The sequence below is a fragment of the Equus caballus genome, chromosome 14 (assembly GCF_041296265.1).
Source record: "Equus caballus isolate H_3958 breed thoroughbred chromosome 14, TB-T2T, whole genome shotgun sequence".
NCBI lineage: Eukaryota > Metazoa > Chordata > Mammalia > Perissodactyla > Equidae > Equus > Equus caballus.
This window is the reverse complement of record NC_091697.1, coordinates 45,406,695-45,523,005: the sequence shown is the minus strand read 5'-3', so window position 1 is coordinate 45,523,005 and position 116,311 is coordinate 45,406,695. Positions and strand designations below refer to the sequence as shown.

Below are 116,311 nucleotides of genomic sequence, written 5' to 3'. Positions count from 1 at the left end.
GCCAGGAACATTGTGAAAATAGTATCTTTGAGAAGAGTGTTTCCAAAGGTTCAAATTGAGTACGTGAGAAAAATAAGATCAGAGCTCAGACAGGGCACTTCAGTATTACATGCTTTCACATACTGCTTCTAAAGCAGAGGTCTCAACAAATGACAAATGAGCCAGAAGTGGTTTAGGGATGTTTCTTTAACCCACACACTGTTACTTCTTTTCAATTAGATGCCAATACATAAAAATAGAAAAAGTTCACATAAAAAGATGGACTCCTAGAAACTCTTGAAAAATTAGAAGATCTGCTTACGCAGTGCCCATATTCCTTAATAACCAACAACTGGTTAACTTCTGACGCCTTTAGATGAGTCATTCACACGGTGCCCCAGGAGCAGCTCCACTCTTTCACATTAGCTCCTCATTCCTGATGGCATATGTGTTTTGTATCCCTACTTTAAGGCATAACAGTTTCGAGCGTCTCATTGAGTACTCTTGATTTTGGAAAATTCACAATCTGAAGAATCACTCACTCCACCAATAGACAACAATTTCTTTATAGCAAGTTAGTATTTGCCTCTTTATCACTTCCACCAAGTAGTAATACTTCTTTCTGCTTTGAAACCACACACAAAAAAATGCCTTCCTGACCACCCTTTTATAACACGTATGCACAGAGGCATACACAATGCACACTTCCCTTTTCACATCTTCTTCTTTCAAAGATCTCCTAGACTTACCTTCTTTCGATAGAATGTCATCAGCTGACTCAACAAGCTTTACTTAAAATCCCCTGTTCTGATAATGTCAGCCTACGCTAGTGATCAACTTATAAACCTAAATGAAAAAAAATAATAGCTAACATTCAGTGAGTATTTTCTACGTGCAAGACGTTTTTCTAAGGGCTTTACATATAAGAACTCAAATCTTCACAACAATCCAATGAAATAGGCTCTATTATTATCTTTATCTTACATAAGAGGAATCTGAAGCATGGAAAGTTTTGATCAGTCACCAAGTTAATAAGAGGCAGAGACAGAATTCAAACTTGGGCAACTTGTCCCTTAATGCAGGAATTGGGTAATATTCTTTTCGTGGACTCTTATTAACAACTTAGTGTCTAAGGTATTCTGAGCTACCAATGAAAAGCAAATGAAATAAATATACCTGAGTATCTGAATTGTGATTACTCAACCCACAATGCTAATTATGAAACATTGAAGGATTCCCCAACACACCCTGGAGTGTCATACAACATTGTGGTGTGCAGCATCTGATAAAGATGAACAGTTTGCTGTACTGTTTGAGCCTTAATGCTGGCAGATGGTATTTTATAGCAATTAAGAGATAAAACTCAGAGTATGGACTCTATCATGGTATAATTCTGTGACATTTGTCTCTGTTTCCTCACTGGAGAAATGAAGATAAAAATTTGTATACAATAGCTTGTTTTAAAAATTGTCTGAGATAATTCGTGTAAAGCACATGGCATAGTCTGGTCCTGGACAAATGTTTAATAAATATTAGCTATTTTTGATATAGAGTATATAAATTGGCAGTAAGATATCATGAAAAGCCCAGTGAATCAGGATATAAGTGTGACAGACATGACATGAGAACCAACAAGCGTTACATCCTTGGGCAATCTGTTTTTCCTCTTATAAACACTCTGAAGACTATGAGGTCCCACATACCCCAGGGTTTACAATTTCAAGATCTCTGAGTCTTCTAGTAAAAGAATCTAGAAAGCAGCCTCAAGTATGTCACTATGTTATGGCATTAAGTGACATAGGCTGTTCTTTATCTGATCTTGTCACAGAGTATGAAAAGCCACATATGCTCATAATACACATACACATAAATGTGGTCATTTATACTCTGTAGCCATTCAGTTAGATGTCCATATTTAAAAATTGAAAAAGCTAACAAAAAATCTGGATTTCTAGAAACTTTTGTAAAATGAGAGTATATAGTAATATAGTAAACAAATACTTGGAAGAGTGAACACTGGAGTAGGAATCAAATCCAAGCTCTACCATTGCTTTTGGAATTTCAGTTATTTATTTCTTGATCCTTGTTTTCCTATGAGTAAAATGAAGTTTGTGCTAGATATTCTCAAAGCCATCTTATAGTTGTGATATTTTGTGATTTAGTCACATATACATCACAAAGTTTCTTTCATACAGTAGGTGTTCACCAGTTATGAGGAATTTAAATAAAAAAGCAGTATCCTAAAATCCATGGAAAATGTGGTGATAGAAGTACTACACACAATGTTTCTTAAAGTACTAAACTGCTATATCTGCTATAAAAATATGTAAGATGATCTTTTGAAAAAAACTAATAGCTATACGTTTGTTTTAAAGTAGATTTGAAAAAATAGACGCAGCCCATTAAACAAGCAATATTGGTTAAAATGACGCTAAAGAGAAATCATCAATTTAAAGAAAAAAATAGGTATTAAGTAGAACAGGTAATATGTACATCATCCAAAAATTGTAGACTTTGTTCAAGAAAGATTGATTTTCTGGAAACCTCAAACCAATAGATTATAGAACTGATTTGTTTGTTTGATTTGACTTTGGCCATAGATATTTTGAAAATACAATGGGATCCGTGAACTTACTTTTCAGGAAATATAAATATACATACACATAAAATGTTGTTCTGTAGACCAATGGAAGCATCTATCTGGAATTAAAAATCACAATACTAGAAGATGGTAGACTTTCCAATATCCGTCCTAAGCAAGGACTTGACCTTGGCATCAGAGATGTAGGCTATTAACCTAGCATTGATATGTGTGGTATGACCAATTGTATGCTAGAGGAGACTCAGAAATCTACTCCATATGGCTGGACTGAGATGTCTTTCCAGCCCTGACTTACACTGGAATCATAGTTCTGTACTGCCAAAGACCAATTGATCTCCAACTGAGGAACGCACAGGCTGATCTCTAAACCAAATATTTATTTTCCAAGTCTCTATTTCTGGGAAGGGTATTCCCATGCTTCTAGATACCCAGGAATGAGGTTCCTTAGACGGATATGTTAAAATATCTTTATTAGGGTTAACTCTGTGAAAACAGCTATTTAATGACCCTGTGCTTGAGTTTCCTCATCAAATATTCAGGGTGTTACCAAAGTATTGTTCTAAGGATTAAATGAAATATTGCATACAAAATGCCTCAAAATGGTAGCTCTTATAGTTATCATGGAGTCTTGATTCAATGTGAAGAAGTAGTCACTGTTTTGTCAACAATATTGTAACAAGTATCTATTACTATATAACAAATCACCCCTAACTCAATGGCTTAAAACAAAACAGTCATTTATTTGCCCACAATTCTGCAATTTGTGTAAGCTCAGCGGGAAAGTTCTGCTCCTGCTTCATATGGTGTTGACTGGGTGAGTCTGTTGGGATCCATGATAATTTCAGTCACATTTCTGATTTTTCAGTGGGATGGCCAGAGGTTTCTCTCTTTGTCTGTCTCTGTCTCTGTCTCTCTTTCTCTCTCCATAGTCTCTCATCCAACCCTCCCAGGCTCTTTAGACCTAAAAATGGCATGTTGTCTCATGCTTTCTGTCAGTAAAAGAAAGTGACATGAACAGCTCAGATTCAAGGAGAGGGGAAATGGAGAGATGTGAGGATTTGTTGGTGGCAATCTTTGTAAACAATATTCTAAAATTATGCTTCTTACTTTAAAATATAATTGTAAGACAATTACAAGTGGACATTACCTGGAGGGTGACTAGAAGTAAGGTTTAAGAAATAGGTAACAGAAAACATGGACTTGGATGGATAAAAATAATAAATCTGATGATCAGCATGGGACCAAATTGTGTAACTTCTTTTCTCTTAAGTATGAAGACAAGCTTAAAACAAAAAGCCACTGTAATTACGTATGGTGGTGATGAGGGGGAGGTTAATTTGGGAGTGAGAAAGAGACTATATTTCAGATTTTATCTCTAGAATTTGCAAATTTGTGCATCAAAAGATTTCCACGTAGTGAAATTCTCAGGAATAAGTCAATAAATGCCATTATAACCAATTTAGTCCAGGACTATTATAATTATTCTCTATTTTATATTTTATTGTTCCCTAGTCACTTTATGTGTAGTCAACTAAAGTGAAGGTTGCAGAGGTCATGTTTCTAATCTCAAATATTCATGTGAGTATAGTAACAATAGCTAACATTAATGGAACATTCTAGTGTATGTATTGGATATATACATCATCTCAATAAATAATGATGAAATTGAATATATTTGAATTTTAGTTTGCATTGAAACTTTGTGTGCTGGGTGAAGAAATTGATGCCCGAAGAAGAAAAGTTACCCAAGATTCTATCTGAAGCATCTGCGTCCTCCAAGACTCAGTGTTCTGAAACTAACGCCAACATGGGGGCGAAGATTGGGTGAAGTGATCAAATAAGTAAGTCAACTGAGAAATGGCAAAGGGCCTTAAGTCAGGTAGTGATCACCTAGTGCTTGACCCTTGGCCTCTTTCTTAATATTGTGAAATATTTAATGGGACTTGGTAACCAACTGGCAAGTCTGCTTGTGACAGTTTTGGCAACATGACACTGAATTTAAGAGGCATTATGTCTTCTGTGCAATATGAATTATATTTAAAAGACCAGACCAAACATTCAATTTGTCTGCTGGATTCAGTTCAACCTATTTGTGTCTGTCTGAATAGCCTAATGAATGCTGTGTAGCTGCTATCTTCTGTCTTTTACTGTGCTCAATCTTTACACATCTCCTGGAGTTTAAAAAACAAAACTTGACATGTGCTATTCCTGCGCTGCCCCCCATCCCCCAGGGAGAATTGAAAGGAAACATAGTGGTTAAAGTACACAACAGAAGAAAACTAATAGGGAGTTCAAAGTTTTCTTCCCTTTAGCTGCCGGACAAATGGATTCTTGAGATTAAATCAGGTAACCTGACACAGGATGCTATAAAACAGCCCACAATCAGAAACCAAGATCATTAAACTACAGGTATGAACTTTTTCCAGCAAAACACAAAAAACCACTTAGCAATATTTGACTCGCTCAGGAGGTATTCTTATCATGATTTTAGAAATAAGAGGAAAAAGAGGTAGATGGAGAGAGACAGATAGATTAATTTAAGTAAGATCACATAGCTAAAAAAGAGGGGAGACACCTCCAGTCTTCTGACTCCATTGCTATTGTTATTTCCACCCAAATGATGGCTGAAAGAACAGCCTTGACCTAGAACCCCACTCCAAGACATGAGAGACACTCTTTCCCTTCTCTAATATGTGGCTGTGGTGAGCATTTTTTGGGCCTACTCCAAGACACAATTTTGGCCTTACTCTCAAACGTAAAGGAAGATAATAACAGAAGACGATTCTAAAGGTGGGAGAATTCTCATTATTTCAGGAGAAATTAAATGTTCATTTAAGAAAATTTAAAGGTTAAAAGCAATTACTCAAAAGGCCCATTGGAATGGTTTGGAGAATCGGTACATAAAGAGAGAGTGCTGCCTTACTCAGTGCGACCAATGATAGCTTCAACAAATCCACTGAGGCAGTCTCTGAGATCTCAGAGCATAGGCTTCATAAGACTTTATCTTCTTACTGCAGTATCCCCATACAAGGCACTCAATCATATTTGTTATTTGTATGTGCTATTTCAAAGTATACTAGCACTGGAGTTGGGAAAAAAGCATGGGTAGGTCAGATGATGACGCTAAGTATGCAAGGAAAAATTGCTGAGGCAAAATGCAGATGCATCTATCAGGGTCCATTTGCTAATATTTGGGAATTTACTGCTTTGAGTTCTATACATGAGTATCTGGATGTGAAAATAACTTGCATCAAATTTACCCATTTTGATCAAGATATGGTAAAGCAAATGCAGCGAAATACTAATTGAAGAATCTTGGTGGTGTGTATAAGGGTCTTCACTGTACTATCCTTTCAATATGTCTGTATTTTGAAACTTTTCATAATGAAATTTTGGTAAAAATTATCTGATCTTTAAAATATATATATATTTTAGATGGGGTATATTATACGGGATATATATATATATATATATATATATATATATATATGCATAATCCAAGGTCTTCTCATTCACTAAGCCTCTTCTGACATTTATGTGAATGCCAGTCAGTACACAGAATAATTATGTAGGAGGAAAAAAGTTGCCTCCTTACTACAGAAAAATTTAAAACTTGTCTTTTTTGATGCCTTAAAATTGTTGACTTGGCTAAAGGAAATCATTTATCATTTCAAAATTGTCCTTCTAAATAAGCTAAAGTGAAAATCAAGCATAATCCAGAACCACTAAATCTGAGGATCTTAAAGTTGGAAGGGATTGTAAGAATTAGCTAGTTCACCTCTCTTCCCAGAGCTGAAATTTTCCAGAGAATTCAAAAATGTTTATCCTGAGCTTCCTTATGTTGGGACCAGTTCTGACTTCTGAAACTACACAGATCGAATAATATCTTCTTTCTCCATACCAAGGCTCTTCAGATGATGAATTCAATGACAATATCACTCCTAAGTCTGTCTTTATTCATGCTTACTTTTCCTACTGCCATCAACCAACCTTGTGTTACCTGGTCTCTAGGCTTCACGTCATCAAAGTCATCTTCTTTTGGACATATTTCAATTAATTCAAGGTCCTCTTATGTAGGGCAGCCAATCTTGAACATACTATTCCAGTGTTTTATAATATTGAGTTTATGACTGACTGAAAATCCCAAGGTGATTTTCACATGACCTTCTGTTTGGCATAACAGCTTGAGGCAAGAAGGTCAAGAGTGTAATGTTATTATCAAACATGAGCTCTATTGTCTCTTGTTACTTCATAAAAATATATTACCCATCATTTCCCACTGGATGCATTCATCACTTACTAATGACCAATACTCAATGCAATTTTACTTGCTTTGGAAATATAACTTGAGGTAAAAAATTGACACATAATTCATGTGCAGGAAAATGTAATGAGAATATTGTGGATGTATGAACTTGGGGGGTCAATAACAGTACTGATTAAAGATAAGTCATCTCTTAGTAATAAAAAAAATATGAACACTAAATTTACCACTCTCCCAGATGGGTTTCACCTTTTTGTTTTTTTCTGCGACAAAGATATCTGATAGAAGCGTATTAAAGTTTTGAAATTTATGGGAGTTGGGGCGTGAAGCTAATTTTAAAAATGGCAGTCCTCTCAAGAAGCAACACCTTTCAGTTTGCGAAAGTTACTCTGTAATTTTTTTTTAACACAGTGACAGTGTTTAGCAATTAGGGTGGAGGATTTTTCATATATATAACATGGTGGTGATCAGCGTTATTTATTCAGAAAGCATCTACTGAAGAGTTACCCTTAACTCCCTCCAACAGACATGTCTGAAACAACTAGCTCTAACATGAAGGCTTTCATTTTTCTTCCCTTCATGTTCTTGGTCATGTTCTCAGGTAAGAAAAGTTACGTTCAATGACTTTCCTTCCAGTTCTCAAAGTAAAGAATTAGAAATGTTGAGTTATTTAGTAATACTTTGCCGGAAAGTTAAAAAATGGGAAATCTCTGACAGAGAAATGCAAGAAGGTAATTTCAGACAACATAAGTATAGATCAGAGGCATAAAAATAGTGGACGGTGAGACAACGGTAAATAGTCTGATGTGGCTGAAGAGAAGCAGAGGCAAGGGGATGGGAAAAGCAAGACACTAGACTGGGAAGAAAATTCAATCTAAAAAGATTATGAGAGTTTGTGAATACTCCAGTTCAAGTTCCATAAAGGATATGGTCTTGTGTGATGATCCAAGGCTGTGTGGTCAAAAAGAAGTGGTTTCAAATCCTGGCTTTTCAATTTTCTATTTATGTGCTTATGGGAAACTTAATTAACTTATTTTAGCCTCAGTTTTTTCATTTGCAAAATGGAAATAATTATACATTCCTACAGGTTGTTATACAGTTAGGTTATCTGTTTATAGAGATGTCAATTTCCAGCTAGCAATGTGAATTTATCAAGATAATAAATGACACAGATAATACATTTCCGAAGATAATAAATTATGATAAATGAAGGCAATTCCAATTTATCTGCAAATTATGACCTCCTACTTGACCATTTGTTTCTTATATCTAGTGAAAAAAAACAATAAAGTGCCTGTGACCTTCAGCTGCTTATAGTGGGAATACAAGAAATAGTGGTTCTCTTCTCAATGAAAGTATTGCAATTGGTTCAGGTTGTTGAGTACGGATGTGATCATATCCCTTCTGTTAAGAAATATCAGTCTGTAGTGATATTGAAAATGGATTAGTTGTGGGAAAAGTTGTACAGAGATGCCATTTAAGGAGTCACTGAGGTAGTAGAGTTAAGAAATAAGAATATAGGGCTAAGTGATGGGACAGGAGAAGGGAGGAAAAAAGAATATATATATATATATATATATATGTTTTAGAGGGGAACAAAAGCGTATAGTCAAAATCCCTTACCGTGATACCGTGATGACAGATATCATCTCTTCTGTACTTCAGTGCTTTTCTAGATGACATTTAGCATGTATTCATCAGTCATTTGTTGATAGAAGAAAGTATATTAATACAAGATGTACTGGTTATATGGATTTGGAGGGTGAAGAAGAGAGAGGAATCAGGAATGCCTATGACACTTTTATAATGTAAAGCAATGCCTCACATGTATTTAGAGTTTGTAAAATCAGAAAAGAAAAATACAAAACAAAAACTGAAGATAATTATTTTACAAAATTTTAATATAAAAAGTAGATAATTAAACCTCATTCTGATATCTTATTTATATTTTCTACCTAAAAATTATACCCCTGATTTCATCCTACAAATTTATCCATATGAGAAATAATGTATTTTAGGATTTTGATTAAATTATTGTTTGTAATAGTAAAAGAGGGTAATAAACTAGGTACTCATTGCTAGAAGACACGTTAAATAAATTATGGCAAACTCATTGAATATTTTTTTTGTAAATTGAAGGAATGGCTAGGTTACATTCACAGACTCTATCCTACACTATATAACAGTTTCGTAAATCAGGTTCCTATGTGCTAAACTCCTGTGCCTGGGCTAGGACCTTAACCGCCAGCAATGGAGTATGCCATAGCATGCTCAGTGGATAACAATGAATGATGTATTTGTTTTTAGTTAAATTTACTTGAAAGCACAAGTGTGTACACTCATGGAAATATAAATCTGGGCAATTGCAAATGCAAGTGAAACCCTAGGTATAGATTTGGAACCATTCACATTGAAATGATTTAAGGTTGTGTTAATTGAAAAAATTACCAGGGAAGCCTGTGAAGAAAAAAAAAGTAAGCCTGAATAAAACTTTTGAGGAACCCCAAAATTAAGAAGCTGGGGGAAGAAAAAGGAACCATCAAATGGAAAAGGTGAGGAGGCCAAAGAGAAACACTTGTACCAAAGCAAGGACAAGAAGCATCAGACCCCATGGAATATCATTGTGCTTAACAGCTCTAAAGCCTTTCCATCTGCTTATCATTGTTTCCTACATCCTGCTCCTTTTGGAATAGAATCTGAAAATATATATTCATATATATCCATCCCTAAATATATATATGTATCATTATCATATCATATGTATCATATTATATATGTAGGGGTGGATGGACTTCCACAATAAATTTGAGAAAGCAGATAGATTAGATGAGTTATTAAACATAGGTTTTAAGAAACAGTCACACAATATCCATCATTTCCTTGAGTAGTTTGACTGCAAAAGAAAAAAACAAATAACCCCCAGAGAGCATATGACTAATTAATTGTTGCTAGGGCCTTTACAGAAATGGTGGACACAAAATTGATTGAAAAAGAAAGGATGTTCTGAAGAAGAAGGGAAACCACTGCCTTTGGGACAGGAGCATATGGCTACAAAAAGCACATATAGAGATGGAGAAGAGAATGTAGAAGGAGGTCTCATGTCCAACAATTTTTATGTTTGTAAAGTTGATGATGGCGTGTTCTACAGGGTGAGATTGGGAATATGGGGAAAGAGTACGAGGTGGAAAAAGTTTATAATAGGCACTAAAGCAGAGTCTGCTTGATTAATCAGGAAATCATTCGAAGGAATTGACAGTAGTATGAAGGCACAGTTCAAATAATTCAGACTCTGATATAGAAATGTGATAAGCTGGCTTGACCCCAAGATTTTTGTAAATTTTGTAATATAGTCAAGAAAAAAGTGGAGGAACCAAAATACTCTGGTTATGAGAATTAGTGGGAAGATTCTATCTTGAGGTTTGGTTAAAAAAAAATCAAAGAGACATTAAACATATATATCTTTGGATGAATGCTGTTGATTTTAAATTTTTGAAGATGAATAACTTTATTATTTTGCTTATGGTATCATTCCAGTGCCTTCAACCCAGACTTTGAAAACAAATGTTCTTAAACTACAAGAGAGTCCAGAACCTACACTTATTCTAGAGAGAAAAAATGAAGCTAACCATCAAGGAGGACAAAAGGAATCTAATAAACAAGAAGGTAGCAACACACAAGGAAAACCAGGGACATTTAGTCTGCAAGGACAACCAGGGTATTCTAACCAGCCAGGGAAACCAGGGAATTTTAATCAGCAAAAGAGACCAGGAGTTTTCAATCAGCCTGGGAGTCTTCAAGGGAATTCAGGAGAATCTAACCAAAAAGGGAATCCAGAAACTTCTAATGAGCAAGGAAAACCAGGATCTTCTGGTCAGCACGGGCATCCAGGGTCAGCTAGCCAACAAGGGAAGCCAGGATCTTCTGGCCAGCAAGGGAAGCCAGGGTCATCTAGCCAGCAAGGAAAACCAGGATCTTCTGGCCAACGAGGGAAATCAGGGTCTTTTTACAATCCAGAAGAAAGGAAAAAAGTAGGCAACCCTTTGAATGGCAATGTAAAGGACACTCAGGTTAGTGTTAATTTCCTTTTCTTTCCTCAGTCAACTTATCATTTATCTCAGTCATTCTATTTTCCAAGACTTGGAATGGTTAACAGAATACACTATACTAATGACAAACACTTTGCAATGACTCTAATTCAACAAAATGAGAGGCAATTTGGAGAAGGTTATTTTCATATATCCCTACGATCGTTAATGAGGGTCATGCTCTTCCACTCCATCCCTCATTCCCTTCTTCTATTTTCCACTCAAGCCTTTCTACCTATACTGGACTAGCTCAGACTCCCATTAACTGAGCCCCCATCCCCACCAAATTTAACTTTCATGCCCATTTCTATCCCATCTATAATCTACATACTACCCAAGTGGTATTTCTAAATCACAAATCTGATCTGATCTATCACTTCTCAGCTAAAAATTCTTCAGTGGTGCTACACTACTCAGAAGATAACATCCAGGGGCCGGCCCCGTGGCGCAGCAGTTAAGTTCACACGTTCTGCTTCTTGGCAGCCCGGGGTTCGCCGGGTTTGGATTCCGGGTGCGGACATGGCTTGGCATGCCATGCTGTGGTAGGCGTCCCACATATAAAGTAGAGGAAGATGGACATGGGTGTTAGCTCAGGACCAGGCTTCCTCAGCAAAAAGAGTAGGACTGCCAGTAGTTAGCTCAGGGCTAATCTTCCTCAAAAAAAAAAAAAAAAAAAAAAAGAAGAAGAAGAAGAAGAAGATGAAATCCAGACTCCTGAGCATGGCATTTAATATTTTTCATAATTGGACCCCAGGTCCATGATTGGACATGGCTAAACATTTCACGTTAACTCTTGCTCACACATCATCCAGATCATACAGACTTCTTTGACTTCCCACGAATGTATTCCTAATACTAATGATATCCTCTGTCATAGAATGTACCTTATTGCTTTGTAATTGATAATCTATTCCATTGAAGCATGAACTCGTTAAAGAAAGTACCATTACTTTTCAAACTTGTATCCCCAGATCCTCGAATAAGACAGGCATATAATAGGTTCTCTTAAACTATTTGTCAGATGGGTGAATAAATGCCTGTTATTTGGGAGCCATCATTGCAAATAGGTACGCATCCATGACCCCTGTATTTCCTTCTGAGTCCTGCTGTGCCTTGCCTTCCCTTGCCAGTCTCTTTCACAACTGCCAGCCTCCTCATTCCATTTAACAATGACTCTGGACCCTTCACTTAATACATCCAAAATAGTTTTCTAGAACACTTCCTCCATCTCAATATCTTAACGGAAACTTACTTTTTACCTCATAACTTGTCATTCCTCAATATCCTTTCAGATGAAATCTTTCTGTCCCTCTTGGTCCTTATCTCTAGGCTGGCATGAATTAGTAATCTTCCAGGGACATTCCTGCCATCCAGACCTTAATGCCACCACCATCAGGTTTCTGAGTATTTAGATTGCCACTTAAACTTTCCAACCTTTATATTCTTTTTAAAAATGGGGGTGATAGCCCTGTCCATTTCACAGAGCATGTGTGAATGAAAGTAATGTATTGGTTTGAAAAAGGTGGTAAACTCTAAGCCAATGGAGAAGACAGGTCTTTGTTCATCTTCCCCTGCTCTAAGAAGACAAAGCCTCCTATTGAAGATGCTCAGCATTCCATTTAGTGTCTCTGTTCTCATCTGCTCATCAAAACTTCTTTATGTTCACACGCTTCTGTCATTCTATAACTTGATTATGAGGAAATTCTTAAAATACTGTTCAACTGAATTCTGCATAATCCTATCTCCAATCTCATTTTCTTTCTTAAGAAAAGAAAAAAGAAAGGTTCAATAAATTATGACCATTTGTGTTTTGTATTTGCCAGTATGACTTTTCTATAATTATTGTTTCCTTGAGTAGAGGAAGGCTTGTGTACAGAGAATTAAAGTGGAGGAAGTCTGACATGAGTAAGAGCAGCTGCTCTGAAGTCAGATAACTCGGGGTTTGAATCCAAGCTTGGGTATTTAATCTATATCTGGTCTTGGGCTCGTCACTTAAATGCACTGTAGGCCTGCAACTTTGCATTGGAGAAAAATATGCTCTTCTTTCACTAGTGTGGCATGAATTAAGTTGAATAAGCAAAGATCAGTAAAATGACTGGTTTAGTACAATGCTTAATCAATAATTAATGAGCAATAAATATTTGTTTTATTACAATATCAAAATTAAATTGAGTTTCCTATATTTACCTAATGGTCTTTCATATTACCTCAGACTGGCAGTACCAGCATCAAGAACTCAGCTGGAACTATAAATTGTCTATCTATCTACAAACCAGTCTGTGGTTCGGATGGAAGAACCTATAGTAACGACTGTGTATTTGGTGAAGCAAAAAGGTAAGAGCATTTTATATTTCTTTGTATCAGGAAGAACTATTCTGATCCAAAGGGAATAAAAGAACATTTCTCTCTGTGTCTCTATAGTTTTCTCTCAATAGTGTCTTGGGTGTTTGTCCAAAGGAAACATAAAACGATACTTAATTCTTGAATAGTAAATTTAGTCATTTCCTGAGAGAATGTGGTACATTCAGCTTTTTAAGTAGGAGTAAATTTATTATTGAGTCATTCATTTACCAAATATTCACTAGACATCCACTATGTACTAGGCATTGCTCTAAGCACTGGAGGTAAGGTGGTGAGCAAACTCACGGAATTTCTTGCCTCCTGCTTCCATGGAGCTTTCATTTTTGCAGTAGAAGACAACAAACAAAATATATCAGAGGCTAAGGAGGACTATGAATCCTACGGATTACTAACTGTTTACTACTAAACTATATTTTAAATTTAAATAATAATATTGAAGTTGGATTTGGTGAGCCACACAAACCTTTAAGAGTTACACTCTGCCTGTCTATAAGAAATAAGATGATTATTAGGATGTTTAAAATTAGAACATGTAGGGGCTGGCCTGGTGGCGCAGGGGTTAAGTTCACACATTGTGCTTCGGCAACCCGGGGTTGGTCGGTTTGGATCCCGGGTGCAGCACCTGACAAGCCATGCTGTGGTAGGCATCCCACATATAAAGTAGGGGAAGATGGGCACAGATGTTAGCTCAGGGCCAATCTTCCTCAGCAAAAAGAGGAGGATTGGCAGCAGTTAGCTCAGGGCTAGTCTTCCTAAAAAAAAAAAAAAATTAGAACATGTAGCTAAGAAAGAGTTAGATATCTCAGCTTTCAAAATTAATAAATATTAATTTGTGAAGGTAGGAATAAGGTAAAAATTATACCTCTCTTGTTTTTGATAGTTCCAGAATTTATTAAGTGCTGAGTAAATTGTTATTGTGTAAATAAACAAATGTTAATGGTAAGTGTCCCCTGTAGCCATGAAAGTTAGAGTTGGAGGGAACATCAGCCTCCCATTCTCTCATTTTATGGATAAGTCACCTGGCCCAGGGACAAGAAAGGACTGGCACAAAATGCACAAATTCCCAGAGCAGTCAATGGGACACAGGCAAGCCAGAGCCTGGGCCCGCTTTTCCCCATGTGATTTTTTAAATAACCACATTTTCTCTCTGGTGGTGCCACAATTCACTTGGTCCTTGATTTCTCTCATTATCTTGTTTTCAGGTTGAGTAATGGAAAACTGACTTTGAAGCATGAGGGGAAATGCTAAGTATCTACAGTATCCAAATAACCTGGAACCTCAAAATCCACTTTGAATTCTCCTTAAACAATAGACTTCCCTGGGACTTCCACTGAGATCGGCATGAGTCTCACAGATATGATGGATCTTACATTATTTTCCAAGATTGTTCCATTGCAAATAAAATCAGTTCCAGAGGTGCTTATGATTGCTGAGATTGTTTATTTTCTAGACTTTCCCAAACTTTGTGTCTATGATCCATCTCTTCCCAAAGTGCCAAAATGGCTAATATTCAGGAGCTACAGCAGCAATTTGCAAACCCTAATAGATATAAAAATCTCAGGATTGCACGTGAAAAGTAAAGATTCCCCACTTCAGAAATACTGATGTGGGGCCAGCTCGGTGGAGCAGCAGTTAAGTTCGCACGTTCCGCTTCTTGGCAGCCTGGGGTTCACCGGTTCGGATCCCGGGTGTGGACATGGCACCGCTTGGCAAAAAGGCATGCTGTGGTAGGCGTCCCATATATAAAGTAGAGGAAGATGGGCACAGATGTTAGCTCAGGGCCAGTCTTCTTTGGCAAAAAGAGGAGGATTGGCAGCAGTTAGCTCAGGGCTAATCTTCCTAAAAAAAAAAAAAAAAGAAAAGAAATGCTGATGCTGTAGGTCTCTCATAGAGCTAAAGAAACTGCAGTTCTAAACCACATTCCAGGTATTCTAATGAAAGCGGTCTCTGAACACCTGATGTGAAACTGACTTGAGATTTTTTAAGGATGTATTGATTGACTCCAGAGGACCCATGGAACCATATGCAAAAATAAATCCTCTGTGTACTTTTTTCTTAAGAGTGTCCAAAACTTTCATAAGATGTCTAAAGGGATATATGAGCAAAAATAGATTTTAAAACCATTGATCTACAGATATTGAAATGTAGAGATTTACCGTATTTTATCTGAAATTGTGTTTTAAGTCAGGCATAGAACCCAGATGACCAGAAGGCCCTTACGAGGATATTAATCATATTGGTTAGCAACATGGGGCTCCAAAATGGGCTTAATCCTCGATATTATGGCAGGATCAGAGCTGGTGAAAAGAATGGTTTAAGGAAAATGACATCAGAGAGGCTGAGCAAGATCTGGAGGTGGGTGATGAATATAAGTACTTTTATGTCCAAGGGAACCCTATTTAGCAGTGGGGAATTCAGTCAGCAATTTATATTTGGAATATATGAATCCAACACGACAAATGTAGCAGGAAAGCAGACAGTGGAATAGGGCACATGGCCCAGATCAAAGTGTAAAGAGAAGCTGTGGTATCAGACAGGATAAGTGGTTAAATCTAAGGAGAGGGAAACACGATAGTAGCCCAATATGTATGGAGAGTTATGGTCTGGAAAGGTGGGGAAGGAAAGATGCAGAAAGCTGTAGTTGGGGGAAATAAAGGTCATTAAAATGCTTATTATTAAGGGCATTCTACCCTTCCTCTAGCTGGCAATGAACAAGACTCAGAGATCAATGTGGAACCCCTCATATACTTGGCTCATGGAATATAAGGATTCAGCCGGAAACTCAATCCCCAGTTCAAGTTGATAGGATTTAAGTAAACTTTGCTCTTCATTGTCCAGCACCTGAGGCTGTTTCTTTATGATTTAATTTAATGGGAGATTAAACAGAGTGCAGTGACTGAGCTCTGAACAAAGTGCTTCATATAGTAAGAAGTAAATAAATTATTTTGAAATTAATACATGCTCATAGGAAGAATAGAATTGAATTCTGGAAAATACCTCAAGACTTAGTTGTTATTGATGTTTGATAAGTTAGTTTAGGTTCATTTAATTGATTTACAGGTGCCTAGCAAACAGTACTCAGCCTTCAGACACACTGATTCCGTTGCATAGACAGAATTTGCAACTCTTTCTTAAATACTTAAAAGATGTAACGGAGTTCTATAATGACCCAGATTTTTTGCACACACACAACAAAAATAGCTATTTCTGTAAGTCTGACCAACAAAATTATCTCAAGAAAGTATTCTGCTATGGGTAAGCAATCAAGGATGTTCACTACACATTAGGCTGTGTTCGCTACAGAGGGGCATTCGATGATAATCACCTGAAAAGATGTTAATGGAATCTTTCAAATATACAGTGAGCATCCTGAGGGAGAAAATTTTAGCCTTTTTTGTACACAGAAGGGGCTTAGTAAAGATTGTTTTAATGAATGAATCAATGAGTGATTAATGCAGGAGAGTACCAGGGAAACAGATGCTGTCTACTTCTCTTCTTAATTGCTTGTATAGTAGTGCAAGCTACCACTTATTGCCTTTTCCTAAAACACTATAATATCTCCCTAAATGGTTGGCATATCTTGACTTTTAATCTTTTTAATCCATTCCTCATAGAGCAGCAAGAGTGATCTGTTTGAGACAAAAATCTTATAATATCACTACTGCCATCTCAGCTTATAACCCTTGGACCCCTAATATTTGAGACAATCTCCACATTCGATACCTGACCTACAAGATATTGAGTGTGTTAAAATATTTCTTGTACAAAACTCCTACTTGTAAGCTGTAATTCAGACATTATGGCCTTCTCTTTTCCAATTCTGGAAATTTCTATGATTCCTTCAAACAAGTTTTGTGTACATTTCATCATCTCAGAAACTCAACACATTATCCCACATCCTACCTTGTCTACCTAAGCTTTACTTAGCCTTTGTTTAGCACTTTAAGTATACTTTATTCAGAGATGACTTTTTGACCATATCCACTGTCCTCCTTGGTATATAATCTCACCCTATAAATACACGATATGCTTTCTCTTTATAACATAGGTCAGTTGTAGTTGCATGAATTGTTGATTGATATATGCCTCCCCTACTCCATCTTAAGCTGGATAAGGGTAGTGTGTCAGAGTACTTTGGCATGAACTAGTCCTGGTACATACATTCTAATTTTCCTTTTTGATTACTTCTTTGACCTATGGCAATTTAGAAGTGTTTTGTTTAGTTTTCAAATATTTGAGGACTTCCCAGATATATTCTTTTTTTAAAAATTAATTAATTTATTTTTGGATGTACATCATATTTTGAATTCCGTGTACATTACATCTTGTTCACCACCCGAAAACTAACTATAGTCCATCCCCTCACACGTGAGCCTAATCACCCCTTTTGCCCTCCTCCCTCCCCCCTTCCCCTATGGTAACCATCAATCCAATCTCCAAAGCTACGTGTTTTTTTGTCGTTGTTTTTATCTTCTACTTATGATTGGGATCATATGGTACTTGACTTTCTCCCTCTGACTTATTTCACTGAGCATAATACCCTCAAGGTCTATCCATGTTGTCACAAATGGACGAATTTCATCATTTCTTATGGCTGAGTAGTAGTCCATCGTGTATAAATACCACATCTTCTTTATCCATTCGTCCCTTGATGGGCACCTAGGTTGCTTCCATGTCTTGGATATCTTCTACTAGTGATTTCTAATTTAACATCACTAGTACGAAAACATACTTTGAATGGCTTGATCCATTCTAATATTTTATGTCTTGTTTTTAATGCTAAGAGTGTGGTCTATCCTGGTATATATTCTGTGGGTAATTGGAAAGAATGATCATCCTGTGATTGTTAGGTGATATGGTCTATAAATGTAGATGCTGTTAAGTTGGTTGATAGTGTTCTTTAAGTCTTCTATATTTTTTTACTGATTTTCTCTCTACTTGTTTTATTAATTTTTGAGAAAATGATCTTGATATTTCCAATTAAAATAGTGGGTTTGTCTGTTTCTCCTCACTGATACATTAGTTGTTCCCTCTATGTAGAAGCTCTGTTATTAGTTTGATAGGCACTTAGGGTTGCTAAAAACTGTTGATGAATTAACTCCTTTTATCGTTATGAAATGACCCACTTTGTCCCTGCTAATGTAATTTTCTCTGAAATCTACTTTGTCTTACATTGATATCATCACTCTAGCTTTCTTTTCATTAGTGTTAGCATGGTATATTTTTTTCTCATCTTTCTACTTTTAATCTATTTTTGTCTTTATACTTAATGTGTTTCTCTTGTAGGAAGCATATCTTTGCTTTTTTGATCCAATCTTATAATCTCTGCTTTTCAATTGGGAATATTTGGACCAGTTACATTTGATGTGATTATTTTTGTGGTCACGTTTATAACTATTATCTTAATACTTATTTTCTATTCATCAATAATTTCCTATTTGTTCCCATTTTATTTTATCTTTCTTCAGATGGATTAGTTTAGTATTATTATGATTCCATTTTCTCTACTTTGTTGGCTTATTAGATATAAACCTGTGTTTTAAGGTTTTTTTTTTTAAAAATTATTATTTTAGTTTACGTATAAATCTTTAGCACATCTTTTTCTTCCTTCAAGTAATATTATTCTATTACTCTTACACTTATTGATAAGAAGTTTGCAACAGTGTACTTCCATTTATCTGCTTCCAGCCTTTGTGTTTTATTGTCATTCATTTTCCTTTTAAATGTGCTATAAACCCCATAAGTTACAGTGATAACTAAAGTTTTAAGGAGTGAATTTCTTTCAAAGAAATTTACATAAGACTAAAAATCTTTTTTTATTAGCTTGATTATAATTTCTCATATTCCTCATTCCTATGTAGATTCTCCTATTAATTCCATTTATGGAATAGGAAAAATAGTATGACATTTAAAGTCAGGGAGAGGAACTAAAGTCATAAGTCTAAGTATTAGGATGTCTGACCTCTAGATCCTATTCTGTCATACCTATCATTCTGCAACTTCCTCTCTCTGGGCTTTGTTTGCCTTGCCTATACAAAAAGAGCACTGGACTAAATCAGGAACCAGTTGTCTGCAAGCATTTTTGATATCATAACCTAAGTAAAACGTTTTTATAACAAACCTCCAAAATATACACATATATTTTAATTTTACGCATTATTTCTGAAGAAATATATTGTGAATAATATAGAAAGTAACCAAAAATAGAAATTAAAGAGAATAAAAAATTAATATTGGAACTTTTTCAAGGATTCAACTTTGGAAGTCATACAACTAGATTAATATTTTTAAAAATATACAAAAGAAACAAAATATGATATTCTCTGGTTGAACTGGAAGTGAGGAAACTTCAGCCTCCCACATCTAAGTTCAGATGGTCTTCATAATATCTCCACTGTATAAGATTTGGAAAGTAAGACATTAAATACTTCTAACTTCCTTTATCTCTCAGAACTCTATAATACAGTTAATTTTCTAAGATCTTGTACCCTAAAAGGTCCTGGTAGACAATAAAAACAGATAGAGGGTCAAAACTCAGTAAGCCAGCTAGGGAATGAAGAAATATTTTTGTAGGCCCAGTCAAACAAAGTCCAATTTGTAGGAAGTGAAAGAATGTGAATCTAAAGCAAGTTTGGTGATTATGCCTTCTGGGTTTCAGCAGGAAATGTCAGAGTTGTGAAGATAAATGCTGTTCCAGATTAAGATAGGGAAAGAAGAAAACAAACCATGACATGCAATGTTTGTGGGTACAAAGTGAAAGAGATCATTGAAGTATTAATCTGAGTTATTAAAGTTGAAAAAAACTTTAAGTTGAAAAACACTCATTAAGGAGGCTGTATATACATGATTTCCTATTCATCTATTCAACCAGACAGTGAGGTTGTATGTATATTCTTGCGTATTTTCCCATTAAGGCAAAGGCATGTAGCCTAACACTGTGGAAACTCATGTTGGGAAGCCTCTCTCCTCCTTAGCTTCATAGAAAGACTCATGCTGTCTATAAAAATTACCTTTAAAATCAGAATAGAATATGTTAGTGTATTTAAGATCCCTAAGACTCAACTCTCCACTATTTAAAAAAATGGATTTTATTATGCCTAGTTTACATATCTATGAGGACTAAAGGAAATAACAAATCCAAAAAAGCCTTAAAACAGTTTTAATAATAAAACTAATTAGTAAGAATTTTCCTTCCTTTGTTAAAAAGAATCTTAAAAACTTTTCAAAGAATCTTTTTTTGTACCACCCCATCTTAAAGGCAAAGAATATAACACAAGGCAACAAAGTAGTACATCAATATACTGGGTTTTATGTTAATGATTAAGTTAAAATAAAACTTTATCCAATTAACACAAAAACACTAATTTGAAAAGACTAATGCACCCCTATGTTCATTGCAGCATTATTCACAATAACCAAGACTTGGAAACAACCTAAGTGCCCATCAATGGATGAATGGATAAAGAAGATGTATTTATATATATACAATAGTGTGTATATATATATATATATAACAGAATATTACTCAGCCATAAAAAAGATGAAATCTTGCCATTTGCAACAATGTGGATGAACTCTGAGGGCATTATGCTAAGCAGAACAAGTCAGATGAAGAAAGTCAATACGTTACGATTTCACTCATATGTGGAAGATAAAAAAAAACAACAAAGATGTAGAGAACAGATTGGTGGTTACCAGAGGGAAGGGAAGGAGGGGGAGGACAAAAGGGGTAAGAGGGCCCATGTGCACAGTGATGGATGGTGGTTAGACTTTGGGTGGTGAACATGCTGCAGCCTACACAGAAATCGAAATACAACATACACTTGAAGTTTATATAACATTATAAACCAATGTTATCCCAATAAAAAATTAATAGCAAAATAGAACTTCAATGATCTATAACATTAGTTACTATAAAACTCATATTTATCATTTCTTGAATAACTCTAAAGTTCTTGGAAATACAGGTAGTTTTTTCAATATAGGTTTCTTATAAGAGCTTTATTCAGAGACTGGTTTTCATTTAATTGCAAAAAAATCTCTTAGGCATCCATAGTGTTCTTCATCCACTTAGAGATCAGGGATGAAATAACAAGAATCCACAAGAGACATTAAATTTTTGCATGGTTAATCTTTTTTATTCATAACATCATTATTTTCATAGGAAATTATTTATGTTCTGTGTTTTCCAAAGCAGGATATTCATTAAAAACATATAGAGTCAGAAATATTAATTAAAAAAATTTCTGAACTTTAAAGTCTAAAAGAATATATAGATCGGATTTTATGTATGCTGAATTTCCTTACCCTAGGCGAAAAGCATGGAAAACGCTAGAGACTTTCAGCAAAACAGGAAGGGCAAGAGGAGTCATTTCACAGATAAAGCGACATCAAGGAATTAGCATGGAGAATGATGGTTAATTTTAAGGTTGTCACAACACTGTCTAAAAAAGAAAAAAAAGAAAACAAGTAGATTATTACATAAAAAATCCTATATGAGGCCTACCATGGTTCCCTCAAATGAGAATTTTATCTAAAGAACTAAGCATACTGAAATCTGTTTGGAAAGGGCCAGGACCTGCCTAGTGCCCAGGCTTTGTAACTATCCTTTCTCTTCTCTAGGCCAATGAAACCACATTTGCTGGCTCAACGCACTTCTATAAAAGCACACGTACTGACCTGAAAAAAAGAGTGCTTGTAAGAACAAGAACCAGCCTTCTCTGCCTCAAAATTAAGTAATGTCATTGCCTACTTAATTTCTGTAGAGTCTGACAATTTTCTGTCTTGTATCCTGCTGTCTTGATCTTGATATTGCTATCCATGCTGGTTTCGTGGCTCTACAAATACCAATCTACATGGGAACTAGGTTTGGGGGAAGATCCTGGTGAAATTTATCTCAGAGATTTGCTGATAACCTAACCAGATTTTGAATACTTCTAATCCTAGATTGCATGCAAATGTTTCTTCCTGTCTTTTAGCACACTTCTGGAAAAGGAGAATAGACTCTCTCCTGGCGCTGCTTGCTGCACCTACAGTATCTCTATGACACTTTCTCCACCTCTGGCAATCCTTCTGCTGAACCTAATTTCCCTGGGCTATTTTCCTTTAGTATTGTCTCTCCTTTCTATTCTTCTCTCTGTTTCTAAGCACTGGCAATCCTTCTGCTGAACCTAATTTCCCTGGGCTATTTTCCTTTAGTATTGTCTCTCCTTTCTATTCTTCTCTCTGTTTCTAAGCACTGAGAGTATATTTTCACAATCCCCCACCTCTCCTTCCACATATTCCAAAGAACCCATCACAACTTTGCTGTTCCTGTCTGAATATTACAGAAAACCATGATAGTTTGAATTATCTCCATAGGAATGGAAACATTTTTTTAATTTTAATGTTTGATTCTAATTGGAACACTTAGATTACTTTTTAAAACAAGATTTAATTGCTTTTTTTAAATCAAGAGAACGAATGAAAATCAAGCATGATTGAAGTTAATAGAATAAAAGAATTTTCTGAAATATAATTCAAAGCACAATATTTATGATATATGTCGGCTTTATACTGTTTAATTTTACTTGCAGTCATTTTGTTTCTCCTGTGTGATTTGCAATTATGCATGAATTACAATTCAAGGAAAGGAAACTAAAAGAAATGTGCCATGCAGACAGAAAGAACAAAATACTTTTGTAATGAATATACAACTTAATATAATGAAAATAGAAGCCAAAACTTGTCTTGAAGTGATTAATCTATATGCACTGCTGTTAACAGCCTAAGTAAATGTCAATCATTGAATTAATTTGAATGTGACATACTGATTAATGAAAATAACTATAAACAGGGCACCACAAAAAAACACCTTCAGAAATGCTGGTTCCTTTACATAGATATAGAGCTTGTGCCTAAGTTCTTTAAATGAGGAGATTGTGTTAATAAATGCCAGTGTTGACTTTCTTGGGATTCCTGAGTGAGACTTTGTTACATTTGAAAAGCAGACATGCAAATTTTATTCCATACCTAAATTTCTTGTAAAAAACACATATGTTGATATATGTTTTGCCATTTGATCCACAGATAGGTTCATATAATCTGGAACAAGCTATTATCAGGGGATATTTGTGAGAGAAGGGCTATAAAAGTCAAAGACATTGTAAAATAAATAGTAATAATAACAATACCAACAACGCTAATTAAATGTGACTATCATTTTCCACAGACTGCGAATATCCTGATATACAGAACAATCTTAGTTCTTTTTAGATTACTTGAATAGTAAAATACTTCCTAGCACATAGAAAGGGCTCTGTAAATATTCTGGATGAATGATTAAAAGTATCAGGCCACAAGCACTGTTCGCATCTCTATTTCCATTTCCACTGTCCTAGTCTGAGCTCCCGTCACTTCCTGCAGGACAGTTGCAGTGTCCTGCTAGGTGGTCCAACCACAACCACTTCCAATAGCTCCAAAGAGTTTGTATTGAAACCTTCCACCTTTGCTAAAAACACTGCCCATTTTTTCCTTAAGGTAATCCCTAATCCTTAACAGCTAGCATGTCCCTGGCTCCTTCCCATCTCTTTGGGGTCTTTGTCTCCCTAGACCTCTCTAACTCTCTATGCTCTAGCCACAGAGATCTTTACATTGCTGGAATCAGCTAAGCCCCCACACAAATCAGGACCTGAACGTTCTTTCTCCTCTGCAACTCTGCAGACACTAAATTCCCCTTGAAATCTATTCTCCCACCATATAGATAGCCTTTTCTCATTACTTGAAATTGTTTTATAGAAGACAAGAACACTAGTCTGTAACACACACTGATATTCATTGCCTACTCTCTTAATTCTCATATAAATTCACATCCACACACCTGGCAATTTAATTTTACAGAGAATTCTAGTCTCCTGTACCCCTTATTCAATCACTCCTGTTTTTTCCTGACCTGTCTTCTTTTGCTTCTTTGCAAGGGCTAGGTGAGTCAACATTTGTGTTCCTTTTTCACTGTAGTACTTAGTTCTCTTGCCCCTTATTTGTCCAACAGTTTCCTCTTCCCCCTCATTCATGCTCTTCTCCAAACTTCCTAGCTCTGAACCAATCTCACTAACTCTTGCCACTGCTCATACATCTGGCAACGTACTCCTGGAGAAAATAACATATACAACCATGTATTTGATACCATGATGAATACAAAGTTTTGATTTTTTAATAGTCAAAAGAGAGCTTACTGAAACTACTGTCATACTTCCAAAAGCCCCAGAGACAATACCTACAAACAAAGCAGAAAATTAAAAAAAATTAAATGATATTTCTTTGATAAGAAAAATCTGCTGATAGAATAAAGGCATTTATTCTCTGTAAGTAAAAATAATGAAGTATATATTTGTGGTCATTTATCTGTGTGCCCAAACTAGGTCTCAATGGCCAAGAAAAATCCAAAAGTTTAATCTAAATCAATAAGCATTTATTTGTGTCTTCTGTAAATATGGCTACATTTCAGAACCTTGTATATGGTGGCTTATAAAACTCCAGCAACAGTTCTGTCCAAAATAGGTAACTTCCCCACTTTGTAGATGAATACACTTAAGTGTGGTAAGAGCAATGACTTGCATGAAGCCACTTAGCATTCAAGGCGGGGAATGTGGAATCAAATTCAATGTATCAAATCTAAGTCTAGTGCTTTTTAATAGAACCTCCTACATCATTTTTGGTGTCTGGGGGCTTCAAGAAAAATTATCACCATGATCATCAGTAAGGTCTCTATTTTGGCCAAATTTTGGACAACTACTGAACGATCAAAGAATTCTCATTGACTACGAGAAAAATTATTTACCAGACAAAATGCAAAATGCCAATATAAAGAATGACATAGTTTTAGTCATTTGGAAGAATGCTTTTCAATCCCTTCAGTAAATCTGTAGTGAGGTTCTGAGAAAATAAATAGATCCAGATATTAATCATTAAGACAAATCCCAGTGTTGAGACTCAACACACAGTGAAAAAAAGTTCCAGAAGCTAGCTCCATGGTGATGTTCACCTCAAAGGACCATCTCTATCTAATCTATCCATCCCTACACTCTCAGTTAGAAGTTTCAGTTCAAGAAGAACAAAGCTGGAGGCATCATCACACTCCCTGATTTCAAACTATATTACAAAGCTATACTAATCAAAACAATCAGTCACTGGCATAAAAATAGACAAATAGAGCAATGGAACAGAATAGAGAGACCATAAATAAACCCATGCACATACAGTCTATCAATTTTTGACAAAGGAGTCAAGAATATACAATGGGGAAAGGAGAATCTCTTCAATAAATGGTGTTGAGAAAACTGGACAGCTACATACAAAAGAATGTATGTCATACACAAAAATTAACTCAAAATAGATTAAAGACTTGAATGTAAAACCTGAAACCATAAAATTCCCAGAAGAAAACATGAGGGGTAAGTTCTTTGACATTGGTCTTAGAGATTGGTTTTTTGGATTTGACACCAAAAGCAAAGGCAGCAAAAGCAAAGGCAGCAAAAGCAAAAATAAACAAGTGGGACTACATTAGACTAAAAAGCTTCTGGACTCTGCAAAAGAAACCATCAACAAAATGAAAAGGCAACCTACAGGATGGGGGAAAATATTTACAAATCATATATCTAACGGGTTAATATCCAAAATATGTAAAGAACTCATAGAAATCAAAAGCAAAAAACCCAAACAATCCAATTAAAAAATAGGCAGAGGATCTAAACAGACATTTTTCCAAAGAAGACATACAGATGGCCAACAACAAAAAAAGGTGCTCAACATCACTAACCATCAGGGAAATGCAAATCAAAACCACAATGAGATATCACCTCACACCTGTCACAATGGCTCTTAACGAAAAGACAAGCAATAACAAGTGTTGGCGAGGATGTGGAGAAAAGGGAACACTTGTGCACTGTTGGTATGAATGCAAATTGGTACAGCCACCATGGAAAACAATATGCAGGTTCCTCAAAAAATTGAATTAACATATGATCCAAGAAATTCTACTTCTGAGTATTTCTCCGAAGAAAACAAAAACACTAACTTGAAAGATGTGTACCTTGTGCTCATTGCAGTATTATTTACAATAGCCAAAAACATGGAAATAACCTAAATGTTCCTTAACGAATAAACAGATAAAGAAAATGCAGTATATATAAATATATATTCCATTATTCCAATATTATATATAGTATAGAATTATACAATTATATATAATTATTAATCTTACTAATAATTAACAATATAATTATACTAAAATAAAATTTCACATAATCAATAATTAATTAAACTATCATTAATATTATCATTAATAATATGATTATATTATTAGTAATAATATAATTACATTCTATATTATATATTATTATATATATAATATGTATATATTATTGGAATAATGGAATATATATATATTTATATATAATTCAGCCACAAAAAAGACTGAAATCTTGCCATTTGCCACAAAATGGATGGACCTTGAAAACATTATGCTAAGTGAAATAAGACAGAAAAAGATAAATAGTTTGATGTCACTTATATGTGGAATCTAAAAAACAAACAAACAAACCCAAAATAAGAAACAACCAAATGTCCTTCAATGAGGGAATAGGGCATAGACAAATTTTGGTACAGCCATATATTGCAATACTGTGCAGAAATAAAGAGCATAGACTAATGATGCACACACCAACTTGTGAATTTGGTGTGACTACTTTATGAATTTCAGGTATATTGTGATTAAGGGGGCAAAAATCCAGTTTCAAAATCTTACTTTATGACTCTATTCATATAACATTCTCCAAATGACAAAATTATAATGATAAAGAAAAGATAAGTGAATGCCAGAGGTTATGGTTGGCGAGAGAAAGTGAGTATCAAGGGGTAATTTATTTGTGGAGATGGAATAGTTCTGTATCCTGAGTGTGGAAGTAGTCATATTAATCTGTACTTGAGACACTTTCTACAGAACTATATAGCAAAAAATTGAGTGCATTTTTTAAATGGTGAAATCCAAATAAGGTACTCAGTTCTGTTAACAGTGGTGTACCATGTCAATTTGCTGGTTTCTACATGTACTGTGGTTATATAAGATTTTATCTATGAGGAAGATGGGTAGGACAAGACAGGAACTCACTATATTATTTCTGCATCTTTTATGGGTCTAAATCTATTTCAATATAAAATTGTTTAAAGATAGTAAAGAGACAGAAATCAGATCAGTGGTTACTGAGTACTAAAGAAAAGGGAAAGAATTGGCCACAAAACCACACAAGAGAAATTTGGGGAGTTATGGAAATATTCTTCATCTTTATTGTAGTGGTGGTTACACAATTAAAATATTTGCCTAAATTTATAGAACTATACAACTATAAAAATTGAATTATGCTGTATACAAATTATAATTTAACTGATGAGACATAATTTTAAAACTCTGTCATATTCTTTAATAGTTGTAGCTCCTGTTCTTAGCTCTGTTAGTATATTATCTATGTCTAGTATAAAAAGAGCATTTTTTTTTTACCTTTGAGCAATAGGGTTGGTAAGTTTTTGGCCTGCTGAATTTTATTGAATAACTTTTCATGGACGTGACAATCCAGAGTTGTGGCTCTATACAATTAAGAGGATTTGCAGACATTTCTGAATCCTTAAAAGAAAATTATGTCCCAAATGAATTTAAAGTAAAATGTTCTTTCATATTACATTTGTGGTCATTTGACATTTAATAATTCACCTATGTTGGATTAAATATTCCTATAACCGAGTGTAAATTGTTCATTAGGCTAAATAACAACATCACCTCTATTTGAAAGTTTTGGCTTGATTCTTACTATTAAAGTCATTTCTGAAATGATTTGAGTAAGTATAATTTTAACAGAAAATGATGGCATACATGTTCAGTCAAATGATTCTTCCATAGAATATTATTTCTAGGGCTTACAATTGCAACATCATGGTGTATAACAAATAGTCTCATTATATTTTAGAGTTTTCTTGTCTGGACAAGTTGGATTCGAGTCTTCCGGCCGAGATACATTTGTATTGATCATTTTAAAACAAGGTATATGGTGCCAAATCATTTGGGTCTCTTCTGAGACAGGAGGTAGACTAAAAGACGTCAGTCTCCTTTGAAATACTGGTAAATGTGGACTTCTGTTATTCTCTTTTCAACAGTACGAAGTTTCCAAAAAAACCCCAAAACCCCACATTATTCAGTGACCTGGGGGAAGATCGCAAACGTGGTGTTTTATGTGTTGAAGATAAATTCAGGTAGCTCCTTCCTGTTATTGCCCAAAGTAATGGGTTTCTTTGCCGACAACGTGTGGGGCAGTGACACTGGGGTGGCTGAACACTGTCCTTACTTTCCACTTTTTCTTTCTTTCTCTTTTAACATCTCTATTATGTTAAAGACACAGTCTTCTTACTTTACCTCTGGTGCAAGTTTAATAATGCATTCTTTTTTTTTTCCATGAAAGTATTAATTCACACATCTAACATTTCCTTTGCTAGCTAATTAAAAAAACCCAAAACAAAAATCTTGTAGCCTGCTGTGATCCATAGGCAGTCCCTCCTGTTCTTAGTCTCTGCTGACGAATATATATAGAAGTCCGAGGTGTGAGACTGAGGGATTCACAAAAATTTTAACTCTAGGCTTCAGTTTACTCTTTCCTCAAATGTCCTGCTCCAGAAGAATTGATTTGCCACAGATACCCCTGATGGTGTTTATGTAAATAACTCACAGAGCTACTGTAAGAATAATATTCTCTTAATATAATAATGGAGCACTTTCTGCACTCAACACATCTTGTGTTCTTCCATTGAGTTGGAGTTGAACAGTGCTACATTCAAAGTTTTCTTTCTGAATTCTAGGTTTTTCCACTGCTGTAAGAGGTGGGTTAGATTAGGATGATGAATGCGAGTCTAGCACCCAACTTGCATGCAAACTGTCTTCATATTTTTTCCCTAACGTCTAAGAGACAGGCTCCTACATTTATTTTTTGTGTTTTTTTTAAATGAAAGTATAGTTGACATACAATATTATGTGAGTTTCAGGGGTATAACATTTGCATTTATATACATTATCACTTGATCATCTAGTAACCTTCTGCCACTATATACAATTATTACAGTATTGACTATATTCCCTATGCTGTACAATACATTCTCGTAACTTATTTATTTTATAACTGGAAGTTTGTACTCCCACATTTACAGTAAAGAAGTTATATATTAGAAAATCTAGATATTGTATCGGGGTCACTTAGCGATAGGTGAGATGATCTCAGGTCTTTCAACTGCCAAATATCTTTCCAGAAATCAGACTGTGAAGTAGATTAGTTAACTAGAGAGACAATGACTGATGAAATCTCACCCTACTTCAAAGCCTTCAATGACACCCACTTACCTTATTTAACACATAATTTAAGATACTGCCCCATGTGGTTTCAACCTCACTCCCATGAGCCTTTTTTCCTTTATTTTTTTTGTGCACTTTTATTGGGACACAATTGACATACAACGTTGTTCAAGTTGAAAGTGTACAACAGGATGATTGGATACACATATATAGTGAGAAGCGATTACTACAATAAATTGGTTTCTTTCTGTTTCTACTATTCACATCCTATTCTCTAGGCTGGATTTCAAAGCTGGCTGCCTCAATACTTATCTGGGAACTTTTCAAAAATACCATTACCCAGACCTCAGGTACAAACTGTCATTCACAACGTTGGTGTTGAGACCAAAAATTGCTAAAAGGTCTCTAGCTGATGTCAACACCTGGTTGGGAATTCGTACTGTGGTTTTACAAGATGTTCCCATTGGGAGAAACTGGTTAAAGGATACAGGAGAACTCTCTATATTGTTTCTTACAACTGTATGTGAATCTACAATTATCTCAAGATAACAAGTTTCAATTTAAACTTTAAGAAGAGTTTAAATGTAAAACAAATCTCCAGTTGAGTCTATTGTTCTCTGGTGTTGCAAAATACTAAAGGCATCTGTCTAATTACAGTTCACAAAACTCCTCTTCTTTGCTGGTTTTGATTCTCTTGTCCTTTGCAGCCCAATAGCTTGGAAAGCTTACATATATTTTCTCTATCATAGAATCTATGATTATTCTTATTACCTTTCCCATCCTCATACTTCTGTGTTCATCAGATCAAACTGTCCCAAACCTCCTGCTGAGAGAAGATCTACTGGGCTAGATCTTAGTGAGGCAGAACACAGAATACCTCAGGGTCTCATCTGCCATGGGCCATCTGTTTTACTCTATCAAGCTCCTCACCAACAGGCTAATAAAAGAGACTCCTCAGCTGGGTGGAAGTGGTTGAGAAGCAGAGGTGAAGAAGATAGGCACAGTCCCTGGAACTGCAGACCTCACTTTCCACCGCCTTCTCTGTTTCAGATTGGTCAGGTGGGGAATCTACAAGGGTAGCCCTAGTGTATAGCACTGCTGTGAGGACAGCTCCAGGTCAGTTCTTCCTGAAATAACTCTTTCTATTTTCTGAGGAAAAAAAATGAGATTTAAATGTGTATATTTCCTTAAACGCAGCCAGGCTTCTTGTGGGCCGAGCCAAGGGTTGGGGAATGAGCAGCTCCTTCTTAAATGTGGAAAGAGGACTTGTCCTGGGATTGCTCTCACATGCCTAAGAGGCCCTCTGTTTACTTATATGTCCTATTGAATCTGACAGTTGGGGGAAGAAAAGAGAATTGTCCACCTTAATTAGAAATCTAGGGGGGTGGAGGATTTCTTTACAAACAAGAAACTTTCATCTGGAAATAGGAAATTTGTCTCCTGTGTCATGTGTTATAAACATGCCAAGTTTCCTTCCTCAGACTTGATAAAATGTCTTTCTTCTCATCATGGATCAAAGCTATATTCGTCATTGCCTTGGCATTTCCTCTTTATTCTGGTGAGTAACTTTTCCAATCTGAGGTGAAACATTTCACATATCACAGAAAATGCAGGAAACAACTGCTGTAATTTAGGAATGGAGGAGCTTTTTGTTGTCGAGTTTGTAAACTTTAAACTGATGAAGCAAAAACGGACATGTTAACAGATGCTTTTTAAAAATTGCATCAGTGGATTGCTTTTTCTCATTTCCTATTTTGGACAAGTGGAGACAGAGCAGTGGGTTAGAATGGGCAGTATAATTTCACTCTTTGTTCATCTATGACTAAAGAACATTACCTAAATTCTTCTTCTTTCCTTTTTGGAGGCCAGATTCCACGGTTGTTAAATGCAAACTGTGGGAAGGAATGATCTCTTCTGGGTCTGGTATTGTTCAATATTCTGATTTTTGATCAGCCACTCTGAGTCCCGTAAGACAAGCCTTTGTTTAAGGAGAGAACACATTGATGCCTCTGGCGATAGTTGTCTTAGAGCTCACAGTGGACAATGCATTTCAGAATAAGGCATCTGTGAGGTATTGCATAGACCCACACATTTAGATCAGAGTACCAATTAATTCAGTACTAATTGATTTCTTCATATTTAAGAGACATGCTCTAAAGCATTGTCCTCTCTGTCTAGAATGTGTCATCTATGCAAATGGGGAGAAGAACAATATCTTCAAAGAAGGATGTTAGGGATTATTAACAAACAGTACACAAAATTATTTTTCACAGAGTGAGAATAATAGGGAATTAAGTAATGCTTTCAAATTTTATATTTGCGAATTATTTGTTTTGCTAATCACATGAACAACCTGCCTCATTATTAGCAAGGTCTTGAGTAAGCAACTTGCGTAGGTTTTTGCTATTAAAAGATATGGGCCCTGTTTACCAAAGACAATTCTTCTCCCTCCTCCCTCCATCTTCCTTCTCCTTTTCCTTCTCCTTCTTTTACTTCTTCTTCATCGTCTTGTTAATTTTTAACTTTTCATCTATGTGTTGGTTGCAGAAACTTCTTTTGCTCCTGCACCAGAATTCAGATTTCCGGTAAGTTAATATTGATGGAAGTTGAAAAAGCTAAACAATTAACTTTTTTACTCTGTAATTTTAAGAGCATACTTCATCAAACAAAATGTACAACAGAGAGATCTTTCAAAAAGTACAAAAGAAGTGTTATTATTACACTAAAGTCAAGAAATAGAAACTTAACAGCCATCTAAAACCATTTGTCATTATCTAGACAACATAAAAATGTACATATCCCACTACACAAAAATTCAATTAATGGGCATAAATGTTGTTTCATATAAGCATCTGAGAAAGGTCAAAGTGTGCTTAGAGTAGAAGTGTCCATCTTAGCAAAGGAAAAGTAATAAAGAACCGATCTAAATATACACTTAAAGGTGGATAAAATAATGACAATTTTCATTTCAATAGTGGAATATTGCATAGAGGTGAAAAAGATTAAACTACAGCACTAAATATCTGAATAAACAGAGTCACAAAGAAGTTTAAAAAACAAGTGATGTAAGCATACACACAGTATTATTTATGTAAATTAACGATGCTGTCAACACTAAATAAATTGCATTTATATCTACAGCTACATATGTTCATACACACTTACACAAATACACACATACTGACAAATAGGCAAGCATACACATATATAGTGAAATTATCAAGAAAGACGAGAGGGTGATAAATAGAAAAATTAAGTGTCATGATTTCTTTTTGAGTTTGAAAGAAAAAAGATGGAAGGTGACGTGAGAATGGTCATTGTTAAATTGTAAAAACACGTTCAACCAGTTCTATGACCTTTTAAAAAAGTAATAGCAGGTTTGTAAAAGAGTATTAATAATATTTTAATTTTTAATTGGGATATATGTTAATTTTATATGTGCTAGTGTCATAGCTGTTAGTTTTTAAAACTACACATAGATGGTATTTTTCCAATTTTGATCCATGGCAAGTCATATTAAGATTAAATAAAATTTTATTCAGAGTTTCATTCCCTGATAAATTTCATCTTTAACAGCCAAACTGTAAACCGTATATAGATCCTCAAGGAATTTGCACCAAAGAGTTGGATCCAGTCTGTGCAAGCAATGCAGAAACTTATTACAACGAATGTAATTTCTGCTATGAAAAGATGTAAGCATACAATGGTAAATATTTGTTCTTCCACGGTATGAAGACACTATCTCAAAAAGTGATATCAAAATCTGTGTTGCTGATAACATAGGCACAACATATATAGAAAATAACTGTCAGATCTCTGTAAAATATTAGGGGCCATACTTGTACCTTTTCCTGAAGTTCTTGTTTCTTAAAGTAATTTTCTATTTAAGCTCTCACTATAATTTTGCTTGATATTGTACAAATGTATAAATCAATTAATTTAACTTAATTATGAGTTACTAATGGGAGACTAGCAATTCTAAGGCCCAGATGCGGAGTGATAGACCACTGCGGTGGCCATGATATTGACCCCTGCAGAATCTTAGCTGCAGGGAGCATCATAATCGTGCAAAACTCAAAATGATTGTGGTACTCTGAAATCTCTCACAATGGAACCATTTATGCTAGAAAGGGACACCTCTGATGGTCGACTTTGTCTCATGAACTCCATGACAGCCTCCAAATTTTCCTTGGAGAGGAGATCATTCTAGAACACCTGCATCCAATCTCCCTTCCAGCTTCCTTCACTCTGAAGGAGTTTGCAGCCTAAAGGTTTGCCAGCCTTCCTACCTCCCTCCTCACGTTCTCTCGCAAAATCTTTGCACATTTAATCCCCAGATTGACATCTTTTTTCTGGAGAACAACTAAGATAATCTCCAATCTCTCCTCTCTCAGATCTGGGTGGGTCCCAAGACTGAGTCATGACTGAGCATGGAGAAGAGTCAAGTAGCCATGGGGTGAGGACATGTGCCAAGCTCTAAGAGCTAGCAGAGTCCAGCTGTTTCTGGAAATGGAGGAGCCTCTCCATCATGTTCCATGTTCAAATCCTCCTTGTTGATAAGTGCTTTGTTGTCTCTGTGTTTAACACCCAAACTATATTCTGCATGCATATTGTCTGCATTTTTGCACCATGGAAATGAGTTCAATCTGTGCAACCAAAGGTCAAACTTACAGCAATGAATGTACTTACTGCAGTGTTACTACCCAGGGAGTCTAAAATGTTCTTTTTTAAATAAAATTTTTATTCTAGAATAATTTTAGATTTACAGAAAAATTTCAAAGATAGTGCCAAGTTTCCATATCCTTTACCCAATATTTCCTGAGGTTAACCCCTTAGGGAACCTTGGCACACATGTCAAAACTAGGAAATTAACATTGGTACATCACTATTAACTAACCTACAGAATATATTTGAATTTTACCACTTTCTCCATTAATGTCTGTTTTAATATTTCTTGAACTGTAACATGCTTTATTTTTTTCTTGCAAATCCTTAATTTTCTTTTTTTTGTCTCTCTCTTTCTCTACAGGAAAAGCGGTGACAAATTTGATTTTAAACATTTTGGAGAATGTTAAATATTGATGGAGATGCGCATCAATATGGCTTTTATTATAATCACATTTTGTGGTGCACTCTACAGAAAATTAGTTTTCTCAATCAGAGCCTTAAATTCATAGATGATCAAGTGAATCTTATGGAGCAGAAGATGGAATATATATCATTCAAAAGTTTTTCCAACTCTAAGTTCCTGTGATTTCAGGATTTTGATTCTCTGTGTTCAACTTTTCAATGACAGTTTGAAAATATAATGTCTTAATTGCATGTTTGATAAAATAAAAACTAATGCAACTTAATTTCACTCATTAAAATGTTAAATGATATTATCTATATTAAAATACCCTTTCTTTGAGTAATGGCTTAAGGCATGGGCATACTTTGGTAACTGTAATCAAAGCAGTATTTTCAAAGGTGAACTAGTTAATACATTACTTGACTGTTTAACAAAAGTACAGATTCCTGGGCTCCTTTCTAGCCTAAAGAGTCAAATTCTCCAAGAAAGGGGGATCTGGGGAACTGAATTCTAAGAAGCAGCCAAGGTTAATGTTATGATCACAAATGTTAGGCAGTAAGAGGTTAATTTAGTAGGAAATTAAATACTGTGATTGAATGACTTGAAGAACCACTCAAAGATGCTGTAAGATTTCTGAGGCTTTGGAAAAATTTATCATATTATTTTCTTTCTCTCTCACAAATAAGTCAAGAGGTAGGTGAGGGATCTTCAAACGCAAGATGACACTGTTTTTCTCAACCTGGAATATTCATTCATGGTGTAAGTCCGATGCTTTTCCATTTCTTCCATCTCCCAACTAACAAGAAGCAGCCTATAGCTGAGTAGCCAAATGCTCATTTAATGCTCAATTTTAACGACAGAAATATAGATTGCTGACTGAAAGACAGGTGTAAATCTACCATATATATTATATCAGGTATGTTCTTTTTTGGTAAAAAAAATTCACATTTTAATTGAAGTGTAGGATCTATGTGGAAACTATTTCTTTGTTTAAGATCTCCAGTATTAATTTGTAATGAAAATATCCATTGGAGTGTCACACTATAAAAATGCATTCAGCCAGTTTTGTGACCTTTTTCCTTATAGAGGTCTTGTACAAAAAAAAATTCTTTAAAAAGCAAATAAAAACCAAAATGAGATATCACCTGACCTCACACTTATTAGGATGGCTACTATTGAAAAAGCAGAAAATAACAAGTGTTGGCAAAGATGTGGAGAAGTTGGAACCCTTGCGCACTGTTGATGGAATGTAAAATAGTACAGCCACTAGAGAAAACAATATGATGATTCCTCAAAAAATTATAAATAGCATTACCATATGATCTAGTAATTCTATGTCTGGGCATATACTCAAAAGAATTAGAAGTAAGATCTCAAAGAGATAATCGTATACCAATGTTCATAACAGTATTTTCACAATAGCCACAAGGTGGAAGCAACACAAGTGTCCATCAACAGAAGAATGGCGAAACAAAATGTGGTATAAACATGCAGTGGATATTATTCAACCTTAAAAAGGAAGGAAATTCTGACAAATACTGCAACATGTATGAAACTTGAGGACATTATGCTAAGTGAAATAAGCCAATCACAAAAAGATATATAACATATGTTTCCAGTTATATGAGGTCCCTAGAGCGGTAGTCAAATTCATAGAGACAAAAAGTAGAATGATGGTTTCTAGGGGTTTTGGGGGGGGGGGATGGGTAGTTATTTAACCTGTATAGAATTTTTGCAGCTTTGCAGGATGAAAAGAGATCTGGAGATTGGTCGCTCAACAATGTCAATATACTTAACGTTAATGAACTGTACATTTAAAAATGGTTAAGATGGTAAATTTTATATGCGTTTTACCACACTCAGCTATTTATTCCCTAAAATTAAAATTTAAAAATTCTTCAGTGAGCACTGATATATTCATACATATATTCTTTTTATTTTTATTAAACATATTTCATAAAAGCCAATTATGCATCAAGGCCTAGGTAAGATGCTAGGGAAAAGCTGTTAAGCAAAAGTAGATATAATCATTGTCCTCTAGGAACTTTCAGTGTATTATTGAAAATTGTGGCCCATTAGTGAATGAAAACTGTTCTTCATTAAATCACTCTTGTCTACAAAACCACTATGAAAGAGCTTGTTATCTAACTTAGTTCTTATAAGAATCCTGTTAGGTAGATGTTGGCTTCATATTTTAGCTATAATGAAAATAAAAAATTGTGAATTTAACAATATTTAAAACTTGACATTTTGGCAATAAAAGGCAGTTTTAATATAAAATTTCTCATTTTACTGCTTTTTAAGCATCTTTGTGGTGTTTACAGTTCAAACACATAACGAATTTTACATATAATACAATGGTTTTTGTAAATATACTGAGATATACAATCATCACAAGAATTTGATTATAGAGTACACATCATTCAGTTAAGTTCCCTCTTACCTCTTGGATGTCACTTCCACTTCCAACCCTCAACACCAGGCAGCCACCAATCTACATTTTATCTTTATTGCTTTGTCTTTTCTGGATATTTCATATAAATATAATGAAACGCTATGTTGTGCTTTATGTTTGCTTCTTTCACTTTCACAATATTTTTGTGGTTCTTCCATATTGTAGCATATATGCCGTTCATTAGTGTTTTTAATCTAATATTCAATGTATATTTGAATATACCCCACCTACAGCCCAATAATGTTCTTTCTAGTCCTTTTCCCTTGATCCAGCATCCAGTAAAGCATTGCACATTGCATTCAGTTGCCATGTTTTCTTAGTCAACTTTAATCTAGAACCTGGGGGGAGCTAACTATTTTTCGTAACCTTTCTAGTTTCTTCTCTTTGTAGCACAGCTGAGGGGCAGTGAGCAAGGCTGATGGGCAGCTCCTTTTGTAGAGGGGCTTTAATGGCCACTGCTTCAAGCCTCTGACAAGAAAAACTAGTCTATGGAAGAACTAGGGCCAGAAGCTGTGCACATTGGTTTTTAATAATGAATAATACTTCATTTTGTGTTAACATACCTCGTTTTGTTCATTTATTCCCTAGTTAACGGACAATGAGATTATTTCCATTTTTTGGCTGTTATATATAACGCTGCAACGGACATAAGCTTTCATTTCTCTTGGATAAATGTCTAGGAGTAGAATGGATGATTCATATGGTAAATTTATGTTGAAACTTCTAAGACCCAGGAAAATTCTTAGAAAGTGGTTATACCTTCTAATATTTCCGCCAGTAATGTCTGAGTTCCTCCAGTTCCAGTTCTTCCAAATCCTACTCACATTTATTGGAACTCCCTTTTTAACTATAGCCGTGCTAGTGGATGGCTTTATTATTTTTATAATTATAAAATGGAAGTACATAAAATTTGTGTATATATCCTAGAGGTCATATCTTTTTTTGAAAAGATGAATAATGAGTAGAAGATAGTAAACGAAAATATTAAAATTGGTTGCCTCTAGAAGATGGAGTTAAGATGTTTCTTCTTTACACCTTTCTATATTATCCCTTTAAAATACTTCTGAAGGAGGTCATCAAGAGGACGTGACCACTCTTGAGCTGGACCCAGCAATTGAAGGCTCCTCATCCCCTGCCTTGTCCTTGGAATGTGTGTTCAGTCCCCTGTTTTCACAGCTGGAGCCATTTTGAAGGACTCAGCCTTGAGAGAGCAATGTGTTGTTGCGATCATCTGGAGGTATATTAAAGTCTCTGTATCAACCTTTCAGATTCTGGTGGGCAAGTGAAGAGATCCACTTGTCTTGCAGCAGCCCAGACAAACCTCATAAGTTCCCTTGCTTATAAACCCTACCACATACCAATCTGGAGTGGTCTGTCTCTGGTTGCTCCTTGCCCTCTGTGTCTGGGGGCCAATTTCAGCTTTCACCTGGGAAACTCCCAAATTTGTAAACCAAGAATTGGCAAGTCAGCTGGGAGACCAAAGAAATGGGTCTTGGGAAAGAGGCATCAGTGGGAGAAATCCAAAGTTTGCCATCTATCTTTATGTGGAAAGGGGTGGCGCATGTATTAGATATTTGTGGACTACCATGTATATGAGGATGCCCCCAAAATGCCAGCTGCTTTAATTTTTTTGTTTGATAAACTACACATAGCACACTAAGGCAAAGAAGAGAAAAGAAAGGCTGCTACTTGGGGCTGGCCTCTACTGTGGGCAATTCAACTGGCCACCAATGCCCAGCCAGAAGCTGAAGCTCAAGTTAGAAAGCTGGAAGAAGAGCTCAGGTTAGAAAATGACATGCAGTTGTCCTCTACTCTGCTAGCTTTGGGGCTAGCAAACAAGGTGAGAGAACAAGATAATAAGTTGGAGACATTAGCATGCCATTTTACAAAGCTAGGAGGGCACAAACAGTGGCAGATTAAAATCCAGGTGCGTGTGACAAAACCTAATTAGGGCACTAAGAGGTAGAATCCCTAGGAAAGTGAAGAGAACAAAGGGGAGGATGTTACGGTGATGGACGGCGAAAAGGATGGAGTGCACCATGCCATCTAACCCCTAATACAAAGAAAATTTTAAATAGTACCCCTAGACTTCTGATAATAGAGAAATATGCCCTAAAACTCCTAGGAGAAAACTGTTTCTCTGTCCCTTGAAGATGTAAATCTTATCATGATATGCCATTCCAGGCATTGTGCATTTCAACAGGTCCAGCTTGCAGCAGAACAGCAGGATTGCAGTGAAGATTGAGTAGTCCCCCCTCAGCCAGGGTTATGAAGTAACTCACCTATCCCAGTCTGACATCCCATGGCAAATTCCAGTAGATAATGCCTTTCCTAGGAGTGATAGGGCTTGGTTCTCTTAGCAGCATAGCACATTGATCCATGGTGAGAATTAGGGCAACAGCTGTCTCCTGTGATTTTTATAACTTTGAGGTGTTGCATGTCTCAGCAGGGGTCCCCTGTCTGGCATATGGGGTAACTGGCCCTACTGGTTGACCACTCAAATGTGTTAAAGCCGGGGATGGTACTTTAGTCCACCTAGTCAAGGGAGTTTTATCTGTTAATAATTTGGTCTGCTGTTATAATATTCCATATTTCTTTTTTATTAACCCTGCTGCTTGCGGGTTATAGGGCAGATGGAATCTCCTTCACTGTCATGTTCTTTTGCCCAGTCTGGCATGTAACCCCTGATCACTGTCTATTCAATGAGGGTGTCTGTACATGGTACTCAGCTTCTCTAATCCCCCAATGATGGCAGCCTGGTTTGCATGGCAACAGGGGAAAGCTTGGGTTAGGCCAGACACAGTTTTCATACAAACCAAGGCATATTTTGAATCCTCACTCAGAGAAAGGGAGGCCAATATAATCAATTTTTCAATCTTTCACAAGTTGGGAACTCTGGCGAATCATCCCAGATTCCTTTGGCAGTTGCCTTGGGCTCTCTATTGTGTTCTGTGGAACTATGTATCTATTATTTCACCAATACTACGCTGTCTTGGATAATGCAATTTTATAGGATATCTTGATATTGGGTAGTGAGAGTTCTACAACTTTGTTTTACTTTTCCCATTATTGTGTTGGCTATTCCACAACCTGGCTTTTTAGATCATCCTTAGAATCAGGTTGCAGATATCTACAAAATTACTTGCCATGATTTTGATTGGGATCACATAGAATCTTTTGGTGAATTGGGAAGAACTGAGATTTTAATAATAGTGAATATTACCCTACATAACCATGGTATCTCCCTCTATTTAATTAGATCCTCTTTGATTTCTTTCATCATTGTTTTGTAGATTTCTGCAAACAGATCTTGTACATATGTTGTTGGGTAATATCTAAATTTTTGTGCATTTGTAAATGGTATTATTCTTTCAAAGTTTTAAATCCAGTTGCTGATTACTACTATATAAGAATGCAGTTGACTTTTGTATATTGACCTTGTCTCCTGCAATTGTACACACATTACTTCTGGCATTTTTTTGGTAGAGTTTGGGGAATTTTCAATATTGACAATCATGTCATTTTCAAATAATAACAGTTTTATTTCTTTTTTTACAATCTTTATTTTTAAAATTTTCTTTTTCTTCTATTATTGCACTAGCTGGAAATTTCAGTAAGATGTTGAATAGCAGTGGTGAAAAAAGCCATCGTTGCCTCATTACTGATACTATTGGTGTGCCCAGTCTCTCATCATTAAATTTTACATTAGTCCTAGTTCCTTTTATAGATATCCTTTATCAAGTTGTGGAAGTCATTTTCTCCTCTTAGCTTACCAAGAGTTTTTATCATAAGTGGATGTTGGATTTTGTCAAATGCTTTCACTGTGTAAAACATTGATATAATCATATAATTTTTATCCTTTAACCCCTAGATGGGATGGATTATACTGATTGAGTTTTGAATGTTGGACTAGACTTTCATACCTGGAATAAATCTAAATTGATCACAGTGTAAATTTTTTATATATTATTGGAATTGTTTGCTAATATATTGTTGAGAATTTTTGCATCTATGGTTATGAGAGGTATTGTTCTGTTGTTTTCCTTTCTTGTAACATGTTTATCTAGTTTTGGTATTAAGGTAATCCTGGCTTCATAAAATAACTTAGAAGCGTTCTTTCTGATTCTATTTTCTGGAAGAAATTGTATTGTTTCTTTCTTAGAATTTGGTGGAATTCATCAGTGAAACCATCTGGGCCTGGTGCTTTCTTTTTGGAAGATTATTAATTATGAATTCAATTACTTTCATAGGTACAGGGCACTTTCAGTTCTCTGTTTCTCCTTGCGTGAGTTTTAACAATTTGTATCTCTCAAGGAATAGATCTATTTCATTAAAATAAATAAATTCATGGGCATAGAATTGCTTGTATTAGATATTTTTTAAAAAATTATCCTATTAATTTCCTAAGGATCAGTAGTTATGACACCTCTTTCATTTCCAATAATGGTAATTTATATCTTTTTTTTCTTGTTTAGCCTGGCTATAGGATTTTCTGTTTTATTCATCTTTTTTAAATAAAACAGCTTTGGTTTCAATGATTTTTCTCAATTATTTTTCTTGTTTTCAACTTCATTGATATCCTCTCTGATTTTCATTGTTTATTTTCTTCTGCTTGCTTCCTTATGCTTAACTTACTCTTCTTTCTCTTTTATAAGGTGGATGCTTAGGTTGTTGATTTTAGATCTTCTTTTTTTCCTTATATGTTTTAACACTATAAATTTTCCTCTAAAACTTATTTTGCTGCATCCCACAAATTTTGATGTTTTGTTTTTATTTTAATTTTGTTCAAAATAACTTTTTAAAATTTCTCCTGAGACTAATTATGAGTGGAAATTTTCTGAAGGGTGATTGGAAGTAAGTCTTGGACATGAGTTACAGGGATCCTGGATCTGAATGGCTAAAATGATAAATCTGAGGATCAATGTGGGAGCAGATTGTGTAACTTGTTTCCTCTTAAGTATGAAGATAAGGTTAAAACAAAAGCCATTGTAATTCTTTATGGTGGTGGTGATGGGGAGGTTAATTTGGAGTGAGAAAATATATATTTCAGAACTTATCACTAGAATTTTCAAATTGGCCCACTAAAAGATTTTCAAATGATGAAAATCTCAGAAGAAGTCAACAAATGCCCACTTTGGCAAAAAGGACATAGTCCATTTCTATTTTGTATATATGTACACATATGTATACATATATATAGAAAACATACTTTAATGTTCTCTAGTTACATCATGCATGTTAAGCTAAAGGGTGGGTGGCAAAGGAGATATTTGTAATCTTCCCCAAATGTTGAAGTGTGGAAAACAACAATAGCTAACATTAATGGAACACTTACTTTAGAGTCACACTATACATCATCTCAATAAACAATTATGAAATTGAATATAATTGAACTTCAGTTTTCATTGAAACTTTCTGTGCTGAAGGAAAAATTAAAACCAAAAGTGGAGAAAAGACTTATCTGTACCTGGACTAGGATCTTAACCACCAGCAATGTAGTATACTATAGCATGCTCACAGAAATAACAATCGATTAAGCATTCAAATTTGGTTAAAATTACTTGAAGGTACAAATAGTGTACACTGGTGGAAATATAAAGCAGGACAATTGCAAATGCAAATAAAAACCTAGATATAGATCTGGAATCATCCACACTGAAATGATTTGAAGCTGTGTAAAAGGAAAAGAAATGTTTTCCAAGGAAGTTCATGCAGGAAAAAGAAGAAAATCCGATCTGAATCAAATTTTGAGAATAACCTACATTAAAGAAGTGCGAGAAGAAAGAGGAATCATCAAAAAAAAAAAAAAAGAGTAGAGGAGGCCAAAAAGAAAGCTTCAGAGAGGCATTTGTATGACACAAAGGTCAAGAAATTAAGACCCAAGGGAATACCACTGTATTTAACAGCTATAAAGCCGTTTCATTAACTTATTGCGTCCTAGATCCTATTCATTTTTGAATAGGATTATCACAGGATAATAGTTTCTTTACCTTTTCTTTACCTCGTTAGTAAAGAAGGGAGTCCTAATCAAGGGCTCTGGGGATGGCCAAAATGATGACACCCAACACTAGACTGAAGATAGTTTATTATTCACATACACTCATTGCCTGCAGGAGGAGGACGTCGCACATCACGTGGTGCTACACTGGGGAATAGACTGAACAAGTAGAGGCTATGAGAGGCAGGATTTGTAGCACCAAGAGGCGAAGTGACCTCCATTTCCTGTGGGATGATATAATTGGCTTCTTTGAATAATTTGCACACTGACAGAAAACTCAAACTCCTTTGGTTGAGGACTGGCTGGAGTACAATTGGTCCCACTGATAGGAAAACTAACCTAGTGGAGAACCATTCCATTGGATGGGAGTCATGTCTGGCAAGAGCATGAGAACTCATGGTTAGACCTTTGGAGCCCTATAAGGCTCAAGGATGTCAAGGTAGGATTTAATATTGTATCTTAATTTCAGTCCTTATACAAGATATAGACATACTGCATGAGATTTGAAGCAAAGGAAAGGTATAAAACTGATAATCTTGAATATTAGGATGTTTGGTCTCTAGATCTTATTCTGTCATATCCGTCATTCATGCAAGTTTCTCTCTCTACATTTCATTTACCTCGCCTACACAATAAGGCACTGGACTAAATAAGAGATCAATTGTCTGCAAGCATTTTTGATATTATAACCTGATAGGTAAAAATGTATTATAATGTACCTCTCAAATATATGTATATTCATTTTAATTATATACATCATTACTGTAGTAAGGTATTTTGAACAATAGAGAACATAACCAAAAATAGAAGTTAAAAAGGATGCAAAAGGTAATACTGGAACCTTGTCAAATAACCAACTTTAGAAGCCACACAACATGATCAATGTTAAAAAATGCACAATGAACTTGGATTAAGGAAACCTTAGTCTCCCCCTTGCCACCCACATACACTCAGCTTGTCTCTATAATATTTCTACTGTATAAAGTTGGGAAAGCAATAGACTAAATATCTCAAACTTCTCTTCTCTCTCAGGAACTCTTTAAAACAGTAAATTTTTCACTATGTTGATTCCTAAAAGATCCTATTAGACAGGAAAGGTAGATGGAGGGTCAAACTCAGGAATCTAGCTAGGTCATTAGGGAACGTCCATTGTAGGCCCAGCCAAGTGGAGAACAGCTCCTGAGAAGTAAGAGTCAGTATGTGTGACGTCTAAAGTCAGGTTTGGTGATTACATCTTCTGGTATGTACAAAATTGTCAGAGTACTTAAGATAAATCTTGTTTCAGGTTAAGGTCGGGACAAAAACAAATGAACCATGCCATAGTATAGGTATAAAGAGAAAGAGATCATTGATCTATTTATCTGAATAATTAAAATTCAAAATGTTTTCTACTGAAATGCTTATTACAGAAGCTCTATAGGGCTCTTTCTTATTCTTCTATCCAAAGAGACAATAAGTTTGTAGGTACACCATTTATTTCCCATTTATGCAAAGGCATTCAGCTTATCACCATAAAAAATCACTTGGGGAAGCCTCTCTGCTTCTTAACCTCATAAAGAGCAATGCTATTTGGTAAACTTTACCTTTATTACCATAATAGCACATTTTAGTGTGTTTAAAATCCGAAGTCCTAGTTCCTTACTATCAAGGAATGGACTTAATTGTGCCTAACTCACGTTTCTGCAAAGACTGACAAACATGTGGAGCCTTAATATACTTTATGCAACACGGAATAAATAAGAATTTCCATTCTCCACTTTAAAAATACAACTTGAAGAAAATGTCAAAAAACCCTTTTTTGTACCACCCCTTCTTAAAAGCAAAGACAGTAACACGAGGTAGCAAAGTCAGTGTTTAAATAGACAGAGATAAAGTGGTTCACGGGCTTTACTTTAATGATTTAACTTAAGATGGGACTTCGATAATCTACAATTTTATATAGTTATTACTTAGTTACACCTAACTCACGTATGTATGAGGACTAAAGAAAATAACAAATCTGTAAAGCCTTATCACAGTTTTGATAATAGAACATACTTTATTAGTAAGAAATTCTCTTTTCTGTTTAACAAAAGAACAAAAAACAAAAACTGAAAACATTTCAAACCATTCTTTTTTGTATCAATATCTTTCGTAAAGGCAAAACACACGACACATCACAGGAAAGGCACAACTTCAAAAGACTAAGATAAGGTGGCTCATGGGCTTTACTTTAATGACTTGAAATAAGATGGAATTTCAATAATCTACAAGAGTAGATAGTTACCACAAAACTCATTCATATCACTCCTTGAATAACTATAACATTCCTGGAAATATAAGTAATTTTCTACTATTAATTTTCTCCTGAGAGTTTTGTACAAGGATTGTTTCTCATGTAACTGTAAATAAATATTTTAAGTATCCATTGTGTTCCTTCAGCAACTTAATGATCTGAGAGTGACAGAAAACAAGAACCCATAAGAGACATGACATTTTTGCGTGGTTAAACATTTTTATTCAATAGATCATTGCTTTCATAGGAAAATATATATGCCCTATGTTTTCTAAGGCAAGAAATTCATTAAAATAATGTAGAGTCAGAAATACTGAATTGAAGAATTCCTGAACTTTAATATTAAAAAGAATGTATAGATCATATATTGTGTGTGCTAAGTTTCTTCATGTTATGCAACAAGCGTGGAAATATCCTTCAATGAAAGAAGAGTAACAGGAGTCATTTCTTATATAAAGCCACATCAAGGAATCAGCATGGAAAATAATGATTAAATTTAAGTTGGTCACCACGTTTTCTAACAAGAGAAAAGAAAAAGAAAATATGTAGATTATTACATTAGAAATCCTGTGTGAGGCCCGCCATGTTTCCCCCAAATTAGGCTGTTTGACTATAGGAATCAACATGTAGAATCTATTTTCTGAAGGGTGAGGACTAGCCTGCTGCCCAGGCTCTGTAGCTATCCTTTCTCTTCTCTAGGCTAATGAAACCACTCTTGCTTGTTCAATGTGCTTCTATAAAAGCACACATTTTGACCTGAAAAGAGTGTAAGAACAAGCCCAGCCTTCTCTGCCTCAAAATAACATTGTTGCTTATTTAATTTTTATAGAATATGATAACCTTTTTTTTTTAATTTTTATTTTTATCGGATGTACATCATATTTCGAATTCTGTATACATTACATCATGTTCACCACCCGAACACTAATTATAGTGCATCCCCTCACATGTGACCCTAATCACCCCTTTTGCCCTCCCCCTTCCCCTCTTCCGCAATGGTAACCACCAGTCCAATCTCCAATGCTATGTGTTTTTTTTCTTTTGTCGTTTTTATCTTCTACTTATGAGTGAGATCATATGGTATTTGACTTTCTCCCTCTGACTTATTTCACTCAGCATAATACCCTCAAGGTCCATCCATGTTGTCATAAATGGCCGGATTTCGTCATTTTTTATGGCTGAGTAGTAGTCCAGAATATAATAATCTTATGTCTTGTACCCCACTGTCTTGATTCTGACCTTGCTCTCCATGCAGATTCCTACGGCTTTATTAATCCCACTTTGCACTGAGGAGCTACACTTTGGGGCAGATCATATTGAGATGTGTCTCAGAGGCTGTCTGATCATCCTTAGATGAATATTTTGAATATTTTCTGGCCCTCAATTTCATTTGAAGGCATCCCTCTTGCCTCTTACCCCATCTGAGGAGCAGGAGGACAGACACTCTGCTGTCACTGCTTGCTGGGCCTACAGTTTCTCTACTGATGTTTCTCCAGCTATGACAATCCTGTTGAACTGAATTTCCCTGAGGTTTCCTCCTCTAGTATGGTCTTCCTTCCTATCCCTCTCGCTGTTCCTAAGCACTGACAGCATATTGATCCAATCCTGGAAAGCCAGGATATTTTGAACCATCTCCACAGAAAGAGAAACTTCGTGTTTTATTCTATTGCTTGATTCACACAGAAATATTTAGTAGATTCAATCTTTAAACAAGACATAATTGAATACTTACTTTGAGATCAAGTGAGTGCATTAAAATCAAGCCTAATTAAAAGTTAAGAGAATAACAGAATTTCTGAAAGTCAGTTCAAAGCACAGTATTTAAGATACCTTCCTGCTTTATACTGTTTCATTCTACCTCCAGTCACTTTGGTTTTCCTGGGTGGTTTGTGATTATGAATGAATAAAGAGTGTGGAAAAAAGCTAAAAGAAATATGCCATGCAGATAGAAATGAAAAAGTGTTTTGTAATCAATATATTACCTTAGTGTACTTAAAATAGAAGCCAAAAATTGTCTTGAGGTGAGAAATTAATCTAAATTAATCTACGGCTACTGTTGTTAACAATTTAATTAAATTTTATTCATTTAATTAATTCGGATGTCATGTGCTAAAAGATGAGAATAATTATAAAGATAACCCCACAACAAAACTCTTCAGAAATGGTGATTTCTTTACATTGATGTTGTGTTTGTGCCTAAGTTCCATAAATGTGTTTCAGTTAATGCCGGTACCTATTATCTTAGAACTCTTAAATGAGGCATTAATATTTAAGATAAACAGATATGCAAATTTTGTTTCTTACCCAACTTCCCTGCAAAAAATACACACATTACTATATGTGTTGCCATCTGATCCACAGACAGGAAAGTACTCAGTGGTGCAACCCATCTTTGCGTCTGCATACTTGTCACAGTCAGGCTGTAAAAGTCAGAGACATTTTAAGATAAGTAATAATAATAATAATAATAACAATAAAAACATGAATAGTATCCTCCACAATCTTTGAGCATTCTGATTTACAAAATTTAGTCCTTTTCTGATTTGAACATTTGACTATTCTAATTTGAATATTCTAATTTGAATATTAGAATATTTCTTGGCGCATAGAAAGGGCTCTGTAAATATTTTGAATGAATAAATGAAAGTAACTAAACCACAAATCCTAGTCATATCTTTTTATTTCCTTTTTCACTATCCTATTCTGAGCTAGCATCACCTCTTGCAGGACAACTGTAGTATCTGTCTAAGTGGTCTGATTATAGCCACTTTTCGTGGCTCACAAAAGTTTCTACTGAATCCCTGCATCTTTGCTAAAAGCACTGCTCATTTTTCCTTATGACCAACATCACAATCCTTAACAGCCCATGAGACTAAATACCCCTGTGTTCCATCTGTCACTTCAGGTTGTCTTATGCCTTGATCTCTCTCTTTGTGCTCTAGTCTAAGAGATCTTTCCATTTTGGTCAATATACTACTCTTTCATTGTTATTCATAGTTCACTTGCTCTTTATTTTCCTAATGCATCTACGACACATCACCTCCCATCACATACTTCTTCAAACAACCCAGTGCTGGCCCAATCTTGTTATCTCCTGCCTCATCTCAAAATTGTGACACTGTGCTGCTGGAGAAAATAATATATACATTCATATCTTCCGATGCCATAACAAATACAAAGTTTGAATTTTCAATCATCCAAATGAGAGTTTACCTGATGTATTTCCAAACTTGCTGAAATTCCAAAGAGAATACCTGCAATCAGAGCATAAATTAATAATAATAATAATAATGATGATGATGATGATGATGAATGACTCATTCTTTGACAAGTAGTCATCTAAAAATAGAATAAAGAATATTATCCCCTTTAACAAGTAATGAAGTACGTATTTCTGGTAGTGTCTCTCAAACTAGATATCAGTAGGCAAAAAAGAAAATCTAGAAACTAAATCTCAATCAATATTTATTCAGCATTCATTTGTGTCTGCTGTGAATATGGCTACATTTCACACACTTTCACATGTTGGTTTATATAACTCTATCAACAATTCTCTTAAAAAGAGGTAATTTCTCCACTTTGTCAGTGAGAACAGTGAAGCATAGTAAGAACATTGACTTACGTGAAAGCATTCAGTATTCAAGAAGTAGAATCTGCAATCAAATTCATTATATCTAGTTTAAGTCTCTAATGCTTTCAAAGCACCCCCTGCATCATCCACTGATGAGCATGGACATCAAGTAAATCATCATCAGGATCATCAGCGAGGGCCCTCTTCACAGTTGACCCACTTTTTTACAACTACTGAATGATTAAAAGTTTTCCATTGACTAAGAGAAAAATTACTCACCAGAGAAAACGGAAGATGCCAAAATGAAGAATGAAATAGCCTTGATCACTTGAAAGAAAGCCATTTGGTCTTTTCAGTGAACTTGCAATGAGGGTCTGGGAAAAGAAATGAGTTCAGAGAGCAGTCTGAAAAGACACAAATCCTACTGTTGGTATTCGGTGAACAATGAAAGAGAAGCCCAGAGGCTACTTCCGTAAAGGATGCTCACCTCAAAGGAACATCTCTGCCCTCTAAACTATCCACTCCTACGCTCCCAGTTAGAAAGTTCCCTTTGGCTCAGTCTTCATGAACTTCAGGAAGAATACAAATATTTATTTTACTTAAAACTGTTTATACTACATTACCATTTATCAAAAAAGCAGGAGTATGTATATACATATATAGATATTTTAAAAACAACAACAATGGAATGCTATAAAAGGATAGAAAGATTATCCCAACCAATCACTGATCTGCTGTCTGTCACTATAGATTAGAACGTGTTCTTTTTTGCCTGACTTAATTCATTCACAATAATTATTTTTGAGATTCATCTATGTTTCTGTTTGTATGGAGACGTGAATTTTTTTTAATCACAGAATACTATCCCATTTTTATGAATATACCATGGTGTGCTTATTCATTCACCTGTGTGTGGATGTTTGGGTTGTTTCCAGTTTGTGGCTAATTACAAACCAAGCTTCTATAACATTCTTGTACACAGCTATGTATGATATACACAGGTTTTTCCTCTTGAGTAATTAACTAGGAATTAGATAGTTGAGTTATATGATGGGATTTGAGAAACTGTTAAATTGCTTAATGGAATTTTTTAAAAATGAAGTCCAATATATCAATTTGTTCTTTTCTGAATCATACTTTTGGTGTCACATCTAAGACATATTTGCCCAACTGAAGGTCATAAAGATTTCCTCTTATTAAAAGTTAGTTTTCAGGTTTACATTTAAGTCTAGGATCATTTTTGTGCTAATTTTTTATATGGTATGAACTGAAGTTTATTTTTTGCATATGAATATCCAAATTTGAGCATCATTTGGTGAAAAGGCTATCCATTCTCCAATGCACTGACTTTGCACCTTTGTCAAAATCAGTTCATACTTGTGTGAGTCTGTTTTCTTACTCTATATTAAGTGTCATCAATCTAAATGTTTGTCTTGTGGCCAAATAAGAATCTTGATTATTGTATCTTTATAATAAATCTTGAGAACAGATGGTCTTAGCCCTCTAAATTTCTTTTTGTTTTTCAATTTTTTTGTGGATATTTTATTCTTTATATTTCCACATGAATTTTAAAATTAGCTTAATATTGATAGGGGTTATATTGCAAACATGGATTAATATGGAGGAGAATAAGCAATTTAGTAATATTGGGTCTTCTGACCAAATTCAAGTCATAGCTCTAAATTTATTTAGGTCTTCTTGAATTTCCCTTATCAAATGCTTATAGGTTTTAGTGTACAGTAAAACTTTCACATCTTTTGTCGGTTTCATCATTAATTATCTCATTTTTTATATTATTATAAATAGTATTCTAAATTTTAATTTTCTATTGTTGGTAGCTAGTATGTACAAAAATATTTTATATTAGTATATTGATCTTATGTTCTTCAACGTTGCAACACTCGCCTTATAAATTCTAATATATTTTTGCAGATTTCATTGGATTTTCTACAGATAGTGATGTTATCTTTGAATAAGGGCAGAACTGCTCTTTCCTTTCAATCTACATGAATTGTAATTTTTTTTCTTGCTGGATTACTGGCTAGATCTTTCATAACAATGTTGAATAGAAGTGGTAAGGCAGAACATCTTTTTTCTTTTTTCCCTTTTTTTATATCTTAAGGGAAGTATTTTGAATTTTACTATTAAATATAAATCTGTGTTTTTTTGTAGATGCTGTTTACCAGGTAGAGGAAATTCTCTTTCATTCTCAGTTTGCTAAGGTTTTTAAAATTATTATTATTAAAATCAAGAATAGACTTTGGATTTTGTCAAATTATTTTCTTGACCTAATAGATGATCATACATTTTTTCGTTTTGTCTGATGCTTGTTACTATGGTGAATTATATTGATTGATTTTCAAACATTATATACAATTTGCATTTGGAGATAAACTTCACTATGTCACTTTACATATTTTTAGATTCAATTTTTTAAAAAAATTATTGTTTGAATTTCTATAATCAATGATCATGAATGATATTGGTAGGCATTTCTTTTTTCTTGTGATGTTTGTATGGTTAGACGTCAGTTTAACTGGCTTCGTGGAAAGACATGGAAAGCATATCTTCCCCTTCAATATTCTGCAAGATTTTGTTGAGAATTGATATTATTTCTCTACTCTAAGTTAGGTAAAATTTTTTAATAAAGTTTTCTGGGAAACTGTAAGTTATTTTTCTTAAAGCTTTCCTAACTGAAAACAATTTATTTAATAGAAATAGGACTCTTCAGGTTGTCTGTTTCTAGTGAGAGATATTTGGTATTGCATGTTGTTCAAGGAATTGTCCATTTCTTTTTAATTTTTTTTTACTTTTCCAAGCTGTATTGAGATATAACTGACATATAACATTATGTAAGTTTAAGATGCACAGCACGATGACTCAATACATTCATATATTGTAAAAAGATGATCACAGTCTGATTATTTAACATCTCTGTCACCCTCATATAATTACCATTTCTTTTTTGTAGTGAGAACATTTAAGATCTACTTGCTTAGCAGCTTTCAAGTATATAACACAGTATTATTAACTATAACTCGCCATGCTGTATATTAGATCTTGAGAGCTTATGCATCTTATAACTGGAAGTTTGTACACTTTGACCAACATCTCCCCATTTCCCCAAACCCTAGCCCTGGCAACCACCATTCTACTCTTTATTTCTGTAAATTTAGCTTCTTTTAGAATCCACATATAAGTGATATCAAATAGTATTCGTCTTTTTGTGTCTGACTTGTTTTACTTAGAATAATACTCTTAAGGTCCATCCATGCTGTATCAATTTACAGGATTTTCTTCTTTTTTATGGCTGAATAATATTCCATTACACATATATACCACATTTTCTTTATCCATTCATTCATTGATGAGTGCTTGAGTTGTCTCCAAATCTTGCTTACTGTGAATAATGCTGCAGTGAACACAGGAGTGCAGATAGCTCTTCGATATCCTGTTTTCATTTCCTTTAGATATATACCCAGAAGTGGGATTGCTGGATCATATGGTAGTTCTATTTTCAATTTTTTGAGGAACTTCCATATTGTTTTCCATAGTAGCCGTGCCAGTTTACATTCCCACCAACAGTGCACAAGTGTTTCCTTTTTTCCACACCTTCGCAACACTCGTCTCTTGTCTTTTTGCTGACAGCCATTCTAACAGGTATGAGGTGATATCTCATTGTGGTTTTAATTTGCATTTCCCAAATGATTAGTGATGTTGAGCATCTTTTCATATACCTGTTGGTCCCTTGTATGTCTTCTTTGGAAAGATGTCTATTTAGTTCCTCTGCCCATTTTTCAGTTGGGTCGTTTGGGGTTTTTTTCTTATTGAGTTGTATGATACTTATATATTTTGGATATTAACCCCTCATCAGATATATGGTTTGCAATTATTTTCTTTCACTCCAGAGGTTACATTTTCATTTTGTGTTCATAGGTCCCTCCCTGAAGCCAGAGTTCATGGGTGTTGTTTGGCAGCCTGAGTTCACAGGGGTCATCCAGGGCCATGGGGACAAGCCAGTGATAGGATGTGCCAGGAACCTGGGTTTACTGGAGCCCACTGGGAGCAGCCGGATGCCACAGGAGCCAGGCAGTGATGAGGTGAGCTGGGAATGTAGGTTCTCAGGAGTCCTCTAGGAGTCTGGTACCACAGAGACAGATGGCGTGGGCCAGAAGCCTGGAGCCAGTGGAGGTGCCTGGTGCTTTGGGAGCTGGCAGCTATTGTAGTGGATTGGGGCCCTGGGTTCATGGGAGCTCACTAGGAACCTGAAGTTGCAAAAGCTGCCTGGAGCCACACTGTGGCCACTGAGAGGCCTGGAGTTACTAGAGCTTATGGGCGCCTGAGTGGGCCAGTAGCCTGAGTTCCCAGAAGCCCTCTGAGCCTGGATTGGATGAAGCTGCTGGAGCCCTGGGCACTGCCTGGGGCCACTGGAGTCAGCAGGCACCTGGGTGAGTCCGGGGCCTGGATTCCTGGAGCCAGGCAGGAGCCTGGTGCTATGGGAACTGCCTGAGACCGCTGGAGCTGCCTGGTGCCTGGATGCAAGAGGTGCCTGGGTTCCCAGGAGCCTCTAGGGAGCTCTGCCATGGAAGCTGCCTGGAGCCACTGGAGTAGGCAAGTGTTAGGGTGAGAAGGTTTCTTGATTCACAGAAGCCAGCTGGGAACTTGGTGCCCCTGGAGACATGGTGAGGAGTAGGGGCGGCATAGGTTCTCAGGGGCCCACAGGGAGCCACCCAGGGCTGTGGGAGGCAGCCAGGTGCTGGGGCACGCTGGCTCAGGGGCCCACAGTGAGGATCTTGCCTTTCCCACAGGCAAGATGTCTCTCTCTGCGCTGGGCTGCCTGGGCTTGTGAGAGGAGTGATGGGGGTGGTGTGAATCTATATTTCCCACCCTCCTCAATGGTCTTCTTATTTTGGGGCTTCACTGAGGTGCTGTAATTCCTCACCCGAAATCCTAGGCTCTTATGAAGGTATTTTTCGTTCACAGATACTTATTCAAACTGATGTTTCTTGCAGGGGAGAGGAGCAATAGAAGTTCCTATGCTGCTATTAGCTGACCTCACTCTGTGCATTGAGTCCTTTACCAGGGCCATGCCTCACAATTAGTGGGTATTAACTCTGTTAAATTCTTTATTTCCATCATTTCTTGCTGTTCTTGAGAGATTAATGAGGACAAGAAGAATAGGTCTTCCAAATGTGTCAAATAAGGATGCAAAACCTGGGGATGGAAGTTAATCTGCTGAAGATGGGACTCTTCAAAGAATACGACACTTGAATCTCTAGTTATTTGTCCACCGGGGAATGGCTGGTTTATTAGTGATAGAGTTGGACCTCCTCAATATTTCTATTTATTCCCTCATTCTAATTAGCAGTCTATTGGACATGAAATGGCATCCTTATCATTAATGAACAAATTTCCTTTTTTTTTTCTTTTTTCTTGTCATTTTCCAGTTTCTCTGGAGAACAATTTTATTGGGCCATGTGGTAATCCTTTGAATTACCAGGGGATGTATAAAAGAGTGAAATTAACTGAATGGATTGTTTTACCAACTTTGTGATCCCTTAATTTGAATTTCTTGTAATTTCTGACTCAACCTGTTTTCATCCCAGAATATTTCTATCTTCCTCATTACTAGAGTGTGACATTTCTTTGAGTTGAAAAGACCACTATATTTGGAGGCTAGAGATCTGGATACTCTTTCAATTTCTCTAATTAAGCAATTTGACTGACTCCTCTTTCATTTCCTGACTTTGATTTTCTTATTTGTAAACCAGAATAACCAGACTGAATGATCTTTCTGAGCTCAATTAAACCCTGATGACTTGATATGTGGGCTGTAAGCTCTGTATCATCCAATATCAGGAGGAAATTAAATGATGCTCTGGTGTCAGATATGACCATGGGAAAACCCACAGATATGATGGTTGTCACTAGGAGGAAGACCCAGAAGGAGACAGGAAGAGCGTTAAACCTAGAATGAATACTCAGTTTTTGTCCTGCAGAGAGCTGATCTTCAGATTTTCATGTCCATTCAAATCATTTGGAGATTTTGTTAAAAAGCAGATTCAGATTCATTGAGTCCATAATGGAGTATGAAATTCGACACTTCTGTAAGTTCCCAGGTGATGCTTATGTGATTGCTGTATGGGGCAAAATTTGAGTAGCAAGCCTGTAATGTTTGATTGCCAACGGACTAATAATTCACCAAAACTAAGCTGCAATTCCCACACCATATCTGTCAGTGTTTTAGCAGAATTAGGTATGAAAATATTGGAAATTATTGGCAGCAATCCAAATCCTGATAAGAATTTTGAAATAATAGAATTCTTTTTTAAGCTGTTTTTACTTCTTTATTTATTTAATTTTTTTATTGAGGTAACATTGGTTTACTACATTATATAAATCTATACAAAAGTTGAAATAATAGAGTTATTAATCAGGATCTAACTTGAACATTTTCTTGACTTTAGGAGAATGCTGTTGAACACAGAGGATTATGGCTAGCAGGGGTGGGACAAGAATGAAGTGATTGAGATACTGAGCATGGGTACAAAAATTAGGAAGTTGCTAAAAAACTCTATAAAGAAGACAAATATTTTTTAACCTTTAGTAAATTTTTTATTATCAAAATGTTTTAAATTTACAGAAATTTTGCAAGAATAGATCAGAGTTCCTGTATACCTCACATCCAGTGTCTCCTAATTATTAACATCTTACATTAGTATGGTACAATTGTCACAATTAATAGCCCAATTTTTTTTGCCTTTTTATAATTTCAGCTTTACTGAAGTATAATTGACATATAAAATTATAAGCTATTTAAAGCGTATTTCATGGTGATTTGATATACGTTGCGAAAAGATTCTCCCCATCTAATTAAGACTTTCATCACCTCACATATTTATCACTGTGTGTATGTATATGTGTAAACATTTAAATTCTACTCTCTTAGTAAATTTCTATTACACAATAGACTGTTATCAGCTATAGTCACCATGTTTTACGTTAGTTCCTCAGACCTTATGCATCTTATAGCTTAAAGTTTGTACCCTTTTACCAACTTCTCTCTATTTCCTCCACCCCCTAGTTCCTGGAAACCACTTTTCTACTCTTGGTTTCTATGAGTTTGCCTTTTTTAAAAATCCACATGTAAGTGATATTATGTTGTATTTCTCATTTTCTATTTGGCTTATTTCACTTAGTAAAACGCCCCTGAGGTCCATCCATGTTGTTGCAAACAGCAGGATTCCTTCTTTCTCACGGCTGAATAATACTCCATTGTATATATATATACACATATATACTACATCTTTATCCATTCATCCGTTGATGGACACTTAGGTTGTTTCCAAATTTTGTCTATTGTGAATAATGCTGCAATAAATGTGGGAGTGCAGATAGCTCTTGGATATACTGCTTTCATTTCTTTTCAATATATACCCAGAAGTGGGATTGCTGGATCATATGGTAGTTCTATTTTTAATTTTGGGGGGAGCCTCCGTATTGTTTTCCATAGTGACTGTGCCAATTTATATTCCCACCAACAGTATAGAAGGATTCCCTTTTCTCTACATCCTCGCTGACACTTGTTATCTCTTGTCTTTTGATAATAGCCATTCTAACAGGTGTGAGGTGATATCTCATTGTGGTTTTAATTTGAATATCCATGATAGTTAGTGATGTTGAGTATCTTTTCATATACCTGTTGGCAATTTTTATGTCTTCTTTGGAAAAATGTCTATTCAGATCGTCTTCCCATCTTTTAATTGGATTATTTTGGTTTTTTGCTATTGAGTTGTATGAGTCCTTATATATATTTTATGTATTAACCCGTTATCAGATACATGATTTGCATATGCTTTTTCCCATTCTGTAGGTTACCTTTTCATTTGTTTATGGTTTCCTTTGCTGTGCAGAAGCTTTTTAGTTTGATGTAATCTCACTTGTTTATTTCTGCTTTTGCTGCCTTTGCTTTTGATGTCAAATCCAAAAAAACAATCATTGCAAGACCAGTGTCAAGGAGTTTACCTGTATGTTTTCTTCTAGAAGTTTTATGGTTTCAGCTCTTACATTCAACTCATTAATCCATGTTGAGTTAATTTTTGTGTATAGTATAATATGGGGGTCCAGTTTCAGTCTTTTGCATGTAGCTGTCCAGTTTTCCCAATAACATTTATTGAAGAGACTGTCTTTTCCTCATTGTGTATTCTCAGCTCCTTTGTCATAAATTAACTCACCATATATGCATGGGTTTATTTCTGGGCTCTCTATCCTGTTCCATTAGTCCATGTGTCTGTTTTATCCCCATACTATGCTATCTTGATTACTATAGCTTTGCAATATAGTTTGAAATCAGGAAGTGTGATGCTGCCAGCCTTGTTCTTTCTTAGGATTGTTTTGACTTTTGTAGTTGCATATGAATTTTAAGATTTTTTTTTCTATTTATGTGAAAAGTGCCATTGGAAGTTTGATAGGGATTGCATTGAATGTGTAAACTGGTTTGGGTAGTATAGACATTTTAACAATATTAATTCTTCCAATCCATGAGCACAAGATATCTTTCCATTTACTAATGTTTTCAGTTTTTTTCATCAATGTCTTATTGTTTTCAGAGTAGAGATCTTTTGCCTCTTTGGTTAAATGTATTCCTAGGTATTTTATTCTTTTTGATGCAATTGTAAGTTAGATTGTTTCTTAATTTCACTTTCTGATAGTTTGTTTTGAGTGTATAGATATGGAACTGATTTTTGTATATTGATAGTGTATCCTGCAACTTTATTGAATTCATTTATTAGTTCTAATATTTTTTTGGTGGGGTCTTTAAAGTTTTCCGTATATCAAAACATGCCTTCTGCAAATAGAGATAGTTTTACTTCTTCCTCTCTGATTTGGATGCTTTTTATTTCTTTTTCTTGCCTCATTGCTCTGGCTAGGACTTCCAGTACTATGTTGAGGAAAAGGGGTGAGAGTTGGCATCCTTGTCTTTCTACTGATCATAGAGAAAAAGCTTTCAGCTTTCACCATTGAGTATGATGTTAGCTTTGGCCTTGTCATATACGGCCTTTATTATGTTGAGGTAAGTAATAAGGTACTGCAGTATCCAGTTTGTTGAGAGTTTTCATCAAGAATGGATGTTGAATTTCATCATGTGATTTCTTTGCATCTATTGAGATGATCATCTGATTTTTATTCTTCACTTCTTAATGTGATGTTTCACATTGATTGATTTGTGAGTGTTGAGCTATCCTTGCATCCCTGGAATAAATTCCATTTGATCATTTTGTATGATCCTTTTAATGCATTATTGAATTTGGTTTGCTAATATTTTGTTGAGGATTTTTGCAACTGTGTTCATCAAGGATATTGGTTTGTAATTTTTTCTTCTCACAGTGTCCTTGTCTGGTTTTGGTATCAATAAGTTTGGAAGTGTTCCTTCCTCTTCTTTTTTTTGGAAGAGTTTGAGAAGGATTGGTATTCTTCTTTAAATGTTTAGTAGGATTCACTAGTGTAGCCGTCTGATCCTGGACTTTCCTTTGTTGGGAAGTTTTGATTACTGATTCAATCTCTTTGGTAGTAATTTGTCTGTTCGGATGTTCTACTTCTTTATGATTCAGTCTTGGTAGGCTGTCTGTTTCTAGGAATTTATCTATTTTTTCTTGGTTTTCTAACTTTTTGGTATGTAATTGTAAATAGTAGTCTTTTATGATCCTTTGTATTTGTGTGGTAGCAGTTGTAATGTTTCCTCTTTCATTTCTAAGTTTGTATCTTTGATCTTTTCTATTCTTTTTAGTCTCTATTTCACTTATTTTTGCAGTTTCCTTCCTTCTACCAACTTTGAGCTTAGTTTGTTCGTCTTTTTCTGGTGCCTAGAGGTGTAAGTTTAGGCTATTTATTAGAAGTCTTTCTTGTTTCTTAATGTAGGCATTTATCACTATGAACTCCTTGAAGTGTGAGTATCAAGATAAATTATTTGAAAGTTTTCTTTATGTGAGAATTAGCTAATATCTCCCATTTGTGTATTTATTCAACTATTTATTTAAATCGCTATTGACCCATGGATATTTATTTTATACTTTGAGTTATAAGCCAACACCACTTTATTTTGTTGTTCAAATTGTTCTAGCTTTGGCCATTGGGAATTCTTTCATTTGTGTCCTGTGTCTTTTTGATATATTCCCATCTTTTGTTTTTTGAGCACTTTCTTGCACTATAAGATTCTCTGCGTTCATTTTGTATATTCTTTGCTCCAGCCTTAGAATTTGCCTTTTCTCCAAGACCTTCTCAGTAGGCAGAGCTTGGAAACATATTTGTCTATATATATATATATATATATTTTTTTTTCTTTTGAGGAAGATTAGCCCTGAACTAACATCTGCCTCTAGTCCTCTTCTTTTTGTTGAGGAAGACTGGCCCTGAGCTAACATCCGTGTCCATCTTCCTCTACTTTATATGTGGGACACCTACCACAGCATGGCTTGCCAAGCGGTGCCATGTCTGCACCCGGGATCCAAACCGATGAACCCCGGGCCACCAAAGTGGAATGTGTGCACTTAACTGCTGCACCACTGGGCCAGCCCCTGTTTGTCTATATTAACCTGTGTGTATAGGATTATCTGTAATATGTCTTTCTCTCCCTTTCTCTCTTTCTTTCTCTTTCAATGTATACAACCTTGAATTTCTACTGATATCTCCAACTCTCATCCAGTACTGCATGACACTGGATTTTTTCTCACTTTCTTACCTTGCATATCCACAGCTTCCCACTTTAGTAGTGAGAAACCTGGCTGTCACCATCTATTATCCATTTCTTTATTTGTTAAATCCCTGTATTTATACACAGTGGTTTTAGAATTGTTTAAATCAAAATTAATAATGTATCGTGGCTCTTATAACCGGTACAAGTAAAATTTATGACAAGAGCACAAAGAATGGCAAGGATAGGGGGATAAAAATACACCGTTGTGAGGTTTTCACTTTATACATAAGTCCTTTGAGTTTCTATATAAGTTTTAGAGTCCATTGTAAACACCCAACAAAAGAAATTACTAAGATTTTGATTGGGATTTCGTTCAGTCTGTAGATCCATTTGGAGAGAACTGATGTCTTCACAATATTGGTTTTCCAATCATGAATTTGGAATATCCTTCAACTTATTTAGATCTTTAATTTTGTTTAAAACTATTTTGTGGTTTTTACTATAGAAGTATTTCCTATATTTTAAAGAACTATTTCTAAATCTTTTTTGTTTATTGTGTTGTTGAATATAGTTTCATATTAATTTTTATATTAATTATTTGTTAGTTTTTTTATAGATTTAAAATTGAATTTTCTGTACATATTAACCTTGCATCCATTGACTCAATAAGTTCATGTGTGAGATTTAATGGCGGACGGCCTTGAAAGACAAAGTGTCAATGGAGTACAAGTACTTAGGGAAAGCCATTAGACTACAATGCACATCTGACAAATGTGAAAGGAGATGGCAAGGGAAGGAATACTGGGGTAAAAAGAGCCTCAGACTTCAGTGCAGTTCTGAGAAAGCCTCAGTGAATCATGGAGGAGCATTATTTCTATCCAAGCTATGTGGTGGATCTGGAAGTCACCGAATCTGGTGACAACCAAGTATGTGCACTCCTCAGAGCTGATCAACAAGTTCTTTCTTAAAGGAAGATCCAATTAATGTACCACTTTGGCTGCCATGATTCACCATTTCTGCTCATGGACCCACTTCTTCATATATGTTTGAGGCGCAACTGCTCCAGTGTCCAGAGGGCCTGTTTTCCTGAAGGTAAACTAAGAAGAAGGAGGTTAATAAGACTAACTCTGGTCACCTTCTTAGAACCATAAGTGGTAATCATTGTTATCCCTGCTTTACTATCTGTATTAATTCCACTCACCTCAGCTGTCTGTTTTGCTGGTCTCAATTGCTTTATGTTGTGATGTAAGTCAAAACCTCATTTCTGAGGTATTTGAGCCCTGGGTAACCACAGCTTTCTCAGGCTGGGGTTACTGCACTTGCCATTTATAGTCACAATTGGGAAAGGCAGCAGCAAGGGGCATCCATATGGATTAACTGAGTTTTGCATATATTTCTTTTTGCCTCCACTGTGTAAATGTATGCCTCTTCCTGTTGATTAGAGTCAGTTACTAGTACCAAGATAAATAACTCTTTTTATTGATTACTGTTCCTTGGATACAAGAAATCCAAAGTCCCAGATGGTAGTTTTAGCTTGTCATTCAGTGGTACCCTTGCAAAACATGTGCTTTATTTGGAAACCAGTACCTCTAGACAGCACAGTGCCCAGAGTTACAAGGACAGGAAGTACAAAGTCCTCCAGTAGAATATTGGAGAGATGACTTGTGGTATCACTTCTATCAGAAGATTGATGTATTCTTGTTGAGGATGCAAAGAACATATATATGTCTCTAATTCAGTGTATATAGTGAATTCTGAAGGATCATACTTCATCCTTGCAGAGAATTGTCTCTGATCTGGTGCTTAGGCTATGCCTTCATCAGGTCATTCCAGTGCTCTGGAAGACCAGCAGCTTCTGGTTGGTACTGTGTGTGATACAACAAGTGTATCCAATAGTCGTGATCCCATTCCAGTGACATATTAGCTGTGAAAGTGGGTAGATGATATGTTGTTTAGGGTCTCATGCTCATGAATCAGGTACCCTGTAAGCTCCTGGATAGTGGTGTTGATTGAGGCTTTTCAAGCTGGAATTACAAACCCACACCTGAAATAAGTGTCTGTTCCTATGAGAATGAACTACTAGCCTCTCAAGAATGGGAGAATGGAAGGTACTTAATGTAGTCAAGTTGTCATCAAGCTGATACCTGGTCTCCTCAAGGAATAGGAATATTCAGGACACATTGTTGATCTTTGTTGCTAGCCAGTTGAATATTTAGAGTTAGGAGTAGCTCAATAGGCCTTGGTAAATGAGATTCATATGTTGGACCCATGTATAGCCTTCATCTCTGCCACAGTGGCCCACTTTAGTCATGATCACATTGTATTTTTACTGCTGTGTCTGGTGGCAAAGCAAACATCAAATGGCTGAGTCATTCTGTCTACTTGGCTATTCAGTATCTCTTTCATGATGGATGCTTTTTGTTTGGCATTACTATGTGATATAAAGATCTTCACACTCATAAAAACTTTACTATGTCATCCACGTGCCTTTACTCCAGTCTTTCCATCCTTTTCCAATGTCCATGCATTCATTTATATATATATATGTATATTCTTACCACAAGCTACTTCTCCTTCCACACACGGTTGGTGGTAGATTCTGTCCATTGAAAAGATTTTCCATCAGGACTTTCAAGGCTATAACTTAATGTGGCTGTAGCTCAGCTGTCTGTCACTTCCAGCTTGCACTGACATACTAACCCAATGCATCTGTAAGCCAAGTTCAGGCTTTTTATACCTTCTCAGATCTTCTACAGGATCCACCCATATGCCTATATGTATGAAGTGATTCATACAGAATCTAAGGGCAATTAGTAAAATTGTATTATCTAGCTTCTCCTTTGTTTCTAATCCTGCCACCATACTGGCCTCAAATATTTCAGACAGTACCCTTACACAAAAGTGAAACTCTGTTTTGTACTTTTTAGCGATTGATGCAGCCTAATAGTCAATAATTTCTTAGCTTTTAACTGGAAGAGGCAACATACATCTGGATTGATTTGTCCTAGAGGTTAAACATTCCTTTATTTTCTTTTTCTAATTATTGCAAAATAATTTACAGGGCTTTTTTTCCCCCAAGTGGATGTCTTCTAAATTTAGTATGAAAGTGATCTGTTTTTTGGGTGCTTTGACTCCTGCAAATAGAATATTACAGTCATATGCCACATAATGACATTTTGGTCAATGATGAACCACATATAGGATGGTGATCCTATAAGATTAGTATTATATAGCCTAGGTGTGTAGTAGGTTATATTATCTAGGTTTGTATAAGTACACTCCATGATATTTGCACAATGACAGAATCATCTAACGATGCATTTCTCAGAACGCACCCCTATCACTAAGCGACACATGACTGTACACTGACACAAAGATTCTTTTGGATAAACTTGTTAAAAAGAGACAAAAGCATACAGAGAAAAAATTGATTATGCATAAAAATGGCTCATTATTTGGGCTATAATGTGTTTTATCAAACATGGTAAAATAATTCCAATTTTTCCCACTCAATCACTCACCCAGATGAGATATATGCCTTCCTAGGAACAGTAAAATAATTTCAGATAGAGTTCTAAACATTTTTATCCCGGAAAATTTGTTTAAAGTATTTGCAAAAGGAAGAATCAGGCACCATAACTTCAGCTCAGGAAACTGAAGGGATATTTACTGATTTAAAATTAATCATTGTTCAAGCTATCTCAATAGGAGTTGCAAATTATTAAAACAATCTTAACTAGAGAATATAGTATGGGTTTGAAAATGCTCAAATAAAAACATAGGACACAACTCAGTTAACTCAAAATGGATTAAAGACTTGCATGTAAGACCTAAAACCAAAAACTCCTAGAAGAAAACGTAGGCAGTATGCTTCTTGACATCAGTCTTGGTGATGATTTTTGGACTTGATACCAAAAGCAAAGGAGCAAAAGCAAAAATAAACAAATCAGACCACATCAAACTAAAAACCTTCTACATATCTTTGTAAGGAAACCATCAACAAGAGGAAAGACAAACTACGAAACGGGAGACAGTATTTTCAAATCATATATATGATAAGGGATTAATATCCAAAGTTTATAAAGAATTCATAAAACTCAATAGCAAAAAAACTATTCAATTTTCAATTAAAAAATGAGCAGAGAATCTGAATAGACACTTTTTCAAAGAAGACAAACAGATGGCCAACAGGTACATGAAAATGTCTTCAACAGTACTAATCATGAGAGAAATGAAAATTAAAACCCCAATGAGATATCGCCTCACACTTGTTAGAGTGGCTGTTATCAAAAGGACGAGACATATCAAGTGTTGCTGAGGATGCAGAGAAAAAGGAACACTTGTGCACTGTTGGTTTGAGTGTAAATTGGCACAGCCACTATGGAAAACAGTATGGAGATTCCTCAGAAAATTAAAAATAGAACTACTAGATGAACCAGCAATTCCACTTCTGGGTATTTATCTGAAGGGAGCAAAAACACTAATTTGAAAAGATATATATACCTCCATGTTCTTTGCAGCATCATTTACAATAGCCAAGACATGGAAACAACCTGAGTGTCCATCGATGGATGAATGAATTAAAAAAATGTGGTATATATATATATATATATAATATATATATACACACAATGGAATATTATTGAACCACAAAAAAGAATGAAATCTTGCCATTTGCAACAACATGGACAGAACTTGAGGGGATTATGCTAAGTGAAACAGGTCAGACACAGAAAGACAAATACCATATGATCTCACTTATATGAGGAATTAAAAAAGAAAACTCAGCTCACAGATACAGAGAACGGATTCGTGGTGGCCATAGGCAGGAGCTGGGGAGTAGGTGAATGTGTGAAGGAGGTCAAAAGGTACAAATTTCCAGTTATAAAATAAGTAATAGGAATGTAATGTACAGCATGGGGACTGTAGTTAATAATACTGTTTTGCATATTTGAAAATTACTAGGAGAATAGATCTTAAAAGTTCTCATCACAAGAAAAAAATTCATAATTACGTACGGTGATGGATGTTAACTAGACTTATTGTAGTGATCATCTTTCAATATATACAAATATCAAATCATTATGTATCCAGTATAATGTTATATGTCAATTATATCTCAATTAAAAAAACATAGGATATAATATTACTCTGTTGACAATTAGTGGGGTGCTCAATGAAACAGTTTGAGTGGTTCGACTTTGATTCACAGTTTTTATATCAGCAGCTAAATAAATCCACTGATTTTATTATATAATCTCTGATTTTGTAATGACCCACATTCTATGGTAACTCTGGTTTACAAAACAAAGCACAATATTTATCAACTGAAAAATTAGCTCTTTATGAAACCACTCTTCTGATGGAAGCTCACATTTCTGTATACTTATATAGCAATACATTTCTATGTATTTATATAGCAATATAGCATCCTTAAGCCTGCTATCCTCTTCCTTCTCCCTGATGGAGGGAATTGTATGTGAGAGACTAAGTCCTTTTCTGTGCTCCAAGGCACTTGACTGATAGAGACTTAAAGAATCTTGAAGACTTTATTTCACTAGTGGTTCTTTTCCCAGAAAATTCTGAGGGAGATTTGTGCTCCAAATATGCAGTGATTGACTCTCATTCCTTTATTCCTTTTATAAATCTTCATCCTCTCCTGTTAGTCCTACTCAACTGTATATACTGATATATATCATCTGTGAGAGAGTATCATTGTTCTAATAGTGCTAGATATGTAGTATACCTGCTTGCTCTCCCTTGCCGCCACTGCCTCTGGCTAAGGAATTTGCTTGGAGGGAGTCTGTGTGATCCATTTTCCAGGATCACACTGCTCCAACCCTTCTCACAAAAGGCACTTAGAAATGTGCCTCCACTTGGAGGTCTATTATCTATCTACATTCGCTTTCTTCTGAGGTAATCCCTCATGGGTTATCACTTTCCAGTCTTTAAAACATTGTGCTTTACTGATAAGACAGAGCAGAGGACATATGGTTTGTGAGGTAGTAAGCCAATCCATGGTCCCTCAGGAATGATTCTGTGCATTGAGGAAGAAGATCATAGCTTCAAAAGTGAGCACAAATTCCTTGTCCCAGTTTCTCTTCTAGCAATTACGGGAGAAACTTTTGTTGACATATTTATTTCTATCAATTCTAAATCAGTGCTTTGATTTCTTGAGCAATTGTAGGGATGGAGGGATGGAAGAATAAATGAGCTAAGTTGACAGTTTCATTGCAGTCTCCTCCTAGAAACTGGTCCGAAAATAAAATAAAATGCAATAGTCTCTCCATAGGGACTATGTCTGTGGAGTGCATGAAAATGATGCAAGTATTTTATCCAAAGAGAATGTGCCTTTGTTCCTTTCCAGAATTTGGTTTCATGTAGTAAAGCTGAACTCTTTGATCTCTTCAGTTCTATTGATCCTTTACTCTCAATTTGTGGCATTATCATCTTCAGTTCTTTCTTTTGAATGAAAGTGTTATATGATATATATTTACCATATTGTTTTTCACTGTTTAATGGAAGCCTAGAAGAATGGTTAACACATAATAGAATTTCCTATTTGGAAGTATATTTCAAATACACACAATCATAAGAGTAATCTGAATGCTTTTACATAGTAGATTCCTGAGATCTCACCATTAATATGGATTAGAATTTCCAGGACAGGGTCATTAGATTACAGTGGATTGAGGAACTCACCACATAAACTTTATCATCAGGGAACTTCCAACCATAGAATGTGTGTTTTATTGAATGAAATGCTGCATCTGAATAGAAGTCCTATGAGATACATGGTGTTTGGGAGATATTTACTGGGCAAGACTAATTGAAGCTGCTCAACGAATGTATGAGTAAATGAAGGAAAAAATATATAGTAACCTTCATTCATTCATTCTGTCCTTAAGTTAATGCAAGCAGTTCAAAAACAGTGTGACCAAATTGTTTCAAGCCCTTGTAAATATTCTTTCAAGGGGCTGGCCCCATGCCAGAGTGGTTAAGTTCACGCTCTCATTTTCAGCGGCCCAGGGTTTTGCCAGTTCCGATCCTGGGCGCGGACATGGCACTGCTCATCAGGCCACGTTGAGGTGGCGTCCCACATGCCACAACTAGAGGGACCCACAACTAAAATATACACCTATATACTGGGGGTATTCGAGGAGAAAAAAGCAGTAAAAAAAAAAAGAGATTGGCAAATGTTGTTAGCTCAGGTGCCAATCTTTAAAAAAAACAAAAGTTCTTTCAATAAGCTATGCTGTATCCTTTTCTTGAGGTAGTAGATACACAGGAACTACTATTTGTCAATGTCTACGTTAGATTTTTTTTTAATTCAACCTATATTATTAAATTCCTGCTATATATCAATCTTGGTGACAGAAGTAAGAATAAAATGGTAAGCAAGACCGATAACGTCATTTGCCTCAAGCGACTTACACTTAATCAGTTAACAATATTCTAAAAAGTTAATCTGAACTCGTGTTGTTCATTTGAACACTGTCTCTACCCTAATATGTATGGTTATCCTCATAAGCACACTTCTTAACAAAGCACACTGTTTTCCAGCTGTGGCCATTGGGATCTCTTTCAGTTGGGAACTGTGTCTCTTTTACATGTCACCATTGTTTTTTTGTTCGAACACTTCTTTATTCTCTGGGACTACAAGATGCCTCAGGCTCAAGCTGCTTATTCCCTGCCCTAGTCCTAAAATCAGACATTTCTCAAAAGACCCATATTCCTTTTATTGGAAAATAGGATTAGAAAACAAGATGTAAGTGTCAGGTGTGCTGTTTTCTATGGGGGTATCATTGTTTCCAGGCCTTCTCAGCTGACAGAGCAAAGAAATATATGTGCATGTACTATATATTTCCAATGAACAAGTAGAATCCAAGTCCACTTTTCTAAAGTTTACTACTTACAAAGGAACTGCTCCAAACACCTAGAATCCTAATTTAGGTCAACTAGTTCCTTTTTTTCACCCCAGTCCAAAGATCAACAAGATAACATGTGAACACAAGGCCTCTTAAATGTATGAGAGAAAGTGCAGGAATAAAGTCCTCTTTACACACATAAGGAGCTACTTCCTCTCCCAACCTTTTGGTAAGCTTACAAAAATGTATGCTGCATTTAAGAAAATATTTACCTCTGAACCTCAGGATTTCCCTCAGGAAAATAGGAACTGTTAATTCTGGAAGGAATGTTGTACACCAGGGTTAGCTACCTAAATTCCCACATAACCTACCTCACACAGAGAAGGGGATGAAGACAGGTTAACAGCTCTGGAGACTGGTTATCTCTTTTGGCTTTTCTCCACATTCACATAGATCCAACTAAGGAGTTCCTCAATCTACCGGTGAGTGAGGAGCTTGACGGAGAAGGTAAAGCAGAAGGCCCAAAGTGAATAACAAGTACTAATATTCTCTGCTCTGCCTAGAGGGCTTGAAGTATCTCATGCGAGGCTAGAGACAATTTGAAGACAATGTGTTCTGATAAACTCACAAATAATGGAGGGAGAAAAGGTAATAAGAGTGGTTACAGATTCTAAGATAGAGAAGAGATGAGCAAGTTTTCCAAGCAAATGGCCTAAAGAGGGACCAGAGAATCAAAGCAAGAAAAAGAAGAGTTTGGGGAACTATAATTAGACAGGGGCATGCCTCTTAGAAGTTTTCTACACTAGAAGCACATTAGACTCAATTGAGTTATTTAATTTTATTATCAGGTAATTATAACTTTAAATTAGATATTTCAATGTGTACAGAAATATGGTCTATAATAACATATTATAGTACCAATATAAAATTATGCTATTTCTACTATCAAAACTGTCTAGGAAATTGTCATATTTTTTCTGTTGTCTTAGAGCCATTTTGTTCAATCGCAAGATTTAGCTACTAGGAGTCAAAATAAAATTGTTCAAACAAGTTAACAGAGTCCCAATTTCTGTCTTTCATACTTTCAAGTATTTTGATCTGAAAACATGATATATGTCCCTATTTTTCAAGTCTTCTATGTGTGAAGAAGTTATTGATGTCTGATTAGATTAATTCATAGATATTTGGTCTTCTGCAGAATGACAACTTTGGAGTACAAAGGTGATTTACAAAGTGTCCTAACGTAAAATCCACCTTTTGAAATTTAATACTGTATAGGACTTCTTGAGGTACATATTTAGAGAGCGCAAGACATAGGTAAAGATGAGAGCTTATTTTAAATGGTGATGGGTAAACTCTTCACACTCAGTTTGCCACATCAATTTAGAAGCCTCGAAAATAATGCTGACTTAAAAATGGTGAGCTAGATGATCATTAAGCTCTCTTCTTTAATACACTGAAATCTATGATGCTTAGCAGGGTGATTTAGAAACGAATGACAAACAGTCAAATTTATGGAGGACAATAAAAACAGAAAAAATGACCATGGAATTCCACGTGGGCAGGCAATTTCAGTTATCTAGAAAATCAAAGAAGCCATAAACCTTAAAACTGGAGGCAGGCTTGTAATCACATCTTCTAACTGTGTATAGATGGGAGAACCTAGCCAACAAATGGACCGTATCCTTAAAGAAGTCAAAGACAGACATGCCCAGAACATCTCATGTTGGAAGATATATGCCATTATTCAAATTACTAAAGTTGAACATTATACTTATCTGTAAGTCAGATTCATTCACATTCTGGGTCATATTTTATCTTATTCTTCAACTAGGCGCAAGGCTGTATTTGCCTTAAAACAAATCATCATATCAGATGAAACAGAAATTGCTGAGTGCCATAAAGAAAATTCCTCATGGTCTTCTGGCAAAAAGTCCAGATAATTAACAAGGCAGGAGAACTGACTTGTTCAAATACCCCAATAGGAACATATAAAGTAAAGTGACTTTAGAAAAGCTTTGTGAAAAATCTCAAGGAAATAAAGAGGGAACCCAACATTTGATTTCTAGCTAGATGTTTTTCTGGTATAAAGCCAATGGAAAATCAGTTTTAAGTGCAAAATAATTTAAGCTATACTGTACTTATGAACTCTTCTTGAGCAATTTTCTAATGGATGGTCTTGATTCAACCAAGTGATTAATGGGAAAAGTTCAGTAAAGACGAATTATGAACATTTAACACATTCAAAACATTTTAATACTAAAACACAGGTTGACATAAAGAAAAAAATTTACATAAAAATGTTATATGTTATGACAAAGAAGAAATAATAAAATTTATAAATAGAGGAGAAGGGAAAGAGAGAGAGTACAGTGAGTTCATTGAGTGTCTTATAGAAATAAAGTAGGAATCAAATGACACCATGATAATCTAGCAGACAAGACACTAATTGCTTACTTAAGCAATTTCTTATTTAAGAAAGAAAGGGACAAAAAGTTTCTAAGGTATATATACAAATTTATATATACAGTGGTAATTGCTACAAGAAAAGATAAATTTTCCTAAATATGAAAGGTATTTTAGAACATAAAAACAAGAGAGACATCAGGTGGGAAAAGAGACACAGGAAATATAGTATAATAAAAATAATAATTTTGCCCAAAATTTCTGATATTTTTGAGACAAGTATTAATTATATTCATATATGGGAATAGACAACTCAATAACTAAAATAAAAAAATTAATATGGCTTATAAAGTGAGACGCAACTCTCTGCTGTATTCAAGAAATACTTCCATAACAAAGCGATTCTTAGTCCAAAAATAAAGGGAAAGGCAAAAGTATATCAGGAAATAGAAAAAAACAACTAGAAAACATTGGCTGCATTACCTCCATATGACAAAGTAGAATTTAAGCCAAATAACTGAGAAAGTACATACACACGAGAGAAACAATGGAGAGGAAAGAAAAAAAAAGAATAGAAACAATAATAGAAGCACACAAAGCGTTACTCTCAGTACATGACTGGACAAGTGGGCAAAGAACAAGACTGTTAACCAAAATGAATTAAATTTCCCATTTATAAAGCTAGAAAAAGAAAAAAATTCCAGTACACAGAACTAGGAAGATAATAAGAAAAAGAAAAAAGAGTAGAAACACAGTAATTGTGATTAATATATCAAGATCCAAGGGATGAAGAACCACTGCGAGGAAATTAGTGTAAATTATAAAGACTACATTACACACCACTTTCCAAATAAATTTGGAATTCAAGAGGAAGTGGATTCATTTTTAGAGAAATACATAGGTAATAAAAAACTTAAAGAGACTGTTAAAATACGTAAACATTTATTAATGAAAAAGTTACTCCACCCAAATTGTTTCAAAAGAGAATTCTACTATACTTACAAAATCAGCAGGGTCAAATGGCATATAAATAGTTCCAGGACAGAAAAATATGAAAGGAAATGTCCTGTTTTTGTGAAACAGCTATAACATTTATGCCTAAAAGTGATAAAGATAGTATATGATAATAAGAATATTACAAAGTTAATGACACGCCTAATGATAACATATTAAAAAATATTAGTGGACAGAATCACATGTAATTTAAAAAAATGACTGCGAGATTTATTCCTGGAATGCAAGGGCAATTAAATATTAGGAAAGTCATATAACACCTCTATATTAATAGGTACAAGTTAGGATATGCATAATTTTAGGATAATTATTTCTATAGATGCTGAGAAAGCATTTGACAAATTCAACATACATTCTTAATAAAAACTATTCAAGATAATATCACTTGGTGGATATTTTTTACACAATAAAATATGTATACCTCAGTCCTAAAAAAAGCATTATGCTTACTGACAGCATTTTCATTAAGATCAAGAAAAATACAAGGATGCTCATTATTTTCAAATCTATTTAACATTATTTTGGAGATATTAGGCAATGGTATTAACAAGAAATATTAATTAGATACATGAAAATAGGAAAGAAAAAATAAAATTACAGCTCTTTTCATATGATATGACACTACACCAAGAGGACATAGGAAATCTTTCACAAATTACCTTAAACAATAAAAGAATTCAGTATTGTAACATGAAATAAATGATTCATACAGAATCATATAGAAATTATTAACATACAGAAATGATTCACCTTTATATACACACAAAATAATGAATGGAAGATATAATCTTATGGAAAGCTCTATTAAAATAACAACAAAGAAAATAAAAGACCCAGGAATAAACAAGAAGCAATGTGCAAATCTTATATGAAGAACAATGAAACACCCCTGAAAAATGCAAAAGTGTACTTGGACAATTGGAAAGATATTACTTCTTCTTGACTAACATGAGCTAAGTTTGAGAAACCCCGGGATAAAATACAGGATATAGATTTCTGGGAGAGCAGAGAAAAAAGGCTGGGGATTGAAGTTGAGACCAGACGGGACATTGCTGTATGTTTATATGTTAAATAAATTTACCTTTACCTCAGAGGTTCATGGGAGATACTGAAGGCTTTTGAAGTAAGGGAGAGATTTGGTCAGTTATTCCTTCCTAACTAATCAATCAGCTCCACAGACTGATTCAGTAGAAACAGCTTTGGGAATTCACCTCAGATCCCATCTACCTATGAGTAACATGGACTTGATGACAAGACTTGCTAATTCACATTTTATGTATTTTAAATGTGAGAGCAATAATTTCTGTCTCATATATTTGTCACAAATATTATAGATAAAATATTAAAACTGTCAGCACTTACACTGTGTGTGAGGACCATATTTATCACTCTAGACCTACCAATGATTTTTTTAAAATTTTGTTTTATTGAGTGTTTGCCTTTCTCTGTCTATCTTATTTTGCTTGACATAATACCCTTAATGTCCACCCACGTTGTGAATGGAACAATATTGTCTTTCTTTATGGGTGAGTAGTATTCCATTGTATATATATACACCACATGTTCTTTATCCAATCATCAGTCGATGGGCACTTGGGTTCCTTCCCCATCTTGGCTGTTGTGAATAACGCTGCAATGAACATAGGGGTACATAAGTCTCTTTGAATTGTTGATTTTAAGTTCTTTGGACCTAAACCAAGTAGTGGGATAGCTGGATCACATGGTATTTCTATTTTTAATTTTCTGAGAAATCTCCATACTGTTCCATAGTGGCTGTACCAGTTTGCATTCCCACCAGTAGTGTATGGGGGTTCCCTTTTGTACACATCCTCTCCAACATTCGTTATTTTTTGTCTTGGTGATTATAGGCATTCTAAGAGGTATAAGGTGATATCTTAGTGTAGTTTTGATTTGCATTTCCCTGCTGATTAATAATGTTGAACATCTTTTCATGTGCCTATTGACCATCTGTATATCTTCTTTAGAAAGATGTCTATTCATATCCCCTGCCCATTTTTTGATCGGGTTGTTGGGTTTTTTGTTGTTGGGGTGTGTGAATTCTTTATATATTTTGGAGATTAATTCCTTATAGGATATGTGATTTGCAAATATTTTCTCCCAGTTGGTGGGCTGTCTTTTCATTTTGTTCCTATAAACCTACCAATAATTTTTAACCTCTGAAGAAATCTAGGATTTAGAAAGAAAGCTTGAGACTCATGATATTCAAAGCCAATTTAATGGAAGAACACAGATTCTTTCATGTCTATAAAATGTTCCTTTAGTATTCTGAAGTAAAATCAAGCTTATTATAGGTTTTTAAATTTCTTACATGGACACCATCAGAGAACTCTGCAGCAGACTAATTCTTCTTCTGATATAAGACATTTCTGGAAAAAGTAAACTGAAGTCTAGAGTTGAAGTTATTGGGAAGCCCTTATGTCCCATCCACTGGACTTCTTTTATATGTATTTATCAGCAAAGAGGAAGAGCAGGAAAGACTACCTATTATGCACAGAAGGCTAAAAGATTTTGAAATTAACCAGTAAAGTTAATGTTAGATACATGAATTATTTAATATAGTTTCATGGAGAAAGAAATGCACTTATCACTCAACTCGTGGAAGAGGTAGAAGAATACCATGACTTTGAAATAGAGATATTAAAATAGAGGGAGAAAATGGGAACCAAGAGCAGTCAATAGTTTAGTTAATAGTAACACACCACATCAACTTTCTGGTTTTGACAGTGTACTATGGTTATGTAAAGGGCTATCACTGGATGAAGCTAGTTAAAGGAACTCACTATTACTTATGCAACTTCTGTGAATCTAAATTCAAGTCAACATAAATATATTTAACAAACACAGAAATTAGTGGTTTTCAGGGACTGAATTTGGTAGAAGGAACTGACAACAAAATGGCACAAGACAATTTTTTGAGATGATAGAAAAATTCTATAACTTGCTTGTGTAGTTGCTTATGTAATTGTATAAATTTATCAAATTTATACCTATAAGAGTTGCATTTGACTAAGTGTGAATTTACTTCAATAAACCTAGAACAATTAAATAAAATCAGTCGAACTTTTTGATAGGTGTATCTTCTATACCTAATTCTGGCAGGATTACCTACATTTACTAGTATTAGAAGACGAGTTTTTTGAAAAAAATCTTAGCACCGTGGTATGAGTAAACTCTAGGCCCGCTGGATTTTATTGAATAACATTATGTGGATGTGGTGGCCCAGAGTTATTGTCCTTCCTAATTTTACAGTATCCCAAGCATTTCTGAATCCTTAGAGTGAGATTATGTCCCATTTTAAAAAATGGAGATTTCTTTATTGTTTTTGTTTCTTGATAAAGATTAATTCACCCCTGGTGGATTGAGTGACTTATATTACAGTGCAAATTACTTATCAAACAAATACCACTGACACCTGTGTTTGAAAGTTTTGCCATGGCTCTTGATGCTAAAGCCATTTCAAATAATTCAATTCTTATAATCTGTAACATTAAATGATGGCCTTCTGCATGCAGTCAAATGAATATTTTATTAAATTTTATTACCTTAAAGGATGTATGGATTTCAAGTGCTATATCATGATATAGAATAAATAAAACTCTGGTTAATCTTTGGATTTTTCATACTGGACAAAGTACACTTCTCTAACAGCATGTGGATTGATGGTTGTCTTGAAGCATTTATTTGATGCAGAGTATCTGCTTTTTGTATATGTGTCTGGATGGTAACTGGAGGCAAGAGAACTTTTGGTGGTAACTCAGAGCAAAGAGCAAGGCAGATGCATTTGAGTTGGATGCTAGGTGCAGGGAAGCACAAGGGTCTGTCCTTGGCCTCGGCCACAAAATACTTTTCTTAAGCCATTCTGTTCTCCCTGGACTTCTGGGTTCCGTATCCAACTGTTACTCCATAATCTCAGGTTACACAATTAATAGCTGTATGAATGGGAAATATTATTTTAGACAAGCTTCCCAGTTTCTGTACTAACTATCATTTACAGTTATGTGCAATTAAGTGACTTTTGCTGTGATCATCAAAGCACAAAACTACTTGACACTGTGTGCTTTATACAGTTGGGTGAAATAGCCCTAACATATTGGAGTTGGAGGGCCACAACGTTAAGAGGATTCTTGTAAAAGAACAAGATGGTTCAGAAAAGCTAATTTCTGTGTGTCCACTTACTGGTTCAGAAAGTTCAATTAGTTTGTTTGGGCAGCTATAACAAAAATACTATAAAGTGGGTGGTATACAAACAACAAACATTTATTTCTCACAGTTCTGAGGGCTGGGAAGTCCAAGATCATGGTGCTGGCAGATTGAGAGTCTGTTGAGAAACCACTTGATAGATGGTTGCCTTTTCACTGTAACTTCATATAGCAGAACGGGCAAGCCAGCTGTCTGGGGTCTCTTTTATAAGGGTACTAATCTCAGTCATCAATAAAGATGGTAAACAGATCAGCAGTTGTGAGAGGCTCAGGGTACAAGGATTGGATAGATGAAGCAAAGGGGATTTTTGAGGCTGTAAAACTGTTCTATATTATATGTAATGTACTGTAAGGGTGCACTCATGAAATATGCATTTGTCAACACCACAGACCTTTGCAGCACAAAGAGTCAACCCTGGTGTATGTAAACTTTAAAAATTATATAAGAGGTGGGAGGCTACCTAGACAGAATACAGATGTGACAAAATAATGCAACTGTATCACAGAAATACGAAACAATCTAAATGAAGGAGGCAGGGAAATGAGGCACAAACCTAAGTAACTTTGGTAGTAAGGAGTCTGTAAAACTAAAGACAGAAGGAACTGTATATAAGCACTGAACTATAGTTGATAAAGTAATTTTTCCCAAAAGTGTACAGATTAATAATTCTAATACTAGTATAGGTGTATAATGAAATTTGACAATAAATAAATAAATGGTGGAAGCCAGGTTTCTCACTGTTAAAATGGGAAATTATAGATAAACAAGAAGAGGAAGCTAGAATGTTCCACGTCGTAGTGGATCAGACTTAAAGGTGTCACTCAGAATTCTTGTTCACCTTAATATAAAGATGGTTATATAGAGAAATATTTATACATATGTATATACATATGGGTTAGTACGCACATGTATATTTCTTTGCTCTGTCAACTGAGTTGGTCTAGAGTCAACATCACCTTAGTAGCAACAAACATGTCTAGCATCCAGTGCTTGGTTTCTCATATTGTTCTCCAATAAAAGAAACCTTGTGGAAGATTTCCTTGTAGAACTGGCTGATTCTGTAGGGTAGAAAATAAGCATGATGAGCCTGAATATCTTGTAGTGCCAGAAAGTAAGAAAGTGTTAGAAACAAAACAATTCAATGATGTTTGTGTGTCAAATGGACACATAAACCAATTGAAAAAGCTCCCAAAGGCCAAAGGTGGAACAGGTTCAACAACAAAATAAAGAACAACGAAATAAATAAATTAGTATTGGCTTATAACCCAAATTAGTGAGATGAAATGATTTAAAAATTCTTAAATGAAGGAGAGTAGCCAAATCTCCCATGCAGAGATGAGTGGTAAGATTATTGCAATTAATTCAAAGAAGATATGTAAATGGATAATAAGTACATGAAAGATGTTCAGAATCAGTAGCCAATGGAAAATGTGTGTATGTGTGTGTGTGTGCGCGTGTATATATATATATATATATATATATATATATATAATGTACGTAAATAAATATATTAATGGAACAGAATATACATATTGAACACCAATACCTCACTGTCTTGATTATTATAGCTATGTAGTGGTGTATATACAAAGACTCAAAATCAGGTAATGGTAATTTGACTTTTCCAAATTATTTCTTCAGATTCTTTTAGCAATTCTAGTTCTTTAGCATTCCGTATACATTTTAAGATAAACTTGGTTTTATTTACAAAAAATCTTGTTGGGATTTTAACAGAAATTTATTGACTCTGTGGATCACTTCAGGAAAAAATGACATCTTACTTTTTGACTCTGTCAGCCATGAACGCTATATGTCCCTCTATTTAGTATTTAAATTTTCTTGTAGGCTTACAAGTGCAATGTTATGGTGTAGAACAAACAACACTATTGTGACATTTAGATTTTTCTCAACTTGGACAAATTGAGTTAAAGTGTCCTTGCCTGTATACATTTGTATTGATGGTTGCCTGAGATGTCTTTTAAAGTCTGATATATGGTCTTTGTGTAGGCATCCTGAAAGTAAATAAAGGCAAGAGGAAGTTGGGTGGTAAACAAAGTAAAGGGCCAGATAGAAGCTAGGTATGGGAAAGGTGGGAAGACTGTTTCCTTGGTCTTGGCCTCTAGATAATTATCTTAAGACATCCTGTGCCTCCATGAACCTGGGTTCCATAATCAGCTAACACCTCCTAGTCAATAAAAGTCATCTCCATGAAACAACTTTTATCACACAGATGAAAAAGAAGTGTTCATTTTCCAAACTCCTTTAGACTCTTTCATGAATGTCTCCATTAAGACACTTAGCTGCCTATGTTTTTTGGTACATAGTTCATTTTAAGATTGTAAGCTCTTTGGGGGTACCCAGAATGGTGCTATATGCACAGTTAATTCATTAGTACTTGGATGAATGGAAAATATACATTTGGACAAGATTTCCAGTTATGTGCTAACCAAGTGGCATTTACAATTTTGAATGATGAGGAAGCTTTGATAATCATTACTGAAACACAAAATTACTTTGTAATGTATGCCCTGTAGGGTTCATTGTAATAGCTCCTATACACAGGTGTCAGAGGAACTAAGTAACATTAGGATGTTTGTAAAGGAGAAAGTAGGTTCAGAGTAACCAAGTTCTGTGTGCCCATACAGTAGTTCAGAAAGCATTGTGAGATGGATAGCAGTAATGGCTGTGCATGCAAACATCCTGTCTGATTGAGAGACCATCAAGAAAGCTGTCTGTTCTTCTCTGGATCTTAATAAAGCCAAGCATGACTCAGAACGTCAACCTGAGAAATGGAGGGAACATTTTGGTGTCTATCACTGTTTGGGAATGTTAAGGTGGGTAAAATTAGATAATTTAGCACTAAGAACCTTGAGATATCTTGTTACTTTATTGAGGGTTTTTTCTACCTTTATGATAGTAAATACATGTTACTTATTAAAATGAAAGATTAAGAAAGTTGGGGAAAACAAACATAATTCCATCACCAAGAGGCAACCACTTTAATGTTTGGTGTATTGTCTTCTGTTAATTTTTGTTTTTATTTTCTTAATTAAAACCATAGAGTATATATACAGAATCAATATTCTGAATAAAGTACATCTTAATTACTACAAAAAGAATAAATGCAACCACTCTAATGGCTGTGAAGACAGGTAATAACAAATATTGATGAGGATGTGGAGAAACCAGTGTACTCACACATTACTGGCGGAAATATAAAAAAGTACAACACTTTGGAAAATAGTTTGAATTTTCTTACCAAGTTCAGCATACAGCTGCCATATGATTTGCTCATTCCTGGGAATTTACCCAGAAGAAATGAAAACACGAGTCCATAAAGAGACTTGTTTAATAATGTTCGCAGCAGCATTAGTTATAATAGTCAAATTGTGGAAACAATACAAATGTCCATCAACTGTGGAACAGATTTTAAAATGTGGTGTATCAATACAAAATGGAATACCATTCGTGAATAAAAATAATGAACTACTGATAAAATCTACAATGTGGATGAACCACAGAAGCATTACACTAAGTGAAAGAAACAGTTGCAAAAGACTATATATTGTTTCATTCTATCTATACGAAATCTCCAGAAAAGGCAAACAAATAGGGGTAAAATGTAGATTAATGATTGCCTAGGGCTTGGAGTGGACAGGGGGATGACTGCCAACAGGCACAAGGAAGCTTTGTGGATTGATGTAAATGTCCTATAATTGATTACAGTAATTGTTGCATATCTTTGTATATTTACTAAAAAATCATCAAGTTAGACCCTATCAATGTTAAATTTCATGGTATATAAACACCATAATAAAGCTATTTAAAATTAAAGAATAAAATAACCTTTTTATTAAAATTGCTTTTTCATTACTGAATGGCACATTTTAAATATTGTTAAATTCACTGTGTCTCACTTTCATGATGGCTAAAATATGGAGCCAATATACACCTAAAAATATTCTTATAAGAACTAAGTTAGGTAACATGTAAAACTGCTGGACAGAGCTTTTGCGGAGAATAGTCACTCAATGAAGAATTCTCATTCTCTGACGATAACTTTGATCAGTACATTGACAGTTCCTAGAGGACAATGACTACATCTGCTTTTGTTTACCATAGTGCCTGACATGTAGTAGACCCTTATTTAATATGTAGAATAGAAGGTTACATCAGTGGACATACCAGTGTTCACTGAAGCAATTTTTTACATAAGTCTTCTATAAAGAAAAAGACCATGCAACTAGTTGAATAGCTTTTACAATGTGGCTCTACAAATTAATGTTTTAATGGACATAGCCCTTAAAAAGTCACATTGAAGATGCTACATGAATAAATAGCCACCACATTCTTCACCTTTTAAATGTAAAAATATTTATTGAGAAGGACAGCCTGCTTGGAATAGCATATACCATAGATTTCTAGTTATCTTTGAATCAACATTTCTGTAATTAAATTCAAGCTTTATATTTTTTGGACAGACAGGTAAAGCCTATTTCTTGGCCTGAAAAATAGCAATAAATGGAGAAGCATCTGCCTTGAACAAAATAAAAGAAGTCCTAAGTCAAGGAAGGCATTGTTGCCTGCCATTCCAGGACCACCCCTCTACATCTCAACTGACTTGTAAATGAGAAAAAAATAGATGATAGATTTCTCTGAAGCCTCATAAATCTTACTTTATCTTTGTATAGGTGTGCAATGCATCAATTTTAGACATACTTTAAATCTTAGAGTCTAAGTCAGTGTTGCCTAGATTCATGATCATAACATTAACCTGAGGTGCTTGTTAGAAATTCAAGTCCTCAAACTCAACAAGCAGAGTTTCTGATTCTTTAGAAAGAGAAGATCCTAAATATCTGTACTGTTTTATAAACATCCAAGAAATATAATATTTGGAAATTAATTCTTTACTTCCAAAATTTTTTACTTATAGTTACCAAAAGTATTCATTTGTGTTAAGCTACTACTCAACCAAAGAAATAAAGGGCATTTTAATAAAGATAACATACCATTTAACATTTTATTAAGCAAAATGTTTAGGATTTTAATTGCATTAGCTTATATATTATCAACCATACAATTAAGACATTAGTTTTTCAAACTGTCATTGAATAATTGAACATAGAGAATAAAAGCCCTGAAATCTCAGGATTTTAGGATGGAAAAAATCTTAAATGTCTAATATTTCATCTTATGTCCAATAGGAGGCTCCTCCTAGTTTTCTGGGAATGGAAGACCCTGATTGCAAAAACTCTAATTGGCTGTGGAATCCACTGAGAACATGTAATTACAATAAAATCCCCAGGAATAACCCCATCAAAAAGTCATAATGAGCCAAATTAAATTTGTCAGCACTTTCTCTGTAAAGAAAGAAAGAGATAGAGAAAGACAAAGAAATTATTAAAAGAACTCACTAAACTCCCTAGAAATGCACAAAATGCTTCTTAGTGAAGAAGAATAGAACTTGGGACACAATGGAAAGGCTGTGCTCCACTTCTTTAGGGAGCCGGGCTCTGCCTGCGCCCAGGCCCGGCAGTCTCCCACAGAGGGATACCTGGAAGAGATACTTGACCCTTGCCACATGCTTAACCCTGCCTCAGGCTTGGGACCTGCCCAGGCCTGAAAAAAGAAGAGAATTAGGGATTTTGAGAGTGGTCCTTGAGAAAGAGATGGCAACCTGAGATTATATGTGCAAAGATTTTACAGGAAGAAATATCTTTAAGAAAAAAATGTGGACAAGGCAGGAAAGCCCAGCAAAGCCACTAGAACGCAAATTCCTTCGGGGTGAAGGAGAGAGGGAGGAGAGTTGGGGTGGAAGCATTCTAGAATGCCTTGCAATCTGAGGAACGTCTGGAAGGTTGTCAGGAAGTTTGGGGGAAAAGTTGACAATCAGAGGAGTTCCTTTCTGGCATGAGTGGGCTTGTTTGATAGAGTTCAGAGGGTAGCAGAGATCTACTGTTCAGCACCAGGGCTTGGGAACTAGATCACGTTGGTTGTTAGTCTGTCATTACTAATTCACAAGCAATTAAATTAATTGATTTATATGTTTGCAGAATACCCAGCATAGTTATGTTCTGAGAGCTCAAATACAAAATGACTTTCAGAAATGAGAATCTCAAGGAAAAGGACAAATGTGTTCCTTTGTCTTTTATATTAATATTGTTATTTTCTGTGTATTCTGTTCTTTGAGTTTGAGCAACATAGATTTACTAAGATTTTGTAATTAGTTGTTCATTACTTAGAAAGAGCATATATTTACCACTTGGTCTTACTTCGTGGTGAGGCAGAAAATACATTTGTTGCAGTAAGTACGGACTTTGGTTGCACAGACTGAAACATACTCTTTGGTGCAAACTTTTAGAGGATGAGTGTACAGATTACAGAGGCTCTGTAAGCATAGAAAGACAACATAAGTTTACCAGATAATAAACGTTTGAATAAAATGTTCATTCTTATATGAAATGTCATACATCCAGAACAGGGTAAATATACTATATATATATAAATGTACAAAGTCAAACACCTATGTACATACAACACAGTAAAAAATTTAAAAGCTTATCAATATGTTTTTAGATGTAAGCCCTCTACTAAGAAAAAGGCCATGTAATTGGCCTGAAATATTTTTACAATGTAGCCAATTCATACTCACACCCATGATCTTTTCCACCAGATCACATCTCCCTCCTTATCAAATGAAATCACCAAACTGAATTTTTTGTTCGTTATTTTCCACATTCCTCTACAATTTCGCTGCACATCAATACATATGCTCACTACATATGTAAGCATTCATGTTTCACATTTATACATGTATTGTTATACATATATATATATATATTTGTTTAGTTTTGGATGTCTTAGTAATTTACACAAAGAAAACAATATTATGTTTCTTAGATGATTTGCTTTTTATACTCCTATGTGACCTCTCTATATACTGATTTTTAGAGCTGTACTTCATTTATTTTCATCTCAGTGCAATATTCCACTATGTGAATATATGGAAATCATTATTTTTTAACATTAAATTGATTATTGGGTGATTCATTTTTTCCATTTGTTTTATGAGGATAAATAATTCTACTCTGACACCCTTTCTCTTTCTCATATTCTTATGCACAACATCTGATTGCCAATGAATGGAATATGCATTTTTACCATCTTGTATGATAATATAGGTAATGGCAAATGGTTTTGTATTGCTGGGTATATCGAGTAGATCCTATTTCTTGAAACTGGTACAATAAAAATACAGATTTTTACTTTTGAAGACTAATTCTGTTGTACATTTTGTTTGGTAAATTTTGTGTTAAAATTTTCAAGAAAATAAGGTTAAAATTTTACCTTTTTCTACTTCTAAATAAATGAGTAATAATTTACCAGACACCTATAAATTGCTGATTTTATAAAGAAAGTTTCTGCAACCAAAGCATAGATGAAAAAGTTTTAAAATATAAAAAGAACACAGTCTCTGGTAAGAAGTATCCACATCTATTTGCAGCAGAAATTGATATAAGTTGCCCACTCACTACAAGCAGTAAGTGAGAATTTTGTGGCAGTAGTAAAAAAACCCAAAACTCTTACGATGAGCCAAATCTTTAAAAAATTTAATTTCAAAATTAATCCAGTTCTGTGGAAAAATAATGTCATAAGCTATTTTTTAATAACCTCTCATACTATGCTTGAAGATATTTTTGTATAAATTTTTAAATGAGCCATCCTAGAATCAGGGAAGAAAATGCCTTGTATGCATTTACTTAAATAGGAAAAATTAATCAGTACTCTGACTTACTTTCATGGGTCCAACTAATATCTCACAGCTAGCTTATTCTGAAATTCGTGGACAACCTTGAGCTTCAAAGAAAGGTAAGTTTCAGAAGAGGGGTCAGAGTTCTCTTCTTCCACAAAGCTTTGACTTTAGTGGACTCAGAGCTGTCAAATAACAAATGACGTTGTTGAGGAACTCCAGATCTAGAAGACACCGTTACTCCCCACAGTTTGGGTTTAACAATCATGGAATCTGGCCCCAAAAGGAAAAAGAATTTCAAGTTCTTGAGTACAAACAGAGATGTAAAACCTACTACCCATTCTTAACCTACCACTCTGTTTCAACTTCTCTAATGTGGGAAATGAGAAAAAGCAATCCATGGCTGTAATTTTAAAAAGGCATTTAGAACATGCCCAGTTTCATTGTACCAGCTTAAGGATTACAAACTCTATAAAACCAGCTCCTCTTTTCCAAAATTATAGCACTTGCATCCTGCATTCTCCACCATATTTGAAGTGTTTTGCCCAGGAATTGAAATTTATTCACCAGAATAAAGAGGAAATGTGAAGACAATGATGAAAATATCTTTGATCCTTGATAAAAAGTGGGGCGTTTTATCGTTTTTGGAAAAACCTTTGGAAATGTTTGTAACAATGGTACATGCAACAGTGGATAAACAAAACGAATCCAGAGCCCAGTTTAATAGTTTCTTACTTCTAAAGGAATTATTCCAGTCTCCAAGATTACTATTCATTTTTACCTTCACCCAACCCTAGAATTCAGTAAAACATACAGTGTCATCATTGGAAGACCCCCCAGAGATGTCTCAGAGAGCCCAGGAAAATAAATCTGTTAACAAAATGGAAGCAATTAATTACTCTCCCAATGTTCAGTCAGCCTAGAAGGAGCCTGGTTGCATTTTTTTTTTTATTAATGTTATGATAGTTTACAACCTTGTGAGATTTCAGTTGTACATTTTTGTTAGTCATGTGTGGGTACACCACTTCCCCCTCTGTGCCCTTCCCCCACCCCTGCCCTTTAGCCTGGTAACCACCGATCAGATTTCCTTGTCAATATATTAACTTTCACCTATGAGTGGAGTCATATAGAGTTCGTCTTTCTCTGACTGGCTTATTTTGCTTAACATAATACCCTCGATGTCCATCCACGTTGCTGCGAATGGGCCAATTTTGTCTTTTTTTATGGCTGAGTAGTATTCCATTGTGTATATATACCACATCTTCTTTATCCAATCATCAGTTTCTGGGCATGTAGGTTGGTTCCACGTCTTGGCTATTGTAAATAATGCTGCCATGAACATAGGGGTGCAAGGAACTCTTGGGATTTCTGCTTTCAGGTTCTTAGGATAGATACCCAGTAATGGGATGGCTGGGTCATAGGGTATTTCTATTTTTAACTTTTTCAGAAATCTCCATACTGTTTTCCATAGTGGCTGTACCAGTTTGCATTCCCACCAACAGTGTATGAGGGTTCCTTTTTCTCCACAACCTCTCCAACATTTGTCGCTCTTGGTTTTGGATGTTTTTGCCAATCTAACGAGTGTAAGGTGATATCTTAGTGTAGTTTTGATTTGCATTTCCCTGATGATTAGCGATGATGAACATCTTTTCATGTGTCTATTGGCCATATTCATATCTTCTTTTGAGAAATGTCTGTTCATGTCCTCTGCCCATTTTTTGATCGGGTTGTTTGTTTTTTTGTTGTTAAGCTGTGTGAGTTCTTTGTATATTATGGAGATTAACCCTTTGTCAGACTGAAGAGCTTCTTTAAGGCAAGGGAAAACAGGATTGAAACAAAAAAACAGCTCACTAATTGGGAAAAAATATTTACAAGCCACTTATCCTGGTTGCATTTTTTAAAAACGCACATTTGAATTTCAGTTATGTCCTTCAGGGAATAGGAATAGTTATTTCTGGAAAAACTGACCTGGAGCAGTCCTCTTGGCTACCTCCCTAGATTCCCCAATACCTACGTCACACAGAGAGACAATGGGGAGTGATGTCAACAGCTTTGGACACTGTGGCTATCTTGTTTACTATTCTTCCTCAGCCAGCCTCTTCCAGCTGACTCTCTTTTATTGGTTTGCTGGTGAGGAGTTTGATGGGGTAAGACTGATGTCCAAGGGCAGATAAGACACAGAGGTATTCTGGGTCCTCCCTGGGGACTATAAAGTAGGTCATGAGAGATGCCTCCCAAATACTTCTTAGTAGACCTTATCTGATATACCCAGAAGTATGAGGAAGGGTCATAGATCCTAAGATAGAGAAAATATGTAAAAGCTTTCCAAACAAGTGAGTTGAAAAAGGACAAGAGAATCAAGTAGGAAAAAGAAGAGCTTGGGAATGATGATTAGATAATTACAGGCCTAAGCCCTTAATATTCTGTAAAACCACAGGCATAATAGAATTACCTAGGAAACTTTTAGACTATGAATACACTGTCCTGCCATCAAAATTGTGAATTCGTTGTTAGTAGATGAGGCCTGGGCACTGATATGGTGTTAAAGCTCCCAGATGAGTCTCACGTGCAGCCAGATTTGGGGAAGCTTGACTAGAGGACAGGTTGCAAATATTTGTGTGTATGTGTGTGTGTGTGTGTGTGTGAGGAAGATTGGCCCTGAGCTAACATCTGTCGCCAATCTTCCTCTTTTTGCTTGAGGGAGATTGTCACTGAGCTAACAACATCCATGCCAATCTTCCTCTACTTTACGTGGGATGCCGCCACAGCATCGCCTGATGAGCAGTGCTAGGTCCCCCCCTGGGATCCAAACCCACAAACCCCAGGCTGCCAAAGTGGAGCATGTGAACTTAACCACTATGTCACCAGGCCAGCCCCACAATAATTTTTTTATTGAGATATAATTGACATATAACATTGTGTGAGTTTAAGGTGTACAACCAATGCATTTATATATTGTGATGTGATAATACTGTGGTGTTAGCTAACACCTCTATCATGTCACTTAATTATCATTTCTTTTTTGTAGTGAGAACAATTCAGATCTAGTCTCTTAGCAACTTTGATGTTTATAATCTGGTGTTATTGACTATGATCGCTATCCTGTGCATTAGCTCTCCAGAACTTATTTTTTGGAACAGGAGAAAGTGAAAACTGGAGACCAAAGTTGAAACTGGGTGGGACAATACCTTAAATTATATGGTAAAGATATGTTCTTTACATTAGAGATCTTTGAGGGAAACTGGAGGCTTTTAAAGAAAGGGTGAGCTTTATTCACTGTTGATTTCTCCCTGATTAATAATCTGCTTCAGTCTGACTCAGCAGAAAGAGCTTTGAGAGTTGAAAACCCTGAATACAAATCTCATCTATCACTGAGTAACCTTGATTCAATATTCAGACTTTATAATCCATCATTTTCTTACTTTAAATATGAGAAATATGGTATCTAATTACGTATTTATGATAAATAGGGGTGAAATATTTAAAGTATCTGCACTTAATTTTTGTGTTTGTTGGATATTTGTTTACCCTAATCCTACCTGCTCTTTTTAGCAATGGAGAAGCCCAAGATTTAGAAAGAAACTTTGAGGCTAGTAGTGTTTCATGCCAATTTAATTGAAGAACGCACATCTGACAAGTGCGGAAAATGTTCCTTTGTTATAGTAAAATGAACATTATCCCCACACTACCTCTTTGAATTATTTACATAGGCTCCATCAGAGATTCTTGTGGCAGACCAGTCCTTCTGGTACAGAGCATTTGAGGAAAAAGTAAACCGAAGCTTTGAGCTGAAGTTGTGGGGCAGCTCCTTATGTTCCCTGCACTGGACTTCTCCTCTTACACGTATTTGTCAGCAGAGATTAAGAGCAGAAGAGACTTCCTATGAATCACAGCAGGCTACAAGTATTTTAAATTAAGGAGTAGAGGGAATGCTAGGTCCATAAACTACTTAATATAGCTTCATGAAGAAAGCAATAAATATATTATTCAACTTGTGCAAGGGGAAGGTAAAGAGAAGACTATGACTTTGAGATGAAAGAAGTGTTAAAGAGAGAGAGAGACTATGAACAAAGAGCAGTCTCCAGTCTTCCCAATGTCGCTGCCCCCATAAATAATGTACAAACAATCTCACCACTTAGGCAATAAGAGGGATGAGCTACCAGAATTTAACATAAGCACGTCAACACCAACTGAGTTTCATTCACATTAGGCCCTGCCCTAATTACTGGACAGTTCACGTTTTTTTTTGTTTCATTGTTGTTTTGAGACCACATATCCTTGAAAACAGAATTACAGAAGTCCAAATTTACTAAACTTTAAAAGACAGCATACATTTTGAATCTGCTTCCTGAGTCTCAAAGAGGCCAAAGTGATTTGGTGGCATTTACCCCTGGGAGACATAAAGGCTGGTGTGGTGGGGATGGTTCAACACTGAGTACAACAGTGTGTCTGGAGATTAGAGTGTATGTTTGAATCCACTTTCATGGGAAGGCAGGTGGGTGTTTACTAGGGAACCAATAAAATTGCAGATGACGCATGAGTACAGGGTGGATAATCACTTGTTTCTGGTATATTTCTGAATAGAAGAGGCTTATTGGAGTGCCCCATACAAGCTGGCATGTGGGGAAGGTGTTTGAGAGGGGAGTAAAGACACATGCCTATCTATCTCTCAACAGAGAAAGATGTATTGGGAGGGGCGCAGAAGTTAGTTGAGGAGAAAGAACCTCTGGACTAAAGAGGAAAGCTCTTGTTGATGAGTGAGATATAAGTCCAAACCAGATAAGGCTCTGTCAGAGGGATCAAAAGTCCAGTAAAAAGAAATCTTGTGACCCATTCTCATATTAAACTTACATGAATAGACAGAGATTAACTCACATGATCATACTCTCTTTTTACCCTCATATTCTTGTACCAGATAAAGGACTAATAAGGGGCCTCTGAAGAATTTGTGATGACAATAAAGGAGGATGAAGGAAAGTTAATCAAAATCTTGGATCTGTGAAATGTAATAAATTCATATAGTTTTGAATATTCTCATATATTTATCAGAGAAAACAGTATCTACTAGCTAAATTTGATCACAGAAATCATGAGACTGGGATACTTTTTTAAGAAAAATCAAAACATTCTATAAGGCCAACAACTCCTTGATACCAATGCCAGATAAGGACATTTTAAGAAAAGAAAACTATAAACCAATATTTCTGATGAATATAAATGCAAGAATTCTCAGCAAAATATTAGCAAATCAAATTCAAGAACACATTAAAAGGATTATACAGCATGACCAAGTGGGATTTATCCCTGAAATTCAAGGATGGTGAATATGAAATTCAACATACACAAATCAATAAATGAATGAAACATAAAAATTACATGATCTTTTCAATAGAGTCATAAAAAGCATTTGACAATATACAACTTCACTTCATGATAAAAGCCTTCAAAAGTTTGAGTGTAGAGGGAACATACCTGAACAAAATAAAGCCCTTATATGACAAACTCACAGTTAACATTATCTTCCATGACGAAAACCTGAAAACATCTCCTCTCATTCAATTCAATAACAACAAAAATCAATCTATGAACTTCTCAGTAGAAATCTTCCAGTACAGAAGACAGTGAATGATAAATTTAACGTGTGAAAGAAAAAACTATCAAGTGAGATTTCTAAATCTGGCAAAAACCGTCTTTCAAAAATGAGGGAGAAATTAAGACATTCCTAGATAAACAACAGCAGTCTCAATAAATTTAAGAATATTGAGATAATACCAAGCATCTTTTCAGACCAAAACAAAATGAAAACAGAAATTAACTATGAGAAGAAAACTGGAAAAGCCACAAATATATATGGATATTAAACAAAATGCTACTGAGCAGCTACTGGGTCAAAAAAGAAATCAAAGGAGAAATCAAAAAATACCTGGAGATAAATGAAAATGAAAATACAACATGACAAAATTTATGGGATACAGCAAAAGCAGTACTAAAAGGGAAGTTTATGACAATACAGGCCTACCTCAACAAACAACAAAAATCTCGCATAAAAAATCTAACAATGCACCTAAAGGAACTAGGGGAAAAAAAGAACAAACAAAGCCTACAATCAATAGAAGAGAGGAAATAATAAAAATAAGAGTGGAAATAAATGAAATAGAGACTTAAAAAACAATAGACAAAATCAATGAAACTAAGAGCTGGTTCCTTGAAAAAAATAAACAAATTTGACAAACCTTTAGCCAGATTCACCAAGGAAAAAAGAGAGAAAGCTCAAATAAAATCAAAAGTGAAAGAGGAGAAATTACAACTGACACCTCAGAAATGCAAAGAATTAAGGGTCAGCCCAGTGGCTAACTTTGTGCACTCTGCATCAGCAGCCTGGGGTTCACCAGTGTGGATCCCAGGCACAGACCTACACACTGCTCATCAAGCTAGGCTGTGGTAGCATTCCACATAGAAGAAGTAGAAGGTCTTACAAGTGTGATATACGACTATGAACTGGGGCTTTGGAGAGAAAAACAAAAAAGAGGAAGATTGGCAACAGATGTGAGCTCAGAGCCAATCTTCCTCACCAAAAAAGCATACCTTTTATTTTTTTATTTTTTATTTTTTTGAGGAAGATTAGTCCTGAGCTAACTGCTGCCAATCCTCCTCTTTTTGCTGAGGAAGCCTGGCCCTGAGCTAACGACCATGACCATCTTCCTCTACTTTATATGTAGGATGCCTACCACAGCATGGCTTGCCAAGTGGTGCCATGTCTGCACCCAGGATCCAAACTGGCAAACCCTGGGCCCCCAAAGTGGAACGTGTGCACTTAACTGCTGTGCCAATGGGCCGGCCACAAAAGCATACCTTCTAAAAAAAATAAAGACAAAAATTTATAAGAGAATGCTACAAAAAGCTGTATGCTAACAAATTGGCTAATCTAGAAGACATGAATCAATTCTTGGAATCATAAAATCTTCCAAAACTGAGTCAAGAAGAAACAGAGAATCTGAGTAGACCAATCACAAGTAAGGAGATTGAAACAGTAATCAAAAACCTCTCAAAAAACAAAAGTTCTGGACCAGATGGCTTCCCTGGTGAATTGTACTAAACACTCAGAGAAGACTTTTAATATCTATCCTTCTCAAACTTTTCCAAAATATTGGGGAAGAAGGGAAGCTTCCTAACTCATTCTACAAGGCCAACATTATCCTGATACCAAAACCAGACAAGGACAACACAAAAAATGAAAATTACAAGCCAATATCATTGATGAACATAGATGCAAAAATCCTTAACAAAATACTGGAAAATTGAATACAAGAATACATTTAAAAGATCATACACCATGATGAAGTGGGGTTTATTCCAAGAATGGTTCAACATGCACAAATTAATCAATGTGATAAAAAACATTATCAAAATGAAGAATAAAAATCACATGATCATCTCAATAGATGCAGAGAAAGCATTTGACAAGATACTGCATCCATTTATGATAAAAACTCTGAATAAAATGGATACAGAAGGAAATTACCTCAACATAATAAAAGCCATATATGACAAACCCACAGATAATATCATACTCAACAGTGAAAAACTGAAATCTATCCTTTTAGGAACTGGAACCAGACAAGGATGGCCACTTTTTTTTTTTTTTTTAAAGATTTTATTTTTTTTTTCCTTTTTCTCCCCAAAGCCCCCTGGTACATAGTTGTATATTCTTCGTTGCGGGTCCTTCTAGCTGTGGCATGTGGGACGCTGCTTCAGCGTGGTCTGATGAGCAGTGCCATGTCCGCGCCCAGGATTCAAACCAACGAAACACTGGGCTGCCTGCAGCAGAGCGCACGAACTTAACCACTCAGCCACGGGGCCAGCCCCAAGGATGGCCACTTTTGCTGCTCTTGTTTAACATAGTATTGGAAGTCCTAGCCAGAGCAATTAGGCAAGGAAAAAACAAAAGGGATCCAAATTGTGAAGGAAGAAGTAAAACTATTACCATTTGCAGATGAGATGATTTTGTACATTTAAAATCCTAAAGAATCCACCAAAAACCTATTAGACATAATGAATGAATACAGTAAAGTTGCAGGATACAAAATCAACATACAAAAATCAGTTGCATTTCTATACACTAATAACAAAGTAGCAGAAAGAGAAATTAAGAATATAACCCATTTACAATAGCAACAAGAAGAATAAAATACCTAGGAATAAACTTAACCAAAGAGATGAAAGACTTGCACATTGAAAACTATAAAACATTGTTGAAAGAAATTGAAGAAGACGCAAGAAATGGAAAGATATTCCGTGCTCTTGGATTGGAAGAATTAACATAGTTAAAATGTCCATACTTCCTAAAGCAATCTACAGATTCAATGCAATCCTGTCAAAGTCCCAATGACATTTTTCACAAAATATAACAAAGAGTCCTAAAATTTATATAGAACAACAAAAGACCCCAAAGAGCCAAAGCAATCCTGAGAAAAAAGAACAAAGTTGGAGGTATCACACTACCTGAATTCAAAATATACTCCAAAGGTTTAGTAATCAAAACATCATGGCACTGGCACAAAAACAGACACACAGATCAATGGACTAGAATTGAGAACCTAGAAATAAACCCACACATCTATGGACAGCTAATTTTTGATGAAGGAGCCAAGAACATACAATGGAGAAAGGAAAGTCTCTTCGATAAATGGTGTTGGGAAAACTGGACAACCACATGCAAAAGAATGAAAGTAGACCATTATCTTACACCATGCACAAAAATCAATGCAAAATGGATTAAAAACTTGAATATAAGACCTGAAACCAAAGCACTCCTAGAGGAAAACATAGGCTGTATGCTCTTCAACATTGGTCTTAGCATATTTTCGAATAGCATGCCTACTCAGGCAGGGAAAACAAAAGAAAAAATAAACAAATGGGACTACATAAAACTAAAAAGGTTCTGCACAACAAAGGAAATCATCAACAAAATGAAAAGACAGCTTAACAATTGGGAGAAGATATTTGCAAACCATATATCTGATAAGAGGTTAATATGCAAAATATATAAAAAACTCACAACTCAACACAAAGGAACAAACAATTCAATTAAAAAATGGGCAAACGATCTGAACAGCCATTTTTCCAAAGAAGATATACAGATGGTCAAGAGGCACATGAAAAGATGTTCAACATCACTAGTTATTAGGGAAATGCAAGTTAAAACTACAACGAGATATCACCTCATGCCCATCAGAATGGCAAGACAGGAAGTAACAAGTGTTGGAGAGGATGTGGAGAAAAGGGAACTCTCATACACTGCTGGTGGGAGCATAAACTGGTGTAACCACTATGGAAAACGGTATGAAGATTCCTCAAAAAATTAAGAATAGAACTACTATATGATCCAGCAATTTTGTTTCTGGGTATTCATCCAAAGAACACAAAAAATACAAATGTGTAAGGATATTTGCACCCCCATGTTCATTGCAGCAGTATTCACAATTTCCAAGACTTGGAAACAACCCAAGTGCCCATCAATGGATGAATTGAAAAAGAAGATGTAGCATATATACACATGGAATACTACTCAGTTATTAAAAAAATAGATGAGATCTGTCATTTGTGACAACATGGGTGGACCTTGAGGGTATTAAGCTAAGCAAAATAAGTCAGAAGGAGAAAGTCAGATACTATGTGATTTCACTCATAAGTAGAAGATGAAAACAACAACAACAAACAAACGCGTAGACACAGAGATTAGATTGGTGGTTACCAGAAGGGAAGGTGGGAGGGAGGAAGGTGAAAGGGGTGATAGGACACAGGTGTACTGTGATGGATGGTAATTAGTCTTTAGGTGGTGAACAAGGTGTAGTCAACACAGAAATGGAAAGACAATGATGTACACCTGAAATTTATATAATGTCATAAATCAGTGTTATCCTCCCACCAAAAAATTTCTCCAGTAAATGTAAATACGTGTGCAATTATAAAATCGCATATTATTGTAATTTGGGTTCATAAATCCATTTTTTACTCTCCTATAGGATTCAAAAGGCTAGAGCATAAAGAGTAACTTTAAATATATGTTAATTAGTAGACAATATAAAAAGATATAGTTTGTGACATCAGTAACATAAAGTGAAGGGGCAGAGCTGAAGTGAAGTACAGCTTTTGTATGCAGTTGAAGTTAAGTTGTTATCAGTTTAAAATAAATCGTTATAACAATAGTATATATTTGTTATAACTGCAGTATGTCATATATAATCCCCATGGTAACAACAAAGAAAATATCTGTATATCTGTAGAGTATACACAAAAGAAAATGAGAATGGAATTGAAATGTATCACTACAAAAACACAACTAAACACAAAGCAAGGCAGTAAGGGAGGAAATGAGAGACAAAAGAGCTATAAGACATCGAGAAAACAAATTAAAAACGGCAACAATAATGCCTTCACTATTAGTAATCATTTTAAATGTATGTAGATTAAACTCCCCAATCAAAAGACAAAGATTGGCAGAACGAATCCAAAAAAAGGGAAACAACTATATTCTATCTACAAGAGGCTAACTTTAAATCCAAGAACAAACAAGTTGATTTGAATTATTTGGCAATGATTTCTCAAATATGACACCAAAAGCAGAGGCATCAAAAGAAAAAATAAATAAATTGAACTATATCAAAATGAAAAAATTCTGTGCACCAAAGGAACAACTAACAGAATGAAAAGGAAACCCACAGAATGGGAGAAAATATTTGAAAATCATATCTGATAAGGTGTTAACATCCAGAATAAAGAAACAACTCCTAAAACACAATTTTAAAAAAGAACAACTAAAAAATGGGCAAAAGATAGGAGCAGACATTTCTCCAAAGAAGATATACAAATCACCAAGAAGTGTATGAAAAGATGTTCAACATCACTAAGCATTAGGGAAATGCAAAACAATAAATTTGTACCTATACCTCATGCCCACTAAGGTCACTACAATAAAAAAAAGAAAAAGATAATAATAAGTGTTGGTAAGGATGTGGAAAAATTGGAACTCTTGTATTGCTGGTGGGAATGCAAAATGGTACAGCCACTATGGAACACAATATGTTGGTTCCTCAAAAAGTTTAAAATAGAATTACCACATCATCCAGCAATTCCACTTCTGAGTGTATTTCCAAAAATATTGAAATGAAGATGTTAAAGAGATATTTACACACCCATGTTCATAGCACTATTCTCAATAGCCAAGAGTTGGACATGATCCAAGTGTCTGTCGATGGATGAATCAATAAATAAAATGTGATATATGCATACAATGTAGTATTTTTAAGCCTTAAAAAGGAAGGAAATTCTGACACATGCCATAACATGGATGGACTTGAAGATATTATCCTAAGCAAAATAATCCACTGACAAAAAGACAAATATTGTATGACTCCATTCTTATGAAGTACCTAGGGTAGTCAAATTTGTAGAGACAGAAAATACAATGGTGTTTTCCTGGGATTTGGGAAAAGGGGAAAGGTGCAGTTGCTCTTTAATGGTACAAGAATTGAAGTTTTACAGGATGAAAAATTTCTGGAGATTGGTTGTACAACAGTATGAATATATTTGGCATTACTGAACTGTACAGTTGGAAATGGTTAAGATAATGCATTTTATGTTATGCATTTTTCACCACAATAAAAAATAATTTTAAGACCTATTAGAGCAAATAAATGGATTCAGCAAAATTAGTATTTAAACAAAATCAATACTTTAAAAATCCATTGTACTTCTATACCCTAGCAATTAACAATCAAAAAAAATTAAGAAAACAATTCCATTTACCATAGCATCAAAGAGACTGAAATATTTAGGAACAAATTTTAACCAAGGAAATGAAAGACTTGTACACTGAAAAATCAAAAAACAATGCTAAAAGAAATTGAAGACTTAAAATACTGGAAACACCCCCTTTGTTCACAGTTTGGAAGATTTAATATTGGTAAGACAGCAATAATTCCTAAAGCAATTTATATATTCAATGTAATCTGATCAGAATTCTCACTGCCTTTTTTGCTGACATTCACAATATAATACTAAAATTCATAATGGGATGCAAGGGACCCTATGTAGCCAAAACATTCTAGAAAGAGACTAACAAAGTTGGAGGATTCACATATTCAGATTTTAACACAGACTACAAAGCTATAGAGATTAAAAAACAGTGTGGTACCGGCATGAGGATAGACAAATAGAACAATAGAATGGAATAAAAAGTCAAAGTAAGCTCATACATATATGTTCAATTTACTTTTTAAGACAAACTTTTTAGTGTAGTTTTAGGTGTACCACAGGATTGAGGTGGTACAGAGATTTCCCATACTTCCTGCTCCACGCATGCATAGTTTCCCCTGTTAATAACATCACTCACCAGAACTCTACATTTTTTTTTACAAAAGATGAACCTACATTGACACATCATAATCATCTGAAGTCCATAGTTTACCCTACAATGCACTTTTGATGTTGTACATTCTATAGGTATGGACAAAAGTTAAATGAGATATATCCATCATTGTAGTATCATACAGAGTATTTTCACAGCCCTAAAAGTCCCTATGCTTTGCCTATTCATGTTGCTTCCCCTGCCCCCACCCAATCCCTGGAAACCACTGATATTTTCATTTGTCTCCATAATTTTGCCTTTTCCAGAATGACGGACACTTGGAATCATACAGTTTATTGCCTTTTCAGATAGGCTTCTTTCACATAGTACTATGCACTGCAGTTTCCTCCTTGTCTTTTTATGGCTTGATAGCTCATTTCTTTTTATTGCTGAATAATATTACATTGTTGGACATACCACAGTTTAACCATTCACCTACTGAAGGACATCTTGGTTACTTCCAAGTTCTGGCAATTATCAATAAAGCTACTGCATTAACAAAGGTTTTTGTCTGGACATAAATTTTCTGCTCCATTGGATAAATAACAAGGAGCACATTTGCTGGATCATATGATAGGGATATGTTTAGTTTTGCAAGAAACCACCAAACTGTCTTCCAAAGCAGCTGTACCATTTTGCATTTCCATCAGCAGTGTATGAGAGTTCTTGTTGCTCCTCATCCTCTCCAGCATTTGGTGTAGTTAGTGTTCCAGATTTTAGCCATTCTAATCGGTCTGTAGTGGTATCTCATACTTGTTTTTTTGTTTTGTTTTGTTTTTGGTGAGGATGATTGGCCCTGAGCTAACATCTGTTGCCAATCTCCCTGCTTTTGCTTGAGGAAGATTGTCCCTGAGCTAACATCTGTGGCAATCTCTCTCTATTTTTTGTATGTGGGATGCTGTCACAGTGTGGCTTGATGAGCGGTGTATAGGTCTGTGCCCAGGATTCGAACCCGTGAACCTAAGGCCACAGAGGTGGACCATGAGAACTTAACCACCAAGCCACCTGGCCAGAACTATGTTATTGTTTTCTTAATTTGAATTTCCCTGCTGACATACTATTTGGAGTATCTTTTCATATGTTTCTTGCCATCTGTATATCTTCTTTGGGGAAGCGTCTGTCAAGGTATTTGGCCCATTTTTTATCAGGTAATTTCTTTTCTTATTGTTGAGTTTTAAGAGTTTTTTGTATATCTCGGATACGTTTCCTTTATCAGTGTCTTTTGCAAATGTTTCTCCCAGTCTGGGGCTTGCCTTCTCATTCTCTTGATATGGTCTTTCACAGACCAGAAGGTTTTAATTTTAGTGAATCTATTTTATCAACCATTTCTTTCATGGATCAAGGCTTTTGTTTTGTCTCTAAAAAGCCATCACCATGCCCAAGGTCATCTAGGATTTCTCCTATGTTATCCTCTAGGAGTTTTATAGTTTCGCAATTCACATTTAAGCCTATGGTCCACTCTGAGTTAATTTTTGTGAGGGGTGTAAACTCTCTGTCTCGATTAACTTTTTTGCATGTAGATGTTCAGTTGTTTCAGCGCCATTTCTTGAGAAAACTCTGTTTGCTCCATTGTATAGCCTTTGCTGCTTCAGAACAGTCACCTATATTGATGGAGGTCTACTTTTGGGCTCTCTATTCTGTTTCATTCATCTCCTTGACTATTTTTTTTGCTAATACTACACTGTCTTGATTAATCCATTGATTTTTCACAAGAATTCCAAGAAAATTAAAGGGCCATAAACTAGTCTTTTCACAAATGGCACTGTGACAAATGGACAGCCACATGAAAAAGCATAACTTTGTACCCATAATTCTCACCATGTAGAAATATTCTCAAATGTATCAAAGATTTAAACGGAAATACTAACACTATCACACTGTTAGAAGGAAACCTATGTGTAAATCTTCCTAAGTGTGAATTAGGCAGCAATTTATTATAGATAACTCCAAAAGGACGGCAACAAAGAAAAAAAATACATTACGTTGGAGTTCATTACATTTAAAAAATTTTTTGCGTCAAAGAACACTATCAAGAAAGTGAAACAGGCAACCTAAAAGTGGGAGAGAACATTTAAAAGTCAGAAGTCTAGTAAGTGCCAAGGATCCAGATTATATAAAGAACACTGCAACTCAAAACAACAAACACAAACAACATAATTAAAAAATGAGCAAAGGATTTGAATAGACATTTCTGAAAAGAAAATATTAGAAATGGCCAAGAAGCACGCGAAAAGAGGTGAAAATTTGTTAATCGTAAGGGGAATGCAAATCAAACCACTATGGAGTACTAGCTCACACCCACTAGGGTGAATATTTGTTTTTTAAACGAAAACTTGTGAATTTGGGTGGGAATATGGAGAAATTGGAACCCTCAGACAATCCTGGTGGAAATGTAAAATGGTACACCTACCGTGGAAAGCAGTTTGTCATTTCCTCAAAAAACAGTGAAAGATAGAGTTACCATACAAAATTCCACTACTAGGTATTTATCCATGAGAAATGAAAATATATGGTCACGCATAAACTGGTACGAGAATAACAGCTGCATTATTCATAATAGCCAGTAAGTAGATGGAATCTAAATGTTTATCAGATGATAAACGGATAAACAAAAGGTGGGATATCCATACGATGGAATATTACTCAGTTGTAAAAAGGAAAGAAGTACTGAACGTGCTACAAAATGGATGAACCTTCAAAACCCTGTGCTAAGTGAAAGAAGTCATTCAGAAAAGACCACAAACCATAGATATAGATCTATACCTATCTATCTATCTATCTTTTTCCTTTCATGTGAAAGACAGACACGTACTGTATGATTCCATTGACATGAAATTCCCAGAAGAGGCAAATCCACAGAGGAAAGATGTAGTTTAGTGGTGGCCAGGGATTGATGGGGAATTGGGAAATAGTGGTGTTTTGTTTGATTTTTGCTTTTGGAATAGGAGAGATGATGGAAATGTTCTGAAATTAGATAGTGGTGATGGTTGTACAACATTGTGAAGAAATATATACCAAGAAATGCATGATAGTGTGCTTTAAAATGACAAATTTTGTTTTATCGATTTTAGCTCAATTAAAAAGACTCTTTTTCTTATCAAATGTCAGATTTTAAATATTGTCAACTTTCCTGTGTCTCACTTTCATTATAGCTGAAATTTGGAGCTGATGTCTATCCAACAAGATTCTTCTAAGAACTAAGTTCCATAACATGTGGGATGTGGGAGGCTGACTCACAAAGCTTGTGTGGAAATAGTCGTGCAGTGAGGCGGATCCCTATTCACGAATGGATATGAACTTCCCCCAGTACACTGATCATTCCTAGAGGACAGTTACGACATTTCCTTTTGCTGACCAGTTTTCCCTGTGAGTATACAGGCCTCAAAGCATAATAGGATTTTTTGTTAATAAAATGATGCATAAAAGTAAAAAGAAAATTAAAATAAATTTTATGTAGTAAGGAGAATACATGTATGAGTTTGTCAGCCTTCACTGAATAATGTTTTTTGTATGGGTTCTCTGTAATGAAAATGGGCATGAAAGTGAATGCATTTTTACCATGTGGCTCTAAAAATGTACATTCTAATGAATGCTTTCATTGAGAATTAATAATAAGGAATGTAAATGAATAAGTATCTTTCAAATAGATCACCCTTTTAGAGCAGAAGGTGTTTAGTGAAAAGAAGAGCAGGCCTGATATTGCATATGTAGCAGATTGATACTTCTCTTCCAGTAGTCAATCTACATTACTGCCACGACAATCAAGCTTTAAATGAGCATTTGGCCAAGGAAATAAAGCTGGTTTCTTGTTGACTGAGAGATGGAGAGAAATGGAGAAGCATAGGACTTGGACTGCTAATGAGAATCCTAGATTGATGAAGGCAGGGTTGCCTGACATCCAACCTATCTTTGGACTGATTTGTGAGAGATAAAGAGAGTAATATAACTTTTTCTCCCAAACCACAGATGCCTTACAATATCATTGGATGGGCTCTGAAATTCATTCAATTATACACATGTCCTATATTTTAGAACTGAAGTCCGTATTGCCTAACATTTGGGATCATAGATTGACCTAGAGTACTTGTTAGAAGTTGAGCTCCCAGATCTCTCTCCTAGAGGTTTTGATTCTTTAGGATAAAGAAGAGCCCAAGTGTCTGTACTGTTAATAAACATCGAAGTAATGTATTATGCGTTCACCTTTGAAAATATTTCTTTAATTATATTTACCAAAAGTATTCGTGTATTTTAACTCATGAACCAACCAAAGAAAGAAATGGTATTTTAACAAAGATAATATTATTTAACTTTTATTGATCGAAATATTTATGATTATAAGTTACATTAGGCTTTATATTATCAGATACAATTAAGATGGTTTTTCAACTGCCACTGATAATTCAACATAGAGGATAAAAATCTTTCAATCACAGATTCTTAGAATTAGAAAAATTTTTCAACATCCTATATTCCATCTGGTATACCACAGCAGGCTTTGTCTGGTCATCTGACAATTTAAAGCTCTGATTGAGAAGACCTTAGTTGCTTGTAGAATCCACAATAAAATAGGATTTCAATAAAAGGCATAGGAATGTGTAGCTCTGGCAGAGTCAGCATTCACCATAACGAACAAAATCAAATTTTCCATCAAAATCTCTGTAAGGAATGAAAATGACAGAAAAGAAAAAGAAATTATTAAAAGAACATTTAAAATTGCCTCTGTATTGCACTAAGAGCTTCTCAATGAGGAGGATTTGAACATAGAAGAAGAGAGGCTGTATTCCACGGCCACAAGCAGCTGGGCCCTGCCTGCTCCCCAAGCCTGCACACGTCCTCCCCGGACTTGGGCTCCATGACTCTCCCTGCATGCTCAGTCTTGACTCGGTCTTGAAACCCTCCCAGACCTGAGAGCAGAAAGGATTAGAGCTTGTCTTAGAGGTCCTCTAGAAGTAGAAGCCAAGTAGAGGATTAAATGAGAGGAAACACCTGTGAGAGAAAATCGGCTGGCAGAAAGGTTGGCCAAAACTGTAGACTGCAGACTCCTTTAGAGTGAAGGACACAGGAAGGGAGGTCAGGTGGAAGTGTCCTAGAATGCCCTGCTCTCTCAGGAAGGTTAGGAGTCTGTCATGGAGTTCAGGAGCCCAAGTGGACCAGCAGAGGAGTCCCTTCCAGCATGAATGGGCCTATTGTGATGGATTTCAGAGTTCTGTAGTCAGTAAGGTTTTTGCTCAGTCGCCTTCCCTGTAGCTTGCACCTGCATCATGGAGGTTATCATTTAGCATCTGGACTTCTGAATTAATTTTTATTGGTCATTAGATTGCCATTCATAAGTCATAATAATTAAATTAAATTAATTGGCTTATACATTTGAGGAATATCTCATACAGTTATTATGAGAGGTCAAATACAAAATTACTTCTAGAAACGAGAACTTAAGTGTTAGGTACAAGTGCGTTTCTGTGGCTTTTACAAAGATAGTAATTTTCCATATATACTGTGCCTACACTACCAGAAGTATGGATTTCCCTATCGTTTTGTGATGTTTTTTCATTATTTTGGAGGAGCCAATATTTAATTTTGCATCCTTACATCTTTTCACTGCAGAAGACGCATGGATTGGAATAAGTTTGGCCATTGGTTGCGCAGATTGGATTCCATTCTCTGGTGCATAAATGTAATCGACCTTTATACACATCACACTCTGGTGCCTAAACATAAGGAGACAACATAAAATTTACCAGATAATGAACTATTTGAATAAAATGTTGTTTGTTCTTAATACAAAATGTCATGCATCAAAAAGGAATAAATACACTGTATATTGAGGTTTTAAAAGAAACATCAAGATACCCACAACTGAGATGTAAAATACTACTGAAATATTTTTACAAACTCAATCATATTTTCAAAAGACCTACAAAGGGTAGGACATGTTTTGATAATTGAGCCACTCTTCCCCCATGTCTCCTGCAGCTGGGTTAGATTTCTCCCATTATTTCATACCACAAGAAATCCTAAAAGTGAATTTTCTGTAATTCCACTGTCTTTCTCAAGAGTTTCACTACTAGATGCTCTGATTTCAGATCATCACTGCATATTCACTTATTCATATATATGAGTGTATATGTGCATATAATCATATAGATATACATGTAATTTGTTTAGTCATGGTGTTGTTCATAATTTACATAAATGAACAATATTGTGTGCATTCATACAAGACCTGCTTTTTAAACGTCTTTATAACCTTAATCTATTCAGGTGTTTAGAACAATAGTTCATTTATTTAATCTCTATGTAACATTCCATTCCATGAATGTATGAAAATTATTACTATATCCACTTTTAAGTGGAAAAATTTTTTTTATTCTTCTTGTTTTTAACATCCCTTAAGCCATATTCAATGCTAGTATATAGCAAGATTTATGCCTGATAGTGGAATTTTTGCATAATGGGATATTTTGACCTTGTCTATAATGACAAATGATGTGGGTTTTTTTAGGAAGATTAGGCCTGAGCTAAGATCCGCCGCCAATCCTCTTTTTGCTGAGGGAGATTGGCCCTGAGCTAACATCCGTTCACATCCTCCTCTACTTTACACGTGGGATGCCTGCCACAGCATGGCTTGATGAGCAGTGCATGGGTCACCGCCTGGGATCCAAAGCAGAGAACCCAGGGCCACCAAAGCTGAGTGAGGGAACTTAACCACTGTGCCATGGGGCTGGCCCCCAAATGATTTTATATGGTCGGCAAGATTCTATTTCTTGAACTCAGTTTAAGAATAATAAAGTTTTTTCTGTTGTTTCTTGTTCTTACTTTTTGTAAGATCATTCTGTTGTACAATTTGTTTGGTGAAATTTGCTGTTAAAACTTTCAAAATAAAAAAGTGACTAGTTTTATATTTTTCAATTCCCAAACTAATTGATATTAACTTACTATTCTTCGAATGTATTGTGAAGGTGAAAGAGCAGTTTCTGCAAGCAAAACAGAAAAGGGAAATTGAAATTAAGAGGAAGAAGAGAAAACTATCACAATATCTGGTGCAAAGTATCCACATCTTTTAGTAGGAAGAAACTGGGCAAATTACCTACTCCAGACCCTGCAAGTAATGAGGTGAGTGTTTGGGGCGGTAGCAGAACAGTAAGTTCACAAAATAACTCAAAATCTGGAAACATAGTTCCCAATTAACCTCACTCTGTGAAAAAGTTTTACGTATTGATTAAAAATCACAAAATCCTCATTTTTTTCTTGCATTTTTATAGATGATTCATCCTAGTGAGAGAAGACAATGCCTTGCTTAATGCCATTTATTATACCTTGCATAAAGTCACTTGATATGAAGAAATTAATTACTACTTAATTAATCATGACTCAGGGATCTATGCAATACCTTACAGCTACTTTACTCTGAAATTCATGGGCCGCCTTATGCTTTAAAGAAGGTAAGGTGTCAGCAGAGGGAGGGATGAGTTTTCTGCTCACACGAAGCGTGGACTCTACTCAGAGCTGTCAACCAACAAAGCAGATTGTCAAGGAAGCCAAGATCCAGAAGACACCATTACTCCCCACACTTTGCTCTCAGCAGTCTTGGAATCTGACCTCCAAAACCTCTTCAGCTCTAAAGACAGGCAGATAACTTTCATTGTAGGTGGAGAAAAAGCGAAGTTCCACTGTTCATTCTAACCCACCTCTCTGTCTCCATGTCTCTAAATTGGAAAAGGAGAAAAAGAAATCCACTGATGCAATTTTTAAAAGGGTATTTTTAAAACTGCCCTGTTTCATTTTGCCAGTTTATGTATTACAAACCCAACAGAACAATCTCCTCCATTCCTAGACCATAGCAGTTGTTTCCTGCATTTTCTAAGGTATGTGAAATGCTTCATCCAGGACGGAAAAATTTACTCACCAGAATGCAGAGGAAATAGCAAGGCAATGACGAATATAGCTTTCATCCATGATGAGAAGAAAGACATTTTGCCAAGTCTGTAGAAGAAACCCATGGGACTGTTTGTAACACATGGCACAGGGACAAATTGCCTGTTTCCCGATGAAAGTTTCTGACCGGTGAGGGAATGGCTCTACTCCCCTAGATTCCTAATTATAGGGGACTATCCCCTTTTTTCTTCCTCCAGCTCTCAGAATCAACAAGACGTGCGTGTGAACAGAAGCCCTCATAGAGACTCGAGAGAAACACTAGGACAAGTCCTCCGTGCACATCGGAGAAGGAGCCGTTTGCTCTCCCAAGCCTTTGGCTCAGCCCACAGGGAGCCTGGCTGCATTTAAGGAAACATGCACTCAGGAATCTCAGTTTTTCCTCAGAAAATACAAACAGTTCTTTCAGGAAGGACTCAGTTGCAGCTGTCCTCACAGCAATGCTCTTCACCAGGGCTCCCCCCATAGGGTCCCCGCCAGACCTACCTGAAACAGAGAAGGCCGTGGGGAGCGAGGCCGACACCTCCACAGACTGTGCCAAGCTTGTTCACCTCTTCTTCCCAACCACTGCCACCCAGGTGACACGTTTCCTTTATTGACCTGTTGAAGAACTTTCTGGGAGTAAGAGAGATGGCTCCTGGCAGATAAGGCACTGAGGTATCCTCTGTTCTGCCTGGAGGCTGTAAAGTAACTAGTGAGAAGCCTCACAAAGAATTCTTGGTAGATATTCCCTCTGGAGGAGATTTGGGACAGTTTGATCTGATGTACCCAGAAGTATGGGGAAGGGAGGAGGGAAGATCAGTGCTCCGAAACCCTTAGAGATGAGACATGAAATCTTCCTAAGGAAGGAGAGTCAAAACAGGAAAGAGAAGAATGAGATTTGGGAACGGTGACTATACACATACCTAGACCCTTGGTACTTGGCAACACTAGAAGCACCTTAGGCTCAATTGGAGATTTGATTTTGCTTAAATTTTTTCTTTCAGATAACTGGGGATTCTCAACAAGCTGATAAGTACTAATGCAGCGAGTTCTCATGTTCCTTTCAATCAATATCCCACAATGAGAACACCTTGTAAAACTATGGCACAATTTCACAAACTGGAATGTTCACAAAGCTCCCAGATGAGTGTTGGGGCCACCGGCTTTGAGACCCTGGGCTACAGGACAGCTTGTGAATACTAAGAAGAGGAGAGAAAGAAGGCTCAGGTGTGAGATTGAGACCACCTGGGACAGGGCCCTAAATTGTCGGTTGAATAACTGGACCTTTACCTCAAAGTGAAGCGGGAGACCCTGTAGGGTTTGAGTGGGAGGAGATTTCATCATAGCTGTTTAGCTGATCTGCTCCACAGCCTGACTCAGCGCAAAGAGCGTTGGCAGATGAAAGTCCTGAGTTCAAATCCCATCCACCACCAGGCAGCCTGGACACCATATTCAGACTGTGGAATCTGCAAGTTCCTAATTTTAAATGTGACAATAACAACTTGTGTTGCACAGATTTGTTATACATATTAGCAATAAAATATTAAAACATTCTGCACTTAAGCTGTCTGGTAGACCTACATTAGTCGCCCTAATCTAACTTGCCTTTTTTGATCAGTGAGGAAAGTCAAGATTTAGACAAGAACCTTTGAATCTAACGCCATTTCGTGCCAATTTACTGGAAGGATACCAATTCTGATAAGTATAAAAAGTTTTCCTTTATAAAATACTCAAGTGACTGTTATACTTACACTTGTTCTTTGACATATTTACATGGACACTGTCCGAGACAGTTGTGCAGGCAAATCCTTCTGGCACATGTCATTGGAGGGAAAACTCAACTGAAGTTTAGAGTTGAAGTTATTGCGACGTCCTTATGTCCCACGCACTGGACTTTTTCTCTTGTACATGTTCATCAGCAGAGATTAAGAGCAGGAGACACTGCCTGGTATGAACAAGAGGCCACACGATTTTAAAATTAACCACTAAAAGCAATGTTAGAAGTATGCATTATTTGATGCATATCTATCTTTTCTGAAAATGTTTAATGGCATAAATATCCATATATGCATAGATGTACAGATATTTATCATACAACTATACTAAAATCACACACAAATATATACATGTGTATATATACAGATATATGAACGTGTGTATATATGTGTGCATGCCTGTGTCTGTATATATGTACGCATGTATATATCTCTATATATGTTTCTATAGATGCATATTTGTATAAAGAAATATACGTAATAACATACATTTTATATACAATTATATATTAACATTATATATACGTATATAGATATATAGACATACACATTTGTACATTTATGTCTCTCTATATAAATTGTCTAGGTGAGCTCCATATGTCATCACACGTGTTCTTATAAAAGAGAGACAGAAAGAGATTTGATGCAGACACACAACGTGATGGAGCTGAGAGAGGTTTGAAGATAGATGGCCTTCAAGTTGATAGAAGATAGATGATAAATAGATGAATAGAAAGAGACATAGAAGAAGCAGTCAAAGTATTTCTAGTGACTAGCTTTCTTCATTTAACTGTCAATTAAAAGTCTTCATATATGTATATACAAATATACATAATTCCTTTTACAGGAATACAAGTTGGAATATAACACATTCCAAAGTCTTTCCAACCTTAAGATCTCTTGATTTCAGTATTTTTGTGTTGTTTTTGAGGAAGATTAGCCCTGAGTTAATATCTGTGCCCATCTTTCTCTACTTTATAAGTGGGATGCTTGCCACAGTATGTCTTGATATGAGGTGCATAGGTCCATGCTCGGGGTCCGAACCAGCGAACCCCAGGCCACCAAAGCAGACAGTATGAACTTAACTGCTATACCACTGGGACAGCCCCTTGATTTCAGTATTTTTATTCTCTGTGTTGGTAAGATTATCTAAGAACTCTAGGCCACAAAGAGTTTCTTCAGTTTTCTCTTTGAAAAGTTTTATAGTTTTATTTTTACATTTAAAGCTATGCTTCATTTTATTTTAATCTTTTAATAAGGTGTGAATACTAGTTCAATGTTCACTATTTGACTATTCCTGTTCAATTGTTCCAACACCATTTGTTGTAAACACTCTATTTCCTGTTTTAAATTGTTTTGCACCAATATTTCTGGGTTCTCTATTCTGTACCACTGATCTATATATCTAACTCTCCACTAATCCCACACTGTCTTCATTATTGTAGCTATCTAGTAAGACTTAAAATTGGGAGATGCAGTCCAATTTTTCCTTTTTTATGTAGACATCCAGTTTTCCCAAAACCATTTGTTGAAGAAGCTATCCTTTACTTATCGTGTATTTTTATGATAAAAATAATAAAGCCATCTACTAGAGTACCTATTAAAAAGGTATATAATAACAATTGTCAGTGAGGATGTAGAGCAAATGGAATCCTCATGCATTAGTGCTGGAATGTGAAAAGGTACAGCCACTTTGGAAAATGGATTGATAGATTCCTTAAAAATTCAACATAATCCTACCGTATGAACCATCCATTCTACTTATAGACGTTTACCCAAGACAAATGAAAACATAGGTCCATAAAAGACCTGTACAATAATGTTCATAACATCATTTTTCTTAATAGCCAACAAGTGTTAACAATACCAATGTACATAAACTAGTGAATAAATAAACAAAATGTGGCCTATTGATACAACATGGAATTCTATTAAACAATAAAAAGTAATGAACTATTGATTTATGCTACAGTGTGAAGGAACTAAAAAAAATAAGTGAAAGAAGCAGACGGAAAAAAAATATTGCTTCATTTACCTTATATAAAATGCCCAGAGAAGGCAGAACAAGAGGAACAGAAGGTAGATGAGTGGTTGCCTGGGTTTGAGGATGGGAAGAAGGCATTAGCTCCAGGGGCAAGAAGGACATTTTTTGGGTAATGTAAATACACTAAATTTGAATTGTGGTGAGGGTTGCTTTTCTCTCTCTTTCTATGTGTGTGTATATATATGTATTTTTTAAATTATTATATTATATATAAAGCAGATTAGATTTTGGTACATAAATATCACAACAAACTGGTTTCTCAAAAGAATAAAATGTCGTTTCCTTCCAAACTCCCTTTCATGACCAACATGTCAGGTTTAGAATATTGTTGAGTTTCCTGTGTCTCATTTTCACTTGCTCTAAAATGTAGAGCTGCTGTCTACCTAACAAGATGCTTAGAAAAGCGAAGTCAGATGACATGCGGGAAGCTGTTTCAGAGCTTTTGTGCAGAACAGTCATGCAGTGAAGGAGCATTTCCATTCATTAGTGCATAATAACTTTAATCAGTACATTTAAATTCCTAGAGAACAGTAACTATCTCTGCTTTTGCTTGCCATTTTACTTCTAGCAGTGGACATAAGGCCAGACACCTAGTAGGCCTTTAATTAAGTGATGCTAAGAAAAAAGAATACACAAATGAATATAACAGTGTTTACTGAAGAATGTTTTTATAGAGTCATCTACAACAAAAAGGGGATGCAATTGCCCAAAGTATTTTTATAATGTGGTTCTACAAATTAACATTCTAATGAAAACATTTCTTAGGAGGGATATTAGAGATGCTAAATGATTTAATAGCCCCACATTGATTACTTTTTAGATATAAAAGTATTTATTGAAAAGAACAGTGTGCCTAGCATAGTATATGTCACAGATTTCTAGCTGTCATCCAACAGTCAATCTACGTTTCTGCCATTACATTCAAAGTGTGAATGAGCCTTTGGACACACAGCTGAAGCCTGCGTATTGTGGCTGGAAGACGGAGAGACATCTGACTTGGACATAATCAAAGAAGTCCTAAGTCAATGAAGGCATTGTTGCCTGCGATCCCAGGATCACCCATCTACCTCTCAACTGATTCAGGACCAAAGATGAAAAACATATAATTTTTCCCCAAATCTCATAAATCTTAGGTTATCTCTCTATAGGTTCTGCAATTAATTCAATTATACACATATCCTAGGTCTTGGAGGCAAAGTCAGTATTACCTAAGATCCATGATCATAATATTAACCTGGGGTGTTTAATAGGTTTTGAATTTCTCAGAGACCTGTCCCACAGGTTCTGAATCTTTAGACCAGAGAGAATCCAAGTCCTCAGCACTTTTTGAACACCTACGTAATGTAATATTTGGTCACTTTTAGAAAATTTCTCTTTGGTTATAGGTATCAAAAATGTGCGTATGTCTTAACTCATTACCTAACCAAATAAGCAAGGGCATTTTGATAAATATAACACCATTTAACGTGTTAAGGAGCAAGTATTCAGGATCTCAAATTGTATTAGGTTTTATATTATTAAACATGTGATTAAAATACTAGTTTTTCAAACTGTCATTGAAGAATTGAGCATAGAGAATGAGAATACAGAAATCAGGAGATCTTAAAGGTGGAACGAACTTGGAATATCCTGTATTTCACCTTGTATTCTATAGAGTTGCCTGGTCCTTTAAGAATCAAAGACCCTGATTGTGAAACTCTAAATGTCTGTAGAATCCACTGCAAAATGGGATCACAATAAAAGCCATAGGAATGTATAGCTTCAGCAAAAGTCAGTGGTTACTATAATGAGCAAAAGTAAATTTGCCACTGCTTTCTCTGTAGAAAGAGTGAGAGAGAAAGAAAAAGACAATTATTAAAAGAACACATTACACTCTCTGGGCCGTGCACAAAACGCCTCTAAATAAGGAAGATTTGAACTTGGGACATGACAGTGAAGCTGTGCTCCACTTCCCCAAGACACTGGACCCCACCTACTCCCCGCCCTGCACATGTCTTCTGCCTACTGTGGGGCTGACTCAGCCTTCAGACTAGGCCTAAGAAAGGAAGGCTTTAGGGATTGTGTTAGTCCAGATCTTCCAAGATGCAGAAACACTTTTGAGAGTAAATGGGCAAAGATTTTATGAAAGTGAATGCATGTGAAAGAAAATGGGAATTGAGGCAAAAAAGACTGGCAAGGCCTTGGACCACAAACTCCTCCAGAATGAAGGAGAAAAGGTAGAGTTCTCCTAGACTGCTCTGCACTCTAAGGAAGCTTTGAAAGGCCATCCTGATTTCAGGAGACGAAGTTAACAATCACATGAGGCCTTTCTAGCATTAATGAGCCAAATGTGATGGATTTCAGAGTGCGGTGGTCTGTCTGCTCCTTGCTACATTATGTTCCCTGTGACTGGAAGTCTGCAGGGCTGATTCTCATGGCTTCACCAAGGTCTACTGTAGAGATATGCATTTTGGAATAACATCATACTGGCTCCTAGTCCGCCATTAGTAATTCATAATGAATTAAATTCAGTTAAATTAATTTGCTGTGCATTTGCAGAACACAGCCTGGTAATGTTGATAGTAAATACTACTTTCAGAAGTAGGAATTTTAAGGACTGGTAGAAGTGTGTTTCCTTGGTTTTCAAGGAAATATTACAAATAATGTCTGTATATGTCATGCCTAGATTATCAGCAAATGGATTTTCTTCTAATTTTGTGATGATTTCTTCACTACTTTGAAAGAGTAAATATTTACCGTTGTGTTTTTACTTGAATAAGATGCAAAAAATACATTTATTGCAATAAGTGCAGCCATTCATTGCACAGATGGAAATGTTTGTTTTCTCAAATTTTTGGGTGACTGTATACCCTACAGTATGGCTAAAAAACCCAGACAATATACACTTATTAGACAATTAATATTTGAATACAATCTTCTTAAATCTTAATGTGAAATGCCATACATTCAAAAAAGGTTAAGTATAATCTGTACTTAGGTATAAAGAAAAACTCTTATGTAGTCACACCCCAGTAAATAATAAAACATTATCAATATTTTTATAAAAATATTCTATCAAGAAAAAGGCCTAAAAAAACATGCAACTAGCTGACTGTATTTTTAAAATGTAACCAACTCCCCACCCCCACCCCAACCCCCACCCATAATTTTCCCCTTTCAGCTCCCATCTTTCTCAGTCCTCCGCCAAACATGGGCAACAGCAAGACACTAAACTCAATTTCTCTTTATTATTCCCCACCTCCCTCTAGAATTTCACCACGCAGCAATACATACATTCACTGGATTTATATATTTGGTATACTTTTGGATACCCTGCTAATTTACACACACAAAAAATACACTATGTATTCTTATATGTCTTTCTTTTTACACTCTCTGTGACCTGGAGATATACTGATTTGATAGGTGTAGTTTTTTTAATTTTCAACCCTATGTAATATGCCACTATGTGGACGTATAGAAATAATTACTATTTATTTTCCTACAAATTGATAATTGCGGTGGTCCTTTCATCCTTTTTGTTTTGTTAGGATGAATAATTCTACTCTAAATACACTTTTATATCTCTCAGTTTTGTGGTCAACAAATAACTACCGATGAGTGGAATTTGGGGATAATAGGCTAAATACACCATGGCCTGTACAGATAATGCTAAGTGGTTTTGTATTGCTTGCTAGATTCTATATGTTGACGTTAGTGTAATAGTAATACATTCATACGTTCACTTTTTGAAGAATGATTCTTTTCTACATTTTGTTTGGTCGATTTTGCTGTGATTTTAAAAATTAAAAATGGTTAAAAATTGACTTGCTCCTAATGACCCAGTATCAACTTACCAAATTCCTGTAATTTGGTGAGTTTAGAAAAGCCATTTCTGTAACCAAAGAACAGTTTAAAAAGATAAGAAATCCACGCATATATTGGTAGCAGAAATTTATGCAAACGACCTGCTCAAGAAACTGCAACAGATGACGTAAGAATTTTATGAAAGTAACAAAAACATAAATTCTCAACAGTATCCAAATCTTAGAAAAAATAATCCCCAAGTTAATCTAGTGCTGTGAGAAACAGTATCATATATTATTTTTGGTAACTCCTGATACCCTGCTTGAAGATACCAATTTTGTAAAGCTTCCTAAAAGAGATATTTCCTTGTGATGGAAGACAATGTCTTGTGTGAAGTCACTAAATTATGAAGAAATTCTGCTCTACTATCAGAGTTCTATTTGATACTTAACAACTACTTTTTGCTTAACTTCATGGATCACTTTGACCGTTAAGGAAGATAATAGTCACCTGAGGTGTGGATGAGCTCTTTCCTTACACAAGGCCTTGATTTCAGAGACTCAGTGATGATAATCCGATTTTCAAAGAATTCCAGATCTGTGGAGATCATTACTTCCCAAGACTTTGCCTTTAATGACCCTGGAATCTGGGCCTCAAAAGGAAAAAGAACTTGAAGTTCTTGCATCACAGATGAAGGAAGAGCTAAAGTCTACTTCCCATCCTACCTCACCACACTGTTTCAGCTTCTCTGATGTGAGAAATGAGAAAAAACAATTCAATGGTGAAATATTTAAAAGGAATTTATAACATACTCTGTGTCATTTTAAGTATGTAAGAATTACAAACTCACGAAAACAACCACTGCATTCTTAAGTTACAGCAGAAAGCATTCTGGATTTCTAGGATATACAAAATGTTTTTCCCAGGACTGGAAAATTTACTCACCAGAAAAAGAGTAAAAGCCAAGATGATGAAAAAAGTTTTGGTCCATAATGAGAAGAGAGAGATTTGAGGGAGTCTGTGGAAGAAACCCTTCAAGATGTTTGCAACAATGGCACAGGGTGCATTGTTCATTTTTGAAGGACAGGCAAACGGAATCCAGGGCCAAATTAGAAAGTGTCTTACTTATAAAGGAATTATTCCAATACCCTAGATTCCTAGTTACAGTGGACTGTTCCCCCTGTTCTTCTCCCGACCCTAAAATTCAACAAGAAATATCATGTCAACAGAATGCTACCCTAGAGACATGAGAAAAAGTTCACGAAAAAGTGCTCAGTGAACACAGGAGAAGGAGTTGATTACTCTCCCAAACCTTTCAGTCAACCCACAAAGAGTCTGGCCACATTTAGGGTAAACATGCTCATTTGAATTTCACTGTTCTCTTCAGGAAAGTAGGAATAGTTACACATAGAAGGGTCAATCTGGCAATACTCACTGCAATGCCATACACCAGGACTACCTGGCTAGGACCCCACTTGACTTACCTCACAGGAAGAGACAACAGACAGTGAAGCAACAGTGGCTATCCTGTTCATCTTTCCTTCTCAACCTTCTATCTTCATCAAACAAGGTCACCTTTACTGATATTTGAGTGAGGAGCTGGATGAGCTTTTATCATGGCAGATAAGAGACAGATGTATTCTGTGTCCTCTCTGGGACTGTAAAATAGGTCATAAGAGATGTCTCATAAATACTTATCAATAGATCTTCCCTCAGCAGGAGGCTTGGGACAATCTTATCTGATGAACAATGAAGTAAGAGGACGAGAGAAGGAAATATGTGCAGTTATAGATTTTGAGATAGAGAAAATATGTGAAAACTTCTGAAGCAGGTGAGTTGGAAAGGGACAAGAGAATCAAGCAGGACAAAGGAGAAAGACTTTGGAAATGTTAATAGAAGAGTCTAAACCTTTATAACGTTAAAAAAAAGTAGATGAATATTAGAATCACCTGGAGAAATTTTAAAGCTGATGGATGCACCATCCCACTATCAAGAGTTCTGAGCATGGCATGTTTTCAAAGCTACTAGGTGTAACTCAGGCACAGCCAGGTCTGGGAAACTCTGGGATAGAGCAAAGTGTATGAATTTCTGGAAAGGGAGAGAAAGAAACCTGGAGATTGATGTGGAGACCGGATGGAACATTGCCCTAGATTCTATGTTAAATAATTTGATCTTTACCTTAGAGGTAAGTGGGAGACAATAAAGACTTTTGAACTAAAGGAGACATTTGGTCAGTTATTTTCTTCCTAACTAGCCAATCAGCTTTACAGAGTGATTCAATGTAAAGGATCAGTAGACTTGAGCTGGCAGAAGAAAGTATCAGTGAACTGAAGTTAAGTCAATAGATAATAAGAAGTCTGAGGAATAGAAACTAAAATAATGAGATAAATAGAACAAACTCACAGAAATGTGGGACAACATTAAATGCACCAACATATGCATAATAGAAAAGAAGAAATACAAGGAGAGAGAAAAGAGCAGAAAAACATTATCGAAGAAATAAACACTGAGAATTTGTCAAATTTGATTTATAAAACACTATTCTACACATCTAAGAAGGTGAACCACAATTAGGTTAAAAGCAAAAAAAAAAAAAAAAAAAAAAAAAAACCTCCAAGTTCAGACAGATCATAGTCAAAATATTGAAAGTCACAGATAAAGAGAGCATATTGAGAGGAGCAAGAGAAAAATGATCCATCATATACAAGGGAGCAAAAAGATAATTAGCAGCTAACTTCTCATCAGAAAAAATATGGAAGCCAAAGGCAGTGGCATAACATATTCCCAGTACTGAAATAAAAAATTTCAACCAAGAATTTTATACCCAGAATTTTGATCTTATCAAATGAAGGCAAAATAAAGACACTTTTATAGGGAAAAATACTTAGAGAATTTGTTGCTAGGATACCTTGGTCTTGCCTTACAAGAAACACTAATGGGTGTTTTTTTAGATGAAAGCAGATAGTAATTTGCCTCCATGTGAAAAACTTCTGAACTTCTTCTTCTGAAATTCTGGAATGACAGCATGAGGAGTTTTGCTGATCCATTCTCCAGTAAAACTGGTATAAATTACTTAAAAAAATAGTAAAGTCTCTGGAAATTGTCTTAAGGGCAAACAGCAAATGAAGAAACATCTATTCAATAAATCTATGAAAATTCATAAGAAACGCAGGAGTAAAGTATTTGAACCAAGATGCTCCTCCGTTGCCCCCTCCCAGGTCAACTAGGTGGAGCCTCCACTCCAGACTGCTTTAGCCAAGAACACAGGCCTCCTCTTCACCCAGCTCCCAGCTTGAGGGTTTTCTTCCAATGAAGAGCAGGATGTCAGCATGTCTCTTTTTACCACCATCTGCCTATTGCTGGCTAATTCCTGAGTGAGGGCATTCTGGAAGTGGGACTTCCTTCTTCTGCCCAATTCCTGATTGTGGAATGGAGGCTCCCCATTGGGTGTGGCATACTGTGATTACTGCTTGCGTTTGGCCCTCCCCCAGCTCATAAGGCAATGATTCCACACCAGGAGAAGAAAGCCAAGTGAACCTGAGGCTACTGCTGCAGCTCCACTGAGTGCTTAGATCCCACAGAGTGGGTGGCACACAGGGAGAAGCTTGCCATTGTCCCAATCTCTGGCTCCAGAGCCCTGGGTCAGAGATTTTGTCTTGGAAGAGAAGCAGGCCAGAAAACAGAGAGCTCCTGATCTCTTCTAAAAGGAGCTGACAATTTACAACAGCATATGAAGAAGTTTAAACCTAAGACCCCTTTCAAAAACAGTGGAGGTTACTGGGAAGGGAATGAGGAGGAGATTGATGGGTCTGTCGAAGATCTGTCGTGGTCTGCAGGTCACCTAGTTGCAGGAGACTAATCAGGAATAAGGGAGCCGCAAGGAGGCCTCCGAGGGTAAGAACAAATATAAAGCACTGACCTCAGAAACTATTCCACCCCAGGAGACACAATTTGAATAGACTAGTTTGTAGAGGGATTTATGTCCCAAGACATAGTTGTAAACCTTAGAACAATCTATTGGCATTTAGTGGAGCTTCACAGATGGGCCTATTCAGGGAAAAGGTGGGAGAGAACACAGTCTGCACCCCTGTCACTCAAGATGACTTTGGGCATACCCAAAGCTGTTCCTCCTTCAAAAGCACCAAAAAGGACTTAACATTGTGGGGGATAAAGGTGAGTAAATGGCACTACAATTATCCAATCGATCACTAAACACATAAGCAAATAAATAACAACAGCAAACCCCTCTTGGGGATAGGGCATTAGCCAAATGTGCTACAGTGTTGCTGTAATATATTGCCTAACATGTCCAGTTTCAACCAAAAAAATTAAGTGGCGTGCAAAGAAAAGGGAAAGTATGACCCATACACTAAGAAAAAAGTAGGCAACAGGAACTGCCTGTGAGAGCGGTCAGATGCTAGAAATGACCACAAAATATTTCAAAGCAGTCATTATTAGTATGTTCCTGAACTAAGGAAATCTTGATTAAAGAAATAACGGAAGGTATGATAATAATGTTGCCTCAAAAAGAGACTATCAATAAAGAGTTTTTTTTTAAAGAGGCAAATGGAAATTTTAGTAAAAAGTACAATCCCTGAAATAAAAAGTTCACTGGAAGGGCACAACTGTAGATTGGAACTGGCAGAAGAAATGATTAGCGAATTTGAAGATAGCTCAATAGAAATTATGCAAACCCAAGAACAGAGGGAAAAAAGAATGAAGAAAAACGAGCAGTCTCAGAGAAATGTGGTACACCATGTAGCACAGTCACAATCATATAACGGCATTACCAGAAGAGAGATGGGGGAGACCAAAACTGTTTGAAAACATAGTGTTTGAAAACTTCCTAAGTTTGTTGAAAACAATAACCTACACATCTAGGAAGGTCAACAAATTTCGAGTAGGATAAACTACAAAAGGACCACAAACATATACATCACAGTAAAAATACAGAAAGTCAAAGACAAGGAGAAAACCTTGAAGAAGCAAAAGGGAAATGACAGTTCACTTGCAAGCAAAGTCCAACAACATTAAGAGCCAGCATCTCAGCAGAAACAATGGGGCCAGAAGGCAGTGGGATAACATATGCAAATAGCTCATGGAAAAAGCCATCAACCAAGAACCCCATACCCAGTAAAGCCATCAGTCAAAGATGAAGCTGAAAAAAAAATTTTTCCAGAAAAACAAAAACAAAGGGAATTATTGCTGGCAGATCCATATTACAAAAAAATACTAAAGGTTGTTCTTTAGGCTGAAAGAGAATTACCCCAGATGGTCATTTGAATCCGCATGAACAAAAAAAGAACACCAGTAAGTGTAATTATTAACTATAATACACACTATTAATGTATATTGTTATTCTCTTAACTTATTTAATAAGCAATTATACAAAATAACATATATT

At 35.6% G+C, this 116,311-nt stretch overlaps 4 protein-coding genes across 10 annotated transcripts; 2 read left to right on the top strand and 2 right to left on the bottom strand.

Annotated features, from left to right (window-relative positions):
- Window positions 1-7,318: 7,318 nt before the first annotated feature.
- Window positions 7,319-14,714, top strand: MARCOL (MARCO like). The gene is made up of 4 exons (XM_070233087.1): window positions 7,319-7,446; window positions 10,380-10,912; window positions 13,143-13,264; window positions 14,494-14,714. Exons 1-4 carry the CDS (start codon window positions 7,374-7,376, stop codon window positions 14,537-14,539), a joined length of 774 nt encoding a protein of 257 aa, XP_070089188.1. The 5' UTR covers window positions 7,319-7,373; the 3' UTR covers window positions 14,540-14,714.
- A 15,842-nt stretch (window positions 14,715-30,556) lies between these two features.
- LOC106781639 (acrosin inhibitor 1) lies at window positions 30,557-35,038 on the top strand. Of its 3 annotated transcripts, XM_070233086.1 has the most exons (6): window positions 30,571-30,773; window positions 31,139-31,215; window positions 32,205-32,242; window positions 33,234-33,349; window positions 34,052-34,113; window positions 34,687-35,038. In XM_070233086.1, exons 2-5 carry the CDS (start codon window positions 31,149-31,151, stop codon window positions 34,083-34,085), a joined length of 255 nt encoding a protein of 84 aa, XP_070089187.1. In that variant the 5' UTR covers window positions 30,571-30,773; window positions 31,139-31,148; the 3' UTR covers window positions 34,086-34,113; window positions 34,687-35,038. The 3 variants fall into 3 exon arrangements, with proteins under 3 accessions (XP_023473241.1, XP_070089187.1, XP_014586073.1); XM_023617473.2 differs by lacking the exon at window positions 34,052-34,113 and having other exon boundaries at window positions 30,557-30,716; XM_014730587.3 differs by lacking the exon at window positions 34,052-34,113 and having other exon boundaries at window positions 30,592-30,773.
- A 10,149-nt stretch (window positions 35,039-45,187) lies between these two features.
- On the bottom strand, window positions 45,188-68,173 carry LOC138917279 (ovomucoid-like). Its single transcript, XM_070233084.1, has 5 exons — window positions 67,960-68,173; window positions 49,307-49,401; window positions 48,670-48,710; window positions 47,761-47,876; window positions 45,188-45,973 (listed from the first exon to the last, which is right to left on the bottom strand). The coding sequence occupies exons 2-5, from the start codon at window positions 49,368-49,370 to the stop codon at window positions 45,928-45,930; spliced, it is 267 nt and encodes an 88-aa protein (XP_070089185.1). The 5' UTR covers window positions 49,371-49,401; window positions 67,960-68,173; the 3' UTR covers window positions 45,188-45,927.
- Window positions 68,174-99,682: 31,509 nt separating this feature from the next.
- Window positions 99,683-112,554, bottom strand: LOC100630807 (sperm-associated acrosin inhibitor). Of its 5 annotated transcripts, XM_070233079.1 has the most exons (10): window positions 112,392-112,554; window positions 111,418-111,655; window positions 110,958-110,995; window positions 105,054-105,247; window positions 104,593-104,778; window positions 103,807-103,931; window positions 103,295-103,371; window positions 102,325-102,362; window positions 100,978-101,096; window positions 99,683-100,044 (listed from the first exon to the last, which is right to left on the bottom strand). In XM_070233079.1, exons 5-10 carry the CDS (start codon window positions 104,644-104,646, stop codon window positions 99,999-100,001), a joined length of 459 nt encoding a protein of 152 aa, XP_070089180.1. In that variant the 5' UTR covers window positions 104,647-104,778; window positions 105,054-105,247; window positions 110,958-110,995; window positions 111,418-111,655; window positions 112,392-112,554; the 3' UTR covers window positions 99,683-99,998. The 5 variants fall into 5 exon arrangements, with proteins under 5 accessions (XP_070089180.1, XP_070089181.1, XP_070089182.1 ...); XM_070233080.1 differs by having other exon boundaries at window positions 104,593-105,247; window positions 111,418-111,559; XM_070233081.1 differs by lacking the exon at window positions 110,958-110,995 and having other exon boundaries at window positions 104,593-105,247.
- Between the last annotated feature and the right edge of the window lie 3,757 nt (window positions 112,555-116,311).

Bases quoted from the DNA above. Each gene is read 5' to 3' on its own strand.
- MARCOL (XM_070233087.1), top strand. From the start codon at position 7,374: ATGTCTGAAACAACTAGCTCTAACATGAAGGCTTTCATTTTTCTTCCC. The intron at 10,913-13,142 runs GTTAGTGTTAAT...ATATTACCTCAG, and splicing joins GCAATGTAAAGGACACTCAG to ACTGGCAGTACCAGCATCAA. The intron at 13,265-14,493 runs GTAAGAGCATTT...TCTTGTTTTCAG, and splicing joins GTATTTGGTGAAGCAAAAAG to GTTGAGTAATGGAAAACTGA.
- LOC106781639 (XM_023617473.2), top strand. From the start codon at position 31,149: ATGTCTTTCTTCTCATCATGGATCAAAGCTATATTCGTCATTGCCTTG. The intron at 32,243-33,233 runs GTAAGTTAATAT...CATCTTTAACAG, and splicing joins CACCAGAATTCAGATTTCCG to CCAAACTGTAAACCGTATAT. The intron at 33,350-34,686 runs GTAAGCATACAA...CTTTCTCTACAG, and splicing joins AATTTCTGCTATGAAAAGAT to GAAAAGCGGTGACAAATTTG.
- LOC100630807 (XM_070233079.1), bottom strand. From the start codon at position 104,646: ATGATGAAATCTCCTCCCACTCAAACCCTACAGGGTCTCCCGCTTCAC. The intron at 102,363-103,294 runs GTGAGTAAATTT...TTTTGCTTGCAG, and splicing joins GCTATTTCCTCTGCATTCTG to AAACTGCTCTTTCACCTTCA. The intron at 100,045-100,977 runs GTAAGGATGCAA...CATTCCTTACAG, and splicing joins GTCTTCTGCAGTGAAAAGAT to AGATTTTGATGGAAAATTTG.
- LOC138917279 (XM_070233084.1), bottom strand. From the start codon at position 49,370: ATGGCTTTCTTTCAAGTGATCAAGGCTATTTCATTCTTCATTTTGGCA. The intron at 48,711-49,306 runs GTGAGTAATTTT...CTCTGATTGCAG, and splicing joins GGCATCTTCCGTTTTCTCTG to GTATTCTCTTTGGAATTTCA. The intron at 47,877-48,669 runs GTAAACTCTCAT...TGACTTTTACAG, and splicing joins CAAGTTTGGAAATACATCAG to CCTGACTGTGACAAGTATGC.